Below are 144,179 nucleotides of genomic sequence, written 5' to 3' on the forward strand. Positions count from 1 at the left end.
CCCCACTCGCCTCCACCCTACCCATAATTTCATATATAATTTCTTAATTTCTTAAAGTGACGCCAAGAAAGAATGTGAGATTTCGATTTTTTATGTATAATTAAATATGTGCGCTGATGTTTCTGAAATTTAATCCATTTCCTGGCTAAGTTATCTATAAAAAAGGTAAAATATAAAATATAATATATATGAAATATATGTGGAAAATATCTTAATCAAGGGAAAAAAACAGGAGTAAGACACGGTGAAATCCTCAAGAAATTGTCCGCGAGAAATAGCGCTACCTTATGAATTCTGATTTCTCATACACCAGATTTTCTGGTTAGACTATTTTCACGTGACCTCAATAATCCCGTATGCAAAATTCCACCAGTCAATTTTGATTAAAATGTTTTTTTTTTCAATGATACTCTGGAAGAAAAACTTCAAATTCTATTTTCCCTGTCGTTTTTGCTTATTTTTGTTAAAACCTTCTTTTTTCAATTTAATTTTCAGGCGCTTCACTGTTAGACACGTAACGTTTTGCCACGCCTTGCTTTCCCTCAACGCTAATGTGTCGCCATTGCTGCTTTATGCCATGCCTAAAAGTGTTTCGAAGGGTTTTTTGGAAATTCTGTGGCAAAATGTCGGTGATGTTGATACCATCCTATCATCCTTGATATTTCTATCATTTCCGACTGTCCTCCTTCTTCTAAAGATTTTAGTTCCCATTAAATGCTCTTTATTTTCAGTTAAAAATTAGGTTTTTTAATGTGTCGGGAATTTTCGACATCAAATCATTTTGATCCTAATTTAGAGCGTGAAAAAAAGGCAGAAAAAAATGCTCATCATATCATTCTAATTGCTTTTCATTCCTACATTTATGCGTGACGTTTTTCAAAGGCTTCAAATCTAAAGCCGAAAACAAAGACCCGGATTCCGATGACATTTCCAGATAATCCTGCATCTTGTCATCATTTATTCACATCTTTAAAAAAAATTTTTTAAAAGTAGAGGTATTTTCTACGAAAAGATCTTTTGGGGAGTTTCTAAAAGCTGAAAGTTCTCAAAGTCCTAAGTGCATAAGTTTTAACCTCGTTCAGAAAGTTTTCACTTTCCATAATCTTTCCATGAAGAGTCCTCTGGCAGATTCAGATGACGCAATGCATACAGGAGAAACGTTTTACACTTGGATCAGGCAATGATACCAGAAAAGAAAGGAACTCAATATTTACCTCTAAACAAAGCAAACCAATAAGCATACTCGTAACAGAACTGGAAAGGGAAATACAGCCGAAGAAGTGCAGAGCAGCTCAATAACGAAGGTCGCGGTTGAAATTTATCTATGTTCAATTTTTATTTATTTATTTTTGTTCCAGAGAGTTTCACAAAATCTCACTTGAAGTGGATATAATAGTTTATATAATGCACTTTTTGAAAAATTTCCTATACTGGCACGGCTATGAGAGCGATGGCTTTAAGCTCAATCACTCGAAACTTTCATGGATATCAGCACGAATGAGCTGCTGATGCATTAATTCTAAATTCAAATGAGCTGATGACCACACTGCTGCGATCTCATATTTTGATCTACCTATCTAAACTGATTGACGACCCCTCGACTGTTCACACCGCTGAAACTATTTGCGACTCCTTGCGTTGATTTTTCTGGAATCCACTTTCCTCTGATTATCACTTTATTAATACTTAATTATCGATTTATTCAAATCTTCATTTCTCATTTAACAGCTTGATCCATCAAGTGAAACACGGATGTAGCGCAGTCAGGCCGATGACCACACGGCACATTGATCGGCACATTGATCGCGGACCACATTGATCGTTCAGTCCGGCTGTGACTAAACGATAAATGTTTTGAAGCCGCTCCGTCAAGTCAACAAAGTCCTTCACCCATCGGTAAAGTGGTATCAGACTAGTCTGAGATGACAGAATCACCTATTTCTCGCATCGATACCGTAAGCGATCTTTATTTCCCTCATCTTTAATAAATTAACTTTTATTACATTAAAAGCTCACAATTGTCTGTGACGGATATAGCGTAGTCGGTAAGAGATCTGGCCGAGACTGTACGATTGATGGTTTGAAAGCGCGCTGGTGCCAACCCCGTTTTCATCCCTCCGGGGTCGGTGGAATTGGTACCACCGACAAGTTTCTGGTAGGGGAGGGGGCGACCCGACACATCGACTTTCTCCCACAAGTCATTGTAATGCTGCACACGAGTTCATAAATTTCAGGGAATTCTGAATTAAAGTGGAATGCGTAGACATGTCCCCATAGAGGATGAACGACGTCGTTGGACGACGTTATCCTCTTTCCTGAATCCACTAAGATTGGGCATAGATAAGATAAATTCCACACTCTGCTATTGTTTGTTGTACGAGCTATGCATAATGTGTCACGGTTCAGGTTTCCTTTCATTCGAATTTAATTTATTGCAAGAATGGGTTTTTTTCCCCGCAAATATCCATGGAAGTGAGAATTGTGCTTTTATTTTCATTAATGGAACGCAACGCTAAAATGTATTCTATGAAACGAAAAAAAACGAGAGAGAAATGTTTGTCTATGCAATTTAATCCGGTGAAAATGTGCACCGAAAAAAAAAACGTGAGCGGGGACGAAAACCTTATTGCTGTCCGCAAACATGAACGTTTATAATGGATTCTTTCCGGATGATGACGATGCAAATAATCGCATGACGCTCTATCACATGATCGTGGATAATCCTTGTGCTCTGCTGTGCTGCTTGCGGTCAGACTAAGAACATCGCTTGCGCCTATCCGGCCGTGCAAACGCAACGATCTGATTCCATTATTTATTTCGTAGTAGCATGTCTGATTATTTCTTCCGTTAGAATTTTCCAGCATGTTTTAAAATTACGAGTAGGTCAAATTCGATTGGTTAAGTCAAATGAGTCACCCGCCAAGCACAGCTGAATTCAAGCAATATTTACTATTATTATTTGTTTAGCAATATTTAATTAGTTATTTATTTATTTAGAATATTCATTTATATCTGACGAATTATCTATTTATTTATTTAAAATTTATCATTTATTTATTTAATATTTAGTTATTTATAGACTTACTTAGCAGAACTTTTCAATCGTTATTTTTCTTTTTACTGTTGTTTCTTTCCTTATCTTATATTTAATATACAACGTCAGCTGCAGACATTTCGTACTAATCCTCTAATACGCGATCCTCCTTTCACTCTTATTTGTATCTTCAGAAAACATCCGTTTCATGGTTCATTTAGAGCAATATGGTGGTTAATTGCTGTCTGTTACTTCCGCCTCTGCAACGTATGTATAAATATCGTGAAGGATCTGACTGAATCCGCAGTTCCTCTTTTTTCCCGGAATCTGTACTTTTTGCAACTCTCTTTCCAACTATTGGCGCATTATTTTTATCTTGATTATCACCAATTAGTGAGCCTATGAGGTTTTAGATGGAAACTTTATTAGCCTAACATTTTGGGGTTTTTTTTTTGGTGTCTTTAGAGGCTTAAATAGAGGTTGATTGGAACAATCTTACGTTTACTCCGTCAAGTGCTACACTACCCCGAATCAGTCTTTTCATAGCCGTCCAAGGTAGTGAGAATGGGATCCATGGACATTGAAACTAGTCCTACGAAGTCTTCCATCAGACGTGTGACACACTGGTAGCACGCACTTGTCGCTTCTCAATGTACCAACAAATGAGTATTGCTGTGTAGGGCCACAATGTAGAGTTTGGATTATCCAGAGGTTCGAAGACAACGAACGCTTAGACTGATTTGCATGTGATTTTACTTGTTCCTCGTCACATATTCCATCTTTCTTCTCAACAAATGAAAGCAGGTCGAATCTATGACGCTACGGTATCCATTAGTAACCGATTTGTCACTTTTATTCTTTTCAAGTGTCAGCGTTCTCCTCTGCTTTTGTTCGTAGAGGACCGCGTCTGTTGAATATAGGTAGTCACCCACGATCAGATATGCTCCGATCTGGGCGCTATTAGTATTTATACATAAAAGATCACGAGTAGATCGATCCTGACTTATTTGACTTCGGGTGACCGATGTTATCGTTTGACGCAATTGCCCGCGCCATCGCCGTGGTGTGTCGCCTTTGATCATAGCTTTGCTCTACCTTACCGCTCTTCAGGAAGAATCAATCTATTCGTTGTTATTGTATATCCTGCAAAACCTTACGCCTCGCCCGAACCGCTTATCCACACACAGTATACTCATGTTCTCTTTCACCACCTCTGTCCAGAGCTTTCGTTTTCGGCTAGGTGGCCTTTTCCAGCATAGACCCAACAAAATCCCCACAGCACGATGAACAAGGCGATCTGTTTCTCTCTTCATTACCTTATCAGAGAAATGGAGACGATCTTTTGAAGCCACTTTCGATGGCGGTGCAAGATTTTGATATCTTCCACGTGTCACCCGCTGGTACATAACATCGATTTCCGCATAAAGATTTTCACCGTGGATTATCCTAGGCCAAAAATGACCAGGCAGCCGTCTAAGCAGCTTCTTTTTCGATGCAGTCGATTTTCGTCATCACTGTAGATGGAACTGCTTAGATCCGTACATCATGATGATGAGAATTGCGAATAGATACACTCGCAGCTTCAATTCGTTGTCGATGGAGGTGGACCACGGGCATTTCGTTAAGGAATTAAATGGAGAATTGGCCTTAGCGCATCTTTGTTGAATATCCTCTTCGTAGCTGCCGTTGTTCTTCAGCATACAGCCCAAGTAGCAGAACTCATCGACAAGTTCGATCGATTGTTCGATTGCCCGTCCATCCTGACTTTCGTTCGAGGACCCACATTTGTTTGCAGTTGTCAGGGCCGTACAGTTAGCTTCTGTCGACACAAGGTCGACAACCTCTTCGTAGCCTGTTTTCCGCGAATACAACGTCTTCGTACTCGAGATTGGTCAAAGGGCATCCTGACGATGCTAAGAAGGTGTCGAGTTTCAGGACAAACAAAATTGAACGGGGTAAAAAACAAAATAAATAATAAAATAAATAATAAAAGAAAGGTGGAAATCACAAAATATAGGCAATAGCGATGATGAAAAACAAAATAACGAAGCATGGTCTTATAGAAAACATTTCAACATATAGAAGTTTTACGTTGTAATATTCTTTCCGTCATTCCAGACATCAGAAAACTTTCTTAGTTTTGAACTTGGACAAAAAAAAAAGGTCATTGAACCCCTATTCACTCTTTCTCTTGAATAATCAGCGTATTTTTATGTTTATCTTCAGCCGAAATCCTCTCGTAAATCATATTACCGCTGAGTGATCCTTGTCGAGGTAACTGGATAGAGCAGCGGTTATGTTTTGGGTGTTCATGCAACAAAACGATTCTAAATTATCGTAAATAAAAACGACAACATAAATACCACGAATAATCAACAAAAAGCAATTTTAAAAAAATAATAATAAATAAAAGTAAAATAAAAACAACAATAAAAAAAAACATAACATAATACAAAAACAACGTCATTTTCAGAAAATGTTTCCATGTTTATGATGGAAGGAACTAGGAATGTAATATGCCAAAGTGTTATCTCCTTTTCCATTTTCTCGAAACTTCAAGTGATGCCATCCTTTCGTTTCTAACAACTTGATCCACATAACGGATGAATGAGCGATAGAGTCGAACGCGTTCCTCTGCGAAAAGTAAAGAATTGGAAAAAGTTCACAGGGCAGCCAGCAAACGCGTGCACACTCTTAATATAAAATTTCAATTCATTTTTTGGATTTATTTATGTTTATTTGCTGTTTTTGTTTTTTTTTGGCCCGTGTTATTCTTTTAAATTACTCCATTTTGACTTCGACTTCTCAGAGGATACATTTGACGAGGATACAATTCTTTTTGTCTATCTCATACGATTCTGGAGCAAATTTTCAGCATTAACACCACGATACACATTTTTAATTGATTGAACTCTTTCATTTCCTTGCTTATGGTAATTTATTCTAATTCTCTAACTGATCTTCTGATCCGGCAATTGGAATTTTTCCCTATCCTATTTATTGCCGAGGACGGGTGTAACGCAGTCGGTAAGAGGTCTCTCTGGACGATCAAACGGAAGTTCGAATCCGCCCTAGTGCTCACCAACCCATAGATCCCTTCGGGGTCGATAAATTGGTATCAGACCTGCCTGGGAGGATAAAAACACTGACTTGGCACATCGGCTAGCCACCGCAAGCCATTTGTATACGCCTGTTACACGTTCGTGAACCTCAAACGATCCAGAATTGAAGCGAACGTGGTGGCGCATCCCAAGCGGATTGATCAACGCCAGACACTTTATCCTTTGCCCATGTTCGATTGCCCTTCGATCAATCAATCGATAATAAATATCAATGCCAATCTTGCCCACAGCAAATCAATAAATAAATAATAATCAAGCAATAAATAAATAATAATCGGAAAGAAATCAAGCAAATCAATAAATGAATAATAATAAATAAAAAGCTACTTTATTCCTTATTTTTTGCTGTACCCTACGTAATTACTGTATTCATTTGAAAGATCACAAGCTCCTCTTTTTCTTTGCTGATCTCTGCACTCCTACATATTATGATTTCCGCCTACTCTTTTACTATTTACTCAACTTGTTTTTTTTTTCAACTAATACCACATCTTTTTCTTCTCTCCGCTCTCGTCTTCTTAATTCTACAGGAATTTCTGCAACGCACATTCGATTATTTCTGTTCATAAGAATTCTGTAATGTCATGAATTTAAATCACTTTTTAATAATTTATTCATTTAATGCACTATGGTTGTACTAAAAACAATGGCTGATTAGATAAATGTGCAGTTCCTCACTCAATTATCTTAATTCCTTTTTTCTATTTATTATATGTATATAGTAGATAGGAAGATGGTAGATTGTAGATGATAGATATAATGGATATAGGGATGGCGCATGAGATAAAGTAGATGGAACTATATGTGTATTCTCTTTTTTAGACTACTTAATTCATTTCATTTTTAATGATATTTAGACCTTAGTTATTATTTATCCCTATTTATTTCATTTATTATTTGTTTATATATGAGCACATATAGAAAATTGACTTTTTTCCCTCCTCGAGTGTTAATCCTCCCATTGCGCAGATTAGTGGTGCGATAATTTCAGTAATTCTTGTCCAGAACCACAATGGTTTCAGGAAGTTTCAGATTCTTTTTAAGTTCTTTCTTTTTTCGATTTTTTTTTCAGGGGAAGAACTAGAATGACTCTGCTATTTCCTTAGCGATTTTTTGCCATTAAAGTCGAGCTAACTCGTCCTCCTGCGTAAAATTAATTGTCCGAGTTATCGGAATTCATCTGATTATGATCTCGAATGAGCTCCCTGCCAATATCTCTGTCAACATCTAGCGAATAAAATTTAAAAAAAAAACTAAAAATCAGGGAAATTGATGGAAATTAGGGAGAGTAAGAGAAGGAAAGAAAAAGAGAGTTAAAAAATGAAAAAAGTTCAAATTAAGGAAAATTAAATCTCTGAGGAATTAAAAGTAGATGAGAATTCACGTGACTTTCTAAAATTATCTTCTAGACGTGGACATATTAGACTGTGATATGCTTCTATTTTTTATACGTCCTTTTCTTGATGGAATTGCCGGAGTCAGTGGGCGTTAACTACGTCAACGGTTTAGAATATCATGGTACTTACGTTATTTCTCATTTACTTCCAATCCATAGCGTTTTTGTTAACATTAATAGCTGCGCTGTCCGTACAAAATGCGTCATAAAATTGTACTGACCATGATTGTACGGTAGTTTTATTATATCAGGGTAGATTTGTTATTTACTGCATAATTTATTAATGTTCTTTTTTATGTATAGGTTAGTTAAGTTAAAATGGTTCACAGAAATACGTACTATTGTCTCCTTTCTTGTCAGAAGTTTTTTTTTCCCACCTCTTCCTTGAAATATTCATGCAGGCATCAACATCTCAGTTAAAATCATCAGGCAATCCATTTTGTCACTGTTTGGCACACTGCGAAATGCGAAATTTCTTCAAATTTCAAAATTTCCTTGCACAGAGTAAATATTCTGAAATCTTTATTCGATATTTTTAACTAGTGAGAAATTCTTCTAAACAAATATCCGTATTTTTGTTCAAGAGCTCTATTTTTTCTATAATTTTCAGTTTTTCTATAATTTTTTTTCTGGTCTTTCTATTACTTTTAGATTTTCTTTCTCCTTTTTCTTTATAATTTCTATTTTCTATAACTTTCCTATCTCCAAAAAGTTTTAAATGATAATTTTCTTGAATAAAACACGTGAAATGTTCAATATTTATAAATTGTTTATTAATTATTGCGGTAAACTTCTTATCAAAATTTATTCATAGAAAATAAGAAAATTTCCGAATTTCTCAGTCCCGATTTTTCGCCTTCCCTTCCTTCTAAAAGTTTTACAAGATCGCACTGAAACTATTGTCACTGCTATAAGTTAGGATTAAAAATCAGAGAAAATAATGAAGGCGTGTATCATCGGAAAACATGTTGTTTTCTGGATAGCATGGTTCTATGAGATCATTCATTGAAATGCTGCTCCTACAAATTTACGTTCGTCTTTTTTCCTGTGACATTCTGTCAACAAACACCCGCCTACATTCTTCGCATGATTCAACTATGTATTATATTTTCGGTCTTCGATCCCGTTGTTGTTGTTTTTTTTTCTGGAAAAATTCACATAATTCAGCGAAAAATACACGTATTTCTGCTTATTAAAAGCAACAAGCAGCAGTAACACGACATTTTTTTCAGTGATGATTTACTCACTTATTCTGCTAACTGTACTTTTTTCTGTGGTATTAGCGGAGTTCGTCAAACCAGACGAAAGTCCTCCCGCATACGCTCCAATTCGACCGCATCGTTTACGTCCACATCATAAACGTGAAGTCGCTCAAAGTTGCGGCAGTGAAGTGTGAGTTAATATTTACAATCTGTTTCCTTATTTTTAACTTTATTTATTTGTGAAAAAATACTTATAAGATGTTACAAAGTGTGAAACTATGGTAGTTGCTGTATTTTCTTCAAAAAAAATTATTGAGGACAACGAATATTCCACAGGGGTCCGAAAAAGTTGTTAATTTTTACTTTCTGCCCGTGTATAGCATTGTTAGTCTTCAATCAAGAGGCAAAAAGCCCTTAACCCCTGAATAAACTCTTAAGAATAAGATTTTATCCTTATTTTACGTCCAAACATTACGATCCATTTGGATGTATTTGTTTTGTAGGTTTTGAGTGGATTGTAGCCAAGATTAATATCATTCTAATAGGTATAGGTTAATTTTTCGACTTTCTTCCCTGCGTCAGACCATAGAAATTAAATACAGCCAACCACAAATCTGACGTGGTGAGGGAACCCATAGGAAAAATCGAAGATGAGGTCGTAGATGGCGAGATTCGAGGTGGTTCCGCTCATTTCCCCTAATCGACGTAAAAAAAACCCGAACCGCTTTATTTCCTACGAGATACGTTAGAACGCTCCTCTATGCACACGTTCCAGTCCCCTCAGCAGCCTATTCTGTAGTTTTACTTGAAAAAGCTGGTGTGCAGGCTTCTTCAAGCTACGACCGCTCGCACTTGGATGCGACGCGTTCACAAGGGTGTCGCGTTGCAACTTAAATCGTCTCGAAAAAAAAACGGCATTTTCCACCCCGTTTTTTTAAACGACGATAAGAGAAAGATGAGCGGAATCACCACTGATCCTGCAATCTACAACCCTGTCTCTAGCTGTTCCAGCGGGTTCTCTCACCACGTCAGATTCGTGATATGCCGCCTTCAATGAAAAAGTGAAATCCATCCCTACAAACGTTTATCCGAACGTCAACTTAGAAGCCTTCGAAGCGATAAAAATTAGCGAACAGTAACGATGATTACTGGCTGCTTATTCACCTTCGAATGAGGTCGAACAAAACTTTAGTGACTATAGCCAGTTATAAACGAACACAAAGTGTCATAGGCAGGATAAGAAGAAGACGAAGCCTGTTCAGGTGAAGAGGATGCAGCTAAAGTGAAGAAGAGCCTTTCGCCAACCGTCCGTAAGTGAAGGGGATCTCTTACCCGATCGCCCAAAAATTAAGGAGCCGGAGCACCGGCTCTGACTAACGTTTCCATGCAAAGCGTTGGAGAATCTCATTTCGTCGGTAGAGATAGGTCAAAATCTGCATAGATCGATAAACGTTGTAAGCCTGTGGACTAAAAAACGCATCCCGCCCTCTTTTTGTTTTTTTCTTTTTTTTTGATTTTTCGACGAAATTTCAGGAAGATTCTAAAACTTTCCGTACAGAAACTGCAGATTTACAAGACATAATCGCAGTTTTTATCGGTTCGAGCCCTGCATTTTTGTTAATTATTGAAACTCATTGCGAAAGTAGCTTACGAAACGAATTTTTAATTTTGAGTTCTCTCATGTCGTGGGTAGGAATCAGAATGTACATAAATGGAAAATATTACAGTGATGACCACGATTTTTTTTGAGTAACCTGGATTTCAAAGTCTTTATGTAACCAGAGAAGAAGCAACATTGAAAATTAAGCCAAAAATTGATTTTTTTTGTGCCAAAAATAACTCTGCAGGTCTCATAGAAACGATTTTATTTTTGTCTAATATAATTCTAGCGTATTTTTGTTTAATATAATTCTTGCGCAGCTGATCCCATATATGTACCTGCCATTTACCTAGTCTTATTAGATTTTTTGGAAAAACAACGTCAAAAACCAGCTGGAGAAAATGACTTCATAGAAATGACGTCATTTTTGTTTATGAATGTATTAAATGACGTTGTTGTGCAAAAATGTATTAAATGACGTTGCTGTATTTAGATTTAGGTAAGAAAAACACCGCCACTCGAAACATATATGGTTTCACCTCTGGATTGGTCATCTAAACCTCTGAAAGAATATCTCGATTGCTTTCTTTAATAAGTAGCGGTCCCTACTTGTAGATAAGGGGATCCTGACATCGGGAAAGGCAAATAAGAGTGGAGTTTGCTGTGAAAATTTGGATTTTATCTTGCAAAACTGCTTTTTTTTTGTCCAAGACTTTAGATGTATTCTTTGCTTCTACCAGTGGAGACCTTTTCGATCCTAGGGAACCGCAGGAACCCGTGAAATCCTAAAAAGAACAAGAAATACGAATACGCAGTACTATATATGAACTCAGCCTGTTTGTTGGATTTAATCCACATCCACGGAGGGAAAGAAGTCTGTCTACAGCTTCATCCTAGTCATTTCTAGCTTGCGATGGTCACAATCGTCCTGCTCGGCAAAATTTGAAGGTGAATGTAGCTAGGATTAACAGCAGCTGTAGAGATCTTACTTTTAAGATATTAATGCTAGAATTTTTATCCAGAAATCTCACAAAAATTTATCGTCTTCCATCCAGCTATCATATCTGTTCGTTTCAGATGTCCGGATGACACGATCCTTATCTATTATCGCTGTAATCGATCGGATCCCAAAAAGTGTCATTGGCATCTACGGATGTGGGCAATGTAAGTGCAAAATTGTTTTTTTTTTCATTTCATTCTGCATTCGGGATTACAGTAAATGTTGCTGAAGGATTCTCAGTCAAAGCATCTCTACTGAATTTTGGTAAACCTTAATGCGTTTTTAATCAGTGGAGGTACTTTGCGGGTTCGCTAAGTGGTGTCAGATGAATACGAATTCCTGCGGTAAGTCCGCAATTTTGCGTCCACGTAGAAACAGGGCTTTAATTATTTGTGGGTGATAGTCGAGTAAGAACGATCAAGAGCCTGGTAGAGTTGCACGGTAACGATTGCGCTTAAAGTAACTAACTGGAACTAAAGTTTGCAATAGAAGAAGTACCCTTACCTCGTCTCTGCATTCCGATTACAGCTAGGAAGGGTCCCACTTCGACCGTAACCGCCGGCTCTAACGCGACACTTCAAGCGCATCCGCTTAGGCAACTACATCAGGCTTTAGGTAGTCTTAATCTGATTGCACGTCGAGGCCGACGGCAACCCGATAGCGACACTTACTTGAAAAGAAATTTTGTTTATTAAGATCAGTTTCGAGCAAATTAATAGGGTCCCGATAGTTTATGTCACGTACGTTTATGGCTAGTTGCTGCACGGGAACAAGGGTAGAAAATTACTGGGATTCTTAAATGCCCCGCTACAAGGTTTCAAATTCAAATTGTTAACTTGAGAAAATCGAAAGAAAAGAAACGAAAACTTTTTTCAGCGTTATTTTCGGTGTGGTGCTCGTCAAAGCTGCCTTCGCATGCTTCGTCTCATTCTTTCGTTGCGTATGCTTTTGATCGAACATCATCAAGTGTCAAATTAAAAGGAGCGATCCACGAGAATCACCGACCGATGACGGACGCAGAATGCCTCACGACGGATTCGTCGTAGGACCCGATCGATATGTACATGTCTCAATGCTCATCTTCGTTATGTATGCGTGCGCATACATCAGACAATACGAGAAGCTCAAGTTCCTGTTTTGCTCAAATGTATTCTTTCCATACTTTCTTGTTTCTGCCTATTTTGTTTGCCAAGCATAAATATGTCATGAAGATTCTACGAAAACAAGGAACTGAAAACTCGAAATGACTACCGAGCAAAAAAATGAGTGGTAATTAGAAGTCGACATTGAGCGGGATGGACGGGACCAGGCATAGGTTTTTTTCTAGGTTTTTTTTTAAACCATCAGGATTCCGAGAAAAAAGAATGTGATATTAGTTTCAGTGGGCCGACACGATTTTTTCAATTTTTATTCAAAGTTTTAAAATACTTTTTCGAAGCATTCTCTGAAGTTATTTCAAGTTATTTGAAGTTATTTCACACGCTGCAAACGAATTAGGGATCCATTCAGGATGTAAATTAAATCAGTGGACGGTTTTTGAAAAAAAAAACACGAAATTATGTAGTAAAAATTGGTTCTCCTGGTTATCCTAGAGGTTTGTTTTACGAGAACTGCGTTCAGATGAAAATGCTACGGTACGCGAATAACATATTCATGTACTACATCTGAAATTTCACCGAAGAGGCCTCATCGACTTCCTCATAGGGTCTCGTCTACTGTCCTTCCTCCTTCTCCCCGTAATTAGAGGTAATTTCAAATCTACAACACGTTTATTACAATCATATCCTCATCGAGCTCATCATTTACCTCTATTTCCCCTCTCCCCTTCTCCTTTAATTACCTCACACCATTCAAACCTGATTTTTCAATTGAAAAGGAAGTTAGAACCAATTGGTAATATTATAAGAAAAAAGTCTGAAGAAAAATAGAAAAAACAAAGCGGAATCATAACATTTACAGGATTGTCTTCGAAACTCCCAGGAAAGAACTGTCTTGTAGAGCACCCAGGAAACGACGACGACGAGGAGAAGAAAATGCATCCTAACGTGGAAGGAAAGATGTTAAGGAAGAGAGTACAATTCAAGAAATTTGCTCACCTAAGAAAATAAAAGGCTCAAAGACAGACTGCCTGTTTGTTCCATACATAGTTCAGAAAATGAATAAAATAAAGGAAGAAATCCGTAAACTACTGGATATTTAAAAATATAGTCAGATCAAAACTTTGTGCAATTGAGTAAGCGGCTTGGTTAAAAGCACGGGTTGAGGAAATCCACTGGAAAACCTAGTGATGGGGTCCTAGATTGCAGGATCAGAGGTGGTTCCGCTCACTTCTTCCTGATCGTCGTAAGGAACGGCGTGGAAACCACTTTGGGTATTACGAGGTACGTTAGAACGTTCCTCTATGTACACGTTCCGGTCTCCTTAGCAGCCTATTTATTGGTTTCAGTTTAGTTAGGTGGGTGAGGATACATCACGTGACCCTAAACCGTTCGCACTAGGATGCGGCGCGTGCACAAAGGTAGTGCGTAACAACTGAAATCACTTAAAAAAAAAAGTCGTCTTCCACGCCTTTTTTTTTACGACAACCAGGAAGAAAGGAGCAGAATCACCTCGATGCCGCAATCTACAACCCCAACTCTAGATTTTCTCGCGGATTGCTTCACCACGTCAGATCCGTGGTATGCTGCCGCTATGACTGTCTGATCGATCCACTGTTCGGACCGCTCTATTGAGTTCTGAGTTATCCCTTCATCCGGCAGGGGTCGATAAATTGGTAACAGATTTGTATGGGAGTAAAAAAACACCGACCTGATAAGACAAGGTCCCTGCAAGCCTTTCTATAAGCTATACAAACATTCGTAAATCTCAAACGTTTCTGAATTGGAGTCCAAGCGCATCCCTTGGCGCATTCCAAGCGGTTTGATACGCCAGAGACTTTATCCTAGACTTTTATGTTTATTTGATTAGTGATTCTCCCACACTGATCAACTTTTATCCCGGTTCTGGACTGCTGTCTACGTCGCTACTCTACTCTCCTCTAGGAAGAAAATGCTTATCGAGTGCGTGTAAACAGGGTCCAGATATTCGAGCATGCCCCGATCATCCCTCGGCCAAGCAATTAGCGACTGTGCGTATCCTACACCTTCGTTGTTACCTAAATAGGGGGAGGGCGGTCGTTAGGTACCCGCAGCCGCCGCGACAGCCGATCATTAGGGAAAACGACCGGTAACGGCGATCGTTAATTGCGCTGCGCTGCGTTTGCCTCATGCTCCGCCCATCACATCCTTCATCAGCGACTCTCATCGTCTAATGAGGTGCGAAACATGCCTCGCAGGTGCACGCTATCTCTGCTATTGCCTCCGTATGGAGTATCGATCGTTTACGTATAAAGATATATCGAAGGACTGCACACGAGATACCAGAAACAGGAAATAATTGTACGTTTTATTTGCGTAAAGCAAAAAAAAGTCGAAATTTCACAAACTAATGCAGTATCTTACAAGGATTTAATAGTCTGTATAAATACAACATCTACATCCATATCTTCTATACAGTTTTTTCAGTCACACATCCTTCAAAAACCAGGTTCTAGGTTCTACACCTTTTCAATTTTCAGCTAGCTATGTTTGCGTTTGCTTTACAAAAACAAATTTTCAAAAAAAAAACTTTACAGATTTTCTACGTTTTTGTTTCATTTTTAGCATTTTCATTTTCTACGTTTTCTTTCACTTTCTACGTTGCTACGTTGCTGCCTTTTTGTTCTTTGAACCTTCGTAGAAGGCAACTCTATCACGTAATTGCAATACAAGCATTGCTCATGACCTCAGGGATGTGGTGATGGATGGGCGTGGCTTAGTGATCACAGGTAGCCCAAGATATACCTGCTCTGGCCTACCGACAGCCCGACTTCTGCAGGCACTTATCCCGCTGCAGATAATCGGCTGCGGGTACCTAACGATACGCACCCCCTAAATAGGTGACTCCGCTTACATACCGCTGATCATACGCTGCATCACTAGCTAGGATATTATTTACGAGCTACTGAACTGTTTAGGAGAATCAGACACATCCACTAGAATTTTATGTGAGCTGAACTTGTAACCGTACCAGAAGCAGAAGAAGTCCTCACGTGAAATATGAGGAGGATGTGTCTAATAGCCTTAAACTACGTATATGAAAATTCTAAATAAAAAGGAACACTCCAGCTCTCGAAAGTAACGGAAATAAGGATTATCGTTATTCTTAAGCTTCGAACTTTTCATAGCCTGATTCATTTGATAATATTTCTAGACTTCCTGAAGGTAATATCTGGACAAAGCTCGCTCCTTTTCTCTTATTAGAACACCAAAAAGAATGGCAGGTACTTTTAACTACATTGTTCTTCAAAAACATCGCCCCAGAAATCTGAGGTGGCACGGATTTCAGGTGGAGTATTCGTACACGGGATCGTAGATTATGGAGAGAGGGACGATCTCGTCCATTTCTTCCTAATTCCCGTAAAAAAAAGGCCCGGAAGATACGGCTTCGAGCGTTCCGGGGCGCCATTTTTTTTACAAGGAGTTCGATTGGAGCGCGCCAACCTTGTGCACGCGCCGCATCTTCCGGGCCGTTTTTTACGGCAATTAGGAAGAAGTGGACCGAATCACCTTCCTCCTTATAATCTACGACCACGTATGGGCATAACCCACCTGAAATCCGCACCACCCCAGATTCGTGGGGTGATGCCTTTAACTTTTTCGGTAATCTCGGCAACTAACACCACTCTTCGTTACTTAATCAGCCATAACTGCGTAATTCTTAGCGTCTTTATGGCCAGAAGAACATCTAAGAGGGTTGTTTGCGTCTCCATGAACGACTGAAGCGTGACCTCGTTGAAGTATGTTCACATACCCCCCGACATACCCGTTAGACACGTATTGTCCCGGAGGCATTCGCAGAGAATCCGCGGGGGCCCTCTTTACCGTCCCCCATGCTTATCCAAGTGGATTAACTTTTTTTTTGCGGGTAGATGTGTCCCGGTTGGACGGTACAACTACCCAATAGTGTGGTCGGGTCAAAACGACATGAAACACGGACAGTTGCACAGGTGGCTGCGCTCGAAGCGATGCGGCGGAGCGTAGCGGTTCAAATCGAGGTGGAACCATGGCGAAATACAGAGATGGGTGAAGGTAGCGAGCATCCTTGCACGATCTCAACCGCTACGGATGAGGATGAATGCTGTAAGTTGGAGGCGACCTGCGATGTCGTCGCGCTCCAATTCGATCCGCCGCGACGCGCCGGTCGGGAAACTCGGCGGCGATCCAGTGGCGCATGCTTCTTCGGCCTCATACCTCATTTCCAATTAAATTGCGTTTTATCTTCCTTACATTTTCTATTAGGTACGTCAGATTTGTTGCTTTAATGAGTACTACATCGACATCCCCGTCCGCCTACGTACAGTATTGTAAGGGAGTGTTTTGTGCAATTTTTCGCTGTTTTTTTTGTCATCTCTTGAGACACCGTAATTCGGAAATGACACGCCCGCCTGCGGTTCTTTGACCGTGAGTGATCGTGAAGGTGACTTTCACCTTATTCGGATCGTATTAGGGTAAAGAAGATAAGTAATAAGTATCTCCTTGTCCTCTGAAGAGGATTTCTTAGTTTTTCAACTGTGAAACGGTGGAAAAATGCTACTTCTGACCAGTGTTTTTTTTTTGTCTGTGGAAAAAAGGAGGAATTTGAAGGGATTCATACAGAAAATTCGCAATTGGACCGAATGATTCTTAATCGACATAGTTGATCAATGCATAGTAAACTTTTGTTGGATCAAACCTTGTCCAGTATTCTGAAGGCAACAGGAAACCGCGGAAATAAGAACGTATTAAAGTCTTGTCTTGGACTATCGGATTTCGATGGCGTTAGGGAACATTGTCTAAAAATAAGTATTCCTAACATCATCATATCACTAAAACAATTCATCCCTCCCTCTTGTGCTACGAACAGTCAGCATCCCTCATTTTCGAGGAATTTCTTTTCATTTATCCTTATTGACCCTTGTTTCATTTCATTTACCTTCCATTAATGCCTGTGTTTCTTTCTAGTGATGTTTACGTACCGCTTTGCGCCTTGCGACTAGATTTAAATCAAATCCTTATTTGCTTATTTGCATTTACTTCGGTGAAACGAGCATTTCCTTGGAATTGTTACTGTACGATTTTTCTCTCGTGTAATATTGGATTTACATTTGTTTTCAGATGAGTGTAGAAGCGTACGATGAAACTCCCAATTCGTCAGAGCACCATAGTCTCTTGGAGACCAGTACGGCACTGGAGAATCAGGTAGTGCTATTGCCTTATTTAGAAGTCCCCAAAATATTTACAACCTTTGTGTTTATGAATAACCCTGAGAGATTAGGAATATTTGAGGACAGGAATAAATATAAACTTCTTGCGTTGAAAGCTGTGGAAACCTCAATTAAAGTGTTACAACGACCTAATCTCACTAGAGCGTTGTTTTTTTTTCCTCATATTTCTTGTCATTTTCTTTTATAACTTTCTAAAAAACTGTGCTGTTGCTTCAATTGGCGGAGGATGAGGGACCTATTAGGCAAGTTGTGAGGAAATCCAACGTTTTGGGATGAATAATAAAGTTGTTTCTCCTTACTGAGAGTTCTTCTGTTTTTTATTTCCTTCGTCACATTACTACATATGATGAGAGTTACGCTAAGAACGGAAAAAGAGCTTAGAGAACTAAATCGCAGGAAATAGTATTCCAGTATAGTATACGAATAAATCACATAAGTATAAGCGTTAGAGCAGCTAGTTGTCGAATGCTGCTCGAGATTTGTTAAAATTGGCATTCGGAGACGTTTGAAGGAACTTCTTGCTAGAGCACTACATGGTCCTGTGGACATCCTTAGCTACGGTAGTGCAAAAACTTTATGATAAGAGAATAGAACTCTAGTCTATCTCAACTGTCTTGCTTCTCTTTCATCGGCTAGTCGCTGTGGTAAGCATGTCTTTTTGGTTTCTCTGAAACGAAAGAAAGATTGTCTGGATTTTTTTAAAGTGGGATTCTACCGAAAACTTCTTCGTTTTGGAAATTAAGTCCCAGATTGAACTAAAATTATGACTCTTACTTACATTTGTATCTGTCTACTATCTACGGAGACGTTTTTGTATTTGAGATCAACTGCCTCCTCTGTACCTACTGCACTTCGTATTGTTACTGATTTAGAAATTTTTATTTATTTAAATTTTATTTTTTATTTAAATATTTACGACATTTCCGTCTTAGGATATGTCTGACAACGATGACGATATGGTCATGGTACTAGAAGATGGTAACTTGCAACTAGAACATAAGGAAAACTCTGAAATTCAAAGTCCAATGAGGAGCGTTAATGTCAGTTTTTTTTCCTCTCTTTTGCTTCCGGATCTTCTCGAGCAGCGTTGACAGTTTAGCACTTTTTAGAGTGTTTTACGAGAAGCTGAAAACATAATGACGGATGGACCGTTGCAAGCATCAACAAATAAGGATAAGCAACAAGTTCTTGTTGACGAAGTCGACGTGGAATATAGGTATATTGCTTTTTTTAAATTCATTTTGTATTCCATTTTCCTTATATGACACTGCATTTGACCAATCATGGTTTGATCTGTCCTCTCATTATAGACTTTCATTTATACTACTAAAGTTCTGTTATCTGGAATGCTTCCTTTCTACTTACAGAATACTAACTATCATAGGTGCGATAGAGAGGAGCCGGACCCTCCTCCAGTGAAGGGAGTGTAGTTCATGGGGTGCAGCTCAAGTGAAGGGGTCTTTTAGCCAACCGTCCAAAAGTGAATGGGGTAATTTCGCCAACCGTTTAAAAGTAAAGAGATTCCTCCCCCAACCGTCCAACAGTGAAGGGGGTCAGAGCACCGGCTTCGACTATCGCATCTGTGCTAACTATCATGTGTAGAGGCCCATACATTCTTAATTCCATTTTTTTTTTGAAAAAAAAATCTTTCAGCCCAAGAAAGTCGCTACAACCTATTGAAATTGTTGTTCGCCATAACAAGGTTGTCGAGCAATCCGCCAGTGACAGCGACGACGACGAAGAAAGGACTAGTAGAAGGGCTAGCCAATCAAGAAGACTTTCTACTGTGCACGAAGGTGAGCTGTTTTTCGGAAAGTCTGAGGTTGCAGTTAAATTCGAATTTTCTTCTGATACATGATGCTAAAATTTCAAAACACCAAAGATTTCTAAAGAAAATCCTTTTATTCAAACTTTCATAGCTCATCTTAAGACATGTTTTTTGTTGAGAAAATAACATTGTTTGTTTTTATTCCCGAACATTTACTTTTTATGGAACGAAAAATGCTGCATATATTCGATGATAGTAGTGAAAATGTACGAAAAATGCAAGTATTGGTTGTATTGCAATGAGTGAACTTATGATATTTAGTGAAAGCTACACTGTGTCGCTGTAGTTCCTGTTGTTGCAGTTATTTGGCTCAGAAAAAATAGTTTTTGAAAGTTGTTTTAAGGAACATGTTTTGGAGAACATTTTCTGGCCCTTTTCATTAGCAAGTTTTTTTTTTTTTCTTTTTAAAATACTGGAGAGTACCATTGAAACGTGCATGGGAAACAGCGAATTCTGAGGCAACATTAGAACTCAATATTTATTAAGAAGCAGAGCTATGAGAAGATTAGGTGCTGCTCCAAAGGTGCGACGGATTACTTTATATGTACAGCTATTTAAAGACTCATGTTGTCAGTGTGAAAGTTGTATGCAATCCATAATTAGATGTTAAACCGTGCGCCTATAAATAAACTGATCAAATTAGGGTAAGTTTCACTGTTGGAAATATATATGGAAGTTGTATATTGTGGAAATGATTTTGAGCAACAACTATTTAGCAATTTCCTGCAAATATCTTGGGCGGAAGTATCGGAAATCTTAGAAGATCCATTGAAATTATGCAAATTAACGGGTGCATTGACAGTTTCTTATTTATTTTCTCTCGCTTATCGGAATTCGTTTGAATAAGCAGAAGGGTAGTCTGACTTTTGTAATGTATGTGCCGACGTTCTTAGAATAGAGTATTGATTGTATTCGATGTGATTCTTTTTTTTTTCTTCCATTTAAGCGCGCACACAAAGGTTAGGGCTGGGCTCGTCCCGGTAATTCTGTTCATTACGCGACGGCAAAGATCGATTCGTTTCGTTACACTGTCTTTGAGACTCGCTTTTGTCGCTTCTGTACAAGCACATGGCGTCGCGGTTTTGTTATTGACAAATTTGAGCTTTGATGCATCCCTCATCATGTGATTATATTCATTCCATAGTTCCTTCACAAGTTGTGATGGATTTACTTTTTCTCAGGCCACAGAATCTGAAACATTTTCATGTGGAATTTCCTAATATAAATTTCAGTTTCCAGTCATTTCCACTTTGACTTTACCTAATGGAAAATAGCTCATCACCATTTATCCATCGCACCGACTCTTTCTGTTAGATAGATTGTGCTGTAATTATGTCAACAAAAATGTGTTGTAATTGTGTCGACGTTCACGCAAGAACTAATCGATCAAATTATGAATGCAAACCCTCGCTTCTGCCTTCTTTTGAGTTCTTATAGTTTTGCTTACAGGAAAAGAGAGTTTAACGCCGATGCAAGATGAGCCATGTTCATCCAAGTCGAGCAAAGTGGCCAGCAACAACTGGAAACGTGGACATCGTCGTGCTTGGAGTATGCCGAATGCGAAAGGCGAGAAAATGACACTAGCTGTCATTCATGATAAGGAGACAATGGTTTTGTTGTTTTTCTTTGATAATTTACCATGCTGCTTTAAAAACCGATTTTTTCAGGCCGATGGAAATACGCATAGGCGTCGTATAGTACGATATCGTCTTCATCCAGCGAAACGAGGGCGATTGGCTGCTGGTGCCGATGCTGTTGAGCAAAATGGTGGTTTCCCGGCCACAGGGCTTCGATTTGACTTGCCCGGAATGCCACATCCAGACGAGGATGATAATGAGCTTGAGGTATCCAATCAGTGTCGAATTTTCTATCTCATTTTTCACTAAAATGTTTGGTTGTAGGTAGAAATCAATGAGGAGGAGGTGGTTGTGCCAGCCGATTCTGGAAGAGGGGCTAGAACAATTGTGAAAAGAGTGGGTTCATCTCTCTTCCTTAATTTGTCTTTTGATTAATTCTGCGTTATTTTTGTTTCAGTTCTGGGAAGCTCGGTGGAAAGCTACGAACTTTGAATACCTTCCAGAGTGGCTGCAGGATAACGAGTATCTGAGAACAGGTGGTTATGTTGTTTCATTGCTACGTGCAATTTAGTAATGCGAGGTGATCGATGGAACTGGTCTTCTATGATAATCGTGTTAAACCCATTGCTATCTATGTAAAATAGCGTTCCTAAGCTTAGGCGATAATGAAGATTCTTGCCAAACATTCTCCTCTATCCCACTGTGAAGCTTAGATCACTCTAGCAATTACGTGACCTTTTCATTTTTTTCTATCACTTTCCTTGTTCCATTCCGTATATCATATGTACATGAGACACCGATAGAGCTAATCGTCGCAGAAAGGTAGGGAAGTCTTTGCAAGTTCAGTAGTTATCTGCATTAACTCCGAATATAAAACTTCAGTTAAATTGTATTCTACATAAACCGTGGCTTACTACGCGATCAAAGATCCTATGACATGTTTCTCCTTAGTGCCGTTAACCGTAGTTGCCGTCTCAGCAGAAATGACTGTTCGTATTTAGTATTCGAATCATTCGGTCTTTCAGGTCATCGTCCTCCACTTCCGTCCTTCAGTAGCTGTTTCAAGAGTATTTTCGCTCTTCATACCGAAACTGGTAACATTTGGACACACATGTATGGTGAGTGATGGCAAATTTCGAATAGTTGCTGAGTCACTGTATCTTTCCAAATTTTAATTCGTTGCTAAGAACTCCTCTTCTGGACAACTGAACTGCTGCTCTGAACGGCAACGAGTAGCGTTTCCCAGAATGAGACAGATTTTGTACCTGTATACTGTGTAGTTTGTTTACATTTCAGTAGTTTTGTATAGATATGTAGAACTTGTAGTTTTACAGCTGACGAAAGTAGCAGTTCACACTTTTTCTAATCGTATTTACACCTTTTATATGCTCTCTATCAATCATGCCATGCATCTGTTCTGCAGGATGTGTTGCGTTCATTGGTGTTGCACTTTGGTTTCTAACGCGACCGAGCACACAAGTTCAGTTTATGGAAAAGATAATATTTTCAACGTATTTTCTCGGTGCAATACTTTGCCTCGGAATGTCTTTCTTGTTCCACACTGTTGCATGTCATTCCGACTCTGTGGGAAAGTTTTTCAACAAGTGAGTTTACTTCTCAGATTACTTCATAATTTTGAGGACGACATGACACTGTTAAGAGGTAGTTATTGTCAATTATGTAGGCTGGATTACACCGGGATTACTTTGCTGATTGTTGGCTCATTTATTCCTTGGCTCTACTATGGATTCTATTGTCGACCCCAGCCAATGATTATCTACATCACAATGATTAGTGTACTAGGTTTACTAGCCATGGTTGTGTCATTGTGGGACAAGTTTGCGCAGCCCAAATACAGGTATTTTTTTGGACTAGTTCCATCTCTTCTTCTTTTTCAATTTTTACCGTTTCTTACTGGGGACTGTTTTCCTTACTTTCACGTCATTGCTGCTTTTTTATTTCAGAAAGTGATTTTTTTCCGTTTATTTTATTTTACTTTATTTTAGAGCTTTTCGTGCTGGTGTCTTCGTTGCTATGGGACTGTCAGCAATTTTTCCAGCTGCGCATATGTTAATTGTCGATGGCCTCGAATTTATGTATAAGAAGGTAAATTTTATTCCGTAGGATATTTTTCTAATTTTCTAAGGAGGCAGTTAGGCTCTAACATTAAGCCAAGCGGGTTTTAAAGTTCTTGAGAGTAAAGGAACACTTTTGAAGAAAACAAATGGCCTATTTAAAACACTTGGCATGAACATTTGCTATTGATGGTTTTTTAAATGATGACTGGGCACAATAGTTCAAAAATTATTGTTGCTATGTTTGTGCGGCTTGTTGTAATGGCTTTTTGTTTTGTTACTGGATAATCCGTGTGATGTCTACGCTATGATCATCGTTCTCCCTGAAATCTTTCGCTTCTACTTATTATTTATTTATTTATTTATTTATTTATTTATTACGCTCAATGGCGTGCCCAGAGTAAAAGGCAAGGAATAAATACAAATAAACAATAGAAAGTTTAGCAACGAGAAGAGTAGAATGAGAATAATAATTCACGAGGGATAAGTCACGCGAACAGTAGAGCAGGGAATTTAGTAATTTCAAAAAGCACATAAACTCGACAGGGCAGGGATTAAGACTATTGGGAAATAAGAAAGTAAGACAGGCTACAAAATTAGTACTTATGTGGTTGAGGATGCTGTACTTCTCACTCATTGCGAAGTATTTAGGCATCGCTAGTTTGGATGTTATCTATGGGCGCTATGTATATCGGTGGAGCAGCTATATATGCGACCAGAATTCCAGAACGATGGTTTCCTGGAAGATGCGATTTATGGGTAGGTTTCATTTTGACTGCTATGTTTCACTGAAGTGATGATTACGCAGATAGTTCTCATTTCTTTCTAGTTCCAATCACACCAGTTGTTTCACACATTTGTTGTAATTGCTGCTTTTATTCACTTCCACTCTATCACTGAGATGGCACAGAAGAAGTTGATGGAGGGCTCTTGCGCTGAGCAGTTGCTGGAAAGGTATCTTTCCATCTCCTACTTCTAGCTTAGTGTTCTTTCTTCTTGCATTAAATTTTTTTGTTCATCTAATTTTCTTTGTGTAGGTATGGAGTTGAGTCTCTCCCATCATTTCTTGGTACATTACTGGGATTAGACGAAGATCCGAATACGAAGTCTTGGAATAGCGATATGCGTCCATAGTGGTTTTATACAGTTTTTCTTTGTGCTCTCGAGTGGATGGATAACATTGATCCAGTTTTTTACTCCTTTGATGGTTTTAAAACTTCTTAAGCTTCCCGAAGGATAAATCTGATCTCTAACTGAAGTGAATTTATGCTCTAAGTAACAACTGGTAACCTAGCTGTTCTTATTACGTTCTGCTGTGATAGTCCTTTATTCTGTAACAAGGAAATTTAACATTTTATTTCGTATTCTTCTAAAATTTTCTTCTATATTCTTCTGGCGGTGATAAGTTATGGGTTAGTTGACCGTTTCTCGCTACCTTCTTTTCATGTAATTGTAATTATAGCTGTAATGCTTGTAATTATGGCTTCTACTTGCTGTAAGTTAGTAAAAGTAAATGGTTTTGTTATAAATTCACATCTATTCAAATGTAATCGACAGTTTGATAATTCGGTGGTAATTTCCAATACTCGTGATGAAGTGCCATTAGGGCTTGGTAATTGTGACTCAAGTGATTATTATTAGCATTAGTTTACTATTATTAGTAATACTACAGTACTTTAACAGCTGCATGCTGTTCTGGCCAAAATAATTCTCACGTGTTCCTACTGCTACGTGTACATGATTTTCTTCCCTGCTCAATGAGACAGACAAGCGAAGTAGTGCTTCCGAATACGGTTCGAGGTATTGCTCTCATATCTAGTCCAGGACATAAAGGTCATTTTGTTGTTGTTTTGGACTTTAAAGGGTGGAAGTAATTTGGGATTCTCGCATGCTTGTTTGAAGCGTTTGCGTAGAAGTCAGCTACGCGTTCTTTTATTCAGGGTAGGTGTTGTCCCATGGCTTAGTTTTTTTTTTTCCTGGAAATTCCAATGTTTTTGTTTGGAACAGTTTCATGTATAGGAAAGGTGCGTTTGATGTCCTGATAGTTTCTAACGTTGCGGAACAGTCTTTTGTGTCACCTGCTCCCAACGTTCATGCCAGAGATATAGTGCAAGTCTTAGTTTCTGATGATCCTGATAGTGCATAGAGAAGCAGCTTTAGTTATAAAAAAAGTGACAAGTCAGTAGTTTCCTCCCCATTCACTACAACGATCTCTCTATAAACTTTTATTGTCGTCCTGCTTGATGCTGCTGGAACTAAACGCTTGACCCTACAATAAGAAAGAGTCTCCTGATTCCGCAGGAAAGCCTGGTAGGGTAGCACCAAGAAGGCCGGGTTTGCGGGAGTCATATAGGCTACTGAAATGGAAGAGGGCTAGGATGGCAATCTGTACTTATATCGCGTGTACGGTTGCATCAGAAGCGGCTATTGAAGATCTGATGATACAAGCCAGAAAGATTAAGTACGACGTCATCGGACTGACCAAAACAGATATTCAAGAATGTGTGGGGGAAAACTCATTCATTTCTGCTAAAAATCAAGAGACCAACAAGTTTTGTGAATACATCCATGAGGAGCTTTGGAGCAACCGGTGCCAATCTTCAAATTCTACATCAAATTCCTCCAAAGAAGTGCTTCATTTGCAACCTCACAAAAAACTACTATTAGATATGTAACTTTGCTATGTCGTCTGTACACAAGTTCTCTTACAGTCCTCTTCACTATCAAAGTTATTACCGGTTCCACCACAACCTCCGTAATCGAATGATTTGCAGGTGCCGTTAACAAATCCCCATCTAAACATCAACATTTAGATAGCTCGGAGCAAAGGACGAATTAAGACAGTAATGTCGATGTAAGAAACGAATTTAAATTATTAAAGAGAGGCATTTATCATCGACAAGCATAGAGAAGCAGTTTTAGTTATGAAAAAGTGACAACGCCTCTTTGCAAATGCTTTGCTAACTCAATGAATACGCAAGTGTAAAATTTCGACAAGAACTCTTGACATAGCAAAAAAAAAAATTCAGTCAGTTACCTACAATAGAGATCATCTGCGAAACCACAAAGTTATCCAATTTTCAGAATCAACATCCTCGCCGGTGATTCTTCCTTCGCTAAATTAACGTAATGAAATAATGATAGCTTACTTTGTGAAGAGAGCCAAGCAGGGTCCTGTTACTCCAAATTCGTTCTTGCATGGATCCGTATTTTTGTTCCTGCCACTCCAAAATTTACCTTGCCTGGATCCGTATTTCACTGCTCACTGCAGTGGTCTCATTATAAGCTTCGAGCATCAGTGTAAGCACAAATTGTTACCTAAAGCGAGACAGAAGAGAAGAAATAGAAGAAACCTCATCGCTGGACAGATGCTTCGATGATTCGACATCAAAAGAAGGGGTTTTTATAGCCGTCCTGGTGGATGAAAGCGATGTGGTAATTAGAGTCAGCAGCTTCTAGAAAAAAAAAACTACAAAACCCTGATAATTCGAAGGATTTGAAATAATTGCACGAGATTCAGATTTCACGAGACAACAGAAAGTTTTTCTAACTCGTTGCTGATATGTCCCTGTTGTATTGTAAGTAAAACAGTTATAATCAGTAAGATACAGGCTATAAACTATATACTATCCTATACTTTCTTTTTTTGCGGGACTTTAAAGGAAAATTTATTTTATTTCTCTTCTTGCTCAAGCTTTGCGCAACTCATTGTTCTCTTTACATCCGCAAAAAAAATGCCTTTATTGACAGAAGATAATTTTAACACGAGGTTCATGCTAAAAGATTACACTTGATCTACTAGATACACATTATTAGTTGAAAGTGCTATTCTTCTGTTTCAAAAAAAAATTGTAACCGTCCACATCTTATTTTCGACTGCTCACCTTCTAGAATTCTCAATAAAATGGTTTCTACCATAAATCTATAAGTATTTTCTTAGTTTTTTTTTTGCTGGTTTATGACAATAAAACTGCACCAGTTAAAGACAGCCGACTGGTGGATAGCAGTGAATGCTAAATATGGGTGCGTGTAAAGAGGGTCCCGGCGGAATTTCGAGCATGTCCCGGTCATGCCTCGTCAGAGCAATTAGCGATGGTGCGTGTCCTAAAGAGATTCACTTTCGTTAGCACCTAAATAGCTGACTCTGCTTACCTACCGCTAATCATACTCTGCATCACCGGCTAGGATATAATTCACTCAACATAGTAATCGCACCAGAAGCAAGAGAAATCCTCACGTAAAAAATGAGATAAGGATGTACCTAATAGCCTCAAATTACGTGCACAAAATTTTTCGTTAAAACGAAAAATTCCAGCTCTCGAAAGTAACGGTAATGAGAACTATCTTAATCCTGTAACTCGCAAGCTTTTTTGTAGCCTAATTTATTTTTGGGCAGAGGATCTTCTGTATCTCTGACTTTTTGAGACTTACAGGAAGGAAAAGAGTTCAAATTTGGTAAGATTTCTAGACTTTCTGAGGGTGATATAAAGACAAACTCACTCCCTTTCTTTTTAAGACACCATACAAAATGCCATATACTTCTATCTAACACTATTATTCTTTGACTTATTCGGTAATTTTCGACAGCTCATACCACTCTTCTTTACATGTTTCCTTATAACTGTGCAATCCTTTGCACGGGTGCGGGACAAGAGGTACCCGTGAAAACCGGCTGACCGCTCATGTCCTCCCTTCAGCACCGCGCTCCTCCGCGTAATTACGGCTGCCGCTCCACCAGCTAGGCATCCTCCACGACCGTCTGAGATCACCTACATCCCGCCTCCCTATTGCTCTCTGATCAACGCCGCGCGCGACGTTCGCGTCGCGATGAAGCGGTGGATAGTGCGAATTTTGAAGGAGGGAGTGAAGAACGAATTGCCGCAGCAAATTGTGATGTACGGATATAGTAAACTAAGCGCATATTATTGGGAATAAAAGAGAAGAATTGGATCCTTCTATCCAATGTAACTTTACATAAGTAAAAATTATCTCAAAAAGATGCTCCAGGAAAAAGAATAACATGCATATATTTTCAAAGATCTCATAATTTAACACATTTCATGCCCCAAGTTTTCTATATAAACTAGTAGTGCATAAGTATGTGTTTGTCACGATGTCGTTCAGCGAATTCGTGTTCAACCTCAACTGCAGCACCTGTAATAACAGTAAATTTATGCGCTAATTACTTTGTATACATTCCTTAAACTTCTTTCTACATTTTACCTTTTCAAAATTTTACTGAGATATAATGTTTATATCGAGCGTCTGGCAAGTACTTCAATACTTGCTTGTACGTTTTATACAGTTTTATATAATAGAACTTTGTATGGTTCTTCAAACTTCTTTCACCACCGTTTTATCGCTTCATTTTTATCTATTCTCTACAAAAAATCAATACGAGAGGTTAGGTGTGTTAGTGGCGAACAGAGAGCTTTGTATTTTCGAGATATACCTTTAGGTACAGTGTATGTCTGCGAGACATTATTCGCGCCTCGTTAATCGTTGGATGCCAGTTTTACCCAGCTAGATAAACAAAAAGAAATCCCTAGAAAGGGAAAAAAGGTAAAGAAGATAGCATAACACCGATCAGTGGGACATTTTTTGAAACATCTCTTGCAATCCCAGAGATGAATGAGTGTTTTTCACCTAACAAGTCGAGACAGGATAATTTCTTTTTCACTCGCATTTCTAAATGGCATGTCACTTATACAAACCTATTTCATTCTTTCCTTCTTTTATATTAACTTACAAGCACACTTTATGTAGACCTTCGAACAACATCTAATACCAGGTACTTTCCTTTTTGTTCGATTTTAAAAGCGCATTATAAAAGCTGTGGGCGCGGCGAAAAAAAAATCGTCGTAATAGCGGTAGACGCTGCGAAATGGGAGGGGAGGGCGGAGTGGGCGGGGCGTCTTGAAGACGTAGCACAAGAGGAGCAATCAGACTACTGTAGCGATTATGACGGTACCAGGAGACGCGAGGTGCGATTAACGACGCTCATTAGCCTCCGGGATACGCGGCGGCACATCATACGGGTACCTCTTGACCGTTCCCCTCCTTTGCACCTCTATGGCCCGAAGAGCATCTAAGACGGTTGTCTGGGTTTCTATGAACGACTGGAGCGTGACCTCTTCGAGGTATGCTCGCGTATCCGCCGGCATATCCATTGGGCACGTTATGTCTCGGAGGCATTCGCGGAGAATCCGCCGGGACCCTCTTTACCGTTCCCCGCTAAATATACTGAGATCCTGGCGAAGAAGGGCCCACCGGAGTGTGTATTTCCTTTTTTTTTGCTGAAAACCTCTTGACGAGTTGTTTGAAAAAGACATCTAAAATTGTTCAGGAATCAAATTTGAATTGGGAGAATGGCCCACCTTTGATCAATGGTAAGGAGAAAAAAAATGCAAATTCTCAATGTGACATTTTTAATTGCTGTAATTCCTATTTAATCTTATTGTTTTTATAAGAAGCGCTACAGCACACTAATACCTTTGTTAAATGTTCATTAAATGTTCTGAAACAACAATTGTATTTGAAGAGCTTTTTGGGAAAAAAAACACAGTGGCCTGAATCCCAACCGTGGATTGTGATGAATATGCACACTATTTGCAAATTTGCTTGTTTTGGTATGATTTCCTTCAACTGCGTCTATATTTTTTTTAAAGAAAAACGATATTTGGAATCAGCATTTCATGATCTACTCAGTATACTAGTTTCTATTATACCATCCAAAATTCTTTTCGTTGAACCTTTAATTTTGCTGCGAATTGCGTTGACCATGAAAACGACTCCCTTTTAATTCTCGCCCAAAGAACAAAGCGTGCACAGAACCACTACTGTCATCTATGTAGCTTCGAAAGCGACCGCTGTAATATAATTGATGCGAAAATTTTCACTATGGTTTCTTTAGGTTCCGAAGGTGTAGAGCAAGAGGACTCTTTGATACCGCCTGCTATTTTCCTTGTGAACTATTTAAAAAACACCGAAAATTCAGAAACTTGATGATATTTCCAGTTCACTCCCGCTCAAGCGTGTAGTTGGGGAAAAACCCTCCTGAAATTGATCCTCCCCCCTCATAGAAGACCTTCCAGAAAACGAACCCCTCATCCCATTCTTTCTAGTAGCGTCTTTCTAGTCATACAACAATAAAAAATTCGTTTTAATAAAAAGAACCAGAGAAATAAATTGAACGCGTAATGAATAGATCGAAATAATATAATTTAACAAATATTAATAAATAGAAATATAATGGATAATAATATGAAGTGACGCAAGTAAAATAAAATAAAATATAACTTAGACACTACTGATGGCTCACTACAAAGATTATAAGTGTGTCAGTACATACATGCTCTCATAAGAAAGTTCGAAAAGTTGAGGAAGATCGCAACTTGTATTCGACGACACAACTCGTCTTATGACAATCATGACAAACGGTCGAGAATTCGCTCCCCGCCAATATTTTTACAAATTGTGAAAAAAACAGCTGAAAACGACTGAGAACACGTTTTTAAAACATTTTCACACTATTTCCTACTACTTACAAAAATTTTACTCATCGAAGTGGAAACGAACGGTTGAGGGTTTGATCCCCGCCGAAATTTCGACTCGACGAAAACGAACATGGCTCCGCTAAATTCCCCCTAGTCGTCTGGGAAAGGGACCATCTTGTTTTGCTACGAGATAGGTTTGAACGGGCACCTTGTGCACGCTCAGGTTCTCTCAGCCGCCTATTCATTGGTTTTGCTTGAGTAGGCTGATGAGGAGCCTTCATTAAGCCATCACCCCGCGAATCTGAGGTGGTGCAGATTTCAGGTTGAGTATTCTTATAAGGGATAGTAGATTATGGAGAAGAGGGTGATTCCGTCCATCTCTTCCTAATTGCCGTAAAAACGGCCCGGAAGATGCGGCGCCGCCCAAGGCTGGCGCGCTCCAATCGGACTCCTTGTAGAAAATAGTGCGCCAGATCGCCTGAAGCCGTATCTTCCGGGCCGTTTTTCACAGCAATTAGGAAGAAATGGACGGAATCATCCTCCTCTCTATAATCTACTATCCCTTATAAGAATACTCCACCTGAAATCCGTACCACCCCAGATTTGTGGAGTGATGCCTCCACCGCTTGCTCGTGGATCTTCCACCGCTCGCTCGTGGACGCTGCGGTTGCACACGAATGCCACGTTTTGATTGATTTCGTAGGAAAAGACGTCCATGCGGTTTTTCAGGACGACTTGGGTGAATTGCGCGGTACCAATCTCGTTTCCATAATCAACGACCCGAACTCTCTATCCCTGAAGTTTGTGTACCACGTGAGTTTCATGATTGCCTTAAATTTGGTTCAATCTTAATTTGTTGTAGCTTCCATTCAGCAACAATCGCACTACTTATTTGGAAAAATAACCTCACAGCAAATTCACCCTGTGAACCGATCCACTAGTCCATTATTACTAAATGGCAAGTGGTTTTGTAGGAAGGACACCATTCTCATCTGTCTACGAACTCCTCATGGCTGCTATTACTAAATTCGAAATTTCCCGTTTCTCTTGGCCACCCCGTACAACTAACTTGGGTGGAAGAATAAGTTGTGAAGTTTCATTTAGGTAAAAAAAAAAATCCATGTAGAATCAAGAAGTATTTCAAAAAATTTTAAAAAAATACGGAAAAGATTTTAAAAAAGTTGATCGGAAAACTCTTGAACGTAATATTAGGAAATGTAAAATGCTCTGATCGTTTTTGTCGCTTTTTTTTTGGCAATGAAATTAACATTGGAATAACGGGTTTAGATCCAATACGCAACGTTTTGTTCGATAACTTTTGTAAATTTCGATTGCAATTTCATAATTCGAGTTGAAGAGGTCCTCGTCCTCACTGGCAAAAAAACATGACCACCTCACTTTCACAGGCCTCTCCTGAGGCCAGTTCTGCACCATCAATGAGATTTTACAAATGGTTGGAAAGGTGAAATCCATGTCTGTACCGCATGGCAGGTGCGCTAGAACCAATCCAAGATCTCGTAACTGCTGTTGTGTCGTTAAAAATGTGTTGGTGTGGCGATATCTTGGTGGAAGGCAATACCTTTCCTGGTCGCCAATTCAGGTCCTGGTCAATCGCCTCATTCAATCAGTTATTGACAGGATAGGCCCGAGTTGAGTGTTTGGGTCGATGGGAGGAGCTCATGTTTGATGGTTCCTTTCCAATCCCACCGAACACAGAGCAAGACCTTCTAGGTAGTAAATCCTGGCGATCGTTTGTGTCGGCTCACCACGATTGAACAACAACAGTTTTTGGTCTCCCCGTGTAACATGGCCGGATGTGAAGTTTGCATTGTCAGATATGGCTCACAAAAGACATCAGGCCGAAATGCTCGGAACTTTTTACTTCACCTAATATTGCAAATTCAATGTTATGAGTATAATTATAAAATAATCCTATCCATTTCATAACCCTGATACACAATACTGATTATGGATATGATCATATAATACTTGTTCTAGACCTGAAGTACTGTACAATGAAACTGCATGAAAATTCACAAAGTGACAGTGAGTGGGTGACGTCGCAGAACCGTTGTCAACAGTTGTCCGATTGTAAATTTTCTTGAGATGTAATTTTTGTAAACGCTCTAGAACATTGGCTCCTCCTCTTTGAAATCTACCCGATAGTTAACATCTCACTGAGAAGTAGGCAAAATATTATCAAATATTCGCGTAAAGGGCAATAACTGCAATTCAACGTTTGAGATTGTGACTGTGACTAAAAGAGTTTCCAAGAACCTAAACTTCCAAAATGTCATCGTATCACATCAAAACATCAAAGAATTGAAGGATGCAGCCATATCTAACTGTCCATTTATATTTCTTTATAATTTGAGATTTTAGTTCTTCTGTTAAGGTGCGATTTCCCTTTAATTGTGAATTTTCGCAAAAACAGAAATCTCCTGGCAATAAAATAGTAAGATCGTGACAAGTTTTGTGAATACATCTGCGAGTACCTGTTAAGACTGTCAATCATCAACTTTCAAAACACATTCGTACAAAGAAATACTTCATTTGTAATCCCTGAAGTTTCAAGAGAAGATAAAATTAGGTTTTCTCTTCTTTTTGAGCATGCAACTTTTCTTGCATCCCTCTCCGGTTCTAACGTTGTTTTTGTTTCTATGGCAACATCCGTGGATAAAAGTTTCACATTTCTTTGTCCTTGGGTTGAATCCTCACCTGAATTTCAAGAAATGATATCACATCCACGGATAACAGATCAGATCATATCTCTTTCGAATTATCCGACAACGAGAAGCTCTAAAATTACAATGATTGGATTTAAATCAATAACAAGAGCAGAACTTTTTTGTTTGCTCTGGGGAGTGGCAACGCTGTTCAGCGAATCCCTTGCTGACTCAATGCATATAGACGTGGGAAATTTCGACAAATGCTCTTTACATCGCAGGGCCAAGTTTTCAGTCTTCGGTTAGTTACAGTCGAGACAAGCCAGGGGACAAAAAGACATTCAAATTTTAGAATCATATCTTCGCCGATGATTCTTCCGAAGCTAAAATAACCTAACGAAACAATGATTCCTGACTCTTCGAAAGCACTAGGCAAGGTCCTGATTCCCAGGTGTCTCGTGGTGTCTATCACTTCGACATTTTTCGCTCACTGGAATGGTCTATTTACAAAGTTTTGAACATTACTGCAAGCAGAAATTGGTACCTAAAACAAGGCAGAAGAGAACAAACAGAAGATATTCAATCGTTATAAAGATGCTTCGATAGTTTACCCTTGGAAAAGGAGTTTTTTGCAGTCGTCCTGATGAGTAATTGAAGTCAGCAACCTCCAGAAAAAGCCCCGAAATCGCGAAAGTCCCGAGGAATTGAAGTAATTCCACCAGGTTCAGATACCAGGAAACAACAAAAATATTCTTCACAATCACCGCCGGTATGTTGTATGTCCTTGTTTTGTTGTAGATTAAAAAATTTTTTTATCTTAAAAGATTAAAATTAGGATATCTTGTTGTCGTTAGATCCGTTAACGCTTGTGAAAAGAGGACGCCTTGACAACATGGAAGAATTTTTTTTTAAGGGTCAAAAATAACCAGTAGTACATCAAAATACTGAGCACCCCCCACCGAGAACGAGAAACATTATAGCTTTCTCTCTCATGCACTTTCCATTCTATGGGGACGCTGAAACGAAAATTTAATTTTTTTCTCATTTTGTTCAGGTTTTGCGCAACTTCATGTCCTCTCTACATTTGCCCAAAAATGCATTTTGAGCAAAACTTTTAAATATGTGAATGGAACAAAGAGATCGATTCTGGTTTATTTCCACATTATAAGTAAAAAAAATGTTCCACAAAAGAGCTTGTAACTGTGCAAATCTCATTTTTGACTTCTTATCCTAAGGATAAAGAGTAAAGTGTCTGGCTTCAATCAATCCGCCTGGGATGCTTCCCCACGTTCACTTAAATTCAGAATCGTTTGAGGTTCACGAACGTGTAACTGACCTATACAATGACTTGCGGTGGCTAGCCAATGTGTAAAGTCAGTGCTTTTATCCTCCCAGACAAGTCTGGTACCAATTTATCGACCCCGGAGGTATGAAAGGCTTGGTGAGCGCTAGGGCGAACTCGAACCTCCTATCGATCGTGCAGAAAGCGGAACCTCTAACCGCTACACTACACTAGCCCTAGTTCTCATCCTATCGAGGAATTTTTGCAAAAATTGTTTCTTTTATTGATTTACCTATTTTCCAGTATCTTCGGATTTTCCACTATCTTCGTATTCACCTATTCTCCACTATCTTCGGCGTCACCCGGCTTTACCAAGACATGGCACCCGAGGTTTCGAAATATCATAGCGGGCCCAAAAGCCGTGTACATAAGCCGCGACACGACGTGATGGGGATTCCTTCCGTTCTCTCCAAGTCATTTATTCACGTATTGCTGGATATTATCGCTACATCTTCGAGCTTCAAGTCTCCACTATTCCAGGAAATTGTTCATTTTATTTTTATCCGCTGCTGATCTGATTAACCCCAGGAATAAATAATTGGCACAAAATGCCCCCGTGGCACGGCAATCAGCAACAGTTACACTTTTTTTTTACATATAATTGTCCATCCACTGATTTCACTAATTTGCGATGTTACTTCTTGTGTGAAATTATAGTTTTCAAAACTTTGAACTGTTGTTGTAAGCACAGAAATTTTCGAACGACTAATAAAACCGCGGTGAAGGAGAACCATATTTAAATATTATAAGCTCTTCATTCTGTATGGATATCCGAACTATGTTCTTCCACAAGAGCAGTGAAACCTTCAAAAACCCGGTATTTCTTACCTTTCCTCTGATTTTCCCTCTATTTTTTTCTCACGAATCTGGATAGTGACAAGTATTGTGAGCACATTTGTTTAAAGTTTTGGAACAACCAATGCTTATTTTCAATTTTTGAATCACATTCTTCCAAAGAAAAGTTTTATTTCCAATCAACAAATCTTCAGTAGAAGGTAAGATTGGCCAAATTTTAGCTTCAGTCCTCTTCTCCACTTCAGTCCGCTTTGCAACGTTTCTTGCATTGCTCTTTACTTTTAAAATTGTTTCTGTTTCCACCGCAACCACCGTAAATGAATTTTTTGCACTTTCTTGATTTTTTATCCAATCCCCATCTAAACATTAAGACATCACTGAGCAAAGATAATGATAATGACGAATTAAAACAGCAACATGGTTAAAAGGTTAGAGGATAAAGTTTCTCGCGTTAATCAACCCAACATATTCGAACCTTAATAATCAACAGATTCGAACCTTCGATCGATCGTGCAGGAAGCGGAACCTCTATCCGCTACACTACACTCGCACGCAGCATCGTAAAAAAAACAAATTTAAAAGCATCAACAGCATAGGGAAGCAGTTTTAGCAATGATAAAAGTAACAGCACCTTTTAGCTAATATTCTGCTCACTCAAGGAATATACACGTGTAAAATTTTGACGTGTACTCTTTACGCAGCAAGACAGAATTTTTACTATTCGGTTACCTACGATCGAGATCAACTAGGAGACTAAGAAGTTATTAAAGTTTTTAGAAACAACGTCCTGGCCGAATATCTTTCCAAAGATAAACCAGTGCAATGAAATAATGATAGAATACCTTTCCATTTTAGCCCTGCAAGGTCCTGTTAGTAAATCCCCACTGCATAGTTGACCATTTCCCTTCACTCCCATTCCGCTCACTGCAGTGGTCTCTCTATGAACTTCGATCATTAGTTTAAGCAAAAATTGTTACCTAAAGCAACGCAGACGAGAAGAAATAGAAGAAACCTCATCGCTTCTCAGATGCTTCGATGGTTCAACCTCGAGAAAGGGGGTCTTTTATAGCCGTCGTGATGGATAAAACCGATGCGGTAATTAGAGCCACCTCCCCGTGCATAAAGCTCCAAAATCCTGGCAGTCCAAAGTATTTGAAATAATTGCACGAGGTTCAGATTTCACGAGACAACAGAATAATCCCCTAACTAGTTGCTGGTATGTCCTTTTTGCACAGTAATTAAAACAGTCGTAATCAGTGAGGTGTAGAATGGAGAAAGAGAGCGAACCTCCAAAAGAGAGCCAAGAAGAAAGAATTGCAGATAGAAAAAGGAAGTAGTGCGCAAACAACCAACTAACCGCTATAAGGAAAGACAATCACTGATTCAATTTCGCGAGAACAGCAGCCGTTTTTCCTTAGGACTCGAATAGGCTACAAAAATTGCCCCCCCCCCTCCACGCAAGCAATCGCACGACTTGCGGGTCGCCATGCCTACAGAAGATACTTTGAATAATGGAAAAACGAGAAATTGTCTGGCGTTCATCAATCCGCATGAGATGCGTCCCACGTTCACTTCAGTTCAGAATCGTTTGACGTCTGTGAGCTTGTAACTTGTCCATACAATGACTTTCGCAGGCTAGACGATGTGTCAAGTCACTGTTTTTATCCTCCCAGACAAGTCTGGTACCAATTTATCGATCCGGGGGAAAAATCAGTTCATCCACCCTCCCAACTAAAACTCAATACCTAAGCGATTTTTGATACTCCACTGTCGGGATTCATCAGAGCACTGTTCTACACAAAACAAAAGCGTTAAACATAATAATTGTTTCAGAACATTTAATGAAGCATTTAATGTGCGGTACAGTGCTGTTTGTAAAACAATAGGAAACAGGAACTGCACCAATTAAAAGTGGTATATTGAGTGATGACACCTCTCGAATTCCCCTTTTTCTCTTCACTAAACCAAGGTGAACCATTTCCCAATTAAAACTCAATACAATAACTCAATACAATAAACTCAATGGGCAATTTTAAACGCCTTTACAGACATCTCGCCCGGTGGATTCCAGCAAAAACAAATATTTCAAGAATGGCAATAAAACTGAAGCATAGTTTGCATTGTAGCACTTCAAGCACGTCCTTTTTAGTCAATAATTGAGAAGCGTCCACGGATCTCCCTCACTAGAGGGATCACAGCCGGTTAGTCTCGAGGCTACGTGGCGCGTCCCCGGGTAGCGGATAGGGTCTAATCGCGGACGAAAAGCGACCTTTTGCTTGCCCAGGGACCTTGTTCTTGCCCAGAGATTCCAACAAGCAACGTGTAAAGAGCCTCGCCAGGCTGTTGATGAGTACTGGCGGAAGGTTCTCCAGTAGTTCCGGTCTTATTCTGTCGGGGCTAGGTACCGTACGATTTCTTACCGACATGAAAGTATGTCGTATTTCGGATGGGAGAACCTCTGGAATGACATGTCCGTCTTCCCTCAGATGGTGAGGAGGCAAGTGGACATGGCTGTCGCAGAGATCAGAGTAAAAGTCGCAGGTTATTCCGCTTTCGATGCTTCAACGCGTTCATTTCAATTCAGTTGCAGGTACCTAGCCTGAAGAATGGCTTGCGTGAGCTAGCAGACGAAAAAAGCTGGGGTTTTTATCCTCCAAGATGTCGAACTCTGGTACCAACTCATAGACGCCAGACGAATGAACTAGGTTGACTCGAGGGAACCATCAACCGACCGTGTAGTCACAGCGGAACCTCCTACTGACTGCCCATCATCACGGAAATCTGACAACGGCTAACGTAATTGTGTTTGACCGTCACAATGTAAACATCAGTTCTAAACTCTATGACACTAACATTATAACCTTATCACCTACGATAACCTTATAAAAGTGGTTCGAATGTCGTAAGATGGGCATCCTTATTCAATGTTTTCAATCACTTTTCTCCAGGAAGAGACCCCATCCATGAGTCACTGTGCCATAGCTTGTGAAAGCAGGGTCTCGTATGAGTTGCCTATCGACACTAGGTGAGCCGAACACCATAGGTCGACAGTATCCGACAGTTCAGCGTAATGAAACGAAAAGTGGTTCCCAAAGACTGCACGCTCCTTCCAGGTATTTCACAGAATTCTGTATTTGACCTAACCCGTTCAAGAGCTTTAGTACCACTACCTATTTCTGATTTACATTACAGAAAGCTTCCAATGATTCACCTATACTTCTGCGACTAAAGTGGTGTGATCCCAGTTGCTTACTGGCAATAGCAAAATCACATGACGAGAGTACTCCTCAACCCAGCCACTATTTTACGCAGCTGGGCGCTATCTACTTGTTGCACGATAATGCACGTCTTCACATCACACCAGGTTGAGCTACTTCCTCACTCTCCGTAATCCATTGATGCTGCTTCCTTACATTACTATTTATATTATTACTCGGAGAATTTTCTCTCTTTGAAAAGTCAAAGAGTGTTATGATGACTAAGAGACTGACATTCGGTTGATATTCAAACTTAAATCCTCTGAATCAGGAGCTGTAACCCTCAAGTATAACGTATTGCTTTCACTAGTCTCCATTGCAAACACATTTATGAGTGAGATTTTTGATCTCTGACGAATGGAGGTCAAAATATATAGACATTTGCGTGTAAAAGTAAAGCGTCCCCAAAATGAGAATGGCTGAACCAGAAAATCCTCTCGAAATCAGTGCTTTATTTGTGTAAAAGTACATCGTACTGCAAGATCTTAGAAGCAGCTTAAGTTTTCGTTCTTTAGCAAAATCAATGCTTACACATTCCACATTGCATTGAGTAGTTGAGAAAAATATATGAGAGGAAGGACACATCATTTTCATTGTGCAAAACACTTCCTGGTTATCACTCTGGAGCAATTAGTATCTTTCTTTTTAACTGTAACTGTTGCACTGTGAATTTCTTCCTTCGGCAGCAAATCATCCGCAAAATTTCTGCTCGAACAGTCATATTCAATAAACTGATGCAGATCCTTAAAAAATGCATTTGAAACGTTGGAAAAGAGAGCTTCATACGTGTATCCTCATAAGGTTTTTTAAGTTAAGCTGGATACCATAACTTGTAATCCACACGTAGATAAATGCGAGGATTATGTCGGTGAATATAGACATGCGATCCTTCCTTGGAAGCAGGGATTGTGTTTGTGAGTAAACATACAAAGTAACAGATCCATTAACTAGTCCAAGTATTAGAGTCTTAAGAGGAATGTGGTATTTTATTGCGACACAAATTTTAAAGAAGAATTTTTGAAGTAACTCGTTTTCTTTGTGCACCTTCGGATAGATTTCTGAATTTATCAGAACAATTGTGAATGACGTTAAACTCCTTCCTTACGAAATTTTTTACGGATTTCTTGCGTGAAAGAAAAGAAAAGAAAATGAGTAAAATGATTGAGCTGGTGCCGGTTCTTTCACTCTCTTGCAGGCGCAACACGTACTCTTGCGCTCACATAGTAACACGCTCACATACGAAACCTGAGTTCCATCAGGCATTAAGAAAGAAATCTACTTATTTTAGTCTTACTTACGTTTTTGTGAACAACCTATGTACACGTAGATTTTGATTGATTAGTTCGAGGCCGTAGCTAAGATTGGTACTGATCTTACTCTATTGACCATTCGTAGTGGTCTGTCAAGTTAAAATATTTAAATCATATGAAGTAAGGACTAATCGACGTGTTTTTCTTTAAGCTTACCTATCGTTTGAATCCTTTCTGTAGGGTGACGAGGCGCCTGAGAAGATGAATCATTGATGGCTTTGATTTTCCAGTCTCTAACGAAGACGATCATATTGAGACATTAGCTGGTAACAAAGGAAGACCAATACCAACCTTCGCTACAGATCACGAAAATCAATAAAAGGCTAGGTATTCGACATGCCAAGATACAAAGACAGTCGATCATAGGCAGCAGTCTATGTATAATTGTTTTTCAGTGGAATATTATGATACGGACTTAGTCTGTGTGTATATGTGTTTGTCTGTGTGTTCCAAATTCCAAATAGAGGGTGCGATGATCCCACGGCGTCGGATTGGTAAGTGTGCTGTGGTGCAGTAGTATCGCACAATAACTTCGTGTTGATATCGTAGATGATGAATTGGACGTCGCAAGCGTTTCATATATATTGCACGTGTTGCGTTGTACCTCCGCGTATCTATTTCCTGCACGTTCGGTCCAAGCTGGTGGCATCCCTTTTTCAGAAAATGGAAACACGCATGCAAACGCCTGCTTAAGTAGTAGCTAACAGTTTACCTGATCTGACGTGGAATGTTATCTTCATTAGTAGGATTATGTTGTTTATGTCATTTTACGTTAAACCATCACTCTGTGATGCTGGGAGAAGTCAAATGGAGAATCCATACTTCGAGTAATGCTTTCAAATTGTGTCACTATTGCATTGGAATCAAAGTATTGTTTGGAGATAAAGTTTGAATATCGGTTCAAATTTGAATTCGAATTTAAGGTTCAAATGTAGTCCCGCCGCGTTTAAAAAGAAAACTATGAGATCTTTCGCCTTTATTTATACAAAAAAAGAGCAAAAAAGTGTTGTTAGAAAGACGCAAATCTAATTTCACAGAAGATGCCACTACTATTAATTTTCATTGCTCAGTGAAGGGGAGCGAAGCAAACACCATAGAAAGTCTGATGTTCGCCTTTAGCCGGACGTTCAGACTGGTTAAGGAGGATAACGAGCATTTAGCGCGGGACGAAGACGAACTGAAGTTATGAGCTTGAACTTGAGAGAGTTGGACTGATGCCCAAATGAAGAAGTGTGTGATTTGCGGCTCCTATTCTACTGTGGAGAGCTATGAAAGCTTACTCGTGGTTGAATTTGAGCACGAAGGTTGTAAAGAGATGTGGGGTTCATGTTTGTTTGCAGTGGTTCCTTGAAAAATGTCACATCAGGCCGGAGGTGTGCCTTTCTATAAGTGCTGGGAGATAAATGCTTCCGTCATGTTACGTTCAGTGATACTGTGTAAAAATTGATAACTAAAAGTACTTCAAACAATTCCAAAGTCACTTACCTGTATCATAAAATAGAAATTTGTCCTATCGTTACTCAAATTCCTCCTCTAAAAATAAAACATCTCGAGAAGGAAAAGGTTTGTCATTCATAATTTTAAGACGAATCGGACCACAGGAGCAAGGCAACCCTCATTTTTTGTGTAACTAAACTCGAACAACGATAAGGGGCATACTGTATCAAAAAAACAAAAGAAAAGTGGAACACTTCAAAACAGGAAATAGTTCTTTATTCATTTCTCAATTTCTTTTTTTCCCATTTCTCAATTTCTTTTTCAACGAACAATAGCAGTTTTTAATCATTGTCACGTATTAGTGAAACTACCACACGAAGCGGAATGCATCATGGTGCGTGCCTCACTTGTTCTTCGTGTGTATTAATGATACTACTGTTGCTACTTACAGTACGATGCATGAAAAATGAAAAGCGACGGTGAAAGCCTGTCACTCACCATCGGTATTCCAATGTTCATGTATGGTATATAGTATCCGATAGTAGCATAAGGTAAAAGTGTGAGGAAAATTTTGGAAAAGAAGTAATAAAATCTTTCGACATTATGGAGGTTTGATGAGAGTGTAAAAGAATCTATTTCAAAACTTACAAGACCCTTTTATATTAATTCTGAGAGATAAACAAAGTACAGAATACTGCATTATTTGTGGAATAATCCAACAATCTTCTATTATTTTGACATGCGTAAATTTTAATTTCAATGCTGTATAAAAAACTGGAGAAGAACTGTTTTTAGGAACATGCGACAGTAGAGGAGTTGGTGGAGTTGGCATTTTCGTCAACACGAGTATGGCAAAGAACATCGACTTTTTCGAACAACCTACGACCCGAATCGCACTTCTTTGTTGGAGGCGACTCTAAACCGCCTCCCTTGCACCTGCCAGTCACTTGATTGCAAGCTTTTGGCAGGACCGACGTGCGGAATACAAGGATGTCATGAGTCAGTCCTGGCTCAGCAGAAACAAGGATTCCATCATATGAATCCACCCGCGTCTCTGAGCAAGCAAAAGGTCGCTTCTCGTCCGCGATTAGCCCCTATCCGCTACTCGGGGACGCGCCACGTAGCATCGAGGCTAACCGGCTGTGATCCCCCTAGTGAGGGAGATCCGTGGACACTTCTCAATTATTGACTAAAAAAGAACTGCTTGAAGTGCTACAATGCAAACTATGCTTCAGTTTTATTGCCATTCTTGAAATATTTGTTTTTGCTGGAATCCACCGGGCGAGATGTCTGTAAAGGCGTTTAAAATTGCCCATTGAGTTTATTGTATTGAGTTATTGTATTGAGTTTTAATTGGGAAATGGTTCACCTTGGTTTAGTGAAGAGAAAAAGGGGAATTCGAGAGGTGTCATCACTCAATATACCACTTTTAATTGGTGCAGTTCCTGTTTCCTATTGTTTTACAAACAGCACTGTACCGCACATTAAATGCTTCATTAAATGTTCTGAAACAATTATTATGTTTAACGCTTTTTTTTTCGTGCAGAACAGTGCTCTGATGAATCCCGACAGTGGAGTATCAAAAATCGCTTAGGTATTGAGTTTTAGTTGGGAGGGTGGATGAACTGATTTTTCCCCCGGATCGATAAATTGGTACCAGACTTGTCTGGGAGGATAAAAACAGTGACTTGACACATCGTCTAGCCTGCGAAAGTCATTGTATGGACAAGTTACAAGCTCGCAGACGCCAAACGATTCTGAACTGAAGTGAACGTGGGGGCGCATCTCAAGCGGATTGATGAACGCCAGACACTTTTTCGTTTTTCCATTATTCAAAGTATCTTCTGTCGAAAAGGCACTTTTGAGCGGACGATGAGGAGAATAGAATTGTTCAAAACTCGAGGAAGAACAGAAGAAAGAAAAGTGAAATTCTTCTTCCATATTTGGGAAAGAAGTGGAAAGTACACGGAACAAAAAGGTGATAGCTCATTTGGTGATAGCTGTTCAGCACTTTGGAGTATTACCGATTACTTTGTACCGTTACGAAGAATTCTTCGCTGTTGTGTGCAAGTGTTACTTTACACAAGCGCTAATGGATTTAAACACTATACGACAATAAACAAAGCTACATCACTAGCAGAAATAGGAGAAGCTGTAAATAGTTTATCGGGCTAAAACGACATAAAGCTCGGTGGAGCTGCGTAAGCGCCTGCGTTCGATGTAAGTGTAGTAAAGGCATGGCGACCCGCAAGTCGTGCGATTGCTTGCGTAGAGGCAATTTTTGTAGCCTATTCGAGCCCTAAAGAAAAACGGCTGCTGTTCTCGCAAAATTGAATCACTGATTGTCTTTCCTTATAGCGGTTAGTTGGTTGTTTGCGCACTACTTCCTTTTTCTATCTGCAATTCTTTCTTCTTGGCTCTCTTTTGGAGGTTCGCTCTCTTTCTCCATTCTACACCTCACTGATTACGACTGTTTTAATTACTGTGCAAAAAGGACATACCAGCAACGATTTAGAGGATTATTCTGTTGTCTCCTGAAATCTGAACCTCGTGCAATTATTTCAAATACTTTGGACTGCCAGGATTTTGGAGCTTTATGCACGGGAAGGTGGCTCTAATTACCGCATCGGTTTTATCCATCACGACGGCTATAAAAGACCCTCTTTCTCGAGGTTGAACCATCGAAGCATCTGTCCAACGATGAGGTTTCTTCTATTTCTTCTCGTCTGCGTTGCTTTAGGTAACAATTTTTGCTTAAACTAATGATCGAAGTTCATAGAGAGACCACTGCAGTGAGCGGAATGGGAATGAAGGGAAGTGGTCATCTATGCAATGGGGATTTACTAACAGGACCTTGCAGGGCTAAAATGGAAAGGTATTCTATCATTATTTCATTGCACTGGTTTATCTTTGGAAAGATATTCGGCCAGGACGTTGTTTCTAAAAACTTTAATAACTTCTTAGTCTCCTAGTTGATCTCGATCGTAGGTAACCGAATAGTAAAAATTCTGTCTTGCTGCGTAAAGAGTACACGTCAAAGTTCTACACGTGTATATTCCTTGAGTGAGCAGAATATTAGCTAAAAGGTGCTGTTACTTTTATCATTGCTAAAACTGCTTCCCTATGCTGTTGATGCTTTTAAATTTGTTTTTTTTACGATGCTGCGGGCGGGTGTAGTGTAGCGGATAGAGGTTCCGCTTCCTGCACGATCGATCGAAGGTTCGAATCTGTTGATTATTAAGGTTCGAATCTGTTGATTGTTCGAATCTGTTGGGTTGATTAACGCCAGAAACTTTATCCTTTAACCTTTTAACCATGTTGCTGTTTTAACTCGTCATTATCATTAACTATGCTCAAAGCTGTCTTAATGTTTAGATGGGGATTGGATAAGGAATCAGGAAAGTGCAAAAAATTCATCTACGGTGGTTGCGGTGGAAACAGAAACAATTTTAAAAGTAAAGAGCAATGCAAGAAACGTTGCAAAGCGGACTGAAGTGGAGAAGAGGACTGAAGCTAAAATTTGGCCAATCTTACCTTCTACTGAAGATTTGTTGATTGGAAATAAAACTTTTCTTTGGAAGAATGTGATTCAAAAATTGAAAATAAGCATTGGTTGTTCCAAAACTTTAAACAAATGTGCTCACAATACTTGTCACTATCCAGATTCGTGAGAAAAAAATAGAGGGAAAATCAGAGGAAAGGTAAGAAATACCGGGTTTTTGAAGGTTTCACTGCTCTTGTGGAAGAACATAGTTCGGATATCCATACAGAATGAAGAGCTTATAATATTTAAATATGGTTCTCCTTCACCGCGGTTTTATTAGTCGTTCGAAAATTTCTGTGCTTACAACAACAGTTCAAAGTTTTGAAAACTATAATTTCACACAAGAAGTAACATCGCAAACTAGTGAAATCAGTGGATGGACAATTATATGTTTAAAAAAAGTGTGACTGTTGCTGATTGCCGTGCCACGCGGGCATTTTGTGCCAATTATTTACTCCTGGGGTTAATCAGATCAGCAGCGGATAAAAATAAAATGGACAATTTGCTGGGATAGTGGAGGTTTCAACTCTGATGTAGCGATAATATACCAGTAACACAAAAAATATAGCAACTCCAGCAATACGTGAATAAATGACTTGGAGAGAACGGAAGGAATCCCCACCACGTCGTGTCGCGGCTTATGTACACGGCTTTTCGGCCCGCTATGATATTTCGAAACCCTCGAGTGCTTTGTCTTGGGAAAGCCGGGTGACGCCGAAGATAGTGGAGAATAGGTGAATACGAAGATAGTGGAAAATCCGAAGATACTGGAAAATAGGTAAATCAATAAAAGAAACAATTTTTGCAAAAATTCCTCGATAGGATGAGAACTAGGGCGAGCGTAGTGTAGCGGTTAGAGGTTCCGCTTTCTGCACGATCGATAGGAGGTTCGAGTTCGCCCTAGCGCTCACCAAGTCTTTCATCCCTCCGAGGTCGATAAATTGGTGCCAGACTTGTCTTGGAGGATAAAAGCACTGACTTTACACATCGGCTAGCCACCGCAAGTCATTGTATAGGCCATGGTATATATTCTTCATTTATGTTCAAACATTATTGTCTCTCTGTGACGCCGAATCGCCAGAGGAGTCACCTATCGAAGGTGTGAGATGCCTGGCAGACCGTGTCAGGGCCGCGATAACCATTCCAGCTATAGAATATCGCCTGCTCTATAAGAGGGCGGAGTCAATGTTGAAATTTTGAAGTTTGTAAATAAAAGCGAATTCAACATCATTCGAAAGAGTGTCTTGTTGTGAGAAGAACTGGGTATTTGAGGTACTGAAAGAATTCATAGAGGCTGCAAAAAGTTCCGTTTTGTGAAAACAGACGAAAATTTCCTCAATTTGGTCACTCGGAAACCATGTCTAGCTCTCATCCAATGTTAGCGCCTAATTCACTTCTCGTAAAGGAAGGAGAGTTCTAGGCAAGTACCGAATCGCGAGACTTAAGCGTTCATTCTAAGCCGTTGACAGCTGTTCAAAAATTGGACCAAATAACGAAATAGAGTAATGTTGTAAGTTTGACACCGGAAAAAACTAGACATTTTCGAGAGACATTTCGAGAGACAGAGACAGACCACACATTTGTCAAAAGTAAATTTTCGAAGTATGTTTGAAATCAGCAGCTCATTTACTTTCGAGTGGTACTTTCAAAATTTAATTTTGACCACCTCCAAGAATTCCGACGGTTTGCGACGGATTTTGGGACGCAAGTTAGTAGCGGTGTTGTATTTTGTTTTGCTTGTAGAATTATTACTTTTTAAAATAAGTCATTAGTTGTTTATTATATCTTATTATTTTAATTTATTTATTAGGCGTTTATTTGTCTTTTTTAAATTATTTTTATTATACCCAAATTTTGATTGCTGTGTGGGCAGCTATACTGGTAGGAACGAGATGAAGGGGTCGTTTTTGGAAGGGTCTGCGAGGGGGAGGGGTCGTTTTTAGGAGGGATTTTTCCCAACTATACGCTTGACCCTGTCCCCAAAATCGTCAGTGATGGGTCGCCTTTAAAACCTATTCCCACTACTCTTCGGGAAATTGTGATCGATGCCTATCCCGCTATCAGAAACTGTCAACATAGCTATACCCATGGCTGTTTCTTCTATTGATAACTTGCATTTTCGAAAAATGCTCAGGCATCGATCAAGGCAATGAACAACGGTGAAAAAAGAAACATGAAAAAAGAAAACACAGGAACATGCGAATTAGCAAAACCGAGCACGTTACCAGTTTTAATTCTATAATGAAGAAAGATTCCCTTGCTTCAAGTCGTCCACTTTTGTCGTCTATTATAAAAAAAGAAAGAGTTTTTGGACGAGTGTAATCATTCAACAAATATTTCATTCATTTCTGCGCCGAAAAAAGATAAAGGTAATGAAATGCAATTTAGAGAGGTAGCATGATTAATGGGAGACTTACAAGTTCTCACTCATCAATATTTCTTTTAGGGTAGTGAATTTTATTTGAAAGTGTTGTAAGGGAAAGAATGAAGAACAATTGGAGCAATGTCAACAATGACAACGAGGTTTTTATGTGCAAAAATTAGTTAATTATTTGCACTTTCCATGAACAATTCTCATCACTTTCGACGAATGGCATCGAAACAAAAAAAAAAAAAAACGCACTGAAAGCTCTCGGATCTCGTAATATCAGGAGATGTGGAGGTATGTAGCTGTCGATCGGTGTTTCCTAGTGATGAGAGTTTAAAATTGGGTTCTTTTTCAAGAAAAAAAGTTCCGTTCCGGACGTAGCTAGTCTCTGTTTTTCGAATTTGACAGAGGGCCGAGACGAAGAATGGCCAGGCGAGGTGACAAGATTTCGTGAGAATCAACGAGGTGGATGGCAGGGTGCTCAACAAAATCATCGCCCCCTACATTTCGCGACGGAACCTTTTCTCGTAGGTGCAGGTCAGCATCAGTGGACACTGTTCGCGCATTGTAAGTGCAAAGTCTGAGAGAATCTCCATGGCGAGTCATTGAGTGCACCGGCACTTAGGGCAACTTTTCTGTTAGGCAGATTGTGTTGTAATTATGTCAACAAAAATGTGTTGTAATTGTGTCGACGTTCACGCAAAAACTAATCGATCAAATTATGAATGCAAACCCTCGCTTCTGCCTCTTTTGAGTTCTTATAGTTTTGCTTACAGGAAAAGAGAGTTTAACGCCGATGCAAGATGAGCCATGTTCATCCAAGTCGAGCAAAGTGGCCAGCAACAACTGGAAACGTGGACATCGTCGTGCTTGGAGTATGCCGAATGCGAAAGGCGAGAAAATGACACTAGCTGTCATTCATGATAAGGAGACAATGGTTTTGTTGCTTTTCTTTGATAATTCACCATGCTGCTTTAAAAACCGATTTTTTCAGGCCGATGGAAATACGCATAGGCGTCGTATAGTACGATATCGTCTTCATCCAGGGAAACGAGGGCGATTGGCTGCTGGTGCCGATACCGTTGAGCAAAATGGTGGTTTCCCGGCCACGGGGCTTCGATTTGACTTGCCCGGAATGCCACATCCAGACGAGGACGATAACGAGCTTGAGGTATCCAATCAGTGACGAATTTCCTGTCTCATTTTTCACTAAAATGTTTGGTTGTAGGTAGAAATCAATGAGGAAGAGGTGGTTGTGCCAGCCGATTCTGGAAGAGGAGCTAGAACAATTGTGAAAAGAGTTGGTTCATCTCTCTCCCTTAAAGACATCACTCCACGAATCTGGGGTGGTACAGATGTCAGGTGGAGAGTTCCTATACGGTGTCGCAGATTATGGAAAGGAGGGTGATTCCGTCCATTTCTCCCTAATTGCCGTAAAAAACAGCCCGAGCGATACGTCTTCGAGCGATCCTTGTACACGCGCCGCATCTTCCGTGCCGTGGCGCGCTCCAGTCGAACTCGTTGTAGAAAATAGCGCGCCCGAATGCTCGAAGCCCTATCTTCCGTTTTTACGGCAATTAGGAAGAAATGGACAGAATCACCCTTCTCTCCACAGTCTATGACTCCGTATTGGGATAATCCACCTGAAGCTTGCACCACCCCAGATTCGTAGGGTGATGCCTTTAATTTACCTTTTGATTAATTCTGCGTTATTTTTGTTCCAGTTCTGGGAAGCTCGGTGGAAAGCAACGAACTTTGAATACCTTCCAGAGTGGTTGCAGGATAATGAATATCTCAGGACAGGTGGTTGTGTTTTTATTGCTACGTGCAATTTAGTAATGCGAGATGATCGATGAAACTGGTCTTTTATGATAGTCGTGTTAAACCCGTTGTTAGCTATGTTAATAGTGCTCCTAGGCTTAGACAATAATGAAGATTCTTGTTAGACATTCTTCTCTATCCCTCTGTGAAGCTTTGATCACTCTATCATGCTAATTCCGTAATGCTTCCACTTATTTTCTGTTCTTTTTCTTGTTCCAAGCCATATATCGTACGTATATGAGACATTAGTAGAGCTGACCCTCACAGAAACGTGAAGTCTCTGCAAGTTCAACAGCTGTCTGGATTTGCTCCAAATGTACCACTTTAGGTAAATTCTTGTCTGGATAAACGGTAGCATAGGCCTCGCGCAATCAATGATCCTATAACATTTTTCTCATTAGTGTCGTCAATCATAATTGTCGTCTTACCAAAAATGACTAACAGTATTCGAATCATTTGGTCTTTCAGGTCACCGCCCTCCACTTCCGTCCTTCAGTAGCTGTTTAAAGAGTATTTTCGCTCTTCATACCGAAATCGGTAATATTTGCACACACATGTATGGTGAGTGACGACAAATTTCGAACAGTTGCTGAGTCACTGCACCTTTTTACATTTCAATTCGTTGCTAAGATTTCCTCTTTTGAACAATTGAAGGGCTGCTTTGAACGCAAACGTCTGCCAACATAGATTTTGTATCTGTGTATTGTGTAGCCTGTTTACATTTAGTAGTTTTTTACAGACATGGTTCGGAGAAAATGTAATTGGAGTGGGTAGAGGGACTCAGTGGCGCCCTTATTTCTGGACGCTTACTTTTTTTTCTCTCAGTAACTTTAGCCTACATGCCATAGATCCTCTTACTGATTCAGTTATTTATTTCCAGAAATAAGGGGACCGCTGAGTGCATCCCCAAATTCATTTTACCCCAGAACTCGTAGTTATAAACCTGATACAGGTAGCAGCTCACAATTTTTTAAATCGTATTTACACCTTTTATATGATCTCTATTAATCATGCCTTGCATCTTTTCTGCAGGATGTATTGCGTTCATTGGCGTTGCACTTTGGTTTCTAACGCGACCGAGCACTCAGGTTCAGTTTATGGAAAAGATAATATTTTCAACGTATTTTCTCGGTGCAATACTATGCCTCGGAATGTCTTTCTTGTTCCACACTGTTGCATGTCATTCCGACTCTGTGGGAAAGTTTTTCAACAAGTGAGTTTACTTCTCAGATTACTTCAGAATTTTGAAGACGACGCTTAAGAGGTAGTTATTACCAATTTCGTAGGTTGGATTACACCGGGATTACTTTGCTGATTGTTGGCTCATTTATTCCTTGGCTCTACTATGGATTCTATTGTCGACCCCAGCCAATGATTATCTACATCACAATGATTAGTGTACTAGGTTTACTAGCCATGGTTGTGTCATTGTGGGACAAGTTTGCGCAGCCCAAATACAGGTATTTTCTTGGACTAGTTCCATCTCTTCTTCGTTTTCAATTTTTACCTTTTCTTCCTGTGGACTGTTTTCCTTACTTTTACGCCCATGCTGCTTTTTTATTTCAGAAAGTGACTTTTTTCTGTTTATTTTATTTTATTTTAGAGCTTTTCGTGCTGGTGTTTTCGTTGCTATGGGACTGTCAGCAATTTTTCCGCCTGCGCATATGTTAGTTGTCGATGGCCTCGAATTTATGTATAAGAAGGTAAATTTTGTTCCGTAGGATACTTTTCTAATTTTCTAAGGAGGCAGTTAGGCTCTAAGATTAAGCCAGGCGGGTTTTAAAGTTCTTGAGAGTAAAGGAATACTCTTGAAGAAACGAAATGGGCTATTTCATGAACTTGACATGAAAATTTGCCATTTATGATTTTTTTTAAATGATGGCTGAGCGCAGTACTTCAAAAATTCGTGCTATGTTTGTGCGGCTTGTTGTAATGGCTTTTCGTTTTTTTTACTGGATAATCCATGTGATGTCCATGCTGTGATCATCGTTCTCCCTGCAATCTTTCGCTTCTACTTATGTGGTTGAGGATGCTGTACTTCTTACTCATTGCCGCAAACGAAGTATTTAGGCATCGCTAGTTTGGATGTTATCTATGAGCGCTATGTATATAGAGCAGCTATATATGCGACCAGAATTCCAGAATGATGGTTTCGTGGAAGATGCGATTTATGGGTAGGTTTCATTTTGACTGCTATATTTCACTGAAGTGATGCTACTCAGACAGTTATCATTTCTTTCTAGTTCTAATCGCACCAGTTATTTCACACATTTGTTGTAATTGCTGCTTTTATTCACTTCCACTCTATCACTGAGATGGCGCAGAAGAAACTGATGGAGGGCTCTTGCGCTGAACAGTTGCTGGAAAGATATCTTTCCATCTCCTACTTCTAGCTTAGAGTTAATTTTTTTGTATCTAATTTTTTTGTTCATCGTGTTTTCTTTGTGTGGATATGGAGTTGAGTCACTCCCATCATTTCTTGGTAGATTGCTCGGTTTAGACGAGGATCCGATTTCAAGTCTTGGAATAGTGATATGCGTCCATAGTAGTTTTATTCGGTTTTTCTATGTGCTCCAAAGTAGTTGAATACCGTTGATCAATTTTTTTCTATTCCTTTAATGGTTTTAAAACTTCTTAAGCTCTACAAAGGAAAATCTGATCTCCGTCCTACTGAAGTGAATTTATGCTCTAAATAGCAACTGGTAACCTAGTTGTTCTTTTTTCGTCCTGCTGTGATAGTTCTTTACTTTGTAACAAATAAATTTAACATCAACTTTCGTATTTCGTATTGTTCTAAAAATTTCTTCTATATTCTTCTGGCGGAGATAAGTTATGGGTTAGTTGACCGTTTCGTACTATCTTCTTTTCATGTGTAATTATGGCTTCTACTTGCTGTGATTCTGTAAAATTTTGGCTTTGTTTTAAATTAACATCAATTCAAGTGTAATCGACAATTTGATTTTCAGTGGTAGCTTCGACCATTGGTGATGAAGTGCCGTTAGAGCTTGATTATTGTGACGCACGAAATTATTATTAGCGTTAGTTTACTATCATTTGTAGTTCTGAAGAACTTTTACAGCTGCATGCTGTTCTGACCAACATAATTCTCACGAGGCCCTAATGCTTGATATATAGGAAGAACTGTGAATGGTTTTTCCTCCTGCTCGATAAGACGGACCAGCGAAGTAATATTTCCAAAAGCGGTTCAAGGTATCGCTCTTCGCCATATATAAGTCAGAATATAATAGTAGCTCATTTTGTTGTTGTTTTTGCCATTGCTGGCTGAAAATGCTCTCATATTTTGGAATTCTTGCAATTCTTGCTCTTGTATTCGGTGTGGCTAAAGCATTTGTCTAGTAGTCAGCTGCGTATTCTGTTTAGTCAAGGTCGCTGTTGTCTTATGCCTTAGTTTTTTATTACCTGGAAATTCCAATAATTTTATTTCGAGCGGTCTCATGTGTAGGATGCATCCTTATCATATTCAGAGTTGTATTTTATGTCGTGACAATTTCAAAATTTGCGGAACAGTTTTTCTGTGACATTTGCCCGCAACGTTCTTACCTGAGATGTGGTGAAAGTCTTAATTTCTGATCTGGGATTAACAATGGAACGAAAGCATTACTTTGAGCGCATTACTTACTTACTTTCTTAAATACTCAGATGGCTTGTCTTCATTGGACGTGCGGGCCTCAACATCTTTTTCACTCTTTTCTTTTCCGCACCCTCGCCATTGCCATCCGAGGTCCATGATCTCAATTTTCGTGAGTGACTTTGACAAGGTCCTTGAGCCATATACAACTGAACTCTTAGCTGGTCCATCCGTGCAGGGAACTCATCATCCCACCTTGCTGGCAGTGAGTAGCTTCTCGGACGCGGCAGGACATTTTGCTACGTAAGAGACCGCTGGAAGAACTTTCGAGTCGAACAGATGTTCACGGAGATCTTGGTCCGTCAGTTGGTCCGTAGCTTCCTGACAGGTGCGAATGGTGTCCACGCTGCTCTCATCCTTTTATTTAATTCTTCCTTTAAGTCGTTCTTCATATTCACAGAACATATGAAGAAATAAAAACAAAATTTCAAAAAAAAAAGAGAAATAAAAATAGAAAGAAATAGAAATAAAAAATAAAGACGTATGAACAAAAGTTTTCACGATTTACGCGTCTTCGTGTTGTACTCCTCCGTTCTCGCAGTAGACGTACTTCATGAACTTTGTTTTGCTTAGGTTTATTCACAATTCTATTCTCTGCCCTGCTTCGTCCAATTCCTTTACCATCGTCTCCGCTTCATTGGTGCTTCTCGAGAAGAGAGACGATGTCGTCCGCGAAACGAAGGTTCGAAAGAAATGTTCCATCAACGCGTATGCCCCTTTCTTGCCAGGATAGTGATTTCATTATCTTCCTTTCTTTCATTATCTATTTCATTAGTCCGCAAAACAAAGGTTGGAAAAGCTTCCATGAACAGCTTCAGCGATATAGTATCGCCTTCTCGTACCCCTTCCTATGGGTGTGGTGAGCGGACGATGGAAAAACTGCACCTTAGTGGTGCATCGATCGTGGCGATTGGCTAATCTCCTCACATTACACACATCCACACCTTAATAGATCAGCGCTGACGGTATTGCATTCGTTTCTACGAATGCAGCTTGTTATTGAGGCTGGGCTTCATCCGTCGTCTAGATATGAAACGATCTTGGTAAACACTCTGTATAACACACTCAGCAAACATCTCACAACGAGAAGTGGTGCGAATTCTGTCTTTGCTGTTAGCGGAACATTGCATTCGCGGAGGTTCTTGTTGCATTTCTTCAAACTTGTCCTTCTTTGTGCTTCCTCCAGAATCTGCTTCTGCCTGTACCTTGGAAGACAATTCTGCGAGGCGTTTCTGCAGCAGATGTTTGTTCCTAACCGCTCAATGTGCGATGCATTCGGATCAAACCTCAAGTTCGTGCCACTACAAAAATCTCTTGGTGGTCTTTGATCCAAGTTTGTCGGTCTTGGGTTCGAGACACACGATCACAAGCTGGCTTAGATTGTAGTTACTGCTTTTTAGACGAGTGTTTGGTGACCTGAATTGGGCCTTCCACGATGCACGGAATGGAGCCTTGGAAAGCATCGTCATAGGTGATGGAGAGGCTTGAACGCATAGAGTGACTATTAGACGACTGCTATACTACTCTTGGCTGATGGTGTGCCATAACGAGGAACTTTACACAGCAGTAGTGTTCAGGAAGATGACGCGTGGGAACTATCAACATCTTGCTCAGCCTTTTAAGGTAGTCTCAGAAAACCGCCTTCGCTTCTTTGATCGCGTAATGGGACCGTCTGACTACCTTGTGCAGGTTGTCCTGAGGACGCTCCCAGACCCAAACTGTAAAAAACCTCTGGTCGTCAGAGTGTGGACGAAGGTGCTAAAGGAAGATCTGAAGGTACATGGTGTTGATAGGTCAATCGGGACGTAACATTACGCAGATTATGGGATAGGAACGGTTGATAGATTCTACGCAAGGTCTTTCTAGAGATCAAACAGAATGGGTCCGCATTTCTCGTGCGCGGCTTTGAGGAGGTTCAGCACAGGTTCGCACTCCTCTGAGCAGCAGGTCGAAGTCCACGTTTGGGTCCTCCTCGATGGGCCAGTGACATTAGGTCAAGAAATCCTTGACTATGCAATCACCGTATACGACTTATTTGCTCTTTCGTTGCTGATAGCAGATATTCGTTTCTATCGTTTGACTAAATCGTATTTCTGCACGAAGGAGACGGTGATTAGAGCCACTACAATGAAGTAGTGCTACCGTGACGTAAAGTAGATATGACCTTCGGTTGGTGAGTATGTGATCGATCTCCGCACGAGTTGTGCCATCCCATGTACACTGAAGATGGTTTTTTTTCATGAAAAAAGAATTTCTATGGAGGAAGACAGGAGCGGATGGCAGCCTGTTGAGACGATTGCCATTTTTATTTCCGGTCGCCCAGTTTAAATCTTTCGATCCTGTGTTCCTCTTCGGTGCCGTTTCTCAGTTTTGGTATGCAGTCGAATTCTTATGAAAGAAGACAGGAGCGAGCAAGAGGTTGTAGAAGGACATTTCGTTGCGGATCAGTTCCTGCAGTCCCTCATGAAATGCGTACAGTTCGGTTTCATCAGCCGCTGGTGTTGATGAGTAGGCATGCAGGTCAGCGTCTGTGGACACTGTTCTCGCGTTGTAAGTACATAGTCTGAAACAGTCTCCATGGCGACCCGTGCATGTGACGCCGTGGTCTATAGTCGAAGACTTCCTGACCAACTTGAGCTTTGATTTCCTCTCACCGTCCAGCATCTGATACGGGTGAACTCCACGTGCAGGATACTGAGGGAGTGTTTATACTGGAGTGTCAGGAAGACTTCTTTCCAAACTAAGCAGCCCTGTCATGATGAGCCCAATCTACTGTATGCCACCTTTTGACATTTTGCTGAGACGGTGAATCTTAGCCGTGGTTTACTCTTAGCTCTTAGGACTCTTTCTCAGCTTGGGAGACCCGCCAACAACCCACTAGCATCATTAACTGCTAGTCATCAACATTAGCAGCTGATGAATCCGAATTGGACACATTTTATGAGGAGCTGGAGGGAGTGATCCGCAATGAAATGTTCTTCTACAAGTTCGTTGTCGGAGACTTCAACACAGGCCACTAGGAAAGACCACCGAAAAGAAACATAGGATTGAAAGATTTGGACTGGAGACCGGAGAATAGTCTCGCCGGGCTGTTGTCCGCCGTTCGCTTCTTTCATAGAAATTTTCTTTTCATTAAGAAAGATCATCGACAGTGGACATGGGAATCGCCCAATGGCAAAATTACGGCGCGGAGATCAACCACATACTTACCAACCGAAGGTCATATCTACTTGACGTCACGATAGTACTACCCCATTTATACAGTGATTGCATACTCGAGGATTCCTTGACCTAAAGTAACTGGCCCATCGAGGAGGACCCAGACGTGGACTTCGACCTGCTGCTCAGAGGAGTGCGAACCTGTGCTGAACCTCCTCAAAGCCGCGCACGAGAAATGCGGACCCATCCTGTTTGATCTCTAGAAAGACCTTGCGTAGAATCTATCAACCGTTCCTATCCCATAATCTGCGTAATGTTACGTCCCGATTGACCTATCAACACCATGTACCTTCAGATCTTCCTTTAGCACCTTCGTCCACACTCTGACGACCAGAGGTTTTTTACAGTTTGGGTCTGGGAGCGTCCTCAGGACAACCTGCACAAGGTAGTCAGACGGTCCCATTACGCGATCAAAGAAGCGAAGGCGGTTTTCTGAGACTACCTTAAAAGGCTGAGCAAGATGTTGATAATTCCCACGCGTCATCTTCCTGTACACTACTGCTGTGTAAAATTCCTCGTTATGGCACACCATCAGCCAAGAGTAGTATAGCAGTCGTCTAATAGTCACTCTATGCGTTCAAGCCTCTCCATCACCTCCGACGATGCTTTCCAAGGCTCCATTCCGTGCATCGTGGAAGGCCCAATTCAGGTCACCAAACACTCGTCTAAAAAGCAGTAACTACAATCTAAGCCAGCTTGTGATCGTAACTGATAGAGTTTTCAAACTTTCACATTGTTATCGTATCACATCGAAACCTCAAAGTATTGTTGGATGCAACCACATAAAATTGTCCATCCATCGATTTCACTGGTTTGAAATTCTAATTCTTTCCTGAAATTGTGGCTCTTCTTTACTTTGAACTTTATTTCAAGGAAACAAGTTTTCGGAACAGCCATCAAAATTGCAATTGAGCAGGACTACATTTGAACATCATACCATTCTTATTCCATATGAATAGTCGAAGTTCTCGTTCTTGCACTGAAGCAGTGCAACCTTCAGAAGTCCTGTTTTTCATCCTTCTCTTTTTATTTCTTCCTCTGTTTTGCGCCCATCTCCATTGAATCTCCAAGAATGTGTAAGGAAAACAAGCTACAACTCATCTCTTATTCTGGATCATTTCTCGTAAATATCAAAATACTGACAAGTTCGGAGAATACACTAAAGAGGAACTCTGGAGCAGAAAACGTCAGTCTTAAACTCCTACGTCACATTCTTCCAAAGGAATACTTTATTTGCAATCATTGTGCCCTTAGAAAAAGTTAAAATTAGGTCTTTGCATCTCCTCGGACTTCGCAACGGTTTCTGCATTCCTCTTCAGTGTCAAATTTGTTTCCGTTTCCTTTACAACCTCCGTAGGTGAATTCCTCACATTTTCCTGAGGTTGAGTTAAATCCCCACCTGAATTTCAAGACATTTAAAAGATATTACACTCACGAATTGTAGATCAAATCACATCCGTTTCAAATCATCTGACAACGAGAAGCAGCAGGAAAAGCGTATGATTAGGTACCAATAAGTACAGAAAAGCACTTTCTTTCTCATGATGAGCGGCAACGCCTCTCAACAAATATTTCCCAATTCAATGATTGAAAACTGAAAACACACGTGTAAAATTTCGAAAAGTACTCTTTACACATCAGGTTTTCAGTTTTGGGTTAACTAAAATCGAAACCGTACCTATAACCTATAACTAAACCTATAACCTATAACCGGGACCTATAACTCGTTAAATTTCTAGAATCAACATCCCCCCCCCCTCCCCGATTATTGCTTCCGAAGCTAAACTGACGTAATGGAAATGATTTCTTACGCATCGAAATCACCAAGGCACCTGGGAGTATATCCTTCTTCCATGGATAATCATTTCTCTCATTTAGTTATCATCGATACAGTTATCATCGACAAGCATAGAGAAGTAATTTTAGTTATGAAAAAAGTGACAACGCCTCTTTGCAAATGTTCTGGTAACTCAATGAATACGCACGTGCAAAATTTCGACAAGCACCCTTGACATAGCGAAAAATTTTTCAGTCAGTTACCTACAATAGAGATCATCTACGAAACCACAAAGTTACTCAATTTTCAGAATCAACATTGTCGCCAATGATTCTTCCTTCGCTAAATTAACGTAATGAAATAATGATAGCTTACTTTGTGAAGAGAGCCAAGCAGGGTCCTGTTACTCCAAACTTTTCCTTGCATGGATTCGTATTTTTGTTCCTGCCACTCCAAAATTTATCTCCCCTGGATCCGTATTTTCTTTCACTGCTCACTGCAATGGTCTCATTATAAGCCTCGAGCATCAGTGTAAGCACAAATTGTTACCTAAAGCGAGACAGAAGAGAAGAAATAGAAGAAACCTCATCGCTGGACAGATGCTTCGATGATTCGACATCAAAAGAGGGGGTCTTTTATAGCCGTTCTGGTGGATGAAAGCGATGTGGCAATTAGAGTCAGCACCTTCTAGAAAAAGCTACAAAATCCTGGTAATCCAAAGGATTTGAAATAAATGCACGAGATTCAGATTTCACGAGACAACAGAATATTTTTCTAACTCGTTGCTGATATGTCCCTGTTGTATGGTAAGTCAAACAGCTACAATCAGACGATAGAGAAGGGCGGATGCTTATAGAAAGAAGAAGCAGTTCGCAGATAACCATCAGAAAGACAATAGTTGATTCAGTTTTACGAAAGCAGCAACTCTTTTCCTGTTACGAGTTAATTTTTTTGCAAAAACGGTCCATTCAACCAACCGCCCTGGTGCGGCTCGTCATGTTTCCACCACCCGTCAACCACGTCTAATACGTACTTCTCTGGATTACCAGTTGGAATTGAGCACGATTGATTGGTTATGCAGGTTTCAGAAACTTTTTTACACTTTGAGAGAAAGATGCAGTTGGCGATGGTCAAACTTTGAGAACAACCGCTACATTCAGAGCTCCGCTTCGAGCGCACCCGGTTAGGCTGCCCGGCGCCGCCCGCGCGGCTGTGAACTCTGCGGGCGGCATTGCGCAACTGCAGCGTGCTTAACGTCGTTTTTGCCCGATAGCTTAGTGAGAGCGTTTGCTATAATTGATATTGAAATAGCTTTTTTATTGTAGAATACTCTTTAAATCCGTTAGAGCTTGTGTAAAAGAGGGTTTGCTCAAAACGGCGAGGAATTCTTCGTAACGGTAAAAAAATAATTAGCAACACTCCAACGTACTAAGCGCTCATCATCAAATGATGAAAAACCACTTTTGTTGATTCTGGTTCCATATACTTTTCATTTTTCTGCGAGATGTTAAAAGAAGAATTTAATTTTTTCTCTTCTTGCACAATTTTTTTTTAACGTTGCACGAGTTTGGTGCACTTCCATTTCCCCTCAATATCCACTCAAGTGTGCTCTTTCGATACTAGATAACTTGAATATGGGGTTGAAATCAGAGGATTTGTCATAATTTAGGTCCACATTGTTGGTATAAGGTGTTATTCGAGTACTTTCAAAAAAATTGTAACCGTCCACATCTTATTTTTGTCTCCTCACCTCCTACAGGAATTCTCAGTGTAATTGGTTCTGTCATATAAGTTCGAAAGGTATCAATAAGTTTTTCCTTAGTTTTTTTCTGATCGCTATCTCATGACAATAGAACTGCATCTCACAAACGAAAAATATAGAACCCTGAATAGCACTGAGTGCTAAATTTACTGAGATCCTGGCGGAAAAGTGTCCACTAGAGTGAGTGTTTCCTTGTTTTTCTTACCGTACCAATGAAAAGCTGCACATTTCTCAAGTACTGACTAAAAAGAACGTGTTTCAAGTGCTTCAATGCAAACTATGCCTCAGTTCTATCGCCATTCTTGAAACACTTGCTTTTGTTAAAACCCAATTGATGAGATGTCTAAGAAAGGCGTCTAAAATTGCTCCGGAATTGAGGTTTAATGGTCCGCCTTCGTTCAATAAAGAATGAAAATCGAGGGGTGTAATTCCTATATAATCTCGCTTGATTGATCTCTTTTTATGACTAACACCGTACAGCACACTAAATGCTTTGTTAAATATTCTGTTCATTAAATGTTCTGAAAAAACAATTATGTCTGATGGGATGTCTGATGTCTGATTTCAGCAAAACAATGCTCTATTAATCCCAAGGGTGGAATGGGATGAATTTGCACAGTGCTTGTAAACTCTACTTTTTTTTTCGCCGTTTTGTTGTAACGTCCTTCAGGTGCGTCCATTTTTGAAGAAAATCAGGTGTTCGGAGTCAGCACCTCATGACATCCTCGATACATTAGTTTCTATTATCCAATTTTTTTGTCAAACCTTGAATCTTGCTGCGAACTGCGTTGACCTCAGAAACGAGTCTCTTTTAATTGCCCTTTAAGGAACAACGACTGCACAGAACATGTCTGTGTATTGTCATGTGTGTAACTTTGAAACGCGTCCATAGTATATATCATGCTGCAATTTCACTATAGGCTCTTTAGACTACGAAAGTAGAGAATGAGAGGAGTATTTTGATGCCGCATACTGGCGAAGTTTCAGAAAAATTCAAAAATCCAGGAAATAATATTTCCATTCAATATATATTGATAATATTTCCGTTCAATCCACTTCATTCCCACCTCCCCTTCACAAGAATTGGAAAGTACATAAGGAACCTGTTTTGTGCCAGCTGTCAAAACTGAGAGTTATTTCTGGAAGCTTCAAAGTTCAAAGCTCACAGAAGCTAAAAATAAATGACTGCATATAAACTGGTCATCTGATTCAATACCATCAGAATTTTCTAGTTAATTATCGTATCCAATATTCTGACCTCATTCCCATTCTTTTTTTCCCATTATAGTATATTTCCGTTATGCTATGTCCGTCAATTTCGATATGAACTGAACATGAATTCGAACCGATATGAATGCGGCCACTGGACAAATTCATTCATTAATGAATATGATCAATGTGATCACCAACAGCAGCCCATCGTGGCATACAACCCTGTGAAAGGCTTGTGAACTCCGCACACAACCACAAATTTTTCGTGATGTGAAAAGCAGAAGGAAAAATATATTCTGTTGAGTTGAAGGAAATAGTGAATTAAACAAAAGAAAGAAGAGGAAAAGGTGGATGAGCTCTGCAAACAAGGTTAGGGTTAAGAGTATGGGTGGTGTTCGATCTGAAAATTTTCGTTTGTCGAATTCGCTTAGAAGACAGGAGGCACCTTCCATCACCTCTTTGACTGCAGCAGAAGAAGAGCTCACGTAGGGGCTATAGAAATTACATCTTAGTAGGAAAATGAGCTAAAAGATTAGTCTTGATCTACTAGATACACATTATTAGTTAAAAGTGCTATTCTTCAGTTTTAAAAAAAATTGTAACCGTCCACATCTTATTTTCGACTCCTCACCTTCTAGAATTCTCAATGAAATTGTTTCTACCACAAACCTATAAGTTTTTTCAGTTTTTTTGCTGTCTCATGACAGTAGAAGTGCACCAGTTAAAAACAGCCGACTGTTGGATAGCGATGGAGAATGAGTGCTAAATATGCTGAGATCCTGGAGAAGAAGGGTCCAACAGAATGTGCATTTCCTAGTTTTTTTTTTTTTTTTTGCTGAAAACCTCTTGACGAGATGTTTGAAAAAGACATCTAAAATTGAGGAAATTGAGTTGAATTGGAGTGGAAAGTGGAAATTTGAATTGGGAGAATGGTCCACATTTTGTTGAATGGAAAGGAGAAAAAAATATAAATTGATAAGTGTCAATGAAGCATTTTTAATTGCTGTAATTCCTATTTAATCTTATTGTTTTTATAAGCAGCGCTACAGCACATTAATACCTTTGTTAAATGTTCCGTTTATTAAATGTTCTGAAACAACAATTGTGTTTGAAGAGTTTTTTTGGAAAAAAAAATACCTGGCTCTCTCAGATTACCACCTCTTTGCCATCTCCAACATCATTTGGATTGTCAAAACTTCCAAACCATCGATAACACCAAAAAGCCACTTGAGCAGTTCTTAACGGACCAGTCTCCAGGGTCATCTACGATCTGCCTAAGCTTTGGCAAAACTCCATCGATGCGAATTGGGCATTCTTCAAATGTCTCACAGTTATCGTTTAAAAATTGTAAGATGAATGAAAATTTTGTCAATTTGTCCGACAAGTTTGGACTCAACTTAACATATTCTGCAAAAACCATTATGCTTGAAGGGTAGTTTGAGGAAAACAATGCTGTGTTACGTGTCATCGCCAAATGAAGTGAATAAAGTGAACAGAGTTGATCAACCCCATGAAGTATGCACCTATGAATACTTTAATTCAGAACCGTTTAAAGTTCATGAATGCGTGCGCAGCCTTACAATGATTTTCGAGGTCTAATCGATGGTTAAATTTAGTCCTCCTATCTTCCCAGACAAGTGTGGCATCACATTATCGACTCCGAAAGGCCTCTCCCTTGGACATATCCAAGGGAGAGGCCTTTCGGAGTCAATCATCCTGTTCGATCTCATAGCATCTATCGGCGGTCCCTATCCCATAATTTGCGGAACAACACAACTCGATTGAATTGCCTCTCAACGCCAAACGTCCTCAGCTGATTTCAGCTGATTTTTTCCACCTCAGAAGAGCGGGCAAGATGTCGGTAGTTTCCACGCGTGGCTGTACTAGGTGTCGTACGCCATTACACTTTATTTAATCCCGTATAAAGTTCTTCGTTATGGCACACTATCAGTCGTCTAAGTTGCTTCTCTCCACACGGTCAAGTCAAGCCTCTCCAGTACCGCTGATGAAGCAGGCCAAGTCTCCGATTTGTGTATCGTGGTAAGACAAATTCATGTCATCAAATACTTGCCTAAAGACAATAAGTGCAACCTAAAGGAACATGTTTTGTAGCAGAAAGTGTTTCCAATCACACTAAATGTCTAGGATTTGTTGGATGCAACCACATAATATTTTCCATCTATCGATTTCACTAGTTTGCGATTTTGATTCTTGCATGAAATTATAGTTTTCTTCACTTTGAACTTTTGTTGCAAAAACAGAAATTTTCGGAATAACCTTTAAGAAGAACCATATCTCAACTTTGTAAAATGCTTATTCTGGTTGTCCGAACTATGTTCTTGCACTAGAACAGTCCAAGCCACGAAAACCCCCTCTTTCCTCCATTTCCTTTGTTTTTTTCTTCTTTATTTTTCGCGCTCTTGAATTTCCATGAATGTGGTGGTAAAATGCACTGTAGAACATTTTTTCTAAATACCTGGATAGTGAGACGTTTTGTAAATGCATTCATGAGGAGCACTGGAACATCCTGCGTCAATCTTCATCTTCTATATCACATACTTCCAAAAAAAAATGCTTTATTCGCAGCCTCACAAAAAGCTACAGTTTATGTTTGCGGTTTAACTTTGTCTGTTGCCCGGCTTTGCAGGTTTTCCTACAGAGCTCTTCACTTTCGAAGTTGTTTGAGTTTCCTCCACAACCACCGTAGTTGAATTCTTTGCAGGTGCCTGTCTGTTCGTCAAATCCCCATCTAAACGTCAGAGTATTCTGATAACTGCGAACATTGATACCGCTCATGATGATCTAAGACAGCAATGTCTATGTAAAAACAAATCTAAATCATTAATAAGCATATGGAAGCAGTTTCAGTTATGAAAAAAGTGACAGCGCAAATGTTTTGCTAACTCAATGAATATACATGTGTTAAATTTCGAAAATCACAGTCTACTCACCAAGACAGAATTTTCAGTCTTCGATTAACTACAATCGAGATCATCTACGGGACTAAGAAGTTATCAAATTTCCACAAACAACATCCTCCCCGATGATCCTTCCGAAGGCAAACCAAAGTAATGAAACGATGTTGGTATACCTTGGTATAAGAGCTCTGCAATGTCCTGTTTCTAATTTCCCGCTGCACGAATGACTCCTTACCTCTCCGCACACTGCAATGGTCTTTCTGTAAATCTCGAAGACTAGTATGAGAAGGAAATGCTACTCGAAGACTAGTGTTAGCAGAAAATGTTACCTAAAACAAGGCAGAAGAGAAGAAATAAAAGACACTTCATCGTTGGATAGATGCTTCGATGGCTAAACATGGAAATATGAGGTCTTTTATAGCCGGTCTGGATGAAACCGAAGCGGTGATTAGTGTGCACCTTCTAAAAAAGCACCAAAAATACTGGCAGTCCAAAGGATTTGAAATAATTGCACCATATTCAGAGTTTGCGAGACAACAGAATATTTTTCTCCTTTGTTGTTCGTATGTTCCTGTTGTATTGTAAGTAAAACTGTTATAATCAGTAAGAGACAAGATGGAGTCGGCCCGACCTGCACAAAGGAGCTGAGAAGAAAGAATTGCCGAACGAAAGAAGCAGTGCGAAAATAATCACAATCCACAAAGACAATCATTGATTCAATTTTACGGAAACAGCAGCTCTTTCTCTTTTACGACACAGATATGCTGGAAAGCTCCTTAACACTTCAACAGAAATCTGCAGTTAGCGATGGTCCCACGTCCACCGTGCCGCTTTGAAGGCACCCGCTTACACCGAGGTTGAAATGGTTTTGGCCCACCTATGTCTGACCTATTCATAGCTTCTACTATTTTTGCTATTATTATTGCTCTGTTAATTATACTATATACGTATACTCTTTAATTCCCTTAGCGCCTGTGTAAAGTAGGACGAGCAGACATTGGCGAAGAATTTTTCGTAGGAGTAAAAAGTAACTATTAGTCCTCCAAGCTACTTAACTCCTTATACCGAATGAGGAAAAACCACGTGTCTTTTTGTTTCATGTGCCTTTCACTCCTTCCAAGATGTTGGGAGGGAAATATCATTTTTTTCGTGTTGCTCAAGCCTTGGGCAGTTTATGACCCCTCAATATCCGCTCAAAAATGCCTTTTTGGCAGAAAACAATGTAATTATGAGGTCGAAACCAGAAGATCGACAATAATTTATTAGGTCCATATTATCAGTAAAATGTGTTGTTCGTCTGTTCCAGAAAAGAAATTGTAACCGGCCACATTTTATTTTCGACTCCGCACCTGTTGGAGCAATTCCCAGTGAAATTGTTTCTTCCAAAAATAAACAAGTTTTTCAATTGTTCTTCGAATCGCTGTCTAATGACAGTAGAACTGCACCACATAATAAAAAATACCGACTTTGAGTAGCAGTATACAATGCACTGTACTTCGTTTTCATTGACATTCTTGAAAAATTTGTTTTCGCTGAAACCCGCAGAATGAGATGTCTAAAAAAGCGTCTAGAATTCCTCAGAAATATAGCTGTAACGGGAGAATGGTCTATATTTGTTCAGTGAAAAAATTGGAATCGAGAGGTATTATCACTCACCGAACAATTTTTAATTGCTGTAATTCGTATTTAATTTTACATATTTCATCTGTTTTAATGAGCAACGCGAGCAGATTCATTCATGTTTTGTTGAATGTTCTGTTCACTGAATGTTCTGAATCAACCATTATGTTTGAAGGGTGTTCTTTTTTTAGCAAAACAGTGCTCTTCCAGCAGTACAATGTGGTGAGCCTTTTTTAATTGTCTCTCTAGGAACAAATCCTGCACAGAACCACTATTGCCATCTATGTAGCTTCGAAAGCGACCGCTGTATAATTGATGCTGAAATTATCACTGTAGCCACTTTGGACTCCGAAAGTGTAGGACAGGGGGACTATTTTAATACCGCTAACTAATATCTTTCTGAAGTTGAAAAAGAATTCCAAAAATTCATGAACTTGACAATATTTCTACATCACTCTCACCTTCATAACAATTGGGAACAGCGTAAGAAACCTGTTCTTTACTGGCTATCAAAACTGAGGATTATTTTTCAAAGCTTCTATTGTCAAAAAAGAATGAAAATAAATACTATGAATACAAATGCAATATACAACGAAAATAGAATAAATGCTGCAACATAAATTACTGCATATGAGACTGATCATCTGATTCAGTGAGAATTTTAAAGTGAATGGTTATGATCAATCTACTGACTTCATGGATCTCATTCACGTTTAATTGATTCCCTATGAATTTTATGAGCAGTGGATAAACACTGCTGAACGACGCCAACTTACTCAGAGGCACAAATTATTTCCTCCTACCGTAATCTGCCTGCATTTACAGCAGAATAATGATGTCTGTTGTGCTAAACAGAATGAATGCGAGGAGGCAAAAGTGTGCGTGGTGTTTTATCTGAAAGTATTCGTTCGTCGAATTGGCTTAGAAGACAGGAGGTTCTAGCCTTCACTTCTTTGACGTTAGCAGAAACAAGCCGAGGTAGGGCCATATGAACTACATATCTTTGGAAGCCTGAAATGGAAATTGTCCATATAGCCATCTGAAAGGGATGGTGCCTTCTCGTATTCGTCTCTGATCGTTGGTTTTGAATAGTGTTGTAATAAATAAATAAATTGATAAATAAATAAACGGACAAATACGTAGGTATTTTCGCACATTACCGAAAAGGAGTAAATGAAGCAAAAAAAGTCCTCTGGTTTTTTGCGTGTACACCACGTATGTGCGAAAAGTTAGAACTCGGTAAGTGCGTGGCGCTCAATGCTGCGAAGAGAAGCAGATATATACATCGTAACGACATCAGTTATCCTTACGCCAGCGACGAGAGGCGATCGAATAACACACCTTGCGTTCTTGATACGCGCTCTGTCCGAGTTCTGGTCGAATCCATATATACCTTCGCAATGGCTACCGCCTACAGGACGTGGACTATTATGAGGAATGCGAAGTAGAGTACGAAGTCTGAGTCAACAAACTTCTCGATTCGACCTGGACTTTTCGCTCTTGGCTGAAACTAGTCCACTATAGACACAAATCTCAACGCCAGACGTAGGTGTATTCTAAGAGAGGGAGGAAAAATGAATGATGAACGATGAACGCATGAAAGAACAAACGAACGAACAGCAACGAAACTTATCAACAGTAAGCTTCAAAACTTCAAATACGGCACGGTGGAACGTAGTGGTGAGGTTTGAGTGGAGTCCCACCTACCATCCTTTCACCTCTTATCGCCACATTTCGCAAGGATCCTGCTTTCATTAACTATTGGTCGGGAAGGTGCGCAAGATATGCGTAGATGACTTATTTTTTTGACTTAGTTGGCCGGAGGCTGTCACAGCCTTACTCAGCTACCTGCTTCTTCTCCGGTGCATGCCGTCTTTAAACATATCCAAGCCCATCTAGTTCATTTTTCAGGTATAGTTCGCATAGAATCTTCACATCCAACTCTAACCCATATTTGGCGGTACACTGAATGTCTCGACTGAACTGCCTGTCAACATTAACATCAGATTTTCCTTTAGCCCCCCCCCCCCCCTTTCCCTTTCTTAACAAAATATATTGTAAATTTCATGTGTCTAGAAAAAAGGAAAATCAGCCGTGGAACAAATGGTAAATGTGAAGTTTGGTAGCTGATAATAACACCAAGCAGTGGAAGAAGAAAATTTGCTGAAATGTTGTGCTGAAATATTTTCATTTTTATTTTATTCTATCACTTTCTGAAATCTATCAAATAAATTAAAATAATAATTAAATAATCTTTTAGCACTGATGAAAGGAGATGAGAAGAAGACTCAAGGAGAGAAGGGAGAGATGAGTCAGGTGCATAGGTCAAATCAAAGAGCAACGTAAAAAAAAAAAAAAAAAAATTACATTTTGTTCCTACAGTAAGACTTTGGGACGACGCAGGGTCATACTGTAGGAACATCCGACAGAAACATTGTGACTTTGCACATTGTTAGATTTGGGAGATCGAAATACCTACGTTATAGGATGACCAAAAGAAAAAGTTTACGTAGTTTTTTTAGAGAAAAAGGTTTGCCCTAAAAAAGTCACAGTGCTGTTTTTCTTACCTCCTAGTCTTCGTGGAATTAAAATGGTACAAAGATTGGGGGAAACGGCAAAACTCTAAAAAATAATTTGCTTTGCTCAAAGGTTCTCTAAGTTACTGCATATTATTCAAGATCACATACTTTCTGGTGATTTTGACAGAAATTGAGATTTTGGCGAGTTTTCCTATTTTACCGAAGAAGGACGATGCTTCAAAAAATCGTCCATATATTCGGATAGGGGAGCTGAGGAAACATCTATGTGCAAAATTTCTCCTTTCCGTATGGCCTGGTTCTCCCAAAATTTATGTGGGAAATATCCAAGAAAAGTCGGAAGATTTTAATTTTTTTACATCAAAATTCCAAAAAGGCCATGAGGTGGAAAAAAGACAACGATATGACGGTTTTTTTAGGAGGAGCCTTCTTCTCTGAAAAACTATCTAGATTGTTCCTTTTGGTTCTCTTACAACGAGGTTCTCCGTGATCTCCCGAACTTAACAATGTGCAACAATCTGAGCTTTTTTCCATATTCCGTGTAGTCCGCTTCTAAACTGCTGAACAACACATACAATTAATTTCTTTGTCTTTCAGAAGTGGTTACAATTTTCTAACTCAGACGTATGACCGACTCTGCACAACTCCCAGTTTCATGGTTTGCCCGTATGGAAGAGGGTGATCACACGGTATCAGGAGTAGTGTGTCGTCCTATCTACAGGTTGTGGTGTGGCGATTATACAGGGAAGAGGGACGCCCACTGTGTCTTCGGGTCAAGAAGAATCTAGATGGATCGCAAAAGCTAAAACAGCTCTCCACCCCGGTCAGAGTACACCGTAGAATATGTCATCAGGACTCCAAAATATAAGTGGAGGTTACCATACTATCGTTCGAGCACGCAGAACACTAGAGACATTTTGAATCACCGCCATAAGTCCAAAAATAAACAGGAGGAATTGAGAGCATTGCGATCACAAACGAACTACCCCCATATCAAAATCTCGGCAGGTTCTGGTCTACGGGCCGGGCCGTCAGGTATTTTATATTTCTATAAAAACTACATCGTAGTTGTGGTACTTGGTGGTCTGTTGCGTTACCAATTCTATCGAATGAGGTGAGCATCAGCCTACCTACCTTTTGAATCCTTTCTGCGCGGTGATAAGAAGAGAACAAATTACTAATGGCTTTGATTTTCCAGGATCTGAGGAAGGCGAAAACGCTGAAACGTTAGCTGTTAATAGATTTCAATACCAATCTTGGCCGCAGCTCGAGCAAATCAATAAAAATTTCTTTTCAGCAAAAGTTTGACTCAGTTGGGAGTCGAACCTACGAAGTTTCATTTCGTCTTTTTTCAAGTTCCAAGTTCAGAAGCTGATGGCGCTTTCCGATTCAGGAAGGTTTTGACCAGATACCTCCAAATTATCAGGGTTGCTTCACCGACAACGACTCCGTTGGCAGTGTTGAGGACCGGAATTCATCTTTTCATCTTGCAACTATATTGCTTTAGTAGGGGAAAGAATTCCCGCAAGTTCTAGAACTCCGATGACCTCTCAAACTTGTTCGCACTTGACGTTCATTCGTTATCAAGATTCTCCTGCAGTTCGCTTTTACTTCCTTTTAAGACGCTTTTCCTGGCTGAAGTTACCGGTAATGGTTCGTAATCCAATATTGATCGACACTCGTTGGAGGGACCTCTTTCTGCATCCCTCGTTTTTCAGACCTGCCAAATCAAGCTTCGACTGATGTTGAACTCCCCATTATCTTTTTGTCGATAGCTCCCCTGTACATTTTCAAGTTTGTCCTTTTTTATGTCGTTTTGACCCGACCCGACCTCATGGTAGGGTCAGAACGACATAAAGCACGGCATAACTGCGTAAATGGCTGCGCTCCAGGCGACGCGGCGGGAAAAGCTGTTGGAATAGAGGTGGGACCAAGGTTTTGTTGCTTAGTTCGTTCATGCTTGTTTTTCCTCCCTCTCTTAAAGTACACCTACGTCTGGCGTTGAGAGTTGCGTTTATAGTGGACTAGTTTCAGCCAAGAGCGAAAAGTCCAGGCGAAATCGAAAAGTTTGTTGACTCAGATTTTGTACTCCTCATAATAGTCCACGTCCTGTAGGCGGTAGCCATTGCGAAGGTATATATGGATTCGACCAGAACTCGGACAGAGCGCGTATCAAGAACGCAAGGTGTGTTATTCGATCGCCTCTCGTCGCTGGCGTAAGGATAACTGATGTCGTTACGATGTATATATCTGCTTCTCTTCGCAGCATTGAGCGCCACGCACTTACCGAGTTCTAACTTTTCGCACATACGTGGTGTACACGCAAAAAACCAGAGGACTTTTTTTGCTTCATTTACTCCTTTTCGGTAATGTGCGAAAATACTTACGTATTTGTCCGTTTATTTATTTATCAATTTATTTATTTATTACAACATTATTCAAAACCAACGATCAGAGACGAATACGAGAAGGCACCATCGTTTTCAGATGGCTATATGGACAATATCCATTTCAGGCTTCCAAAGATATGTAGTTCATATGGCCTTACCTCGGCTTGTTTACAGCGGTCGCTTTCGAAGCTACATAGATGGCAATAGTGGTTCTGTGCAGGATTTGTTCCTAGGGAGACAATTTAAAAAGGCTCAAAACATTGTACTGCTGGGAGAGCACTGTTTCGCTAAAAAAGAACACCCTTTAAACATAATGGTTGATTCAGAACATTCAATGAACAGATCATTTAACAAAACATTCAATCTGCTCGCGCTGCTTATTAAAACAGATGAAATATGTAAGATTAAATACGAATTAAAGCAATAAAAAATTGTTCAGTGAGTGATAATACCTCTCGATTCCAATTTTTTCACTGAACAAATATAGACCATTCTACCATGTGGAAATATTATGTGGTTGCATCCAACAACCCCTAGACATTTTAATGTGATACGATGAGAATGTGGAAACTCTTTCAGCTACAAAACATGCTTCCTTAGGTTGCACTTATTGTCTTTAGGCGAGTATTTGGTGACATGAATTTGTCTTACCACGATTCACAAATCGGAGACTTGCGCTGCTTCATCAGCGGTGCTGGAGAGGCTTGACTTGACCGTGTAGAGAGAAGCAACTTAGACGACTGATAGTGTGCCATAACGAAGAACTTCCCACGGGATTAGATATAGTGTACTGGCGGACGACAGCCACGCGTGGAAACTACCGACATCTTGCCCAGTCTTTTGAGGTGAAAAATTCAGCTGATATCAGCTGAGGACGTTTGGCATTGAGAGGCAATTCAGTTGTAATTTTCGCAAATTATGGGATAGCGACCGCCGATAGATGCTATGCGAGCTCAATGAGATCGAACAGGATGGTCTCGGATATGTCCAAGGGAGACACAAGCAGCGACGAGGCGTGCGGACGCGCTAGCATATGTGTGCGCCGGTTAAATCAAAGTAAGCCACTTGAGTCTTTTTAGCATAACACCAACTACTGGATAGATTTCAAGGAGAGGAATCCGATGGCCCAGAAAACGTGCCGAAATTTCCATCCGAGCAAGTTGTGGGGGAGCAGTCGTAGGCAACGGTACAGCACCTTGGCTTTTTGAATGTTCGTGTGTGACATTGTAATTCAAGACGTGAAACGGTATTACGTGACTAGTACTGCGAATACAACAAAACGGAAATGTTTTTTCCCTTATTGTTCCTGACCTCGAATTTGCAGTAATTTACTCCTCGTCCCTCTTCCTCCACCGTTGAATATTTTTCTGATCCACTTGTTAGGGGAAAGAGACAGGCAAAAAAAGTGCTTTGAGGAAAATAAGAAAGCAATTTGAATGATTATTTAGTCTACTCGCCAAGTGTTTTCCAACAAAATTTCACCGAGACTGGAAAGAAATTGAAAAACTTCTCTTTGGTCGATAGTTGAAATCTGTCAATTTTTTCATTGAGGCTGTGATAAGGTAAGGAAACACTTTAGTTCTCTGTCAGCTTTTGGGTAAAATCTAGTACCCACTAGTACTTGTAAATCAGTATCGTTTGTTTGTAGGGTGCATTTCCATTGTCCTTACATGGCTATAAAACTGGAAAATAGGTGGAACAATGAAAGGAAACATTTCACTAAGATTTCCTCTATTGTGAGAAGGAGCGAGAGACGTGTACAGTTGCAGGTTCATCTTTTGAATGGATGAAAACGCTTATCAGCAGCGACTAACTTGCAGTAATGATTATCTTTCTTGAAGATGGTGATTTTTTGTTCATTTCTGCAGGACCGTCTTTTCCATCCTGCACCTTATCGCTTGAACTTTTTGGAGTTACGATACAGCAAGGGCATACCGGGAACTTGTTAGAAAAATGTTATGTTGTTTCGTGGAATCTGAACCTATTGCGATTAATTCAAATCCTTTGCACGGCCAGGATTATAGAGCTTTTTTTAGAGGATGCTGGATCTAATTACTGCATGAGTATTATCCATCAGGACGGCTATAAAAGACCCCCTTTTTCAATGTTGAAACATTGGAGCATTTGTCCGACGACGTGGTTCCTTCCATTTCTTGTCTTCTTCCTTTTTTCAGATAGCATTGTTTGGACACACCGATGCTCCAAGTTTGTAGAGAGACCATTGTGGTGAGCAGGAGGAAAAATAGAAATTCATGCTGGCAGAAATTTGGAAAGCACGGCCTTACATAGCTCTCGAAGTTTGGGCATTCATTACGTTAACTCAGCTTCGGAAGAATCTAAAAATTAAACGACTTTTTGGTGACGTGGATAAACTCGGTTTCAGTTAATCATACTCTGAAAATACAGTTTTGATTTGTAAAGAAAGCCCGTCGAAATTTTACACGCATGTATTCACTGAATCAACAAAGTATTTGTTGAACAGAACTTCCACTCATCAAAGGAAGGAAAAAACAATTTTCTGCACTTACTAGAGATTTGTATATAACCGTTCGTTAATTTTACAGCTTCTCATTGTCAGATAATTTGAAACACATGTGTCTGATCTGTCATCCAGATGTGATGCCCTTTAAATGTCCTGAAATTTAGGGGTGATTTAACACAAAGACAAAGAAATGTGAAAATTATCGAGGTTGTCAAGGAAGCAAAAGCAACTTTGGAGCTGAGAACAGGCGCATAAAATGTTGCATGGTTAAAGTGGCGAAAATTTCTAAATTTATTGAAGGTTCAGTGACAATGAAAAACGTATTTCTTCGGAAGTATGTGTTTTACAAGTTCAATATTGACGCTTTTCGTAGTTACTCACAAAGACAATCAATCACAGAAGTTTTCACCATCTTACTACTTTATTGCTTGGTCCGGAAATTTTGCAACAAAATTCCAAATTAAAGGAAAACGGTCGCTTCACAAAAGAACCAAAATCACAGACCATGGAAAATAATGAATAGACAATAAATAATTAAATATAGTTGCATCCACCAATTCTTCAATGTTCTGTTGTGATATAACAACAATCTGGAAGTTTGGGTTCATGAAAAATGTTTCAGTTACAACCTCAAAGCACGGTAGACTTCTATGATTGCCTTAGCAGCGAATATTTGATGACATTTCGCTTATTTTTCACTGAGATATCAATTATCAGATAGATTTCAAAGAGGAGGAGCTGATGGTCTAGGGCATATTTCAAAATTTCCGTTTCAAGACAGGTTACGATCGGACGACTGTGGATAGCGGTACGACACTGTCACACACTGTAAATTTTTGAATTTTCATGCAAAAAAATGATCAGTACTTCAAGTCAAGAAACAGTGTTAGATGATCGTGTTCGTGATCACAATTGCATATCAAGGCTATGAAATGGATAGCCTTCGTTAAGAAGTTCTGAGCATTCTCGTATGATATCCTTAGCCAGCCATATCTGGCAATGTGAGTATCACATCCGGTGATACAATATCATACCATACGGTCATTTCAAGGTTACATTACGAGAACAGAAACCGAAGAAGATCGTGGTCCAATCGCGGTTAGATGTCACAGAGATCGTCAAGGCAGGACAGGTAACGTAGGAATATCATGCTATATAATAACGCGCTTAACCAGTGTGTGTATGTTTGTCTGTGTGTCACGAAAATACTCCATAATGATGCAAAACTCTACAGAAGTGAGGTGCCGAACCATCGCATCTCATAGGCGAGCACTCTACCTTTTCACCATTGTATAAAGCTATTAGCTATGTATGTTGGCTTTGATAAGGCAAGTTAGTTTCTCTCATATGTTAGTGAGAGCAAATAAACTTTTATGTGAATGTATACTTCCAGATTTGCAAACTATCATGCTATATAATAACGAGCTTATTCAGTCACGTGTGTGCGTCTGCGTATGTGTGTGTTTCGGTCAAAAAATTCCAAAAAGAGAAGGAGACTGATACCAAGGCCTCCGTTTTTTTTTTGCGCTGGAGCCTCAATGCGGTAAAATTGTGTGAGACGGGTAATGCGGCGTCGAATTCGTGAGCCATACAGCTGCAAATGGGGTGGGATCGGTTCCCACGAGATTGAAATGGTACCCCGGTACCAGAGAGCTATAGAGTGGGAAAAGACGTGTTCCAGTGCGTCGGATTGCTGCAGGGGAATCCCAGGGTTTCTATGTTTCCTTCACATATCTTTTTCCCAGCATGTCTCCGTGATACTGCTATCATCCTTTCTTCAAAAAGAGGAAACGCACGTGCGAACTGCTGCTTAAATACATTACATAGTAGCCAACATTTTATGCGATCTGACGTAGAACGTTATTTTTATCACTGCGATAGCGATATTCACGTCATTCCATGTTAGCGCATCATTTTTTTGCTAATAGTTGAGAACGGAGGAGACTCATACTTCGAACAATGTTTCCAGGTTGTGAAGGTTTGAGAGAAACATAGGTGTAAAATTAAGCTGGATTGCTCTCCAAATATGGAACTGAGCGTTTAGAGAAAAACCATAAAATCCTTCATATATGCTTAAATTTTCGAGCAAAAAAAGTGAAAAAAGCGTTAGTAGAAAGAAAACAACTCTAGTTTTACAAAAAAAATGTGGCTACTGTTGTGTTTTATTGATCGGTGAAGGCGAGCGAAGCGAACACCAAAAAAGCTTGAAGTCCGGATTTAGCCGGACGTTCAGGCTGGTCATCTATATAAGGGTACAAGTATGGAAGAAGTTCCATTAATGGTCCTTCTATCCCGTTTATGAAGCAGATAGAAAGAAATCAAGCAAGCCTTTGCCCCATAGCCCAGAACCTCTGATTTAGGAGTAGTATTTTCTTAACCATGCTGGAAGGTTACACTAAAGCCATTTGTTGATCAGGGTTATTATGCGTTGATTGCTTAGACGAAACATTTCTATCATCTTTCCTCCATTTTGGGCCGCCGTGAGTCTACGAGAATGTGTAGGAAAAAAAGCTCAGAGCACATCACCTTTTACAACGTGCGAATCCTTTAAATGAAGTATTTAGAATACTGCAAACTCTCTGAAATCCCACAGGAGATCAATGGAAACGATGAAGATTTCCTAAGGATTGAAGAAAATTTCATGACAACCTCTACTTTTTTCTGTAAACGAAGAACGTAGCATTCAGAAGTTATTGCTGTTAGACGGGTTCCGACGAAGTAAAGTCGCCGATTAGCTATTTTCGATCCAGCTGGTCGCTCCGAATCCGAAAAAGCAAAGCATCGCTCTGATTAGCTGCCAATCTCCACTGCCTTGTCACTACTTCACATCTGGATATCCATATCTAACCGACCGATCACCTTGACAGAACAACTGCGAGTAAATCATGAGCATGTAGTGTAGGTCCCAACTTCCTTAAGATTTATTGAATTCTCTATTCGTGGCGGAACTACGGGGTTTCGAACTCTTCTCAGCTGAGCACGGAAAAGTATGACCAAATCAAAGTTAGGACAAATCTCCTATAGTCTACACCCCCCAGAAATCCTGGATATGCCCTTTAAAGCACATAGTTGGGCGGAAAAATACGTAACACCCCATACGAGTCGAACGAGCATCTGTCGTTACTACAAAATAGACCTAATACAGTAAATAGGTACGAACTGGACGATAGTCTGAACAATAGTCAGCAGTTGTCGATGTTGGGAAATCACCACAATTGGATAGGTGTATTTTATGAATATGATCCTCATTAGTATCAATTCTCATTAGTAATCCAGGGAAAACGTGTGAAACAGCCTTGTACGGCAGCAGCACCGGTGTCTCCAACGATGCAACTTATTACGGAGAGTAGAAGGCTGTTAATCCGCAAACGATCTGCGTTATGCAAATTGGGGTGCTTATTTAAGCTACATTACTTGGATAATGAACGCTGTACGACTACGGAATCGATTATGTTCTACCGCGTAACAAGTTGCATTGTAGGGGAAAACGGTGCAACCACGGCTGTTTCTCACGTGTCCCTCTGGAGATTACTAGGCGGAATTGAGCCTGATTCTGATTGTGAACCACATCCTTGCCCCTATCTAATCCCAACGACGAGTGGAGAGATCCCAACAACGTCAATTTCGTGACACGCTGTCTTTAAATACAAAAAGTCCCTATTTGTCAGAAAAAATCTGTACCGGACATCATTATGCTTCTTTAAACCTGGGGACGACAAAAGTGCCTTTGTACTTCATTAAGAAGTTATTTGTGTGATACTTTCAGGACATACGTGACAACAGAAACAAACTTATGTTTCACTGAAGCTTATGGTTAAAGTACCGAATAAATTTCAAGCAACCACCCATTCTTCATCACGCCACATGTTGTTTTACAACGGAAAATCTTGAAGATCACAGTGTTCATGGACTCTATCATTTAAAAAAAAATAAACGCACTTTCAACGCTCATTTTTGAACTCCAAAATGGCCCTGGTAAAGATAGCTACGTTGTTTTTCTGACCTTCTTAATTCAGGAATAGAGAATCAGCTAAATTTCAGCTATAATTGTGCACCAGCATGTGACATTTGATTGAATTTCGTCGCAGAGGAATGTAATAGTAGCATTGAGCTGAAGTTTACGACATAATCTCTCTTAAAAGAAATATTGGCCAAAGTTTTATTGTGCTTTCCAGTCTGGCGTTTCGACACTTACGTCGTCTTCAGAGATTTGAAGACAAAAATGATTCATGTGCAGTTTGGACCATCAAATATCATATTTCTTCCTAGCTACCGTGCCGACCTAAAATATCCTATCTCTTCCTGGAATTCTCCTAGATGCATCTGAAGTTTATTAAAGATAATTACAGGGAAAGATAAGATACTTTTAGTGGTCCAAATTGCAATGCAGAGAAATAGCATTTAAGCCGTCTAAAGAGGACAAAAATGTTGAAAAGTCAGACCGGAAAACATCGTAAAACTTTCGTTTAACAACCTGCGAAACATAGTAGATTCCAGTTCTATTCTATAAAGAATTCTAGGTTCATAGACGAGAGAATATGAAGTTTGTAGGTTGATTGAACGCAAACGAAACTCGTTGAAAAAACAAAACAAAGTTGCTGCTTTTAGAATACGTCGAGAATAGGACCCCGACCGTAAAAATTCTTCTAATTAGACTAAGGTGTATTATAATTATAATCTCTTCTAATCATAAAGAATTAGCTTCTGATCCAGCAAATTTTGAAGTATCGGTCATTTCATCACTGCTTATTTCGATGGGTTTCCAGGTCTACACAATCCTCGATTCCTATTCTTGCCATTTTAGCCATCCTCGTACTGTTCGAATTTTATTTATCAATTAATATCCGCCAAGTGTTATTTACCTATTTATTAATTATTTTTATTTGAACCCTTGCCATTTTTTTAAAATCTCATCCAATCTTTCAACAGATCTCTTCACTTTTTTGAAATTTTCTGAAGTAAAACAGAATGAATGAGAAATCCTAACGCTAAGGATCAAATGGGCATGTGGTTCTGAATAGGATCGCATAAGATTTTTCCACGAAACTCAAAAACAAAGAATACTTCAGTCACACAGCAAAATTCTCCAGAAAAATTGGAATCCTAAACATTCCCTGATAGGGTTTAGATAGATCAAAAAGGAAGAACTGATAGGAGAGAAAGTTTCATTGCAGCCTTTTGCTGAATCAATGAAAACAAGTGGAGCCAGCTCAGCTGCGATTATCTTGAAAGCATCTAACTCCGTTTATACTAGGAATTGCAGCAATTTTATCGTCATTTTGTGTAATCACGGCCTCCGTACACAAAACAGGAAAGCGGTGAAATCCACAAAAACATAGAAACCGAATTCTTTGAGTTTACAGTAGTTTCATCAAATGAATTCCTGAAGTTGTTCTCGTAAGAATACGCATATACGATTGAAAATGATGAAAACTTGAGAATGTTGTAAAAATTGCGGTAGAATATATGAAATGGTAAGTGGTTGAAGGAATCTGACTCCATATAAAGCGAAATTAACCAAAGTGAAATGTGATCCGCTAATGTGTAACAGGTTTTTCTAATGTGCGCCCTTAATGCTGTATTATTTATGTACGCCCGGATCAACAAATGCACAGCAGAAAATTTTGAGCATGACATAAAAACAACGAAACACTCTATGAATTGCAGAGTCTGTTTTTTTTCTTTCTTTCTTCGACAAACGTGAACACGTGGTGTTTGATTCTATGCTCGATGTTGTTCAGCCATTCTTAGCGCTGGGAGAGCCGGAGCTCAACTGGAGCCTCATCCCGAGGTTCACATAATGCTTTCCTGCCATTTCGACTGAATTATTATCGAATTCCTTAGGTTCCTTAGGTGATAGATATATCGATGACCACTTTTAGATCACTGAGAATAACCATAGCAAGATTGAAGCATTGATGATAGCCTTAAAAATGAGTATTCCCACTTAAAATCCTAAGAAATTAAATAGTGCACTAAAGAAAACTTTATGTTTTGGTGCAAGAACAATGTTATAGAGTCGAAATTAAAGTAATTGAGAGCCAAATACACGAACAGAAGTACAGAATGGCACAGGGAAACAGGAAATTTCCATTGTAGTGGTGGTAGCCCTGAGCAGATGGTAGACAGAAGAGAGTGACTTCCCTCTTCATACAACTAGTTTTCATTTGGTAATCATAGAGCAGTGGATCGGTTCACAACGTGCGTTTGGCGTAGTCTTCTCACAAAAATTGTAATTTCTGTCGGTCAACAGAAACTACAACTAATTAAGAATAAACTAAATTAAAGGCAGCGTATCAAGAAATTGACGTGATACTTTGTTTTTAACTGCACTGTTTATTGATTCGAAAGCTCAGGGAAATTGGAGAGTTCGGGTTGTTCATTCATCAGCGAGTGTATTTGTCCCCCTGTCGCATTCATGGCGATTGACACAACAGAAATCATAAATCATCTCTAAATGAATGCGGATTATGGTGGGAGGAGATAGTTTGTAGCCTTGAATAAGTTGATGTCCCGTTATCTACACAATACATAGGAAATTAATTAAAGGCATCACTCCATGAATCTAAGGTGGTACGGATTTCAGGTGAAGTATTCGTATACGGGATGGGAGACTATGGAAAGGGAGGTGATTCCATCCATTTCTTCCTAATTGCCGTAAAAAAGGCCCGGAAGATACGGCTTCAGGCGTTCTGGCGCACTATTTTCTACAAGGAGTTCGACAGGAGCGCGCCAGCCTTGTGCGGCGCTGCATATTCCGGGCCGTTTTTTACGGCAATTAGGAAGAAATGGACGGAATCACCCCCCCCCCCCCCTCTCCATAGCCTCCCATCCCGTATACGAGTACTCCACCTGAAATCTGCACCACCTCAGATTCGTGGGGTGATGTCTTTAAACCAGAATAGGAATCATGTGTTCCATAGATTGCATGAGACCACTCACTAGAAAATTCTTATTGAATCAATATGGATCACTTTCGTATGCAGTAATTTATATCTAATTTCATTCAATTTTAAACTTTAAAAACTTCAAAGAATAACGCTTGGTTTTGACAGCTAGCATACAACAATTTTCTTATGTAGTTCCCATTTCTTAAGGAGCGGAGATGGGAATAAAGTGGATTGAACGGAAATAATATCATGTTCCAGAATTTTCGGATTTTTGAAAATTTCACAAGTATATTAGTATGAGGGTTAGAAATACTCCCCTTATCCTCTATGTTCGGATTCTTCAGAGACACTAGTGAAAATTTCAATATTAACTATACTCTGACAGTAGTTGTAATTGAAGGAAAATTAAAAGCGACTCGTTTCCAGGGTCAAGGCAGTGCACAGCAAGATTCACTGTTCGACAAATAATTTTTGGATGATAGAAGCCATTTACCGAGTAGATCATGAGGTGCTGACTTCGAACATCTGCTTTCCTTCAAAAATGAACGCAATTGAAAGAAGTTATCTCAAAACGGCGAAAAAAAAGAAGCAAATTTGCAAGTACTCTGCAAATTCATCTCATTCCACCATTGGGATTATCAGAGCACTGTTTTTTTGACTGCTCCATCAAAAATAATGCTTGTTTCAGAACATTCAATTAACAGAAGATTTAACGAACCATTTAGTGTGCTGAGCAGTGCAGCTTATAAAAAGAAATCAAATATGTAAGATTAAACAGAAATTACAGCAATTAAAAATGGAGCAATTAGTGATGAAACCTCTTTTTTTCATTGAACGAACGTAAACCCTTCTCCCACTCAAGCGCAATTCCTAATCGATTTAGGACATTTTTTAGCCAGATCGTAAAGTGGTTTTCAGCAAAAACAAATGTTCCAAGAATGACGGTGATACTGAAGAATAGTTTACATTGTAGCACCTTGAGCATATTCGGTTAACTCAATAATAGGGAAATGTGAAGTTTTTCATAGGTGAGACAACCAGAAAACACTCACTCTGGTGGACACTATTTTTTCAGAATCTCAGTAAATTTAGCACTCATTGCTACTCAGAAGTCGTTATTACTTGTTTATCTGGTGCAGTTCAATTGTCGTTAGACACCGATCCGAAAAAAAAAACCAATTGATTTATGGAAGAAACAATTTTATTCAGTGCTTCTGCAAGGGGTAAGGAGTCAAAAATGAGGTTTGGACACTTACAATTTTTTGAAACAGACGACAAATTACGACCAATTCCCTTGTTTCAACCCCATATTTAGATTATCTTCTATCGAAAGGCACTTTTGAGCGGATATACTGAGGACATGAAACTGCGCAATGATCGAGCAAGAAGAGAAAATTTGATTTTCCTCTCAACATTTCGCAAAAATGGAAAGTATATGGGACAAAAAGCCACGCGGTTTTTTCCCATTTGGTGATAGGTGCTCAGTACTTTGAAGTATTACACATTACTTTTCATCGTTACGAAGAATTCTTCGCCTTATCTTCCCACCTTACCAAACCCAAACTGATTCAAACACCATACGAAAATAAACAAAACAATATCAATAACAGCAAAAATTCTGAATACGTTTTGGCCAAAACGTCGCGAAGCTCGGTTCCGAAGCTAATTCCGCGCCAGACCTCATCTCAAATCTCAAATCTCAAAGATAGCTGGGTTCAAGGAGAGGGAGGAAAAACACGCGATCTAATATATCAATAGTCTGGAATAGTCAATCACAACACTTGTTCTAATGTCGTAGGGTGAAAACTTTGTGAAGGTAGATGCAGCTGCGTAAGTGGCGGCGCTCGAAGCGAGGCCTTCAATGTAGAGGTTATGCTGAACGCGGGACCATCGCTAACTGCAGCATTCTCCTAAAATGGAAAGAGGTTCCGAATTCTGCCCAGTAATCCAGGGAATGGAGTACGAATTGGAGTTGGCTGACGGATAGTAGAAGCACGGGAGCCTCAACGCGGACGATTGCTTGGAAAGGCAGCTTTTGTAGCATATTCGAGTCGCAAAAGAGAACGAGCTACTCCTTTCGTGAAGCTGAATAAGTGGTTGTTTTTCTGGATGATGGTCTACTTCTTGCTTCTAATTAGCTTAGCTCAGTTTTCTTTTCTCGTCTTTCTCCATCCTGTACCTTGCTGTTAACTGCTTCACTTACAATGTAACTGGGGCATACCAGCAACGAGTTAAAAAAAATTTTCTGCTGTCTCGTTAAATCTGAACTTCGTGCGATTGTTTTAAATGCTAGGGATTGGCAGGATTTTTGAGCTTTTTCTAGAAGGTGCTGACTCTAATTACCGCAGCAGTTTCATCCATCTGAACGGCTATAAAAAACCCCTCTGTCGATGTTGAACCGTCGAAGCATCTGTCCAGCGATGAGATTCATTCTATTCCTTCTCTGCTGCGTTGTTTTAGGTAACATTTTCTACTACACTGATGCTAGAAGTTCATGGAGAGACCATTGCAGTGAGCGTGGGGTTGACTTCGGATCCATGCAAGGACCCGTTCAGGAAAACAGGACCCTGCAGGGCTCTTTTTAGGAGGTAAGATATCGTTATTTCATCGCGTTAATTTAGCTTCGGAAGAATCACCGGCGAAGATGTCGATTCTGAAGGTTCAATAACATTTGGTTCCGTAAATTGTCTCATTTGTAAGTAACTGAAAACTGAAAATTCTGTCTTGCTATGTGAAAAGTGCTTGTCGAAATATAACATACATACTTTCATTGAGTTACCAAAACATTAATTAGGCGGCGCTGTCACCTTTTCATAACTAAAACTGCTTCTGTATGCTTGTTAATGACTTAGATCTATTTTCACATCGGCATAACTGCCTTAAGTTGTCGTTGTCAGTATCTATGCTCACAGTTTTCCGAATGCTCTCATGTTTAGATGGGGATATGACGACGGCAAATGCAAACAATTCATTTACGGCGGTTGCGGTGGAAACAGAAACAATTTTAAAAGTGAAGGGGAATGCAAAAGAACCTGCATGAATAAAGGAGATTAAGTACCTAATTGTAGCTTTTTGTGAGATAAATCATTTCTTCGGAAGATGTGATATAGAAGTTGAAGATTTACGCTTGTTGCTTCAAAGCTCCCCATGGATGTATTCACAAAGCTTGTCACTATCTAGATTTTTACGAGAAACAGGATAGAGGACAATAATTAATGGAAAGGGAAGAAAAGTAGGGTTTTTGAAGGTTGGCATGCTCTAGTGCAAGAATGTGGCTGGATTATTCATGTAGAATCAAAATCTTGCAAAGTTCAGATGTAGTTCTGCTGAATCGCACGTCTATGGGTTGTTCCGAAATTTCCTGTTCTTGCAACAGACGTGCGAAGTGAAGAAAACTATATTTTCACACAAAAATCAAAATCCCAAAGTAGTGAAATTAATGACTAAGTTGTTAGTTGAGTTGAGTTAATGAATCGACTATTTTATTTGGTTGTGATACGATGGGAATGAAGAAGTTTGGATACAATTTCAGCTACAACCACAAGCTCCCTTAGGTTGCAGTTATTGGCTTTCAGGAGACTATTTAGTGACGTGAATCCCCCTACTACCATATTCGGGTCGAAGACCTGGGCAGTCGTCAGCGGTGATCGAGCAGCTTGACCGCGTGAAAAGAAGCGGCTTAGGCAACTGTTAGACTACTTTTTGCCGATGCTGTGCCATAACACGAACAACTCTACGCGAAAGTGGATATCGTGTTTTGGCGAATGATTGGCCGTACACCATGTCCACTTCTTCGTAAAGCCTGAGCTTCTTACAAGACACCTATTAGTAGATGGATTTCAAGAAGATGAACCCAATATTGTAGAAAACGTTTCGAAAAGAATGATGATAGCAAGATTGAAGCACTGATGACAGCCATAAAACTGAGTATTCCTACTTAAAATCCCAAGGAATTAAATGGTTTACTAATACACGAAAAAACCATTAAAATACAACATGGCATAAGGAAACGGGAAATTTCCATTGTAGTAGTGGTAGCCCTGAGGAGTTGGTAGACAGATGAGAGTGGATTCCCTCTTTATGCAACTAGTTGCCATTCGGTAATCATGGACCAGTAGATCGGCACGTTTGGCGTAGTCTTTTCACAAAATTAGTGAAAATGCCTGACTGCCGGTCAACGGACACTACAAATAATTAAGAATAAACTAAATAAAAGGTAGCGAATCAAGAAATTGACGTGGTACGAAACCCCAGGGTTAACGCGCACTTTAGGTCGTTGGTTGTGGAAAACAGAGCGGCACCACTCAATTCAGCCACGTCATCCTAAAAAGTTGGGTCGCCGCTTCGAAATTCTTAACAGATATCCTGATGGCGTGGCAAGTTAGAACATAATGTCCTAAATTGTCATGATGTCGGAATTCCCGTTGAGCAATAGTTCACACCTAGTACACACTACGTGCACTAGGTAGTTCATGATTACAATATGGAAAGCAGTTGTGTGCTCGACTGTACCCCTCTCTCCTGTATGCCAGGGCTATTCTCCGGGCTGCTACTACTATGTGCACTCAAAATTTACCGGTTTGTCTGTGATACCCTCCACAACTATTGCGTTGAGGAGTAAGCAGCGAAGTTTTTCATTGTGAAAAATGCATATAGAAATAATAACTTCCAAAAAATAAGAAAATATGGAAACGATCAAAAAAGTTAATCGGAAAACTACTTAACGATGCGAGAAAGAAGAGTAAAATATTAAGTGAAGTGAAAATTCTTGAGCATTTTTTCGCTTTATTTCGACAAATAAATATAATAAAACTAACAGAAAGTATTAAATAGTTAGAAATGACCGATTTAGATCAAATATGCACTGTTTTTCTTAGATAACTTCTGTGCATTTTGATGACAATGTTATAATTGCGAAGAAGACTTCGTTCTTACTGGCAAAAATATTGATCACTTCATTTTCACAAAATTCTTTTTGTCAGTTTTGTACCGTCAAGAATATTTTGGAAATACCTGAAAAGGTGACAATCGATTGGTGCAAGGTCTGGACTATACGCCAGGGCAGTGGAACCAGTCATCCCAGCTCTCAGAGCTTCTGACGCAACGTGGAAGATTTGTGCGGCCTGGGGTTATCTTGTTGAACACAACACCTTCTTGTTGGCGGCCAATTCTGGCTGCTTCTGGCCGATCTCCTCCTTCAATATGGTCAGTGGAGAGTAGAAGTCCGAATTGGACCACGATCTTTTTCGGTTTCTGTTCTCGTAATGTAGCCTTGAAATTGCCGTGTGGTATGATATTGTATGACCGGATGTGATTTTCACATTACCAGATATGGCTCACTAAAGATATCATACGAAAATACTCAGAACTTCTTATTTCACCTAATATTGCAAATGAAAGGTTAGGAACATAACCAAGAACGAAAACTATCCATTTCGCATCCTTGTTATACAACAGTGATCACGAACACGACTATGTAACACTCTTTCTTGACTTGAAGTACTGAACATCTACTGCATGAAAATTCAAAAAATCACAGTGTGTGACGGTGCCGTACCGCTGTCCACAGTCGTCCGATCGTAACCTATCTTGAAACGGAAATTTTGAAATATGCCCTAGACCATTAGCTTCTCCTCCTTGAAATCTATGTGATAATTGATATCTCAGTGAAAAATAAGCGAAATGTCATCAAATATTCGCTGCTAAGGCAATCATAGCAGTCTACCGTGCTTTGAGGTTGTAACTGAAACATTTTTCATGAACCCAAACTTCCAGATTGTTGTTATATCACATCAGAACATTGAAGAATTGGTGGATGCAACTATATTTAATTATTTATTGTCCATTCATTATTTTCCATGGTCTGTGATTTTAGTTCTCTTGTGAAGCTACCATGTTGTAGTGTTTCCTTATCAATAAAAAGCCAGGCTCCTGTACCGTTGCCCACGGCTGCTCCCTCACAAATTGCTCGAGTGGAAATTTTCGAACGTTTTCTGGGCCATAGATACTGTTCATAACGATTTAAGATAGCAATTTCTATGTAAAAACAAATCTAAATCATTAAAAAACACATGGGTAGCAGTTTCAGTTATGAAAAAAGTGACAGCGCTTCCTAGCAAATGTTTTGCTAACTCAATGAATACACATGTGTTAAATTTCGAAAATCACTGTTTATTCTTCGATTGACTACAATCGAGATCACCTACGGGACTAAGAAGTTATCAAATTTCTACAAACAACATCCTCCCGATGATCCTTCTGAAGACAAACCAACGTAATGAAACGATGTTGGGATACCTTGGCATAATAGCTCTGCAAGGTCCTGTTACTAATTCCCCCGCTGCACGAATGACTCCTTACCTCTCCGCACACTGCAATAGTCTTTCTGTAAATCTCGAAGAGTAGTATGAGAAGAAAATGTTACTCGAAGACTAGTGTTAGCAGAAAATGTTACCTAAAGCAAGGCAGAAGAGAATAGATAGTAGAAACCTCATCTTTGGACAGATGCTCCGATGGTTCAACCTCGAGAGAGGGGGTCTTTTATAGCCGTCCTGATGGATGAAACCGAAGCGGTGATTAGTCTGCGCCTTCTAAAAAAAGCACCAAAAATACTGGCAGTCAAAAGAATTCCAAAGGATAATTGTACCACATTCGGCGTTTGCGAGACAAAAGAATATTTTTCTAGTTCGTTGCTGGTATGTTCCTGTTGTATTGTAAGTAAAACTGTTATCATGATATATAATGACGGGCTTATTCTGTCGTGTGTGTGTGTGTAAATCTCGAAGAGTATAGTCGGGTTAAAACGACATGAAACACGGACAATTGCGCAAGCGGCTGCGCTCAAAGCGGAGCGGTGGAGCGTAGCGGTTGGGATCGTGTAAGGATGCACGCTACCGCCATACACCTTTGCAGTTCGCCATGGTCCCACCTCGATTCCAACCGCTGTCTCCACCGCACCGTTTCTGAGCGCGGCCGCATGGGCAGCGGTCCGTGTTTCATGTCGTTTTGACCCAACTATAGTATGAGAAGTGTGTGTGTGTGTGTGTGTGTGTGTGTGTGTGTGTGTGTGTGTGTGTGTGTGTGTGTGTGTGTGTGTGTGTGTGTGTGTGTGTGTGTGTGTGTGTGTGTGTGTGTGTGTGTGTGTGTGTCTCGAAATTCGAAAAGGGGGCGCAGGGGTTCCACCAGCGTCGGACTGGCGCGCCGGCGCCAGATAGCTATAAGTATAAGCCAACCGATCAAGTCAGTGCTTTTATCCTCCCAGACAGGTCTAGTATCAATTTATCGACCGCGGAGGGACGAAATGGTTGGTTTGCACTAGAATGGTTTTGAAGAACTTTGAATCTTGCAGCAAATTGCGTTCACCCTGACACAAGCCTTTTTTTAATTGTATCCCTAGAAACAATTCTCATTGTAGTAATGGTAACCCCATAGAATTGGTAGACAGATTAGAGTGTCTCGGTCTCTGACTTTATACAACCACTTGCCATTTGGTAATCATAGACCAGTGGATCCGCACAACGTCTATTTGAAGTAGTCTTTTCACAAAAATAGTGAAAATGCGACTGTCGGTCAACAGAAACTACAACTAATTAAGAATAAACTAAATTGAAGGCAGCGAATCAAGAAATTGAATCGATACGCTGTTTTTAATTGGATTGTTAATTGATTGGAAAGCTCAGGAAAATCGTAGAGTTCGGGCCGTACATTGTGGAAACCAGAGCGGCGTCATTCAATTCAGCCATGTCGTTCTAAAAATGGGGGTCGCCTTGTCGAAATTCTTAACCCATGTACTGATGGCGTGTTAAGTTACAGCAAAATGTCCTAAATTGTCATGATGTCGTGATTCCCACAGAGCAACACTCGTATTTGCTCACCTTTTTTTTGTAAAAATAACTCTACAGCCAATAGACACTACCTCCACTGGGTAGTTCATGATTATAATATGGAAAACAGTTGTGTGCTGGACTGTACCCCTCTCACATCTATACCAGGGCTATTCTCAGGCCTGCTACTACTACATTCAAAATTTACCCGTTTCCCTGTGATACCCTCCACAACTATTGCGTGGAGGAATAGGTAGTAAAGTTTTTCATAGTGAAAAATGCATATAGAAGTAAGACCTTCCAAAAATGAAGAAAATATGGAAGCGATCAAAAAAGTGGATCTGAAAACTACTGAACGATGGGAGAAAGAAAAGAAAAATAGGGAGTTAAGTTAGAAGTTCTGAGCGATTTTTGCTTTATTTCGACAAATAAATATAATAAAATTGAGAGAAAGTAGCAAATAGTTAGAAAAAACCGACTTAGATGAAATATGCTCTGTTTTTTCTTGAATAACGTTTGTCCATTTTGATGACAATTTTATACTTGTGCAACTGAAGGAGTCTCCGTTCTTACTGGAAAAATTCTGATCACTTCATTTTCACGGACCTCTCTATTCTTGCCAGTTTTGTACCATCAAGAATATTTTGCAAACACCTGAAAAGGTGATAATCGATTGGCGCAAGGTCTAGACTATACGGTAGGGCAGTGGAACCAGCCATCCAAACTCTCAGAGCTCCTGACGCATGGTAAAATTTTGTGCGGCCTTGGGTTATCTTGTTGAACACAACACCTTTCCTGTTGGCCAATTCTGGCCGCTTCTGGTCGTCGTGGTTGGCAGTGGAGAGTAGAGGTTCGAATTGAGGGTTTGGCTTGATGGGAACAGCTCATAGTGAATGAATAGTCCCATCCAATCCCAGGAAACAGAAGACTTTGGTGACACGTCCTTAACGATCGAGTGGACCATCTCACTGCGACTACCGGACCACGATCTTTTTCGGTTTTTGTTCTCGTAATATAACCTGGTTTAAAGGCATCTACCGAAAACGCTCAGAATTTTTATTTACCTAATATTGTGAAACCAAGGATAAGAGCACAATTAGAAAAGAGCGCTTCTCATTTGATGTCTTTGATGCGTACTAGTGATCGCGAACATGATCGTATTATATAATACTGCATGAAAATTAAAGAAGGGACGGTGTGTGACGGTGTGGCACCGTTGTCCACACCCGTTCGATCGTAACTTATGTTGAAATGGAAATTTTGGAACACACTCTAGAGCATTTTTTTTCTCCATTTGAAGCCTATCCGGAAATTGATATCTCACTCAGAAGAAAGTAAAATGTCATCAAATATTCGCCTAAAGGGCAATAATTGCAGTTTAACGTTTGAGGTTATGACTGAGAGAGTTTCCAAGAACCCAAGCTCCTAGACTGTTATCATATCACATCAAAATATCAAATATTGCATTTGTTGCTGGAACAGAAATTTCCGGACCACCCAATAAAATGGGAAGATGGTGACAAGTTTTATGAATACATCTTCGAATATCTCTGAAGGGTGTCAATCTTCAACTTCCAAAACACATTCGCCCAAAGGAATACTTTATTTGTAAGCACTTAGCCTTCAATAGAAGGTAAATTTAGGTTTTTTTCCCTTCTTTCCAACCATACAACCTTTCTTCTATTTGTTTGCAGTTGCAAAACTGTTTTTATTTCATTGACAATCTCCGTAGTTCTATTATGCCACATCTTTCTTTATCTTCAAGTTAAATCCGCACCTAAATTTCAGGACACTTACAGCGTACATTCACTGATGACAGAACAGATCACATCTGTTTCAAATTCCCCAACAATGAGAAGTGGTAGAACCAACGTATGATTAGATTCAAATCTTTAACAAGTGTAAAAAATTGTTTTTTTTTTCCCTGATGAGTGGCAACGCTCCTTAATAAATGTCTTCCTGATTCAATGGATGTACACGTGTAAAATTTTGACAAGTAGTATTTACATAGCAAAACCGTATTTTCAGCATTTTGTTAGCCATAATCGATATCATCTATCTAAGTTGTTCAATTTTTAGAATCAACATCTTCGCCGATGATTCGTCTAAAGCTAAACTAACGCAGCCAAATAATGATTCCCTACACTTCGAGAGCAGCCAGGAAAGGTCCTGCTTTTCAAAACTCCTCCCTGCATGAAATTTTATTCCTCCTTTAGCTCACTGTAATGGCCTCTCTACAGACTTCGAACATCAGCCAAAAAACTTTAAAGGCATCACCCCACGAATCTGAGGTGGTGCAGATTTCAGGTGGAGTATTCGTATACGGGATGGGAGACTACGGAGGGAGGGGTGATTCCGTCCATTTCTTCCTAATTGCTGTAAAAAACGGCCCGGAAGATACGGCTTCATTCGTTTTGGCGCACCATTTTGCACAAGAGGTTCGATTGGAGCGCGCCAGTCTTGTGCGGCGCCGCATCTTCCGGGCCGTTTTTTACGGCACTTAGCAAGAAATGGACGGAATCACCTCCTTCTCCGTTGTCTCCCATCCCATATACGAATACTCCACCTGAAATCTGCACCAATTCAGATTCGTGGTATGCTGCCTTTAAACAAGAAAAACAAGAAAAATGTGTCCGTTTTGTTGCATATGCAATACTGGTCAGTGAGCATGGTCACGTTTTACCGTTTCTTGACTTGAAGTACAATGTTAAGCACGAATATTGAAAAAAGCTGGTGAGTGACGGTGCTGTACCTAAGTCCACCCTCACCAGCTCGTAATTTTTCTCGAAATATGGGAACCCACTGTGCCCTTCCCCCTTCAAAACCCTTCTCGTACCACTGATTTGCTCTTCCTGAAATCTATCCAAACGTTGGCGTGTTGCTGAAAACGATGAAAATGACTTATGTTTACTTGAACGGTGGACAGATGTTACGTCCTTAACGCGGTCATATGGATCCTCGTCGAGGTGTGTGTTCCTTAGACAAATCCGAGCCTATCCTGATCGAACTTCAGCCGAAACTCGCGTAGAATTTAGCAGCCGTCGCTATCCCATAACCATTACAACTCGAATAAACTGCCTCTCAAAGCGAAGCGTCTTCAAATCGTTCTTTTCATTTCCGTGCAGAAATTTCTTTTGCGACCAGGGGGTCCTTTCCAGTTCGGGTCTGGGAGCATCCTCAGGACAACTTGAAAAAGACAATCACGCGGTGCACTTATAACGTGATCAAAGAAGCTAAGATAGTGTTCTGCGACTACCTCCGGATACTGGGTAAATTGTTGATATTTTCCATGTTTCATCCGCCAGTGCTCCATGTTAATCTTTATGGGACAATCTGCCAAAACTAGCCTAAGAGTTGTCTAACTCGTTTCTCTCCATCCAGTCAAACTTCTCCATCACCGCTGGCGGTGCTCCTCAAGCCTTCGATCCGTACATGGGACAATTCATGTAACCAAATAGTCGCCTGAAAGGCAGTAACTGCAACCTAAGGTAGCTTGTGGTTGTAGCTGAAAGAGTTTCCAAAATTACACATTGTCATCGTATTACATCAAAATTCAAGAAATTGTTGGATGCAACTACATAAATTTGGCAATCCATTGTTTTCAGTAGTTTGCTTTTTTAATTGTTGTCTAAAAATATGACTCTTCTTTACCATAAACTTTTATTTCAAAAATAGAAATTTTTGGAAAATGCGATTGGGCAGAACTATATCTGAACTTCGTCCGATTTTCATTCTATATGAGTAGTCGAACTATGTTCTCGGAGTGGACCAGTTCAACTTTCGGAAATCCTGTTAAAGCTTTAAACCAAACAGTGTCAATCTTCAACTTTCAACATTCTTCCGAAGAAATGCTTTATTTGTAACTTAACAAAAAGCTACAATTAGTTTCTTATTTTTTCTTTCACGACACATCTTTCTTTACATTCCTTTTCAGTTTCAAAGTTGTTCCTGTTTCCACCACAGCCACCGTAGAAGAATGGTATGCACTTTTTTGAGTCTTGGTCAAATCCCCATCTAAACATCAGAGCATTTAGACAAGTGTGAACATAGATATTGTTCATGAGACAGTAATATTGAAATAAAAACAGATCTGTATCATTCACAAACATATGGAAGCAGTCGCAGTTATGAGAAAACTGACAGCGCCTCCTAGCAAATGTTTTGCTAACTCAATGAATACACACGATAGCATACAACTCAGTGAATACACTCTTCACATAGCAAGACAGAACTTCCAGACTTCAGTTACCTACAGTCGCGATAATCTACAGGACCGAAAAGTTACTGGAATCAGCATTCTCTCCGATCATTGTTCCGAAGCAAAACTAACAGAATAGAAAAATAACGGAATACCTTATCATAAGAGCTCTACAAGGACCTGTCGATCTTTCCTCCAGGCACGGATCCGTAATTCCATTCCCGCTCACTGCAAACGTCTCTCTACGAACTTCGAACATTAATGTAATCAGAAAACGTTACCTAAAACAAGGGAGAATAGAAGGAGTAAAATAAACTTCATCGCAGGACAGTTGCTCCGATGGTTCAACCTCGAAAAAGGGGGGCTTTTATAGCAGTCGTGGTGGATGAAACCGGTAATTAGAGTCAGCACCTTCTAGAAAACCACCAAAATCCTGGCAATCCAAAGGATTTGAAATTATTGCACAAAGTTCAGATTTCAGGAGACAAAAGAATATTTTTCTAACTCGCTTGCTGGTAAGTCCCTATGGTAGAGTAACTAAAACAGTTATAATCAGTAAGGTATAGGGTAAAGAAAGGCGAACCTGCAAAAAGAACAAAGAAGAAAGAATTCTCCTCAGAAATAAGAAGCAGCGCGCTGGTAACCACCATCCAGAAATACAACAATTGGTTCAATTTTATAGGAACAGTAGCTCCTTCTCTTTTACGACACAGATATGCTGGGAAAACTGCCCATCCAAGCACTTGTCGGCGTTGCTCCTCGCCATGCTTCTACTACCCGTAGACCAAGTCTAACTCTTTCTTGATTGCTAGGCACAATTGAGCGCGATTGATTGGTCGTGAAGGTTCCAGAATCTCCTCAACACTTCAGCAGAAATCTGCAGTTAGCGATGGTCCCACGTCCACCGTGCCGCTTCGAAGGTACCCGCTTACACCGAGGTTGAAATGGTTTTGGCCCACCTATGTCTGACCTATTCATAGCTTCTACTATTTTGGCTATTATTATTGCTCTGTTAATTATACTATATACGTATACTCTTTAATTCCCTTAGCGCTTGTGTAAAGTAGGACGAGCAGACATTGGCGAAGAATTTTTCGTAGGAGTAAAAAGTAACTATTAGTCCTCCAAGCTACTTAACTCCTAATACCGAATGAGTAAAAACCACGTGTCTTTTTGTTTCATGTACCTTTCGCTCCTTCCAAGATGTTGGGAGGGAAATATCATTTTTTTCGTGTTGCTCAAGCCTTGGGCAGTTTATGTCCCCTCAATATCCGCTCAAAAATGCCTTTTTTGCAGAAAACAATGTAATTATGAGGTCGAAACCAGAAGATCGACAATAATTTATTAGGTCCTTATTATCAGTAAAATATGTTGTTCGTCTGTTCCAGAAAAGAAATTGTAACCGGCCACATCTTATTTTCGACTCCGCACCTCTTGGAGGAATTCCCAGTGAAATTGTTTCTTCCAAAAATAAACAAGTTTTTCAATTGTTCTTCGAATCGCTGTCTAATGACAGTAGAACTGCACCACATAAATAAAAATACTGACTTTTGAGCAGCAGTGAGCAGTAAATTTACCGACATCTTGACGAAGAAGCGTACCTAGGTGTTTCTTTGTTCTTCCAAAACACCAATGAAAAATTTTACACCTCTCAATTATTGACTAAGAAGAACGTGCTCGAAGTGCTACAATGCACAGTGCTTCGTTTTCATTGACATTCTTGAAAAATTTGTTTTCGCTGAAACCCGCAGAATGAGATGTTTAAAAGAGAGTCTAGAATTCCTCAGAAATATAGCTGTAACGGGGGAGTGGTCTATATTTATTCAATGAAAAAATTGAAACCGAGAGGTATTATCACTCACTGAACAATTTTTAGTTGCTGTAATTCGTATTTAATCTTACATATCATACGTCTCTTACATATCATACGTCTCTCTTAATAAGCAGTGCGAGCAGATTAAATGTTTTGTTCTGAATCAACCATTATGTTTGAAGGGTTTTTTTTTAGCAAAACAGTGCCCTCCCAGCTGTACAATGTGGTGAGTTTGCGCAGTATTTGCAGACTTGCTTTATTTATACTTTATTTATTTATTACTATACTATAAACCAACGATCAGAGACGAATACGAGAAGGCACCATCCTTTTCAGATGGCTATATGGACAATATCCATTTCAGGCTTCCAAAAATATGTAGTTCATATGGCCCTACCTCGGCTTGTTTCTGCTAACGTCAAAGAAGTGATGGCTGGAACCTCCTGTCTTCTAAGCCAATTCGACGAACGAATACTTTCAGATAAAACACCACGCACACTTTTGCCTCCTCGCATTCATTCTGTTTAGCACAACAGACATCATTATTCAGCTGTAAATGCAGGCAGATTACGGTAGGAGGAAATAATTTGTGCCTCTGAGTAAGTTGGTGTCGTTCAGCAGTGTTTATCCACTGCTCATAAAATTCATAGGGAATCAATTAAACGTGAATGAGATCCATGAAGTCAGTAGATTGATCATAACCATTCACTTTAAAATTCTCACTGAATCAGATGATCAGTCTCATATGCAGTAATTTATGTTGCAGCATTTACTCTATTTTCATTGTATATTGTATTTATATTGATGGTATTTATTTTCGTTCTTTTTCGACATTAGAAGCTTTGAAAAATAATCCTCAGTTTTGATAGCCAGTAAAGGACAGGTTTCTTACGCTGTTCCCAATTATTATGAAGGTGGGAGTGATGTAGAAATATTGTCAAGTTCATGAATTTTTGGAATTCTTTTTCAACTTTAGAAAGATATTAGTTGGCGGTATTAAAATAGTCCCTCTGTCCTACACTTTCGGAGTCCAAAGTGGTTGCAGTGATAATTTCAGCATCAATTATACAGCGGTCGCTTTCGAAGCTACATAGATGGCAATAGTGGTTCTGTGCAGAATTTGTTCCTAGGGATACAATTAAAAAAGGCTTGTGTCAGGGTGAACGCAATTTGCTGCAAGATTCAAAGTTCTTCAAAACCGTTCTGGTGCAAACCAACCATTTCGTCCCTCCGCGGTCGATAAATTGATACTAGACCTGTCTGGGAGGATAAAAGCACTGACTTGATCGGTTGGCTTATACTTATAGCTATGTGGCGCCGGCGCACCAATCTGTCGCGGGTGGACCCGTCACACCACCCTTTTCGAATTTCGAGACACACACACACACACACACACACACACACACACACACACACACACACACACACACACACACACACACACACACACACACACACACACACACTTCTCATACTATAGTTGGGTCAAAACGACATGAAACACGGACCGCTGCCCATGCGGCCGCGCTCAGAAACGGTGCGGTGGAGACAGCGGTTGGAATCGAGGTGGGACCATGGCGAACTGCAAAGGTGTATGGCGGTAGCGTGCATCCTTACACGATCCCAACCGCTACGCTCCACCGCTCCGCTTTGAGCGCAGCCGCTTGCGCAATTGTCCGTGTTTCATGTCGTTTTAACCCGACTATACTCTTCGAGATTTACACACACACACACGACAGAATAAGCCCGTCATTATATATCATGATAACAGTTTTACTTACAATACAACAGGAACATACCAGCAACGAACTAGAAAAATATTCTTTTGTCTCGCAAACGCCGAATGTGGTACAATTATCCTTTGGAATTCTTTTGACTGCCAGTATTTTTGGTGCTTTTTTAGAAGGCGCAGACTAATCACCGCTTCGGTTTCATCCATCAGGACGGCTATAAAAGACCCCCTCTCTCGAGGTTGAACCATCGGAGCATCTGTCCAAAGATGAGGTTTCTACTATCTATTCTCTTCTGCCTTGCTTTAGGTAACATTTTCTGCTAACACTAGTCTTCGAGTAACATTTTCTTCTCATACTACTCTTCGAGATTTACAGAAAGACTATTGCAGTGTGCGGAGAGGTAAGGAGTCATTCGTGCAGCGGGGGAATTAGTAACAGGACCTTGCAGAGCTATTATGCCAAGGTATCCCAACATCGTTTCATTACGTTGGTTTGTCTTCAGAAGGATCATCGGGAGGATGTTGTTTGTAGAAATTTGATAACTTCTTAGTCCCGTAGGTGATCTCGATTGTAGTCAATCGAAGAATAAACAGTGATTTTCGAAATTTAACACATGTGTATTCATTGAGTTAGCAAAACATTTGCTAGGAAGCGCTGTCACTTTTTTCATAACTGAAACTGCTACCCATGTGTTTTTTAATGATTTAGATTTGTTTTTACATAGAAATTGCTATCTTAAATCGTTATGAACAGTATCTATGGCCCAGAAAACGTTCGAAAATTTCCACTCGAGCAATTTGTGAGGGAGCAGCCGTGGGCAACGGTACAGGAGCCTGGCTTTTTATTGATAAGGAAACACTACAACATGGTAGCTTCACAAGAGAACTAAAATCACAGACCATGGAAAATAATGAATGGACAATAAATAATTAAATATAGTTGCATCCACCAATTCTTCAATGTTCTGATGTGATATAACAACAATCTGGAAGTTTGGGTTCATGAAAAATGTTTCAGTTACAACCTCAAAGCACGGTAGACTGCTATGATTGCCTTAGCAGCGAATATTTGATGACATTTCGCTTATTTTTCACTGAGATATCAATTATCACATAGATTTCAAGGAGGAGAAGCTAATGGTCTAGGGCATATTTCAAAATTTCCGTTTCAAGATAGGTTACGATCGGACGACTGTGGACAGCGGTACGGCACCGTCACACACTGTGACTTTTTGAATTCTCATGCAGTAGATGTTCAGTACTTCAAGTCAAGAAAGAGCGTTACATAGTCGTGTTCGTGATCACTGTTGCATATTAAGGATACGAAATGGATAGGTTTCGTTCCTGGTAATGTTCCTAACCTTTCATTTGCAATATTAGGTGAAATAAGAAGTTCTGAGTATTTTCGTATGATATCTTTAGTGAGCCATATCTGGTAATGTGAAAATCACATCCGGTCATACAATATCATACCACACGGCAATTTCAAGGTTACATTACGAGAACAGAAACCGAAAAAGATCGTGGTCCAATCGCGGTTAGATGGCTCAGACGTCAAGGCCGGATTAACGGCCAACGTTTTCTGTTTGATGGGATTGGAAGGGAATCATTCACTATGAGCTTTTCCCATCAGGCCAATCCCTCAATTCGGACTTCTACTCTCCACTGACCATATTGAAGGAGGAGATCGGCCAGAAGCGGCCAGAATTGGCCAACAAGAAGGTGTTGTGTTCAACAAGATAACCCCAGGCCGCACAAATCTTTCACAATGCGTCAGAAGCTCTGAGAGCTAGGATGACTGGTTCCACTGCCCTGGCGTATAGTCCAGACCTTGCACCAATCGATTGTCACCTTTTTAGGTATTTCCAAAATATTCTTGACAGTACAAAACTGGCAAAAAGAATTTTGTGAAAATGAAGTGATCAATATTTTTGCCAGTAAGAACGAAGTCTTCTTCGCAATTATAACATTGTCATCAAAATGCACAGAAGTTATCTAAGAAAAACAGTGCATATTTGATCTAAATCGGTCATTTCTAACTATTTAATACTTTCTGTTAGTTTTATTATATTTATTTGTCGAAATAAAGCGAAAAAATGCTCAAGAATTTTCACTTCACTTAATATTTTACTCTTCTTTCTCGCATCGTTAAGTAGTTTTCCGATTAACTTTTTTGATCGTTTCCATATTTTCTTATTTTTTGGAAGTTATTATTTCTATATGCATTTTTCACAATGAAAAACTTCGCTGCTTACTCCTCAACGCAATAGTTGTGGAGGGTATCACAGACAAACCGGTAAATTTTGAGTGCACATAGTAGTAGCAGCCCGGAGAATAGCCCTGGCATACAGGAGAGAGGGGTACAGTCGAGCACACAACTGCTTTCCATATTGTAATCATGAACTACCTAGTGCACGTAGTGTGTACTAGGTGTGAACTATTGCTCAACGGGAATTCCGACATCATGACAATTTAGGACATTATGTTCTAACTTGCCACGCCATCAGGATATCTGTTAAGAATTTCGAAGCGGCGACCCAACTTTTTAGGATGACGTGGCTGAATTGAGTGGTGCCGCTCTGTTTTCCACAACCAACGACCTAAAGTGCGCGTTAACCCTGGGGTTTCGTACCACGTCAATTTCTTGATTCGCTACCTTTTATTTAGTTTATTCTTAATTATTTGTAGTTTCCGTTGACCGGCAGTCAGGCATTTTCACTAATTTTGTGAAAAGACTACGCCAAACGTGCCGATCTATTGGTCCATGATTACCGAATGGCAAGTAGTTGCATAAAGAGGGAATCCACTCTCATCTCTCTACCAACTCCTCAGGGCTACCAATACTACAATGGAAATTTCCCGTTTCCTTATGCCATGTTGTATTTTAATGGTTTTTTCGTGTATTATTAACCATTTAATTCCTTGGGATTTTAAGTGGGAATACTCATTTTTATGGCTATCATCAGTGCTTCAATCTTGCTATCGTCATTCTTTTCGAAACGTTTTCTACAATATTGGGTTCATCTTCTTGAAATCCTTCTACTAATAGGTGGCTTGTCAGACGCTCAGGCTTTACGAAGAAGTGGACATAGTGTACAGCCTGTCATCCGCCAGTACACCATATCCACTTTCGTGTAGAGTTGTTCGTGTTATGGCACAGCATCGGCAAAAAGTAGTCTAACAGTTGCCTAAGCCGCTTCTTTTCACGCGGTCAAGCTGCTCGATCACCGCTGACGACTGCCCAGGTCTTCGACCCGAATATGGTAGTAGGGGGATTCACGTCACTAAATAGTCTCCTGAAAGCCAATAACTGCAACCTAAGGGAGCTTGTGGTTGTAGCTGAAATTGTATCCAAACTTCCTCATTCCCATCGTATCACAACCAAATAAAATAGTCGATTCATTGACTCAACTCAACTAACAACTTAGTCATTAATTTCACTACTTTGGGATTTTGATTTTTGTGTGAAAATATAGTTTTCTTCACTTCGCACGTCTGTTGCAAGAACAAAAACTTTTGGAACAACCCATAGACGTGCGATTCAGCAGAACTACATCTGAACTTTGCAAGATTTTGATTCTACATGAATAATCCAGCCACATTCTTGCACTAGAGCATGCCAACCTTCAAAAACCCTACTTTTCTTCCCTTTCCATTAATTATTGTCCTCTATCTTGTTTCTCGTAAAAATCTAGATAGTGACAAGCTTTGTGAATACATCCATGAGGAGCTTTGAAGCAACAAGCGTCAATCTTCAACTTCTATATCACATCTTCCGAAGAAATGCTTTATCTCACAAAAAGCTACAATTAGGTACTTAATCTCTTCTACTTCATGCAGGTTCTTTTGCATTCCTCTTCACTTTTAAAATTGTTTCTGTTTCCACCGCAACCGCCGTAAATGAATTGTTTGCATTTGCCGTCGTCATATCCCCATCTAAACATGAGAGCATTCGGAAAACTGTGAGCATAGATACTGACAACGACAACTTAAGGCAGTTATGCCGATGTGAAAATAGATCTAAGTCATTAACAAGCATACAGAAGCAGTTTTAGTTATGAAAAGGTGACAGCGCCGCCTAATTAATGTTTTGGTAACTCAATGAAAGTATGTATGTTATATTTCGACAAGCACTTTTCACATAGCAAGACAGAATTTTCAGTTTTCAGTTACTTACAAATGAGACAATTTACGGAACCAAATGTTATTGAACCTTCAGAATCGACATCTTCGCCGGTGATTCTTCCGAAGCTAAATTAACGCGATGAAATAACGATATCTTACCTCCTAAAAAAGAGCCCTGCAGGGTCCTGTTTTCCTGAACGGGTCCTTGCATGGATCCGAAGTCAACCCCACGCTCACTGCAATGGTCTCTCCATGAACTTCTAGCATCAGTGTAGTAGAAAATGTTACCTAAAACAACGCAGCAGAGAAGGAATAGAATGAATCTCATCGCTGGACAGATGCTTCGACGGTTCAACATCGACAGAGGGGTTTTTTATAGCCGTTCAGATGGATGAAACTGCTGCGGTAATTAGAGTCAGCACCTTCTAGAAAAAGCTCAAAAATCCTGCCAATCCCTAGCATTTAAAACAATCGCACGAAGTTCAGATTTAACGAGACAACAGAAAATTTTTTTAACTCGTTGCTGGTATGCCCCAGTTACATTGTAAGTGAAACAGTTAACAGCAAGGTACAGGATGGAGAAAGACGAGAAAAGAAAACTGAGCTAAGCTAATTAGAAGCAAGAAGTAGACCATCATCCAGAAAAACAACCACTTATTCAGCTTCACGAAAGGAGTAGCTCGTTCTCTTTTGCGACTCGAATATGCTACAAAAGCTGCCTTTCCAAGCAATCGTCCGCGTTGAGGCTCCCGTGCTTCTACTATCCGTCAGCCAACTCCAATTCGTACTCCATTCCCTGGATTACTGGGCAGAATTCGGAACCTCTTTCCATTTTAGGAGAATGCTGCAGTTAGCGATGGTCCCGCGTTCAGCATAACCTCTACATTGAAGGCCTCGCTTCGAGCGCCGCCACTTACGCAGCTGCATCTACCTTCACAAAGTTTTCACCCTACGACATTAGAACAAGTGTTGTGATTGACTATTCCAGACTATTGATATATTAGATCGCGTGTTTTTCCTCCCTCTCCTTGAACCCAGCTATCTTTGAGATTTGAGATTTGAGATGAGGTCTGGCGCGGAATTAGCTTCGGAACCGAGCTTCGCGACGTTTTGGCCAAAACGTATTCAGAATTTTTGCTGTTATTGATATTGTTTTGTTTATTTTCGTATGGTGTTTGAATCAGTTTGGGTTTGGTAAGGTGGGAAGATAAGGCGAAGAATTCTTCGTAACGATGAAAAGTAATGTGTAATACTTCAAAGTACTGAGCACCTATCACCAAATGGGAAAAAACGCGCGTGGCTTTTTGTCCCATATACTTTCCATTTTTGCGAAATGTTGAGAGGAAAATCAAATTTTCTCTTCTTGCTCGATCATTGCGCAGTTTCATGTCCTCAGTATATCCGCTCAAAAGTGCCTTTCGATAGAAGATAATCTAAATATGGGGTTGAAACAAGGGAATTGGTCGTAATTTGTCGTCTGTTTCAAAAAATTGTAAGTGTCCAAACCTCATTTTTGACTCCTTACCCCTTGCAGAAGCACTGAATAAAATTGTTTCTTCCATAAATCAATTGGTTTTTTTTTTCGGATCGGTGTCTAACGACAATTGAACTGCACCAGATAAACAAGTAATAACGACTTCTGAGTAGCAATGAGTGCTAAATTTACTGAGATTCTGAAAAAATAGTGTCCACCAGAGTGAGTGTTTTCTGGTTGTCTCACCTATGAAAAACTTCACATTTCCCTATTATTGAGTTAACCGAATATGCTCAAGGTGCTACAATGTAAACTATTCTTCAGTATCACCGTCATTCTTGGAACATTTGTTTTTGCTGAAAACCACTTTACGATCTGGCTAAAAAATGTCCTAAATCGATTAGGAATTGCGCTTGAGTGGGAGAAGGGTTTACGTTCGTTCAATGAAAAAAAAGAGGTTTCATCACTAATTGCTCCATTTTTAATTGCTGTAATTTCTGTTTAATCTTACATATTTGATTTCTTTTTATAAGCTGCACTGCTCAGCACACTAAATGGTTCGTTAAATCTTCTGTTAATTGAATGTTCTGAAACAAGCATTATTTTTGATGGAGCAGTCAAAAAAACAGTGCTCTGATAATCCCAATGGTGGAATGAGATGAATTTGCAGAGTACTTGCAAATTTGCTTCTTTTTTTTCGCCGTTTTGAGATAACTTCTTTCAATTGCGTTCATTTTTGAAGGAAAGCAGATGTTCGAAGTCAGCACCTCATGATCTACTCGGTAAATGGCTTCTATCATCCAAAAATTATTTGTCGAACAGTGAATCTTGCTGTGCACTGCCTTGACCCTGGAAACGAGTCGCTTTTAATTTTCCTTCAATTACAACTACTGTCAGAGTATAGTTAATATTGAAATTTTCACTAGTGTCTCTGAAGAATCCGAACATAGAGGATAAGGGGAGTATTTCTAACCCTCATACTAATATACTTGTGAAATTTTCAAAAATCCGAAAATTCTGGAACATGATATTATTTCCGTTCAATCCACTTTATTCCCATCTCCGCTCCTTAAGAAATGGGAACTACATAAGAAAATTGTTGTATGCTAGCTGTCAAAACCAAGCGTTATTCTTTGAAGTTTTTAAAGTTTAAAATTGAATGAAATTAGATATAAATTACTGCATACGAAAGTGATCCATATTGATTCAATAAGAATTTTCTAGTGAGTGGTCTCATGCAATCTATGGAACACATGATTCCTATTCTGGTTTAAAGACATCACCCCACGAATCTGAGGTGGTGCAGATTTCAGGTGGAGTACTCGTATACGGGATGGGAGGCTATGGAGAGGGGGGGGGGGGTGATTCCGTCCATTTCTTCCTAATTGCCGTAAAAAACGGCCCGGAATATGCAGCGCCGCACAAGGCTGGCGCGCTCCTGTCGAACTCCTTGTAGAAAATAGTGCGCCAGAACGCCTGAAGCCGTATCTTCCGGGCCTTTTTTACGGCAATTAGGAAGAAATGGATGGAATCACCTCCCTTTCCATAGTCTCCCATCCCGTATACGAATACTTCACCTGAAATCCGTACCACCTTAGATTCATGGAGTGATGCCTTTAATTAATTTCCTATGTATTGTGTAGATAACGGGACATCAACTTATTCAAGGCTACAAACTATCTCCTCCCACCATAATCCGCATTCATTTAGAGATGATTTATGATTTCTGTTGTGTCAATCGCCATGAATGCGACAGGGGGACAAATACACTCGCTGATGAATGAACAACCCGAACTCTCCAATTTCCCTGAGCTTTCGAATCAATAAACAGTGCAGTTAAAAACAAAGTATCACGTCAATTTCTTGATACGCTGCCTTTAATTTAGTTTATTCTTAATTAGTTGTAGTTTCTGTTGACCGACAGAAATTACAATTTTTGTGAGAAGACTACGCCAAACGCACGTTGTGAACCGATCCACTGCTCTATGATTACCAAATGAAAACTAGTTGTATGAAGAGGGAAGTCACTCTCTTCTGTCTACCATCTGCTCAGGGCTACCACCACTACAATGGAAATTTCCTGTTTCCCTGTGCCATTCTGTACTTCTGTTCGTGTATTTGGCTCTCAATTACTTTAATTTCGACTCTATAACATTGTTCTTGCACCAAAACATAAAGTTTTCTTTAGTGCACTATTTAATTTCTTAGGATTTTAAGTGGGAATACTCATTTTTAAGGCTATCATCAATGCTTCAATCTTGCTATGGTTATTCTCAGTGATCTAAAAGTGGTCATCGATATATCTATCACCTAAGGAACCTAAGGAATTCGATAATAATTCAGTCGAAATGGCAGGAAAGCATTATGTGAACCTCGGGATGAGGCTCCAGTTGAGCTCCGGCTCTCCCAGCGCTAAGAATGGCTGAACAACATCGAGCATAGAATCAAACACCACGTGTTCACGTTTGTCGAAGAAAGAAAGAAAAAAAAACAGACTCTGCAATTCATAGAGTGTTTCGTTGTTTTTATGTCATGCTCAAAATTTTCTGCTGTGCATTTGTTGATCCGGGCGTACATAAATAATACAGCATTAAGGGCGCACATTAGAAAAACCTGTTACACATTAGCGGATCACATTTCACTTTGGTTAATTTCGCTTTATATGGAGTCAGATTCCTTCAACCACTTACCATTTCATATATTCTACCGCAATTTTTACAACATTCTCAAGTTTTCATCATTTTCAATCGTATATGCGTATTCTTACGAGAACAACTTCAGGAATTCATTTGATGAAACTACTGTAAACTCAAAGAATTCGGTTTCTATGTTTTTGTGGATTTCACCGCTTTCCTGTTTTGTGTACGGAGGCCGTGATTACACAAAATGACGATAAAATTGCTGCAATTCCTAGTATAAACGGAGTTAGATGCTTTCAAGATAATCGCAGCTGAGCTGGCTCCACTTGTTTTCATTGATTCAGCAAAAGGCTGCAATGAAACTTTCTCTCCTATCAGTTCTTCCTTTTTGATCTATCTGAACCCTATCAGGGAATTCTTAGGATTCCAATTTTTCTGGAGATTTTTACTGTGTGACTAAAGTATTCTTTGTTTTTGAGTTTCGTGGAAAAATCTTATGCGATCCAATTCAGAACCACATGCCCATTTGATCCTTAGCGTTGGGATTTCTCGTTCATTCTGTTTTACTGCAGAAAATTTCAAAAAAGTGAAGAGATCTATTGAAAGATTGGATGAGATTTTAAAAAATGGCAAAGGTTCAAATAAAAATAATTAATAAATAGGTAAATAACACTTGGCGGATATTAATTGATAAAAAAAATCGAACAGTACGAGGATGGCTAAAATGACAAGAATAGGAATCGAGAATTGTGTAGACCTGGAAACCCATCGAAATAAGCAGTGATGAAATGACCGATACTTCAAAATTTGCTGGATCAGAAGTTAATTCCTTATGATTAGAAGAGGTTATAATTATAATACACCTTAGACTAATTAGAAGAATTTTTACGGTCGGGGAGCTATTCTCGACGTATTCTAAAAGCTGCGATTATCTTGAAAGCATCTAACTCCGTTTATACTAGGAATTGCAGCAATTTTATCGTCATTTTGTGTAATCACGGCCTTCGTACACAAAACAGGAAAGCAGTGAAATCCATAAAAACATAGAAACCGAATTCTTTTACTTTGTTTTGTTTTTTCAACGAGTTTCGTTTGTGTTCAGTCAACCAACAAACTCCATATTTTCTCGTCTATCAACCTAGGATTCTCTATAGAATAGAACTGGAATCTACTATGTTTCGCAGGTTGTTAAACGAAAGTTTTACGATGTTTTCCGGTCTGACTTTTCAACATTTTTGTCCTCTTTGGACGGCTTAAATGCTATTTCTCTGCATTGCAATTTGGACCACTAAAAGTATCTTATCTTTCCCTGTAATTATCTTTAATAAACTTCAGATGCATCTAGGAGAATTCCAGGAAGAGATAGGATATTTTAGGTCGGCACGGTAGCTAGGAAGAAATATGATATTCGATGGTCCAAACTGCGCATGAATCATTTTTATCTTCAAATCTCTGAAGACGACGTAAGTGTCGAAACGCCAGACTGGAAAGCACAATAAAACTTTGGCCAATATTTCTTTTAAGAGAGATTATGTCGTAAACTTCAGCTCAATGCTACTATTACATTCCTCTGCGACGAAATTCAATCAAATGTCACACGCTGGTGCACAATAATAGCTGAAATTTAGCTGATTCTCTATTCCCGAATTAAGAAGGTCAGAAAAACAAAGTAGCTATCTTTACCAGGGCCATTTTGGAGTTCAAAAATGAGCGTTGAAAGTGCGTTTATTTTTTTTTAAATGATAGAGTCCATGAACACTGTGATCTTCAAGATTTTCCGTTGTAAAACAACATGTGGCGTGATGAAGAATGGGTGGTTGCTTGAAATTTATTCGGTACTTTAACCATAAGCTTCAGTGAAACATAAGTTTGTTTCTGTTGTCACGTATGTCCTGAAAGTATCACACAAATAACTTCTTAATGAAGTACAAAGGCACTTTCGTCGTCCCCAGGTTTAAAGAAGCATAATGATGTCCGGTACAGATTTTTTCTGACAAATAGGGACTTTTTGTATTTAAAGACAGCGTGTCACGAAATTGACGTTGTTGGGATCTCTCCACTCGTCGTTGGGATTAGATAGGGGCAAGGATGTGGTTCACAATCAGAATCAGGCTCAATTCCGCCTAGTAATCTCCAGAGGGACACGTGAGAAACAGCCGTGGTTGCACTGTTTTCCCCTACAATGCAACTTGTTACGCGGTAGAACATAATCGATTCCGTAGTCGTACAGCGTTCATTATCCAAGTAATGTAGCTTAAATAAGCACCCCAATTTGCATAACGCAGATCGTTTGCGGATTAACAGCCTTCTGCTCTCCGTAATAAGTTGCATCGTTGGAGACACCGGTGCTGCTGCTGCCGTTCAAGGCTGTTTCACACGTTTTCCCTGGATTACTAATGAGAATTGATACTAATGAGGATCATATTCATAAAATACACCTATCTAATTGTGGTGAGCTCCTAACATCAACAACTTCATGGAACACTGTCGACTGTCGTTCAAACTATTGTGCTGTTCGTGGCTATTTACTGTATTAGATCTACTTTGTCATAACGACAGAAATTCATTCGACCCTTATGGAGTGTTCCTCATTTCTTCGCCAAACTTGTGCTTTAAATGGCATATCCAGGATTTCTGGGGGGTGTAGACTATAGGAGATTTGTCCTAACTTTGATTTGGTCATACTTTTCTGTGCTCGGCTGAGAAGAGTTCGAAACCCCGTAGTTCCGCCACGAATAGAGAATTCTACAAATCTTAAGGAAGTTGGGACCTACACTACATGCTCATGATTTACTCGCAGTCGTTCTGTCAAAGTGATCGGTCGGTTAGATATGGATATCCAGATGTGAAGTAGTGACAAGGCAGTGGAGATTGGCAGCTAATCAGAGCGATGTTTTGCTTTTTCGGATTCGGAGCGACCAGCTGGATCGAAAATAGCTAATCGGCGACTTTACTTCGTCGGAACCCGTCTAACAGCAATGACTTCTGAATGCTACGTTCTTCGTTTCCAGAAAAAAAGAAGTCGCCATGAAATCTTCTTCAATCCTTAGAAAATCTTTATCGTTTCCATTGATCTCCTGTGGGATTTCAGAGAGTCTGCAGTGTTCTAAATACTTCATTTAAAGGATTCGCACGTTGTAAAGGTGATGTAACCCATTACGCGACGAATCCAGGAAATCCGTTCGTCTCGTCACCAGTTTACTAGTCGTTGTTGCAGCAGTCCGTCCAGTTGTTCGAGAGGGTTTGAGTGTGAGTGAGGAGGCGCACACGCGCACACTCACACTCACACACACACACACACGGACGGATGACGATTGATTGTGGACGTCCAGATATATGTGGGACACGTCCGTCCGCTTTGCTGACGTTTCCACCTCATTTTCGTGACCTCTCCTGCGTTTTCATAGGCGTTTTTTGAACCATGCATCAATTTTTCAAATTTCATGCTTGAATATTTTTGCCGAACCATTTTAAAAGTTCACCCATCGCCTTTTGATCCTGTTTTGCGGATTATTTTCGACATTCTAAAGCCACGCGAAATAATCCCATGAAAAGCGGATTATTTACAGAACTGGGATGGATAATTGAAATATTGTATTGTTTTGCGTGCGTGGTTTGAAACCCAACGTAGGAAAACAACCAATTTCTTTTTTTTTTTTGCTTTCGCTTTTCTTTGTTTTTCTTCGTGAAAACTTTGCAAAACTCCTCTACAAGTCTAGTATCCATGAACTCATGGAAATTTCTTTTTCCCGCCAGAGAATTGTCTATTTCTCCCAGCACTTTTTTTTTGTTCGACATTCCAGAGTCGCTTATCGACGGCCATTTCTCATTCTCACGTTTCCATTTTTCATGTTCTAGTTAGTTTTTCTTTCCTCTTTTTTTTCTGCATGCACCACTGTTCCCAAACACTTTCTGGAAGAAATCTAATGGATACAGGATTGAATAAAGAAGTACGCGTAATCTCACGCTAATTTACAGCATATCGTCATCTGTTGGCTGTGATTGATTTCTGCAGGTCAAATCCTTCAAATCAGATTGAATTTCTTCAAAATTGCTCATCACTTCAATTGTACCCTGTCCAGAAATTTTTGGAAGGAGTGAAATTGATTTCATGGATTTCATAAGTTAACTAATTCGGTCCTTGCTTACGTCCTCGTTTCTGCACTCCTCTTAAAATCGATTTCTCCAACCACTAACGCTTTGCTTCGCTTATTTGAGCGCTTTATGTGCGAAGTCCCATAAGTTCAGATGTGAAACATTCCTTTAAACTTGTCCAGCGATCCTTTAATGCCTGGTTGTTAGCAGAGGATTTTCCTTTAAGCTTTTGCCGATCCCTAGCTTTGCATCTTTAGGGAAGGCCCATGCGCCTGATGTGACTAATCCGGTTGTTATTTTGAATCTTTTAATATCACATGAAATCACCTCTATACTCTCATGGAACTATTAATCCTCGATTTGCACTTTGAGCACGATGAACAAAGCCAGTGAGAAATCTTCGTGGATTGATGGTGGCTTTTCCGACGCTATGAAGTAGAAGTTGCTCGAGAAAAACGAGGAAGACTCTTTTTTCTTATTTTTTTGCCCTTTCTCCTCCATTTTAACGCAAATACGAGTAGGTATACGCTTTCCGTTTTCGTGCGACTACTTTGTAACTCTGGTTTTTTCCCTACCTCTTCCTGGACCTGCATGCACCTAGCGTTGTTTGTAAATCTAAATCAAATGAGAAAATGAATGTATTTTATTAGGTATCCCAACTTTTTCTTCTCGTGCCGGATGATTATATTCTTAACGGAATTTTTCCAGTTTTTCTGTGATAATCCACAATTTTTTTCGAAAAAGTATTTTTCTTTGGCGGTTTAGTCTTTCTAATAATCATTATTAAGCGTTATTCATCAGAATTTGTGATATATGTAGTAACATAGCGTGATATAATATAATAATATATTATTATGGATACATATTGAAGATTTATTGAGATTATTCCTTAATAAATATCTGTTTTTTTTTAATTCAGCTGTTTTTATACTTTCAGAATGACTTATAACCATCCTTATTATTACTTCTGGTAAGGTAATAAAGTTAAAATTTAAATAAAACTAAACTTTAACTTTATTACCTTACCAGAAGTTACATATAATATGGAGGCTTATTAGTTATTCTGAATGTATAAAAGCAGCTGAATTTCTTTTTTTTTCTGGTTCTATGCTAACGCCTTCCATGCATTCCTTCTTAAAAATATGAAATATCACCATATTCCGATTAAAATTGCAAATACGGACAGAACTCATCAATCATCTTCTGGATTTGGTCGCCAACGCCAACGTCATAAATTCGCCTCCGAACGGAGCTTTGCTAGGCTATTTTGCTGCTAAAATTCCGGAAGTTTACCCGACTGACTTATAAGATGTGCTCAGTGTTCCCCTCCGGGCAATCAATGAAGTATGTATGTGGCGCATCAGCAGCAGCCAAGAATTTAAATTACTCTCCGTTTGCAAAGACATGAGTCCCGAAGCGATCGTAATTCTTTGACTATGTGCAAATAATTAATTTCTAGAAAATTCCTTTTTTTTGTTATTTTATTGTGGTTGAATTACGCTTTATTGTTACACATATTCCAGGAACGCTTCTCATTACATTGTTGAGAAATGATATCCGAAGGTTATTTTCTAAAATGTTAATCTCTTTGCTTAGGGTCCTTTTGAACATTTTTTCAGAAAGAAAAAGAAAAAAAACTATATATTTCAAGTTCTCCCAAAAGTATTTTAATTCTTTTCCGTTTCAACCCGACTATTTCCTTGGATTTAGATTCGTGTGTTACTTTCTTGTTCTTCTATATGCTCTACTTTGCAATCTGCATCGTCCCACTGCGCAAACGAACAACGTTTGCGATACTTCTGCCTCTTGGATTTTTCGCCCAGGAAATATGGATTTTTCTGGATTAGAGAAGCAGATGTTGCGCCCTATTCGTATAATTTGCCGTCACGGCTCAAATTCGACGCGGGTGCCGGTGACACTGCTCGTCCCCACTGCTGCAGTGTCAATGCCGACAGCTCGAAGATTTCGTCTACAGGAAACCCAGGAACATCCAGTGCACTGTGGTGGGCGGCAACTAGATCCGGGTCTTAACGAACGGCTTAGTCGCACGGATAAGCCTCATCCGCTGAAAATAGTGAGCCTTTGCACGTCATTTTGTCACTTTTGCAGAAAAAAATTAATTATCATTATTAACAGCAAAACCTAGCCGCTGGATGGGCAAAGTCAGTGCTCTTCTTCCAGAACGAGAGGGATTGCGACGATGAGAAGTCATTGGATACGCTTTTGTCCGAAGCTGCCCATCAGAATAGTCTAGACAGTTGTAAAATAAGTGTCCACATCTATAAAACAATACAGGATCACATTATGCCAGGGCTTCGAAGCTATTTCTCAGAACTATAAACTATACAACGATTTTTTGCTGCGGTTTTTGACCGTTTCCTTCTCGTGCAGATGCTGCTTCAGGGCCCGGAACAAGTGACGGTCGGATGGAGCAAGGTCCACGCTATAGGGTGGGCGGGTAGGGCATGTTCGTCCAGCCAGGCTTTCCGGAAATTGCCGCGTCGTCTTTGCTGTTTGAAATCTCTCGTCGTCATCCAGCAGTGCGACTTTGAAGCATTTTGGTCGTTTTTTGAGCACGGCGTCGATCAGCTTCTAGATCTGCTTTGTGGAGCGATTTCCTATGGATTCAACAACATACTCCACACCATTCCAGAAATTTCTCTTTCCAAACTTAAACTAAAATTGGAAAGTTAAAATCAAAAGTGGGAAAAGATATGCAAGCATCCAATTCATTCAGGTAAACTTTTTGTTCGTCCTGTTTTTCTTTTTTCCAACTAATTTTCCATTGAGCACCTGGTGAGCAGCTGCAAATTCTTATCTGAATTTCTTTTTTTTTTTCAAAAATTACATTTACACTGTGTTGATGTTAGTACAATTAATACTGTTGATATTAAACTGTAATTATAGTCATTCAAGTGCAGTTACTGTGTCAATTTAGACAAAATATTCCTGTAATGTTGCGCGGAACCCGACAATTCTTCCACATTTATTCCAACAAGTCCTCACAACAGGAATCCGTTGCCAAAATCACAGACACAGTAACTGCACTTGGATGGCTGTAATTCCAGGATAATACCTGTAGTAGTAAAAAAAAACAAAATGAATGCCTATATTTTTTACAGTGCCGATTGGAAGAATTAATAAAGATTATGTAAACTGAGTTAATACTTACTACCCGCGAAATCCGAACTATCCTATGTTTGGAGCTGAACAGATCAGTAATCGTACTTCCCACCGCTTGAATCCTCCTTAAGAGTTCGCCTGAGTTATAAGTGGCGTGAATTAAAGGCATCACCCCACGAATCTGAGGTGGTGCAGATTTCACGTGGAGTATTCGTATACAGGATGGGAGACTACGGAGAGGGGGTTGATTCCGTTCATTTCTTCCTAATTGCCGTAAAAACGGCGCGGAAAATACGGCTTCATTCGTTTCGGCGCACTATTTTGTACAAGAGGTTCGATTGGAGCGCTTTTTTTTTCTTTTTTCCGGGCCGTTTTTTTACGGCAATTAGCAAGAAATGAACGGAATCACCTCTCTCTCCGTAGTATCCCATCCCGTATACGAATAGTCCACCTGAAATCCGGACCACCTCGGATTCGTGGGGTGATGCCTTTAACGTAACCACGTTTTCTTCAGTCTCGCTGGAATTCAATTCTCAACCACGAATTTATTTTTTTTTTCTTGATTTTCAATGGATACTGTTCATGGATTTGCTACTGTAATATTCCCTGAGGGTTGTATCAGGGATTTGAGTTTTCAGCTATTTTTGGCACAAATATACAAAAATTTACATAAGCGGCAATGTAATCGGCGTTTTCTAAATTCCGGAAGCCGGACGACCTGGATTCGTGTTCGATTTATAGCTACGCAGAAGGAAGAGCAAATCTCTCTTACCCATGTGAAAATAAAAAATCATTCTAATCATATTTTTTTTGTTTGTTTACATACCTAAGGAGTTCTTTTGCAACATCACCCTCACCATTTTAAGGTGAACCCACTACGATGCGATGAGACAACAAAATTGCGATGGGACCTTTTATCTCGAGGATAATCAGAGGATTTTTGTTATATGTCGACCATGCTATTCAAGTAATAAAAGGCGGCCACTTTATTTATTTTGGTTACTGGTAGTCCTTATAATTGCTGTGATTCCTATCTTTCATCCTTGGCTCGCGACATCCTGAAAAAATCATGGACCGGTGGTGTACAAGTGTAAACTGAAGACTAGATGAATTTTGCGATTTGGATACCAAGCGTGTGATGACGTTAGCCTCTTAGTGGTTCGAACTCACTTGGAAAGGAAAAATGCAACAAATAATTACCTGTTTGAAAGTAATTCGCTCCAATAGAAAATTATAGAAGAAACTATCGGAATTCACAAGAAGTAACTGGAAAAAAAACACAGATAGATCAGTAGACTCTTTTTCACTGAAAGTTTTCGTCTTAGCAATGCCGGAGGCCATAAATCCAACAGAAATTTCCTTTTTTTCCTTCATAAAGAATTGAGTACAATCAAAATCTCGGAACTGAACCATATTATTTAATGGGCCAAAATTCTGATCTAGAATTAAAGAACAAAGGTGAAAGTGAAGATTTTGCACAAGTTGTTCGATTGCGTTGATTTTTTTTTTCAGAGGAGTAGCTTCGAAATCTCGGCAGAATGTGATCTTGGGTTGTTTTTGTGGATGTCCAAACTTATTTTACAGTTGTCTGGGCTACTGTGAAGCGCTGCATCGGTCAGAAATTGTCGTGCATGTCAGTCGCAGGAAGAGTGTGAACTACACAATCCATTCACTATTCAAAAGTGCATCGATAGTTTCAACGTTCGAATCGATTAGAAAAATTTTAAAGTAGAAATAACTCACCTCCTCCAAAATGATGAGCCGTCGTTTGTGAGAAATTCTTTCAAAATTCGAATTTTTCACATTAAACACATTTATTCCTTATATTTTACTCCTTATACTTGTTTATTACCCTTATATTTCACCATTTTAATATTTATTATTATTATTTATCCCTTCGGTCCCCAGCACGAAGTTGGAAATAATTTCATGGAATTTTATGAAATGAAAATCCTAGAAAAAGGGAGTCGAGCGGAAACACTCCGAATTGACTCTCCTCATTAAAATTCACTCGGAACTCTTTAATCATCCCTGAGACCAGGTACATATGCACTTTTGAATGCGAGCTGATGACATGAGTGTTTTTATGAGCACCTGGTTTTCTTCCCTACACCCACGTTCACGCATTACAGAGAACGCCTACGGAGAAGATCGATCTTAACGTTACGCACATAAATTTAGATCCTAGACACATGTAATCTCTTGCTTTTTTATCCGTACATTTATGGGATTGACTAGTACATTGGAAAAAGTTCCGTACACCGTCATAATGAGCAACCAACATCGATGGGAGCTCCCATGGTCCGTAATTATGTAGTTCCCCTTTCTAGAGAGGTGTAGCGCCGTCGGTAAGAGATTCCGCTATGGCTGGAAACGGATCGATCGCAGGTTCGAATCCTCCTTAGTGCGAACATTTGATCATTTTTTTCATCATTTTCACATTTCATCTCTCCTGAGTCGATAAATTGGTGTCAGACTTGTTTTGGAGGATAAGAGCACAAACTTGAGGTATCCCCTGAAGTCATTGAACGGGCTAGTTACGCCCTACTTTCGATTATTTGCTACTTTACGTGATTATTATACGAGGAACTCGGTCCCTTACTAAACCCCTTGTTCCACAAAACGAATGTATTTTCCAGAGTAAATAGCCTTCACTTCTCCGCCCGTTCTCCATCTAATTCGCTCTGATGTTCTTCTGTTCCTGAAGAAGTTTCATCTATCCGACAGGAAATGGCATAAATTTGCTGGGAATCCCATACGTCCTGCAATCTTCTGCACGTGAATGCTTCAGCTTTCCCTCATAGGACCAACTTTCTTATTCCTTTTCCGTGCAAAAATTAGTAGTTAGGCACGGGCCTTCATTACTCTTTCTTATTTGCAAAAGTAAGTACTCCTAAGTTTTTTTTTCTCAATCAGCGATTTGAGAAAGGTCCCAGTATGAACTATTTTTCCCCTTAAGGAACTACAGCTTCGAAATGCAATCTTTTTTCGTATCCTCAAAAAATGAAGCAAATCCCACTAGTGAACTTTTTTCTCCCATTCCTTCTCGAGTGTTCGCAACGCCTAAACTCCGAGGACAGTAGGTCCGCTCTTACAGGATGACTCGTTTTCCAGCAGCATCCTTCCAGTAGCTAATGCTAAGAGGACGTCAAGGATCTTCTCAAGTAATCAGAAGCATAACGTTAGGTTACAGTATGCCAAAAGTCTAAGAATATGCTCAGAATTGCTCATTTCTCTGCTACTGGCATCTACTTTCTCTGCTCCCTGTTCTACTCCAGTCGATCGCGCGTCACGGTCGTCCGTGCGAACATAAGTGCCAGTGCCTACAAGACTTTTATTGTGCTACGTTAAATTTGAAAAATAGAACTTAGCTACGTTCGAAAGGGAACATTTTTTCTTGAGAAAGAGCTCAACTTTAAAGTCTCATGACTAGGAAACATTAATCGATAGCTACATACCTTCACATCTCCTGATATTACGGTATTAAAGGTAAAGTGTATCTCCAGGGGTTTTAAGTGCGTTTTTTTTTTTTGCTTCGATGCCATTCGCTGAAAGTAATGAGAATTGTTCATGAAAAGTGCACGTACTTAAACAATTTTTGCACCGAAAAATCTCGTAGTCATTGTTGATAACGCTCCAATTGTTCTTCATTCTTTCCCTTACAATACCTTCAAATAAAATTCACTACCCTAAAGGTAATATTGATGAATGAGAACTTGTTAGTCTCTCATCGATCATGCTACCTCTCTGAATTTCATTACCCTTTTCTATTTTTCGGTGCAGAAATGAATGAAACAATTGTTGAATGATTACATTTGTCCAAAATCTAGTACTTCTTTACTTTTGTTCACTGCTTTGAGTCTTTCTGAAGAAAAATACACACCACCAATAGAAGAAACAACCATGAATGTAGCTGCTTCGACGGATTCTGGTAGCATAACTTTACTCGGTATAGGTGTCGATCACAAACTCCTGAGAATTGACTAGAAACTTTGAGAACGGCTTTTAAAGGCAACCCATGATTGACGATGCTTGAGTTTCTGTGGGCAAATATAGAACTTGTTATGCAGATTAAGAATACAAGCGTGGCCTCGCTCAATCGCCCCTGATCGTACTGAAAGACGGCGTGGGAAGCGGCGCTTTTTCCTACGAGGTACGTGAAAACGGAACACACTTTCGCACGCGATGCATCATCCACTAGCGAGCAATCGAAAATCAATGAGGTCTCCTTGGCAGCCTATTCAAGTAAAACCAAGTGAATAGACTACAGAAAGAATCGGAGCGTGTACAAGGGTGGTGCGTTCTAACGTAAAAAGTAGGAACAAACGCAATTCCCACGCTGTTTTTGAGGACAGTTAAGGGAAAATGAATGGGAGGATGTTTGTGCTAGTAACCAATCTACGAACCCAATATCTTACCATAGGAACCCAAAATCATGAGTTTCATAGTATGCTGCCTTTATTCGCACCGCATATCTGTCACCTGACCGGTTATCCGTCTTTATTTTGCCATTTTCGTAATTTCTCTACTTTTTGAGAAAAGAGATTCTTAGCAATAGAATTTATTACAAATCCTCTTCATCTGCTCCTTAACCGTGCTTTTCGAAAGGATAGCATGCTGGAGAAAAGAAGGAACTTGTCATCCATTCGTTTTGAAGAAAAAGAAACTGACATTCATCCAAACATGAATCGGTACGAAGGAAGAGAACGAGTTATTATTCAACATCCACTTTACGATCCCATTTTTACGCTTCAAAATTCGTTCTCCTTCACATCACACCCGTTTCTGACTTATTGAAATGGGCCTGGGGTCAACACGGAGCGCACAGAACACATTTTGACGTCTTTCTTATAGCCAAATAAAAAAAAATTCTCGGAAACTTGGTTCTTGGGATTTTCTCAATTCTTGGAATCCCCAAAAAGTTCCATTTACGGGGCCCTGTGAGGGTCTCTGGATGTACATTTATGGATGAATAAGTGTCTATCGACGATTACCATCGACCGCGCTGGGAAGAAATGATTTTCTTCTGACGATTCTCAGGAAAGCAATAACTGTCCAAAGAATTCTCCTATACATTTATCTTCACATGATTAATGCTTTGAGTTTCCGTTTCTTAGCAACACATCTTAAGATTCTTGGAATATATCGGAATAATCGCTTAGTGCTGTAGGATTTAAAAAAAAACGGATCGAAAAAGAAATGTGTCTAACTTGGGCACATTTTGTCGCTGGAGCGCATTTATTCAGCAGCAAAAATTTTATTGGATACAGGCTCAGCATCCGCATCAACCGGATAAATGTGCTGTGGTGGATAGATGGGCTAAATGTGCTAGCCAGTAAGCCTTTGCCCGGGTAGGGATTCATTGAACATTCATATGTTTATATATCCATATTTTATTCATATTTATCGTTTCTTGTCATTGCACTATATACTTTATATTTATTATTTTCATATCCATATTTATTCATATATTCATTCATTTATATATTCATTGACTTTTCATTGAAATTGCGACATTGCGACATTTCGTGTTAGCGCGGCCAACTATAAACGAAGCTTGTCGCTCGCAGATTGGTCTATGACCAATATAGTTGGGTCAGAACGATATGAAGCACAGACAGTTGCGTAAGCGGTTGCGCTCGAAGCGGCGCGGTGGAGCATAGCGGTTGGGATCGTGTAAGGATCTTCGCTACCACCAAAAATCTCTGCAGCTCGCCAGGGTCCCGTCTCGATTCCAACCGCTGTCTCTAGCGCACCGCTTCGAGCGCAGTCGCTTACGCAACTGTCCGTGGTTCATGTCATTCTGACTCGGCCATACATGGTGTTATTAGTGTTCTATGATCATTTGCATTTGCGAAGCAACACAACGTAAACAAAGTGTGTAGCATTATGTTAATTAATTGTATTAATTCTGTTCCCGGAATTTACTCCTTTTACGCAATTGATTTCTTCTTGCGCTGCTTCCTTTTCTTACATCAACTCGTCACAAATCTTTAGCTTCCTACCGTAATCGTACCATATACGCGCGTCACATCGCGACGTTTCGTCCGCAATTCGCTTCACAGCGTTTTCTTTGCACATGTGCAATGCAAACTTATGTCACCTTTTTCTAGTTCAATTTGTGTCGCTCACTGATTGACAGCTTGGATTGTGAAGGTAGTTTTCAGCAACGTTAAGCGTTCTATCGATGCGTTGACGTAACAGCGACGTACCTATCGTGAATTTGATAGGAACATTAACATAACTTTTCATTTTCCGTTATATTACCGTACCGAAACAGTACTGATTCATCATCAGGATTATCCTGTTTTCATGTGAATTCATCCTTAATAGTTCAATTCTTTTTTTTTGTCAATGAAATTTCCGGTTCATATATCCCTCTGATTCATGTACACAGGTTTTTTTTTACAGGCGGCAAAAATTAATCCTAATTAATTTGATTGTGCGCATGTTTTTGCACTGAAAGGAGTTTACCGGATTTTAAGCACTGGTAAAAATGCTCGCGATACATTTACATATAGAATTTCTAGTTAAGAAATTAATAAAAATTTATGCGGAGATACTACATTGGGCTATTAGCATGACTAGCAAGATATTTCAATCCATATTTCAATCCGAGTCCGCGCATAATTTTTTTTTCAAAGCTTTCCTTGAAGATGTGTGGTTCGATCCGACATCAGTAACTATAAACATAAGGACATCGTTAATTTGAAACGACATGAAGCTCGGTACAGTTCGGTTCGAAGCGGTGTGGTGGAAGCAGCGGCAGGAATCGAGGTGGGACCATGGCGAACTCCAGAACTTATGTTCGTTTTGATCCCACTATAGGATCCCTCCATGGTGTTGTGCTGTGCCCAGCCTTAACCGGTTTTAGAGTTTTTCTTTTCATCCAGCTTCATCTTCTTCAATTTCCTACATAGCGTCACAAAAATGTCTTTTATCCGTTATGATATTATCCATGACATCTCCATCACTCCATTTTCTTTTCTCTATTTCGAATTTCGAACATCATACCCAAAAAAAAGCTGTTTAGAATAACTACCTCTTCAACATCGAGCAAAGCTCCACCCTATTTCACTAGTCCCATTCCAGTCCCATGCTTTCTATCGACGTCGTATGTTGCATGTAGGGAGGAGCTGGTTAAAAAGATGGGGCATAATATGTCACTCCCCCTACTTTTCCCACCCTGAAAAATTGTGGTTCATGCTGGGTGGTGTTTGCGATCAATTATTCTCACTTTCCAGAAAGTTCTCAGATAATTATTGGCGTTCTGCTTCTTTCACAAAACTTCTCTTAGCACTAGCTTGCCGGAGCTTTCTGGTCGATATCTCAACAATGCTGCCCTTTTATTCATTTTCTTGCTTCATTGCCAATTTGCTCCTTGTCAGCTGTCATTCTCGATGATTTCGCTATTGTGTCCTGAATCAAGATTGAAAGTTGATGAGATCGAATCGTAATTATGACACAAATTAACAAATATGATTTAGCCTCGTAATTTTATTTCTTTTCGATTATGTGCATTTGCAAAAGGATTTTCTGGATCCGTTCCTCGTTGAAGTTGGTCATTTTTCCATACATCCATCCATCTATTTCTTCGCATCGAATCTCAGCTATTGTTTACTCCAAGAAACGTTTTCCCACTCTGTGATCATGCCAGTAATTAAAAATAATTGCGTTGCAAAATCTTTTCTTTTTTGGGGACTTGATTCTTTTCAGTAATATTTCAGACATCTTAGTTAATTATTCAGAAGTTGTTCCCATATATGCTGTTTCGGTGGAATACGATACGATGAATACAATATTTTCTTGTGATCATTTAGAGTACTCTGAGAATGTGACTCGAAATTTAACTCACGTGACAACCGATTTCTTTTTTTTTCCTCTGCTTTCGTATCTGAAATAACCGTGTTTCTTTTTCATTTCTATACGTGAAAGCAATGTTGTGTGCACGATGTGATTACAGTGATCGAATTTGTCGCGCGAAGATTCTGGATAAAAAAAACATGGTTTTCTGGGACGCTGTGACCAAAAATGAGACTAATCAAGTCAATGGACTCCTTCTAGTCGTGATCATTATTTTGTTTGAAAAAAGTTCAGCTGGAGAATCATGTGGGACCATTTGTTTAATTAAGTAAGTAAGTAAAAATTTCGTAAGAAGATGAATGCATAATTACTTGAAAGGATGGAAAAGTATCTATTTTTAGTATATCCCGAATAAAAAAAGAAAAGTGTAAGTAGTTGTTTTGAAGTATACCATAAATTCAAGCATGTAGATTTCTGTCTATGTTTGCAGAGTGTTTCATCCAATGGACAGCCGCTCACCAATCATTATCGCCGTGCAGTTGGGTCCTACGTTGAATCGATGTTTCATCGCTTCACCGCATCCATTTCCGTTCAAGCTTTGTGTGGATTTAGAACTGTGTTGCATGCTGTAATCATCATAATGATTTTTATTTCGTCTTTCTTTTTTTCGGACTTTCCTCTGCTTCCTCTAAATTGTTTCTATGATGTTTTTTTTTTAGGTGATGAATCATATACCGCAGTCTTGTGTGATTTGATTTATACCATGACAATGATTGTTTACAGCAACACGAGATGCATGACAACGCCTACAGATGCACTGGAATACGGATATCAATCGATAGTTTCCCTTTTTTAAATTCGAAGACATCGTTTGCATCAAGAATTCTAAAGGTATGTTCTTAAGTTTTAAATTTTTCATTTCACAGCTGTCACATCTTTTATTTGTAGCCCAATACAAATGTGTTCTACTAAAACTTTTTCTTATACAATAATAATAAAGAAAAAGATGAATATTTGTTCTAGGCCGCAGCCATATACGCTGAAATTGTTCCCTGCTGATTGCATTTTTTTTATGTTGTCTTGATTGCCACTGTGAATAAGAGTGAAGGGCTGGTAATACTACTCGTTGTATTTTTCTTCGACTGGTTGACTTTGCTCGTCTATATTCACGAAACCTTCCTTACTGGTCAGAGCTCCTACTATTGAAGAATTTGGTCCTTTCGCTAAATTGCATTTTTGTCGAATTTTTGCTTTTGCAAAGCCGCCCATCTGAAAGGAAATAGAGTGCCGCTTTTTCTTCGAAAGCATGCACGCTCTGATTAATTGTTTCAGCTTTAACTTCACTTGTTTTCTTGACGTGCTTCTTTCGAAATCGGGCATCTGCTTATCGATAGGAAGTGGCGTCGGTTCAGCCGGCGACGTTCTTTTTCCTTAGTCGATGTAGAGATATTGCCGTCACTTTTGCTTTCATTTTCTTTTCCACATATAGATCCAGCTGTTTCCATTGTACTTCGTAGCTAAGACTTCCACGGTATTCCCTTATCCTTCTCTTTCGTGGCTTCACTTTTTCTTAAATGAGTGTTTTAAAATTCATGAGTTTTGCAGTTTGCTTCCGTAGCGAGAACTTGGGGTAATATGTAGTTGGGGGGGGAATGTACTCAGTCGCGCTCTTATTTCTGGAAGTAAATCGCTCGGGGACTAAAACCTAAGCATGATTCTCAGAGGATCTATGACACGTAAGCTAAAGTTGCTAAGAGAAAAAAGGAAGTTGGAGCCCCCAGAAATAAGGGCGCGAAGGGGTGCTCTTCCCCCCGCTCCCCTCCTCCCTCTCCTTTCCCCTAACCTACATTTTTCACCTAACGTAAGGTTGGAGAATTGGACTTCCGTTTTCATTTTTTTTCCTTTCCAGAAGAAGGTTAGAAACAGAATTTCAGCAATGGATGAAAAATGAGGCTACGCTTTATCGATCCGTTTACGCGCTTCCGCTAATTGAGGCAGCTGCTTTCGTTTATTGTTTTGTTTAAACGACTATTGTTCTCGTCTGTATTATCTGGCGGTTCATTCAACCGACCATACTCTGTTGCTTTCATTTGATTATGAGAGAATTTGATTGGAACTCTTCTCATAGTGAGAAAGTCGGCGGTGATTTACCCGGCCGTAAACAAACACATTTGTTGTTAACTCTTTTCGTTTCTGTTTTTCCTTTCTTTCCAGGAAGTATTCAAGTTTTGTCACCAGCACGTTTATTTTTGCAGTCAGTAATAAGCTCTTGTTGTCGTCCTTCGTATTCCAGTGAACTAGAATTGTAAGTCATGTTCTTCTTTTTCTTACTTGCCTGGCTTATTTTCGATTCAGACTTATTAATACTTTCCATTTATTGTAATATTCAGATACGACTTAATTTTAATGGTATTGGCGCCAGTAGAATACCTTCTTCGATGTGAAAAAAGCAGAAAACAGTAGTCGTGCTGAGCGCAGATGTACCATGAACGCTTGCGTGATGAGCCGTAGCATCACATGTACTCAGTCTGTCCTTTTTAATGTGCGGATGAAGATAATTACTCAACTACAGGCTTTTCGATCTGTACTTATCCGAAACTTTTCCATTCCTCTAACAGTTGTGCTCCATCGTAAAGAGATTGGAAATGATAAGTTGTATAGCAAAATCTTCCGTTCTCACTTTAAAACATTCAGATCTATGCGAGTTGTTGTCATATTTCTCCGATAAAATCGCTAATAATCGCCAGCCTTTTACAACGTAACGTGCAGCCTATTTTATTGCTTTTGAATGTAATCAATGTATTGAATTGGGACATGGTTTGTCGAAGATTCATTGAAAGGTAAGATTGAGTCAAAATTTGTTGTTTAACTGTTGTCTGGTGGAACATCGGGCCAGTTTGAAGTATTTTCCCCCTCATTTCGTATATTGTATTACTTTGATCCTCCATCCAGCCTTTTTCAATTGAATGTTGTCAAAAACATGCTGTTATTCATTCATTTGTGTATTTCCGTCGAGTCGTCGTTCGCTTCGAAGCAAAGGTCTCCTATTATTGTGATTTCCAAGATCGTTGTGCAAATTTGAATGTTGCTTACTCTTGCGGACGAGTTTCCTGTTTTCCAGTTACGGTCATCAAATATTGAAAAAAATACTCCATCTAACATTCGAAATCCTGTCGATATACGTGACCTAGGATTTGGTCTGTAATGAATTTTAGTCACCAATGACCAAAAATCCAGACATCTACAACATAGATTAGGCAAAACTTATGAAGCGTGTAGTCCAGTAAAACTTTTTCTTTCATGGCGCAACATCATGCGCACCGGTTACGCCGAGAGCGTTTTCAATCGCCCACAGGTGACTCTTAGCGTATCATTGTAACGCACAAAGTGGTTGTCCTCCTTCTTAATTTCGAGGTGTAGAGTGTCCCACCGTACAGAAGAGTAACGCAGATCCGTTGATTTCCAGTTGTACGAAAAAAGGATAACTCTAGGATTTAGTGGGCCGAGAGTTGTGTTACAAGAGAAGTTCTCATTAAAGCGCTCAATTTTAGTCACAGTGCTTTATTGGATTAAGTCATCATTAAAAACAAAGTCTTTGGCATTGATTCGCTTGAAATGTGAGAGATTTTTCTTCCTAACATTTTCAAAAATATTTTGCCAGTTTTTGGCAAAATAAGCATGAAATTCAGTGATTCTTCCCGATATTTTATCTTGTGCTGATAAACATAACATGCAAACCGAACCCGTCTTTGAGAGAAGACTTCTTCTGGCCTAGAGCTTGTATATTGTGATCAACGAGAAATTAGGTCTAGAAGTGTTTATGGTTCCAATTTGCCTCCATCCGTACTAATTAGTATCCATATCATTACAACTTCGTTTTTGGCAACCGTATTTCGTTCACATCTTGTCTTGTTCCTCGTTATTTTGTGATTTTAGATGTGTTATGCTGGATTGCGTTTTCAGTATTTTTATACGCTCTGCGTGTGCGATAAACGTTGAATGTTAAATCATTCAGGGAGAATAATCACCACACTGCAGTCGTTCTGACTCGATGACACATACCAGGTGAGAATTCGGTCGCGATACATACCATTCGTTTTTATTTCACTTGCTGATACAGGATCGATTGTTATAAACAGAACTTTTGTTCAATGACAGCTGTCAATACGATGCAATGGGTACAGGTTCTCGGTTCGTTTTGAAAAAAAGAATAATTAAACTTGGAGTACGGTTTAGAGATGCACAACGAGGAGTCATGTAACTCGTAATTGTTGCCGCTTTGCGGTTGACTGGTTTCGTTTTCGACATTTAGCAGTCAAAACATGCCCATGTTATCCAACCATATCGTTAGAGTCGCATTTGTTTAGCGACAGCTCGAAACGTAGGTGTAAATTTACGCTCGCCTGTTTTTAGTTCATTACGAACATTCGTATCTGAGTCCTGAGAGGTGTGAGAATTTTTCCAATGGCTAGAATGTATTGGATGGCGGAATTCATGAACGATGCCATATGTCGACCGGCTGCACTTCGTGACTTACGTAACATTACGGCTTTTTCACACACATGGTTGCGGGGGCTTACACTTTTGTAAGCAAGGATGACTACGAGAATCGATTGGGGCGGCTCTTTGCGTAAGTGAAGTATGTATGTATATGTTTAGCGAACAGAGGAAATTTATGCGCTTCTTCGGATGCGTCGCGGTCCCCTTGAATGGTATAAGCGCTGGCGCCTGACGCTCTGTTGTTCTAATAATCGAGCCTTGCGTATTCGATTTGAAATTTAGCTAGAAAACAACATTTGTTGATGAAGATATGCTTATAAGAGACCTCTGCCGCATTAATCTCTGGATTATGCCTCCTGGACCCCTGTCTTCCAGGCAAGTTCGATTAGAAACGAATGCGCATATTCCGCTTATATATTAATCCTTCTTTCAACATTTCAGCCCTCAAAGTGATCAGTGGAGAGGGCAGAGTGCAGAAGTCGAAGGTATGCAGTCTATTTTGCTGTGTACGTGCTTTTTATTTGTTACGAATTTGTAACGATCGAACAAATCATCGTTGATGTTTGATTATTCAGATGTCTATTGTTCGGGAGCTTATAGGTTTATCCTCTTCTGTTCTCCTCGTTGGAAAATCGTCGAGAAAACGTCCCTCAAGCATCCCACCATGTATTTCGCGTTCTGCAAATAGGGGAATGTTTTGCATTGGTTGTGTGCAACCGATTTCACTGAATTATAGCCAGAGCACCAAGCACTCTGCAGATGAACTTTTTGCAAGCATTAATCCGGACTCTAATAACTCATATTTGCCTATTTGTTTGACCTCACGTTCCAGATTGCGAAGCAAACACGAGAAATGAAGGAAAATCTAGCGTGAAATTTAAGTTTTGTTTGTTTTCACTCTTTATATATAATGAAATCTGACCTTCTCAAGCAACTGTGATGTTGATGTGATGTCCTTTCTTGCAGCAAGGTTCGTGCAACTAAGGTGAAATCTTTCCGGATCCCTTCTATGCATTCCTGTCTTTTGTTTGTTTTTCATTTGGGCTGAGCGCACCGATAGTTCGTGTGACTGCAAGAAGTCCCGTGATTGTAAACAGTACGTGTGCCAATAAGAAATCTTCAGCCTTTTCCTAGCGGCGATCCTTGACTTTTCTTTCTTTTTCTTGATTGGAATAATTTTGACTTCTTTTCTTTCCTTTTCTGTCTTTGCTGTTGGTAGAATCCATTAAATTCTTTTGTTTTTCGCAGCGCTTCGTTTAATCCATATTTACCAGAACTGGATGCTTTCTATCCACATATTCATCAAGTGCTTGTGGAACACGTGAGCATCACATGCCACATTGATGAATTCTGTTCTTGTCGCCGCCCAGGTACTCGTTCACTGTTTGTTTCCTTTGTGCTGAAATTCAATTCTATTCACTGTCCTTTCGATTGTTCAATATTTCTACTTTTTTCTGAAATTTAATCAGCCTTCATTCTTGTAAAAGAGAGTTAACCGCTGTTGTTTGTTCAGATTCTTCTATCGTGGAATTGATGCACTTTCTTTGTTGGTAATCATTCGTGTTCGACAGTTTTACTTTTCAGATTTTTGCGTTTCGTCACTATTCCTCCCCTTTGGTTGAAGAGAAGTGTACAATAAATCAAATAGAGATGAACACGAAAATGTCTCTGAGTCAAATGTAATATAACGTTCCATGGGGAGGCGCTTCACCAAGAATAAGTCGAAATGTTTCTCAAACATTTCTGTGAATCACAGGGTTAATCTTGTGGAAGACTTTAGCTCATTTCTTTTGATTGTTTTAGTTGCCTTCTACTATTTTCGCTGCTGATTATTGATAGTGGATGTCATTCCTCTTTTTAGTCCCTCGTCCATCACCAAACAAGTTTCTACCACTGCCACTCTAATATAATTATGGTTGAGGAGGGAAAGTCATCATAAAGTAGTGACAGAATACTGGTGGCCTGTTTTATTCGTCATTGATTGTACCTTGGTGTTTGCACTTTCTTGATCACGAGTCATAGGACTCCAGTGACCGTTATCAGCCGTACTCAGGGTAATCTCAATTAGGACTACGCGCACATCATCTGATGTGTTTTTTTCCAGCCGATGAATGTCCTGACGTCATGACTTAATGTATTCTCACACTTTTTAAAATGAAGTTAGAGTAAGAGTCCTACTCCTACAGTCCTAAGTTTTATTATGAGAAGGAGAGACAAACCGTACCCCTTATTATCACGATCTGATGATCGTATGGGCCAAGCTGGTTGGCTGATGTACACTTACTGTAGCAAAAAATTATGTTAACTAAAAACAGTGTATTACGTGTGTACATACTGCCCTTCGATACTGCGAAGAGCGATTATCGCGGTCAACTGATCATGCGCTAGTATTACTACATCCGTTACATATGCTTCACTGATTCATACGCCTGCTAGCTTGAACTTAGCCATTCGCCAACATTCCTTCCCCAAGTGCTTGGCCGCTTGGTGAAATCCGGGTGCTTGAGAAAAGACCAGTTCTATTATGGGTGCAGCACAGATATATTGATCCGGGTCTCAATATGGACTCCTACATAACGTTCTGCATACCTTAGAACTATTTCAACGACTAAAATTAAATACCCTTTAAAGACATCACTCCACGAATCTGAGGTGGTGCAGATTTCAGGTGGAGTATTCTTATAAGGAATAGTAGATCATGGAGGGGGGTGATTCCGTCCATTTCTTCCTAATTGCCGTAAAAAAGGGCCCGGAAAATACGTCATCGGGCGTTCTGGCGCACTATTTTCTACAAGGAGTTTCTTCCGGGCGGCATCTTCCGGGCCGTTTTTTTACGGCAATTGGGAAGAAATGTACGGAACCACCGTCCTCTACATAATCTACTATCCCTTATAAGAATACTCCACCTGAAATCTGCACCACCTCAGATTCGTGGGGTGATGCCTTTAAATGTTCGTTCAAGCGATAAGCTGAATGACATTTGCTTGTCACAAGCACGACAAATTGCTGGAATGGCTTCTATGTTACGCATGACGTTCTAAGTAGGACTGTTTTAACCGAAAGCAGAACGAAATATGAGATCAGGTGCCTTATAAAGAGTATCTGTTACGCGCATGTTGAAATTACAAATTGGCTGCTTTCCGTTTAGTGATGCGTTGTTGGTGAGAATTTTTGTGGATTCTCGCGGCAACTCTTCCTAATCAGAAGAAGGTTATGCCCGTAGGGAGTAAGGATTCTGACCTGATTCATCATTTTACTATCGCAAGCCAGGATATGGGCCCCACACAGGTTTGTTAATCCCTACGATCCTATATTGAAAAGTCGAACTCGATAGCGCATTTCAAAAGGATTGGTTTTTCCGTTATATCCTTAGCGCCTAATCCTAGAGCACATGAAGTTATCCACACATACATCCATATCAATTCGAATCAAACTTCTCCAAGAAGTGTATTCTAGTTTCCATTTTCTCAGCCTCATTAGATACGTTATTGCAGTTTTATGGTAGGCGTTCGTTTTAAGTTCTCTGCACGATTTGTCCACGTCCACAGTTTTTAAATCGATTTCTTCCTAAGTGGAGGCCTTTAATATTCCGAACTACTTTCCCGGTTTCCCAATTGTTTGCTTTACGACTCTAATAATGTTGCTCATTCTCGAATTCAAGTAAATATCTTGCAGGTTCATCTTGTTATATTTAGGAAGAAAACCTCGTATGACTGTTACATGAATTTGAATGTTTCTAGGGCTACGGTAGCTGCAGTGTATAGTGTGCAGTGTGGAGTTTCGTTTGCAGAAATTTCCTGTCATTCTTTCTGTTGGCGTTTTCGAAGTTTGTGTGTTATTTACTCGATTTTCCCGCCTTCAGTTTGAATTTTCTAAAACTCGTTAATTATTGTTCTATTTTGATATGTATTCTGGTCTTTACCTTTTTATTCCATTTTATTTTCTTCGTTTAGCGTTCCTTTGTTTTGTGAGCGCTTATGTCTCCCATTTTTATGATATATTTCAGACAGTTGATTTCTTTCCTTTCCCGTCGGTTCTTTTCTCAAAGGATTACAATTTCCGCAAATTGATGTGCTCAGTTTGCGAAGCTGCTGCGAACCACGCAACGAGTGTTGGTTAATCGAAGAGCAGCATCGAGTGGGTGAGAGTTTCGTAGACGTTTGTTCGAGTCTAATACGAGATTTGTCATTCATTTTCGAAACATTCGCAGAAGTTTCGAAATGGAAATAGTTGCAGATAAGTGCATTTAGTATATGCTTCATTCAACTTCCTCCTTGAGTTTCCTTCTTTTTGATATTATTTTATATTTGCGCTTTCTTTTCTTAGAGTACTTTGAGTTTTGGTCGAAGTTTTTGATTTTTCCATTCCAGAAATTAGAACCCATGTTTAGTTTTTATTTTATTCTTGCCGCTTCCTTACACTTCTTCACTCTGTCTCCTTCTACTGACCCTCTATTTCTCGTTTCATGATTTGTAGTGTGGTGGCAGAAACAATTTTATGGGCTGCTTGTGTGCCGCTTTGTCGAAAAAAAGTACTCTTTTTCCTTCCTTATCTTTCTTCGACAGCTATTCCTTAATTTCGATGTTCCGCAGCTTCACTCATTCCATATTCTCGATCTAACCTTATCTATGTCTCTTAGGCTAATGAAGATTTGATCTTGCTTTCCTCTTTTTTCAATGAATTTCGTAACTCGTTTTCAGGTAAAACAAATTGAGTTTGCTTTCATTATTAATTTGATGGAATGGAATGTGTATTTCTGACTGGAAACTCGTGCTTATATTGAATGAAAATGTGTCTGCGGATAGCCATTCTACATGTACTTTCTATTCTTTCCAGACATTGTTTTCTTATTTGTATTGTACATGGTACGGAGACGAAATTAAGTATATATTTAGTTGAAAAAGTGAACTAGTTCGTGTATTTATGCGATGAGATTCCGGCTTGCTCTGCACAGCTCGTGTGCAGCTTCGCTTCGAAGTGCGATTGGGAAAACTAAACCTGATTCACTCGCCTGTGGACTTTCTACATTCAAACTATTAGTTCGCATGTTTACTACCTGCTGTAATTGTTTAGATAACTATCTTTGTTAATTTCAAAAGTGACTCTCTTTCTTAATGCAGCAAACTGAAGTTAAGCTGATTGTTTCTTTGTTTTCTCTTTTTTTTTGCATGAATAACGATAGTTTATTCAGTCTTTCTCTCTGCTTCGCCATGTGTAGTTCGCAAAAGTGACCCACGTCTGTTTCTCTTATTGTGTTTCTTTGAATCGATTACTTTTTTCTTTTTAAAACGCTCATTTCTTCTAAAATTGCGTTTCGAAGCTGGTTTCAATCCATTGATAACATTTCAGTTTTCTGTCCTACTGAGCAAGTTCACTTGAGCGTTTTTAGGCAACTCTTATGTTCCGTCCACCAATCCATATTCAGGTTGATTGTGGTTTTTTTTTTTTGAAATTAAATCTCAAGATGACCTTGCTTCCATGCCTCGTTACTTTACTGGACACCCACATTTCTGATTGATCGTTTACATTCCTAAGCTGTGGGGAGCAGTTTGCTGTGGAATCGTCTGCTACATCTTTCCACCACCAGCATCAATGTAATTTAATTTTCTTGTTGCATAAGTATTCATCCGAAGATTAGACATCATCCTTCATTGTTGTTTTGCAAAATTCATCCTAGCTTTACGCTGATTATTCAGATCAATGATGACGGAGAGCCTATCATCACTCTCAACTTTGAGCATATTAGTGCTGAGCGAGGCAACTTAGAGGAACTAATTATGCATTCCCACACCACTCATGAATACCTGAGGGAGCGATCACGATTGACTCTTTCTCCTTTCCTATCCTCGCTGCATAATTGTTGTTTATGTCAGCCTATGCATAACGAAATTGCTCGTTTTCTTTTCGGTTTAATCGACGCGAGAACCCAGTCAGCACTGTTTTGGTAGTATATAATTGAGTTTTCCTTTTTCAGATATCTGTAGCAATGACAGATTTTCCTTGTGCCAACGTGGATGAGCATATGACCCCGGACGGAAAAATTCGTGTTGATGATCCAACGGAATATTTGAAACGACAACCGAAAAAAAGTATACTGAAGATGAAACAGGTACAGATTCCTTAGTTTTTTTATGAGTTTCTTTTTCTGAATCTGCTTCTTTCATTTTTTATGTTCTTGTTTGTTTCTTTGTTTTTTGCTTCTAAGCGAACAAGTGTTTCTTTATTGTTTTTCATTTGTCAGGGTGTCCATCGAATATTGATTTTTTTGCGAAAATTGTGTTGATATTTGATCATATTTGATCATTGATGTTATATTTATTTATCATTTGACATTCTTCATCTCTTATACCCTCGTTTCCCGTCGTTTTAGCCATACGAGGAAGAATCTTGGAATCGGATCAATTGTAGCTCGGCACGTCTATTTCGCTCTTATCAAAGTAAAAAATAAAGGAAGCTTACTAGTTTTTGACAGATTTTTGTGTCGTATTTTTGAATTCAGGTGAATATTGTTTTCACATCTTGTCATTCAAGGTTCTTTTTGCGACCTGTAATCGACTATCACTTGTTACCACTCTATAGAACAGTTTACTTTCTCAAATTTATGTTTCCATGCATTCAATACCTTCTGCAAGTTCGATGGATAAAGGAAGTAAAAGTAAGAGATGAACTTGCTATTCCAAAAATTTACTTTCCCACTCAGCGTTTCAGATACCTACTCATTTGCCGTTCTTCGATTGCTTCCGAGTTCGTGTTGATTGCAATATTTAACTTTGTAAATAATTAAGTGCGCTGAGTTTTCAGCGTTAAATTTCTAACTCGAGATTGGTCGTTTTTTGAAATGCTTGCATTACATTATTTTGAGAACCATCTGAAGAATGTTATCATTGTTTTTGTGTTTTTGTCTTTCGTCTGCACTCTAGATGATTTTTGTCTATTTTTTTTATTTGTTAAGTCGACTTTTTTTTAACAGACTATTTTCTTGAAATTTTCTTTAGAAGTTACAAGTTTAGTTGTTGTTAGTGTTTAGGATGTTTCGATGGATGGCAAAGAAGGTAGAGCTCATTTTGATGAGATGAATATCCTAGCCACTTATCATCCCACAGACAAGGATTATGGAACTATGAAGGTAAGCTGATTGTTTTGTGTGCAAGTAATCCATTACTTTGTTAACTGACTGTACCAATGTTAAATGTTACATCTTAGAAATCCATGTTAGACTTTGCTTACTAGGTTATCTATGCTGTGAACAGTTATAGGAAGTTTATTTGGAAAACGTAATGAAATTACTACTGGAATTGTACTCTCACCTTTTGTAATTTAAACTTTTGTAATTTTGGAACCCTTTTTGGACACCTAGCTTCCCACTTTCAAATATTTATTTCATTTTTGCTTAGAACAACAGTAATACTTCCAAACAGAAGTTTTGGTTATGATTCTCGTTGTGATTATGAAATCTTCCAGATTGACGAACCAAAGACCCCATATAACTACTCAGATTGTGAATCGGAAGGCGATGAGGTAAGACTTTGTATTTACTTACCTTGCATATGTTTGTGGTTATTCCGGTTGTGCTTTAGGCTTCTTCTGGGCAAGGGTCTCGGCATCGTAGGGTATCTCTTGGAGGAGCAGTTGATCCCGAAGAGGTATATCTTCATTTCTTTTCGTTCTACTTTTTTTTGTATTTTGTATGACTCTTTACGACAGTTTTAACGTTTTACTGTGTTTTGGCAAGCTAAGAAGAGATTTTACCATGTTCATTCTAGGTTGCGGAAGGTCTCAGCCAAAATGCCGGTACCGGTTCAGTGAAGTCTATTGGTTCTGGTTCAGACACCGATGATGATGAGTCGCATCTTACACCGGAACAAATCGGTACGATATTTTCTATCTCTTCTAGATTACAACAGTACATTTTCTTGCTTCCATTGGAGTTATTCTATCGGGAACATCTTTGCTCACACTGCTAACATTGTCTTACCCTCAAAGATGCGACAGTCGGAGCCGGTACTTCGACTCCTTTCACTTTGGGCGGTTGGCTAAAGGACCCTCTTCACTTTGCGCGGTTGGTAAAGGGAGTCCATCACTTTTGCACGGTTGGCGAAATGATTCTCATCCCTCGAGCTGCATCCTATGTGCTAAGCTTCCTTCACCTGGGGAGGCCCCGGCTCCTTCCTCTCGCACCTATGCTGACCCCCAACCCCCAGTACAGGACTCTAACTTCCTAACTGCTTATTTGTTTTGTGAGGGAAAAGTGAGAAGAAGAAAAGGGAGGAAGGGGAAGAAAGAAATAAGAAAAGAAGGAAGGTCGACAGTAGCACGTTACCTTGATGAAAAAACTGAGAACAGAAGACATGTTCCGCAGTGACGAAAGTAGGATTTCAAAAGTTCGATCCTTCCCGTACTGGAGATTTTTGCAGATAGCAAAGAAACCTTTGAAAGGTTAATAATTCAATGTTATGTACGTTACCACGATTTACACCTGCATTTAATAACATTTAGTTAAAATAATGCTCAGATTTTGTGGATTTTTTTTTTTGTTTAGATGACCATCGATAAATTCTCAAGAAAACCGCTTCGAGAAATACTTTTTGACGTGTTTTGTAGAAGAAGGGATTATTATACAAAATGTTTTAGTTAATATTCTATGCGACTCCGTGGTTCAGACTACTTGGAAAGGAGAAAAAAAAAACTTGGCGTAAAATATTTCTTGAGGGCCTCTTTTCAACTATGGGAATAAGTTCTTAAAACATCATTTTTTGAACGAAAAAAATTTGCTACAATTCTGATCTTTGCTCGACCATGAAGAAGTATATTACCTTAAAGAATGACTGATTGTTCTGACCGTAATTGATGTAAAACAATCTGGTTTTCAGTATGTTGTAGGCGAACATTTCTTCAATCTGAATACAGATTTCCCACTTTTCATCTCTTCTTCCTTTTCCGGTATTAAGATGGAACACAAAAAGGAAAAATGTCAATCCCTAGAATATTAAACTTTTTGTATTAGAAACTTTCTTATGAAGAATATTAACCTTCTTAGAATATTAAACTATTTGTATTAGAAACTTTTTTATGCGGAACATGCCATAGGCATTTCTTGAAGGGCTCTTCTTCCTAAATTATTAAAGTTCTTCTGAACGTAACCTTATTTCCGGAATCTGAGCATTTTGAGCCGTTAAATGTTTTAATAAATTTCCTTAAAAACTGTTGGAAACTCAGTAATATTGAGATAGTTCAAATTTGATGTCGGTTCCAGTTTCTTCCTCTTTTGGTCCTGTGGGGAATGGAACTGATGAGGTCTTATTACATCCTCCATTTGACCTAATTTCGTATTTTGGGCCTGAAAAGGAGGGGAGGGGAAGAGAGCGGATGAGTGGGAGAGTCATATCCCATAATTAGGGGAGAAGAGAGAAAGAGTCGAATTATTTTTAATTAGGAATAAATTTATTTAGCCCACAAGCGAGAGTTTGAAAAGAAACGTAAGCTGCACTACAATGAAGGAGCGGCGCTGAAAGCAATGATGGCTCACATCGATGACGAGGACATGGAATAGATGGTACATTAGCTATGAAACAAAGGTTGTACGCGCTGATGTATGTTGTAATTGTTGTCAGTTCCTCGCCGTAAATCTTTCATTATGCACGCAATATTTGTGCATTATTTATATATCATCACAGTTTGTTTTTGTATAATATATGCATCATTTTTTTTAAACGACTGATAGAAATAGTCTGAAGGTGTCTGCGTGCGCAAAAAAAATGTGATGGCTTGCTAGTTTATTCGTATGTGGTCCTTCTTTTTACTAGTAGAATTTTGTTTTCAGAGCATTCTAGCATTTTTTTCTTCTTGTTTTGATTTGATGCCCACGTTCTCTATTTTCAAAACAATCCTCGCCAAATGTCCAGGTCATCCAGATTGTATAATTCTTCCGAGAACTCTTCCACATTTTATTTGCGGAAGATTTGCGCGTAGTTCTCTTCGTTGTTATACATGGGTGAAGCTCTTATTTCTATGTGTATGAACTGTTTTTATTGTGTATTTTTCAAATGTAATTAAAGAAGTTATTTTTTCGAATTGGATTTCTTTTTTGTCTACTTTACATGACTCTTATTTAAAATTACCTGATGCGAAGATAGTGAAAGAGTTTTGAGGACGAAATATAACGAAATCTGAGTGCTGCAGAGTTAACCACAGGGTGATAATAAACGTTGGTGTTGTCATTGTGTAAAGAAGGTTAGCTACCTAGGGCGATAAGGAATCGTTCACGGTTGTCTTCGATCACCAAGACATTTCTATTTACCACATAACTATATAGTTTCGAAGTCACTGGTGAGTTAATAAGATACGAACATTTTCTGGATCAAGGGGATTGTTGAAAGAAAAGGAGAGAGAGGGGAAGAAAGGAAGAGAAAGAACTAGTGTTGTGATTTTTTTCCTTGAAACTTGGCATACTAAAGCAGAGTAAAGCAAAAGTTTGGCACAAAAGTTCGAAATCCTCGTGGAGGTACTTTTTTTTAAAAACAGTTTACCATACTCTCATTACTAGTAGACTATTACGAACTAAAGTCGTGGAAGTATTTTTCGAAATTGAGGAAGGACGTGCATAAATTAAGAATATTTGCATTACTTAGGTTTTATCTGTTTAGTGAATGTATCTCGAAGGAATATAAGGTAGAAGCTGAGTTACAGTACATGCATAAAATTCATTTAGACGTAATTAATTGCCAACAAATAGGATGCATAGCTACTGCCAGGAAGCAAGCGTCCAGAAATCAACAGAGGTGAAGATTGATCAGTCAATTCATTTCACATTTTTTCATTTTTGAGGAGTGGTTTTGAAGATTTCATTCGAAACATCCGTTTGCATCTTAGCCAGGAAGGATTTTGCTTCTTTGTTTGGCTGAAAAGCACCGTATCACGAAACAGGCGATGTTGAGGCGATTTTCAGGACGATTAGGGGGAATTAGGGGAGGTCACGATAACACTCGCAATCTACACTCCAGACTCTAAATTTGTCCACAAAGACTTCAACATCATCAGTTTCGTGATACAGTGCATTTAAAGGCATCACCCCATGAATCTGAGGTAGTGCAGATTTCAGATGGAGTATTCGTATACGGGATGGGAGACTACGGAGAGGGGGTGATTCTGTCCATTTCTTCCTAATTGCTGTAAAAAAACGGCCCGGAAGATTCGGCGCCGCAGAAGGCTGGTGCGCTCCAGTCGAACCCCTTGTAGAAAATGGTGCGCCAAAACGCCTGAAGCCGTATCTTCCGGGCCGTTTTTACGGCAATTAGGAAGAAATGGACGAAATCACCCCCCCCCCCCCCCTCTCCGTAGTCTCCCTTCCCGTATACGATTACTCCACCTGAAATCTGCACCACCTAAGATTCGTGGGGTGATTTCTTTGAGCTAAGCCGTTTTACAGTGCCTGCATAAGGTGCATGTAAGCGCAATTGCCAAGAAATGAGACGACTAGCCATAACCAAGGAACAACAGTCCACGGATCAACAAAAGTGAGGACAACATAACTTGTCCGAAATGGGTTTTCAGCGTTAAATAATGGAAATCGTCTCGAGATTGGAACATCCCTCCTAAACATCGGAACATCAGCTTGGATCCTCTAGCACAAAAAAAGTAGTAAATTCTCCAGTAAGAATTGGGCCTAATTCTGGAGTTAGGTCCAACGCTAACTTTCAGTGTTTAATCTGAACATTGATGGAATAGTAGGACGCGAACGAGTTCCCAGTCTTAACTGGTAGAGAAATGCCTATCATATCTCATCAGAATATATCTCAGAATTGACTCAGATCTATTTTTGTTCGTATTTCTTATTTTTAATTTTCTTTTTTCTTTCTAGTTCCTACTTTCGCTTGGAAGACGGCAGTGACAACTACACGATCCAACTTCTTCTAGAGATGATACATATTTCGGATTTTTTTCTTCTCATAATTTGTGCCGGGAAATCTCGACACAGGCAATCCGGGACCACCTCTTTTTGTATGTTCGTTTTTTTTTTTGTTGATCCAAGCCGGACCAACTCACACCTTGGATTTCTCGTCGGACACTTGGAAGCGCGACTTGTTGTCGATCAACGCCAATCTAGTATGCATTTCAGATGCGACAACGACGCCTCGCAGTTCCTCATGCCATCTCAGCGACTGATCTTCACCGGTTCTGTCATTGCACAACTTTTTTCACACCGTACACATGTCTTCGAAAGGGCTGTACTTGTTCGTCACCGTAGTAGGATTTTGTCTGGCTAATTCACCAAAGCTGACCAGAGATGGACACGTGAAGAACTTCAGACCGCCTCCGAAAGAGGTATGCTTCTGTAGGTCTCACTACAAATGGTGGTGTGATATTGTACGCAATATTACGTAATCATGTAGGTCCCTCCTTTTTCGCTTCAAAATAGCCTGTTGCTTTTTTTAGAATCTAAGCGATACATGCATTTCTATGCATTCCTGACTGCAACAAACAAAAACAAAATGGCTACGACAGAAAACAACCATCTTTCGTTGGAAAATGCAGCATCATTTCAGCATTTAATACGAGATCGACGTTGCGTGGGCGGCCGCGAATACACTAACAATTCAGAATATAATTGTCATGGAGCGAAATTTATGTCATCGAATGGATAGTGAGAATTTTCTATTTTGTTTTTATTCCTCATTTTTATATATTATTTTTTTTTTGGAAAAATATGGACTTTAACAGTTCTAATACTCTTATTTTCTGCAGCTGTTCTATTTTATTAATTAATATTGTTATTATTTTATGGAGTCATTATTTTTACCCTTGAAAAATCTTGTTTTAAACGGTTCTAATGCTCTGTTAATTTTTAAATATACTAATTTCTACCACTAATACTAGTTAATTACTATTTTCATATTGCTTACATTACTACATACATATAAAAATTACGAACACTTCCTTCTAATCTTCTGTTCTACAATAAAAACAGAAGTTTTGGATACCTTGCGCAATTGAAACATCGAGATGAGCGTACATAGTTGACTTATGTTCAACCGCAGGACCGCGGTGCGTGGAGAGAGCGTAGAGATATAGAGACGGAGAGAATGTGTGAGTGGGTGGTAGAGAAAGGTGGAGACGCAGACATAGAGAGTGTGTGTGTCTTCGGCAGAGAATGGAGAAATCACTTTGGACGCAGTGCGTATGCCCGGATAAACTTGGACACCACATATATGATTGAATTCTTCGATGACAGTCGTGCTATGAAGATTAGACAACCAATGATCCCTCCACAGGCTTTCAGGATTTCCTGCATGACTGAATTCAATCATCACTCGCTGCTATTCGTCTGCAGATGGGATTTTAAAGGGATCATCCCACAAATCAGGCTTACTATTGAGAGTATTGTTCGAATGAAATGCACTGCCCATCGGGGTGTCCGAATAGATTTTCGACGAATCGCCGGCAGGGGCGGGGCACAAGGGTGGCGCGTTGCAATAGAGGACGTCGTCAGGAACCGCATTCTGAAGCCGTTTGTTTACAATGATGCAAGGAGAAATGAGCGAAACTAGCCCTGTATTCATAATCTACGACCCGATATGGGTATGCTCCAATGAAAATCCATAGCACATCAGATTTGGGCGGTTATGTCTTTGAGTAATTCCGTGATAGGTTTTAGCCGTGATTCCGTGATTTTTCACTTCAGGCAAACCTTGTTCAACATCCTGAAACCGCATGTACTCCATATTTTGTAAGTAATTTTCTCTAGTCAATAGGTATCAGAGATGGTGAGAAAAGAGGAAAAGTGTGAGAAAAGGGCAAGAAAAGGAGGTAACAATTGAAACGAGTGCTCATCGCAGTGAAAAAAAAGTCTGCGAATGAAAGAAAAAACATTCCTTAAGAGATTTTAGTGGCCAAAAATGAGTGTCAACAAGGAAATGGGGGAAATTATGGAGTAGGAACTAGTAACCTACATCTAAAACTGGACTTTTTTCCACTATTTTAATTATTAATCCATTCCAAAGTGCTTGAGGCGATGTCAATTACATACACATACATGTACATACATCAATCAACATTGCCACCACCACTAGATTCCCAAAACGAAAAAAAAATCGATCCAGAAGCCAAGAAGAAACAAAACAAAGACATTCCACACGGAGAATAATTATCGATAGAAGTTTCATGTTACTTCATTTCAGTTCCACTTTTTTCTGATTTTTCTATTTTTGAACAAGTGAGAATGTTGAAGTTTTGTGTTACAGCAACTATTGCCAATTTCAATTGCCATTCTTTGTTTAATTTTTATTTTTCGGGGAAGGGAAAGGATAGAAGTTATTTCGTGCACTTTTATTTTTCGGGGAAGTGGAACTAGGATAGAAGTTTTTTCGTGCATTTTTATTTTTGGAAATTTATCCAATGCAAATTTAAAAAAATGCCTTGCGTGCTTGTTGAGATATCCTTGACATTATTAGTGTACATTTTTGACAAAGAAATCATTTTTGCATTCAATAAAGGAAATTGAAGTTTCTTAAAAAAAAGAACAAAATAAATATTTAAAGACTTCCAAAGTGTATGTGCCCGCAGCGTGACCACACTGTGAAGATTGTATTTTAAGCGTAAAATAGATATAAATAAATATAAAATATATAAATAATATAATGTTATACAAATATAAATATATATAGCATAAAATATTCTCTTACCAGCAACATCATCTTTGAACAAGGCTAATTTAAAAGAATTTCTGTCTCAACATCTTTTTTCTAAAAGTGCTCTCAAATCTAAACCGGATCACTAATCAGATTTTTTTTAATTTTTAAGTTCGTGAAATCTGACTAAGGGAATTATTTCTAAAAAGTTCATTTTTTTTTGTTTATTTTTTATCACTTTCGAAAGAATATCGAACGGGACCTAATCTCGCATACAATTTTCACCCTGAAAAAGTTTTATTGGTACATTATGCAGATATATTACACTATATATTATACTTGAATGTTACATGTTTTACAAAGAACATAATTTTTTTCTTTTTTCTGCTTTGTTATTAGATTTGATGGCGGTTAGTGAGCGGTTCCTGGAAAACACTACCTTGGAGCCTCGTTAGCTCAGTTGGTAGAGCGTTAGACTTTTAATCTAACGGTCAGGGGTTCGAGTCCCCTACGGGGCTGAGAGTTTTGCCTTCAACAGCCTGCATCGTCTTTTATTCGTCTTATCTTTTCTCCTACAACAACAGGAAATTTATTCGGTATTATGTTTTATTCTACCTGTAATTCTACCTGTGGAAATGGTAACCTTTGTACATATTGTTTAATAACAAAAGAAAATGTTTCTTGGATGTGATTCTGGATATCATTGGAATAAGTATAATTTCAATATAGACCTTGTCAGCAGCTAATTTTTATCTGTGTCCCAGTACCAACCATTTAAAATAGGATTAAATTCGTTATCGCCTGCCCTTCCTGTTAATTTTCTGTCTTTCTTATCTTTCTGAAGCCCTTAACACTTTTTGTGTGACTATGGAAATGAAAAAGCTATTCTTCTGGATAAAAAAATCTTCTGGTACGATTTTTCTAACAAAAAAAAAAAATGAAAGAAAATGAAAATGAAAAGAGGAAGACAATACACATTGAGGAGTTGTTGTTCCAGTAAAAAAGGACACATAATATTTATCGATGACTACTCGACTAAAATTTTTTTTCTGGTGTTTTTTTTTTTGACAGCAGACATAGGTAGTTTTGAACCCGCGTCTTTTTCATGTTTTTTTCCTACCCGAATCTCGGTAAACATAAGAAACACAGCACAACATGTAAGAAATTAATTTTCCTCTTTTTCTTCCCATAAATTTCTCGATTATCATCCACGTTATAGTCATGGTCCATCAATTTATTATTTGTGTATAATTTACAAATAATAATTCCGCTTGCATTTTTTTCACAAGCTGATCAATTCCATTATATCTCCATATGTTCTTGGTGTGTATTTTTTAATTGTTTTCTAACTTTTAGTTTAGTTAGTTTCTATTAGTTTTGATTAACTAATTAATTTTTTTACCGGCCTGTGGTTTGCCACACATTTGAAAGTATTGTAAAGGTGAAAATTCTTTTTTAAAAATTATTTCCCTGAAAATAACGTAATCGGACCATTGTCAATACTGTTACAGCTGAGTTAAAATAAATCCGACCTCAGCGCAGTTGCGTAAGGGAAGCGGTTGAGCTGACGGTTGCGAGCTGCTCGAGCTGCAGAAATGAGTGGAGCAGGCGAGGGTCGCACCTCGATCACAACCGCTACGCTTTGAGCGCGGCCGCTTATGCAACTGTAGCGAGAATCAGGTCGTTTTTATCCGACTATACTTATTAAGAGCAAGTCTGTTTCATTTTGATTCAATTTTTTTTTGTTCACTGCTGAAAAGGTCCCATGATTTGCACCACGGTCCCGTCATCGATTGCTATATTTCAGTTTCCAACCATGTAATCGTCATAACCATTGCTACCATGCACGAGAGCCGACCGATTGGTGTGTTTTGGCCCCGCACCAGAGATACACGTGAGTTTTGTTTTTGTTTTTGAACGAATGCATGAATTAGTGATTCGGTGGATGAAAGAGTGAATGAATGAATGAATGAATGAATGAATGAATGAATGAATGAATGAATGAATGAATGAATGAATGAATGAATGAATGAATGAATGAATGAATGAATGAATGAATGAATGAATGAATGAATGAATGAATGAATGAATGAATGAATGAATGAATGAATGAATGAGTGAGTGAGTGAGTGAATGAATGAATGAATGAATGAATGAATGAATGAATGAATGAATGAATGAATGAATGAATGAATGAATGAACGGATGGATGAATGTGTGAATGAATGAATGAATGAATGAATGAACGTATGGATGAATATGTGAATGAATGAACGGTAGGATGAATCATGAGTGAATGAATGAATAGACGAAACGATAAGTAAGCGAATGAATCAATGAATGAGTGAACGAACGAATGGCTGAATGAACAGACAAATGAATGAATGGGACGAACGAATGCATGAATGACTGATTCGGTGGATGAAAGAGTGAGTAAACGGATGAATGAATGAATGAATGAATGAATGAATGAGAGAATGGATGAATTAATTAATTAATTAATTAATGAACGGATTATTCGATCAATCATTGAGTGAATGAACGAATGAATGGGTGGATGAGTGAGCGAACGGATGGATGAACGTGTGAACGAATGAACGGTAGGATGAATCATGAGTGAATGAATTTGCGAATGAATCAATAAATGAATCAATGATTGAATGAATAATCTTCCAGAAATTGGGGATGTCATTGCGATCGAAAACTTGGAAGTTGTGTGATTGAACGTTACGACTACAAACAACGTCAACTACAATGGTCATACTGTACACCGAATCACGAATTTTACTGTGCAACACGTATCCATGCTTCCTTCTCACATTGATCTGGATTGTCCCAAATCCTGCGCTGTCCATCGTAAGCCACGCCCCCGTCAGTTGTCTTGCCCTTATTTTTCTCGTTTTTCCATTCCCGCCTAGAGGTCGTTTTCTGATATTGAGGTAGTTATTGTAGCGTGAGCGCTAGCACATTACTTCTTTCTTTTTTTCTTTCTTTACTTTTTTTTGCTGCCGGTTTTCTTTTCGTAATTAATTTGAAATGGCTGTATTGTGTGTTTATAGTATAAAATTTTTCGCAGTTATTCATTTAATACAATTCCCAAGGAAATATTCGGTAGGTGTTCCTTGTGTGTTTATACTAGGCAGCGCGATGTGACGTCATAGTTAAATGCAGTATTGGTGCTTCGAGAGAACGCTCTCAGCGTGAATTACCCGTCCTATCGATCGTCAGGCGCCCGGTACAGGAAAAACGGCTTTGCGTCGGCCTGGCTGAACTTGTGGGACCCTTATTGTGGGCCGATCGGTGGCAAATTGATAGGTACAAGGAGATCTGTTTGGTTTCCGGATATCATGGTGAAAAAAGCTTTAAACGTTGCGGGAAAATGGCGTTGTTTCAGAGTCAAAAAATGGTCGAAGCTTAAGATTTTCATGTTTTCATTTACGAAATCAGATATTGCTTAAAATTATATCTAGAAGTTGGTCTATAGTTCCGAATTGGGGATTTTGCTGTAACCATGAGGATTTTTTTTTTTCGTTTCTTATTTTCTTACGTTTAAAATTAAGCGAAATTTTAGGTTACTTTTAAAAAATAAGATGAACTTTTAGTGGAAAGCTGCAGATACCTACCATCGAGATCAAATTAAGGAAACTGGGTAGAGCAACGGATGTTCTAGGCCAGTTATTGATTTCTGCTGCTGATGTGCTGCCGTTTGCTGTTCTGTGCTGTTATTTTTCATTCTGCACTTGGGTTTTTACTTGGATTTCTATTTATTTATTTATTTATTTATTTATCCTTATTTTTGAATCATATAATTTTTGTAGGTCTCGGTTGAGCTTTTTCTTGAGTAAACTAACTCTATCTGCCCATACAAGCTCTATGAGCTTTCTTTTTCTTCGATCGAGCTTTTTTTTTGCGAAAGTTTTCATAAATAGCTATTGGCAAACATATTTAATGGGAAAAGAATAACTTCGGGAGATTTGGACCTCGCCTTGGACCCTATTTTTTTAATAATTGCTTTCTTCAAATATTTGAAATCAAACAAAAAGTTCCCGCTGAAGTTCTCCATCTACGAATGTCAGAACATCCAAATTTCTTCCACCATCTTTTTCCTACAAGAAAATTTTCTAAACGATTGGCATTCCGGAATGTTTTGAATGCAATCGATGATATGAAGGTATGAAAAGGTAGAGATTCTCCTCTCATTTCTTTTCAAGAAATCATTTTTCAAACAGGTCACTTTGCGCGTGAAAAAACCAATTAATCAATTACTCGTACTTTTTTCCTCAACGAAATGCACTCTGTGGATATGACGATCTTGCAGTAAAATTTGTATGTTTTTATAATAATATTTCATTTTATCCATATGTTTTTATATTTTTGTTTGCTTTTACTTTATTTCCGGGGCTTGTGGGTGAATTTTGTGCTTTTAGACTTGTAAACTTATCATTGGATTTAATACTCAACTTAGTTCAAATCTTCCCTCATCCACTTATCCTCCTTACCTTAGTGACGATATCAGGAGACGATTTTTTCCCTAGGATTTTATTTCCCGAACTTGCAATCTTCGCTCCTTCCGATAAGAATCTGAATGAGTTCATTTCGTTCATGGCTTCTTCCGTCTGAATAAAACCTCCGAATCGTGGCACATGTTCCTTAGAGGAATGTTCAAAAATTTGTTTTATTCATGTAGTAATCGAATCTGTCGGCACGGCACGCCGCGCACAGCAGCCATCCGTCCGCCCCCGCGACCATCGCGTCAGTTCAGTTCGATTCTGTGTCCGTTTTTCTCTTCTGTGTAACTTTTCAAAGTGTTTGAATAGCAGCGGGCATGACCTCGCACTCTACTAGAGATTACTGGTATATTTTAAGTTTGAGGGTCAACCGGGATTGGTTATGAATAGTTCGGCAATGGCAAGCGATAAATTTTCAAGGACTGGCCGCTCTCAGAGCGAGCGAAGATCATTGCGATCCTCGGAGTTTCCATAGGGATTGTAATTTTTTTTATAGTTGTTGCGTTAGATAACATGCTTCATTGCCAATATTCTACCTACGGCTACTTTTTCTGGTTTTTTCTTTGGCAACAGAATGTGCCTAGCTCAGTTTTCGTCAACACAGTAAGCAGTAATCAGAAATCCGATTTTGCTGTTTGATCGCTAATCGATAATCGCTTTCTTGCAACGGACACACTGGGTGGACAACTGTCACAAATATGATAGCACTTATTTGCCGATTAGATAAATTCGGGTCCCATTCAAATATAAACTTCAGCGGGCGAAATTCTAAAAAATAGTTCAAGAATAAAAATGATTTTATTGACCGAAAATATTTTCTCTCGTGAACTTCGCAATTGTTTCCCTGTCCCTCAGCAATCTCCTCAGTTGTAATCCATGGATTTTCTTCCACAAAATCCTACTTACAGTATCGCCATCAATATCAGAATGCCGATCAGAGCGGAGTTGATCCTCTAAAATCTATTTTGAAATCTCCTTTTCAAAATGCCCCAAACCATTTTTTATTTTTCCGGAAACCAGAAACACGATCCAAGCAAACGTCAGAAAGTTTTTTTTTCTCTCGCATAATCCCAACACTCATCCGTTTCATGCATGCATGATAATACATACCGGAAACGCCTCTTTTCGTTCTCAATTCGGTAAAAAATTCCCTAAGGCACAAACGACTTCTTTAAGGCACGACTTATTTGAATGATACTTACAGCAATACGGTGATATGTGACACTATAACCTTTTCAATGGATGCAAAAAAGTAAACAAAAATACTAGTAAATATTGTTATACTAATAAATTTAAAGTGAACATTGGGGCGCCCAAGCGGATTGATTAATGCCAGAAACTTTATCCTTTATCCTTTAATAAATATAGTTTAAATTATATAGTTATTAAAGTTAGTTAGTTTAAATATAGTTTATAAAATAAAATTGCAATAGGTAATAGTAAATATATAATAATAGTAGGAAACAAAAATAAAAAACAATAATAAATAAAAATGCAATAGATAGAAGTAAATAAATAATAATGGTAATAAATAAAGGTAAATATAATTCAAAAATATGTATACTAATAAGCATAGTTTAACCACGCGATACATTGCAATGCCATTTTTTGATTTCTAAAAATTTTTTTAAATATGAAAATCAGGAACGAGCTCATGCAATCGTTCAATATACACTCATAAAACCTACAATATTTCTCTACCATAAGAAATACGTAGAAATACAAAAAGATTCCCTAATTTGTAAAGAAAACTATCCAGGCTGTCGCATTCCTACTCCTAAATAATCCTAGAAAATAGAATAATTAAAATAGCTCAAAAATTGTATAGCTTTTAAATTTAGACATAGTGCAAAAGAACCACTCTTAGCACAGAACAACATGCATATTATGACAGCTGTCATTTTCGCGTGTCTCGTTTTCGTGGCCATTAAATTTGCTCACCTTTGTGTCATATGTATCCTTGAATTATTATCGATTCGTTATCGAAGGGCACGTAGGGATCCATAATAACAGCTGTTACTTGTCACCTTTTGTATTTGATGTATATGAATCG

General features: G+C 39.3%; 15 protein-coding genes across 21 annotated transcripts; 9 read left to right on the forward strand and 6 right to left on the reverse strand.

Annotated features, from left to right (window-relative positions):
• Positions 1–8,786: 8,786 nt before the first annotated feature.
• On the forward strand, positions 8,787–12,306 carry RB195_003952 (uncharacterized protein; the record flags this gene model as incomplete). Its single annotated transcript, XM_064201845.1, has 3 exons — positions 8,787–8,944; positions 11,432–11,518; positions 12,231–12,306. The coding sequence occupies 3 exons, from the start codon at positions 8,787–8,789 to the stop codon at positions 12,304–12,306; spliced, it is 321 nt and encodes a 106-aa protein (XP_064057726.1).
• Positions 12,307–16,362: 4,056 nt separating this feature from the next.
• RB195_003953 (uncharacterized protein) lies at positions 16,363–24,311 on the forward strand (the record flags this gene model as incomplete). Of its 2 annotated transcripts, XM_064201847.1 has the most annotated exons (16): positions 16,363–16,488; positions 17,588–17,671; positions 18,630–18,737; positions 18,807–18,913; positions 19,351–19,493; positions 20,975–21,135; positions 21,193–21,369; positions 21,427–21,498; positions 21,560–21,638; positions 22,128–22,220; positions 22,526–22,706; positions 22,787–22,960; positions 23,109–23,208; positions 23,829–23,936; positions 24,007–24,131; positions 24,215–24,311. In XM_064201847.1, the coding sequence occupies 16 exons, from the start codon at positions 16,363–16,365 to the stop codon at positions 24,309–24,311; spliced, it is 1,935 nt and encodes a 644-aa protein (XP_064057727.1). The 2 variants fall into 2 exon arrangements, with proteins under 2 accessions (XP_064057727.1, XP_064057728.1); XM_064201846.1 differs by lacking the exon at positions 16,363–16,488.
• Positions 24,312–35,717: 11,406 nt separating this feature from the next.
• RB195_003954 (uncharacterized protein) lies at positions 35,718–36,493 on the reverse strand (the record flags this gene model as incomplete). The annotated part of the gene is made up of 3 exons (XM_013451495.2): positions 35,718–35,835; positions 36,319–36,400; positions 36,454–36,493. The coding sequence occupies 3 exons, from the start codon at positions 36,491–36,493 to the stop codon at positions 35,718–35,720; spliced, it is 240 nt and encodes a 79-aa protein (XP_013306949.2).
• A 7,687-nt stretch (positions 36,494–44,180) lies between these two features.
• Positions 44,181–44,973, forward strand: RB195_003955 (uncharacterized protein; the record flags this gene model as incomplete). Its single annotated transcript, XM_013451494.2, has 3 exons — positions 44,181–44,220; positions 44,274–44,355; positions 44,856–44,973. 3 exons carry the CDS (start codon positions 44,181–44,183, stop codon positions 44,971–44,973), a joined length of 240 nt encoding a protein of 79 aa, XP_013306948.2.
• Positions 44,974–48,188: 3,215 nt separating this feature from the next.
• Positions 48,189–51,493, forward strand: RB195_003956 (uncharacterized protein; the record flags this gene model as incomplete). The annotated part of the gene is made up of 10 exons (XM_064201848.1): positions 48,189–48,329; positions 48,387–48,563; positions 48,621–48,692; positions 49,117–49,195; positions 49,682–49,774; positions 50,246–50,426; positions 50,500–50,673; positions 50,817–50,916; positions 51,284–51,387; positions 51,457–51,493. 10 exons carry the CDS (start codon positions 48,189–48,191, stop codon positions 51,491–51,493), a joined length of 1,158 nt encoding a protein of 385 aa, XP_064057729.1.
• Positions 51,494–55,226: 3,733 nt separating this feature from the next.
• RB195_003957 (uncharacterized protein) lies at positions 55,227–55,526 on the reverse strand (the record flags this gene model as incomplete). Its single annotated transcript, XM_064201849.1, has 1 exon — positions 55,227–55,526. The coding sequence occupies one exon, from the start codon at positions 55,524–55,526 to the stop codon at positions 55,227–55,229; it is 300 nt and encodes a 99-aa protein (XP_064057730.1).
• Positions 55,527–57,347: 1,821 nt separating this feature from the next.
• RB195_003958 (uncharacterized protein) lies at positions 57,348–58,447 on the reverse strand (the record flags this gene model as incomplete). The annotated part of the gene is made up of 3 exons (XM_013451492.2): positions 57,348–57,480; positions 58,234–58,354; positions 58,408–58,447. 3 exons carry the CDS (start codon positions 58,445–58,447, stop codon positions 57,348–57,350), a joined length of 294 nt encoding a protein of 97 aa, XP_013306946.2.
• A 4,983-nt stretch (positions 58,448–63,430) lies between these two features.
• RB195_003959 (uncharacterized protein) lies at positions 63,431–71,052 on the reverse strand (the record flags this gene model as incomplete). Of its 2 annotated transcripts, XM_064201851.1 has the most annotated exons (4): positions 63,431–63,581; positions 63,924–63,996; positions 64,080–64,141; positions 70,949–71,052. In XM_064201851.1, the coding sequence occupies 4 exons, from the start codon at positions 71,050–71,052 to the stop codon at positions 63,431–63,433; spliced, it is 390 nt and encodes a 129-aa protein (XP_064057731.1). The 2 variants fall into 2 exon arrangements, with proteins under 2 accessions (XP_064057731.1, XP_064057732.1); XM_064201850.1 differs by lacking the exon at positions 70,949–71,052 and having other exon boundaries at positions 64,080–64,119.
• Positions 71,053–82,059: 11,007 nt separating this feature from the next.
• RB195_003960 (uncharacterized protein) lies at positions 82,060–82,723 on the forward strand (the record flags this gene model as incomplete). The annotated part of the gene is made up of 3 exons (XM_064201852.1): positions 82,060–82,129; positions 82,182–82,257; positions 82,606–82,723. 3 exons carry the CDS (start codon positions 82,060–82,062, stop codon positions 82,721–82,723), a joined length of 264 nt encoding a protein of 87 aa, XP_064057733.1.
• Positions 82,724–91,373: 8,650 nt separating this feature from the next.
• RB195_003961 (uncharacterized protein) lies at positions 91,374–91,949 on the reverse strand (the record flags this gene model as incomplete). The annotated part of the gene is made up of 2 exons (XM_064201853.1): positions 91,374–91,506; positions 91,846–91,949. 2 exons carry the CDS (start codon positions 91,947–91,949, stop codon positions 91,374–91,376), a joined length of 237 nt encoding a protein of 78 aa, XP_064057734.1.
• Positions 91,950–99,067: 7,118 nt separating this feature from the next.
• Positions 99,068–102,391, reverse strand: RB195_003962 (uncharacterized protein; the record flags this gene model as incomplete). Of its 2 annotated transcripts, XM_064201855.1 has the most annotated exons (4): positions 99,068–99,171; positions 99,520–99,596; positions 99,649–99,690; positions 100,122–100,192. In XM_064201855.1, the coding sequence occupies 4 exons, from the start codon at positions 100,190–100,192 to the stop codon at positions 99,068–99,070; spliced, it is 294 nt and encodes a 97-aa protein (XP_064057736.1). The 2 variants fall into 2 exon arrangements, with proteins under 2 accessions (XP_064057736.1, XP_064057735.1); XM_064201854.1 differs by lacking the exons at positions 99,649–99,690; positions 100,122–100,192 and adding an exon at positions 102,370–102,391 and having other exon boundaries at positions 99,520–99,648.
• Positions 102,392–109,513: 7,122 nt separating this feature from the next.
• On the forward strand, positions 109,514–120,957 carry RB195_003963 (uncharacterized protein; the record flags this gene model as incomplete). 3 transcript variants are annotated; one of them, XM_064201858.1, is made up of 8 exons in its annotated part: positions 109,514–109,642; positions 109,705–109,816; positions 118,756–118,822; positions 118,985–119,122; positions 119,278–119,335; positions 119,376–119,385; positions 120,709–120,799; positions 120,885–120,957. In XM_064201858.1, the coding sequence occupies 8 exons, from the start codon at positions 109,514–109,516 to the stop codon at positions 120,955–120,957; spliced, it is 678 nt and encodes a 225-aa protein (XP_064057737.1). The 3 variants fall into 3 exon arrangements, with proteins under 3 accessions (XP_064057737.1, XP_064057738.1, XP_064057739.1); XM_064201856.1 differs by lacking the exons at positions 109,514–109,642; positions 109,705–109,816; positions 119,376–119,385; positions 120,709–120,799; positions 120,885–120,957 and having other exon boundaries at positions 118,695–118,822; positions 119,278–119,350; XM_064201857.1 differs by lacking the exons at positions 109,514–109,642; positions 109,705–109,816; positions 118,756–118,822; ... (1 more) ...; positions 119,278–119,335; positions 119,376–119,385 and adding an exon at positions 120,591–120,636.
• A 37-nt stretch (positions 120,958–120,994) lies between these two features.
• On the forward strand, positions 120,995–122,214 carry RB195_003964 (uncharacterized protein; the record flags this gene model as incomplete). Its single annotated transcript, XM_064201859.1, has 3 exons — positions 120,995–121,036; positions 121,189–121,334; positions 122,184–122,214. The coding sequence occupies 3 exons, from the start codon at positions 120,995–120,997 to the stop codon at positions 122,212–122,214; spliced, it is 219 nt and encodes a 72-aa protein (XP_064057740.1).
• A 431-nt stretch (positions 122,215–122,645) lies between these two features.
• On the forward strand, positions 122,646–132,544 carry RB195_003965 (uncharacterized protein; the record flags this gene model as incomplete). 2 transcript variants are annotated; one of them, XM_064201860.1, is made up of 12 exons in its annotated part: positions 122,646–122,672; positions 122,731–122,875; positions 123,980–124,090; positions 124,269–124,364; positions 124,579–124,611; positions 127,043–127,131; positions 128,969–129,103; positions 130,022–130,120; positions 130,456–130,512; positions 130,572–130,637; positions 130,758–130,863; positions 132,444–132,544. In XM_064201860.1, the coding sequence occupies 12 exons, from the start codon at positions 122,646–122,648 to the stop codon at positions 132,542–132,544; spliced, it is 1,065 nt and encodes a 354-aa protein (XP_064057741.1). The 2 variants fall into 2 exon arrangements, with proteins under 2 accessions (XP_064057741.1, XP_013306940.2); XM_013451486.2 differs by lacking the exons at positions 122,646–122,672; positions 122,731–122,875; positions 123,980–124,090; ... (1 more) ...; positions 124,579–124,611; positions 127,043–127,131 and adding an exon at positions 126,208–126,282.
• Positions 132,545–135,201: 2,657 nt separating this feature from the next.
• On the forward strand, positions 135,202–140,442 carry RB195_003966 (uncharacterized protein; the record flags this gene model as incomplete). Its single annotated transcript, XM_013451485.2, has 4 exons — positions 135,202–135,315; positions 135,537–135,634; positions 139,426–139,512; positions 140,295–140,442. The coding sequence occupies 4 exons, from the start codon at positions 135,202–135,204 to the stop codon at positions 140,440–140,442; spliced, it is 447 nt and encodes a 148-aa protein (XP_013306939.2).
• Positions 140,443–144,179: the final 3,737 nt, after the last annotated feature.

This window comes from Necator americanus, chromosome IV, assembly GCF_031761385.1.
Source record: "Necator americanus strain Aroian chromosome IV, whole genome shotgun sequence".
In the NCBI taxonomy this organism is placed as follows: Eukaryota; Metazoa; Nematoda; class Chromadorea; order Rhabditida; family Ancylostomatidae; genus Necator; species Necator americanus.